The sequence below is a fragment of the Ptychodera flava genome, chromosome 6, assembly GCF_041260155.1.
Source record: "Ptychodera flava strain L36383 chromosome 6, AS_Pfla_20210202, whole genome shotgun sequence".
Classification (NCBI taxonomy): domain Eukaryota; kingdom Metazoa; phylum Hemichordata; class Enteropneusta; family Ptychoderidae; genus Ptychodera; species Ptychodera flava.
Genome location: NC_091933.1, coordinates 34,456,461 through 34,600,639, shown reverse-complemented (window position 1 = coordinate 34,600,639; position 144,179 = coordinate 34,456,461). Strand labels below are relative to the sequence as shown.

Below are 144,179 nucleotides of genomic sequence, written 5' to 3'. Positions count from 1 at the left end.
AGGTTTGCTGTACATTTTTGACAACACTCATGCTACAGTGATAACGTACGTGCTTTATGCAAATAATCTTGAGAAATTCTCGCAGATCGTTTCGTGCCACTGAAAACATTAGTAGATAGGTGACACTCAAACGCAAGTGTTGATATATATATATATATATATATATATATATATATATATATATATATATATATATATATATATATATATATATATATTGTACCTCTGGATTTATTTTATCGAGCTCACATTGCTTCACAACAAATGACTCTCAAATTTCTACAATTTGAGTGGGCTCATTTTAAAGCTCTTGGAGAAAGAACAACTCTTACCGTTTTAGTTTTCCGATAATCGAAAATTTTATTTTTCCCCATAGAGTTAATTAACGTAGGGATGGTGGCCATTTTGGATTTCAAATATCAGGAAATCATAGGTAATTTGTCTCTCTAGTACAAAAGTTTGCACGGTGACCCCTGAATTTTATTCTTGCTTTGGTAAGAGAATGGTCGAAAGTCTCATTGTGGAAAGTTTTGAGCAAAAGTTTAAGTCTTTCACTTTCGAGGCGCACACTACCTTGATGCCAAAGCAGTGCCATGTCAGTCAGTGTAGATTTCCAAAACATTCCTTTACAAATGGCTTTCAGATGAAGGAAAGAAAATCCGGTTGCTGGCTGAACAATGAAGATGTTTATTTATCAATGGCACTATAAAAAAACTGCAGTGTCAACAGTTTTTCATTGGTTCCTCTGGTGTACAGAAACAAACATTTTTACAAATTCATCTGGATATCTAGGATGAAGATACCACTTTTTGAATACGTCATTCAAAATGGCTTCTTGTATGAACAAAATGAAAATATTACAATGACATTTTTCTGCATTTCTACTTATATATTGTGGGATTATTGCACTACCATGGCTAGTCGCACATGTTAAACAGACGCAGTGACCTCTATGACCGTGACGTACACTCACTCTTGTTTGTCAGATTTTCTCAGATCAAGTTGGTAATATTTTCAAAGGAAAGGTAAATTAATATGTAAATGATCATACCAAAAGAACTGATGCGATGACTGAGGTTGTAAGAATGATCTAATTGTTTGTTTAATTAATAATTGCATTAAACAAACGACTTTGTTCTTTGGCGAGAGGGAAATAACTCGAACGATGCTCTATTGAATTGCTCGTTTAAAATATTTTATTTTAAAATTCAAATTGAATTTCTTAACATTATCGACTCTCTCTACTTCGAAAAAGACAGTAATATAATTTGTAAGTTAAAAAAAAGCACACAGAAATTGCAATGTCCTGAAAATCGATTAAAGCTCCATTGACAGTAACTCCTGATATTTTGCTCTATTTTTGATTTGGTTCTAGTCTGTGGAATTGAAGTCAATGCATTTGTGATTGTTTGTGTGATAATACAAGTGGGGTGAACGCAATACAATAGAGTAAACTCGAAATAACTTTCTGACTTCGAAACTGACAAGTTGCGTCGCGTTCCACCCTATTTCACCGACTTTTCACTGACGAGTGCTAAACAACTATGGTATGTTTACAAGTAATACAAAAATATGTACATGACAGGCTATTTCAGACGATGACACAAACGTGTTTAAAACACGAGCTTAGCACTATGTGTTTCAATCTGTTCTTTTTGTAAAACACCATAAAAATGATGTTATCATTTGTATTCTAAATATCAACATAGCTTGCATAGCTGATTTTTTTGTCAGGACTGGAATTCATTCGACAACAGCGGCATTGCACATTGCGCATGCCCAGGCTGATACTGTCGTATTTCAACATGCTCTTGGGGTAAATCGCGGAAACTATACTTTTCAGAAGAAAAGTAATGAATGTTACCAGAAATTACAAGTGTTTTCCCTGTCGTGGTTGAGCTTAGCACCCGTTTCAACCACAGTATCGTATGTTTAAAAGTACTGTATCTTCGGTCACGTTTCTATGAAATACAAAGGAAAATTTTACAACTCGCAAACACGCCAAGGCACAGCTATAGTTACGAGGCAGTGAGAGTTGGTTCGTGATCGTCTCATTAATATTTGAAGTACATGAAAGATGAAAGCTTTATAATACACATTGTTTATGAAGGCTAAAATATTACTGAGTACAATATATCGAGTATGTATGGTTGCACATGTTATACTTTACATGTGAATAGGATGCGTAGTCTATATGGTACGTGAAATAGGAAGAGTTTGCAAATTTTACAGACATTATTCCGGTTTCATCTTCTGTTCGATGGATCATCTTTCGTGCTGTGCAACTGACATTGTGCAATGCACAGTCCGAGGTAGGTGAGTGTTCTTCGTTGATAAGAAGTCATAATCTTATCAGGATTTGCATACTGAAACAATGCTCATTAATAGACTTTGTATGAATGGATACTAATGTGTTTCACTTCAAGTCCAAGTCCAATATTGCAATAATACGGAGTTCATTCACATAAACGTGAGTTTTGTACTCTGAATACGATGCATCATTGACTTGTTTCAAGTTCACGGTTCAGTTTCCAAGAAGGTTTCGACAGACGGGATGCTGCTTCTGTATTTGGACCACGTGGGTTCTACAGGTGTTACCGGTGAATTGGGTTCTGTTGGAATGCTCTTCCTGTAGGCCTTTGACCAAGTCGGTCCATCAGGTGTAACCTTGTGCTCCTCCTGTGAGATAAATTTCAAGACTTGTACAAACACTGGGAATTGAGGGTGGGGATAGTTGGATATGTGTAAGACATGAACAAGAGGCAGAAGGATCGAATGTAAGAATATCCGAAGAGTATTCAGAGTTTACTACACAGACACAGAAAAAATATTACACAAAATTATTATAGCAGAATGGAAAAGTCAGTGCCCATAACCAGTATATGTATACGTACTTATGTGTGAGTATGTATGTATGTATGTATGTATGTATGTATGTATGTATGTATGTATGTATGTATGTATGTATGTATGTATGTATGTATGTATGTATGTATGTATGTATGTATGTATGTATGTATGTACGGTATGTATGTATGTATGTATGTATGTATGTATGTATGTATGTATGTATGTATGTATGTATGTATGTATGTATGTATGTATGTATGTGTGTATGAGTGTGCATTTATGTACATTGCTAGAAAATTTAATGACTCAACTATTTTTTGTGATACAATTAATGATGCTTTAATTTAACACCGCCCACACCTGAACATCCGGGGAACTACGTCCATTAGGAGGAAATAAACAAATAACGATGCTTTGTCTGAATATTATTATGTAGCAGGTGTGTCGAAATTTGGGGACCAATGATACGTTGCCATATTTTCAGAGAAATTTGGAAAACACGAACTTTCAAAATTAGTTTAAACGCGTTTGTTAGGGGAACGTATCCATTGTTGTATGTATGACTATGCAGGTCACACTATGTCAGGCGTACATTGACATTCTGAGGTAGCAGAGGCCAGATCTTCATACGATCGTGTTCGGTCAAACAACACGTTCTAACAGTTTCATGTATATCATTTGCAAACGTCTTTGCATTTATCCAGGTACCATTCATGAGTTTTGGCTTACCTTGTACTCTTTGTGTGCTATTTCCATAGCTTTGAATAGAGCTGTGATATTGCCAGCGCCGAAGCCAGTTGCACCAGCTCTTGTGATAATTTCCATGAAAAATGTCTTCTTTTGGAAAATTGGCGCTGTGAAGGCCTGCATCAGATATCTGAGGAGAGATGACCACTTTCGATTAACAAACCACTCTCAAACACGGCGATGAAGCACATCAGTACGTATTCTTTAAGGTAAAGGGCGCCGAATTTGGACGCGCACACGCTTTAGAACGTTACTGCGCAGATTTAACTCAGGCCTGCCGCAAATTGGTTATTTTGTAGTGCATGTATTTAACATCACCTGTCATTGTTGAAATTGCGCTTTTACCAAATTTTTTGACCCAGTCTCTTAGAAATACATGTGACCTATAACTTTGTCATATTTTGACCCCCTAAGAAGCTGGTTTTTATTCAATATGAGCGAAAATTAACATTTCTCTCCCATTTACATGGCGCATATTACCCATTCAACTGGAGATATTGTAAAAAGTAGCGTGGTGACACCCTTTTATTATAAGTGTAACCTAAATGGAATTATGTCAGGATTTTATTCGCCAAGTTTGGTCAAAATGACACCATTCAAAGCGACAGGAAGAAAGTTCGAAAATTATGTAGTGATATGATTTCGATATCGTCATTTTGTAATCGATACTTATGTTAAAATATCTTTACAAACATCATGAAAACTATACATTCGATAGATATGGATCGTAAGTCTTTGTATTTATTAAAATTAACTCATTTGCTAAGCGTTTTATAATTGCTTTCTTTAGTTTAAGTGAATTATATCATTTTATCTATTTCTAACGACGCCATTTTAACGTGCCGTTTCCATGACCCCCATTTTTTATTTCATTTTTGCACTTGCACAACTTCCAAGAATATTTGTGCAAAATTTCAAGAAAATGACACCACAACCTAATTTTGACATAATTCGTAGTACTTCACCTCAACCCTTTGAGCGCTGTAATTTTCTCCCGCCAAAATTTTAGTGCCAAATTTTACCAATTTTTATGAATTTTTCTGTATTTGTTTTCATAATTTTGGACCAAATAGTTATCACATTTTATTGGCTACACTTTTTTCTCAAAATTTTGGCAAAAATCTGAGAAAAATTGACTGGGGTTTATTTTATAAAGGGGACAAAAATAGACCGACACTCTAAAACCTGAGTGTTTTACTAAGTTGCCGGAACAGCAAAGTTTAATGCCGGTTAGAAAAAAAATTGTAAATTTTGCTGTCGTGTACCTTAACGAGAAATCAAAGATGACAGCCCAAATAAAAACACGGAGATAATTGTTGTGTACCATAATCATTTGAAATAAATATAGTTCAAGCCTAGAAAATGAAAGACTTAAACTTTGGGCCAAACTTTCCTTAAACAAACTTTCAACCATTCTTTTGCAAAATTAAGAATCTAATATGGGCTCACCGTGCAGATTTTAGCACATGAGAAAAGAAATAACCAACCATTTACCGTTATTTTAAAGTAAACATAGTTGCCGTCAATATGTTATCTCTTTGGCGGAAAATAAAAATGCCTATTTTCACATAGACCCTCGTTCTCGAGGGTCTATGCTTAAAGGGGAAGTTCACCAAGGATGATTTTTACATATGTGCTAGCTTTGTGGTCACTTACCCCGGAAAAGCTATTTTCGCCATTTATAACTTGCACGATTTTTACAAAACCGATAGAAATAGTACAGGAAGTTGCCCATGTAATTTGAATCATGGGAAAAAAGCGCCAAGCTTGGAGCTTGCATCATGTGATATGGAAGGCACCTTTTCCTATGGGTATGGCATTGTCCACTCACCCATGCTTAAACCAGGCTGTGCGTATTTACATAACTTTTGTTTATACTGAGTATCCTTGCATAAACGGTGAATCACATATGATAAACTGTCCACTGTCAGATTTTGTGTTGCTGTTTACTACTGCATTACTGTGTGGGACAATGTGGGGGCCATACCCATCCGAAGATGTCCCTTCCATATCACATGATGCAAGCTCCAAGCTTGGGGCTTTTTTCCATGATTCAAATTACATGGGCATTTTCCTGTACTATTTTTATCATTTTCTTAGAAAATCGGGCGAGTTATAAATGGTGAAAATAGCTTTTCTGGGTAAATGACCACAGAGCTACCACATATGTAAAAATCATCCTTGGTGAACTTGTTAAACAAACTTGAATTCATGGACTATGGCATTGTAGAATTATTTGCCTATGCTCTACCCACCTTTCTTCAGTCTGCACAGAGTCATCGTAGGAAAATTCGCCCTCAGCGTCAAGGAGTATGCCTAGCTTCTTCAGATCTTCCAAGCACTTGCCAGCTCTCTTGATTTCTTCGTCTTTACCGACCTGGAATGTGACCAAAATATCGATCAATATGTCGCGGATTACTTCGGCAATGTTCTTGTGCACCGTCAAAAACCACTAGTATTAACGAGTACTATATTGTAAAAAGCTTGACTATTTACTCCAGTCATATTAAAGATATAGTTAAACAAGTAATACTGTTGGAATTCTCAGTGTGCATGATTTTACATTAGAGTATCTCCGAAAAGACAGATTCTTTACAGACCAATTATCTGAAGCCTTCTTCAACTCAAATTTTGCTTCCTAGCAAAGTAAAGCCAACACTGGTTTCTCTTTATAAGCTGTATCTTTTGGGTATTTTTCAGAACTTTTGTTTTGTGGTTTCCCTACACTTTCTGCATTGAACCCCTAAACTGTAATTTAATGCCAAGTACTTAGCATATTAACACAACCTATATCAGTATAATCCCAATTGTTATTGTTGAAAATTGTATCCAAGTCCGGACTAGAATTCTTTTGTAAACAATAAACAATAATCACTACGCACATATAAGTTGTGCTGACAAAAAGAATACTCGAAATTTCAGCATGACAAACGGATTAGGGTCAGACACGGTAGTTGATATACAGAAGCAGAATACTGAAAAAGTTGCCACAAGTTACAGCTTATGTGCGGCTTTAAGGTAGAATGCACCTCGGGGATAGATATTCGGACGCTCAAATTTTTACAATACTTTTCTGGTCTACCCCTCTTGTGGGCGCTCATTTTGAAGCTCTTGGGGTAAGAAAAGTTTTCACTGTCTGAGTTTCCGAAAATCGAAAATTTCACCCCCCCCCCCCTAGAGTTAACACAGAGAAGGTGACATTGAATTTAAAATATCGGTAAATGTTCGACTATTTGTTTCTCTAGTTCCAAACTCTGCGCGGTGACCCCTGATTTTCATTCTTAATCTGATTAGGAATTGTTTGAAAGTTTGCTTTAGGAAAGTTTGAGCAAAAAATTGAGTTCTTCACTTTCGAGGCGCATATTGGTTTGGTAATTATACACGACTTTCAGCACAGAGCCGTGCGTATCATGCATGGCGACCAAGTCGACATGTTGTAATGAGTTTCAGTCAAACCAGGATCCGCATAAGTCGTGGCAAGTTTGTTTAATGATTGTAAATAAATGGAATTTACACGTTTGAAAACTTCTAAGATCAAATTATGACAATGGTGTAAAGGCAATTACCGAAGTGTAATACTCGACAGGTATGACTGGAAACACACAGCCGGTCAGCTTCATAGCCCTGACTGTGTCAACGATATCTTCCGTATACAATGCGATGTGTTGGATACCTGGACCACCGTGGTGTTCAAGGAAAGTAGCAATCTGATTCCGTGCAGCGGTTCCTTTGAGGAAACAGAACATTGCAGCAATTAGGCTTGACCCGAAGACTAGACACTGAACTCTTCTATGACCCTTTTCTCCGGTCAAATGGTATAACGTAATTATGAACTTAGACGTAATTATTAAAGTCGATATAAAACTAGAATTACATCACGGGACAGCTGACAACAACAACATCAACAAATAATAATCGTGCTGCGACTGTATTGAAATTACACGTGAGTAGATAGATGAGCAGTCCCTCAACGTCTGACTGTAAACATCCTCTCGCGTGGTCCTCGTGGAAGCCGCAATCAGTTACGTCATCCATGGAGGGAAACAGAAAGATCTCCATGCGTCATTGAATTTGTTGATACACACGATGCACGTGCCCGTATCAGTTTAGATTTGGTGAGGTAACACAGCGTCACAACCGAAACGTTTATATTTTTTATTATATGACGTGCCATGAACGCGTGACTGACATTACACGAACTATTCGGATTGTACTTTTTCATTTGTAAGTCAAATAAAGTGGATGACTAAAAATGCCACCACTATTTCGTGGGCGGGAATATTCAAGTAAGTTAAGAAGATTTACCGTCTCCCCAGATTGCTTCTGCCAAGACGAAAGTTACGGCTTTTTTAGAACAACCGGACGGTTTTTCAAGCCTCACACCCGATTCTGCACATTTCCAGTATTGGGCTGCCATGAGTCGCATTTCAAGGGCGCCAAAATTAATCGGCATACCAGTCTCGTCATCTTCGTTCAAATTCAGCCTGAATCTGTCACAACCAAATGCTTCTTGGTAAAACTTTATGATCTAGAAGAGAGCGATAACAGTGTGAACTTCTGATCACAAGCAATAACAGTTCGATTCTCTTACAGTCTATCTGCTGATATTTACGTGTAAAACACTGTAAACTTCATTGAAACATTTTGTTCATCAACAGTTTAAAGGCCCATTGGTTGCAACTTGCGAAATTTGTCCAACATAAAGGTACCTCAGACATTCATTGCAATCTGCAAATTTAAGGTATCTGCTGAAGTGCGGGCTGCGGGTTGCGGGTTGCGGGCTGCGGGTTGCGGGTTGCGGGCTGCGGGCTGCGGGTTTTTAGAATTATGGCTAGATTTCTAATATATGTAATATGGCATTTAGTATATAAGAAATAAAACCTTTAGAAGGTGTCTATTATCAATAATCATGATCAGGTCTATCGTACAGTATCCTTTTCCTGCCAAGTCCATATTTTCAACATCAGGTCAAGATGGTTAAATTAATGAAACACAACATATTCCATATTGTGTATTTTAACATAATACTGTACATTTGAAGGCTGTTGAAAACAATATGCTGTAAAATTGATTTTTTGGACTAAAGATGCTATAACAGACCATACCAAGTGGGTGAAAATACGTCATGTTCTGAAAAAAAATCAAAATCTGCTAAACTAAAAGCGGCGATTCCGCGGACCAATTTATTTGTTCCGAGCTGCCTGGCCATCACAAATAATTTGGGATCTGAAATCACTTTTCTTTCTTGCCATGGATGTGAGTGAGAAATAATACCAGACTGACAAAAAAATTCGCGCCTCGGAAATGTCGCCACTTATTGCGGAATGAAAATTGTTACATTTCTAGTATCAGGCCATAGGAAGTAAATTCTTTGTAATGCATCTATTCACAATTCGGTTCTAGGGCAACACATACAGAAAATTAACAATGCCTACTTAAATGCAATGTGTAAGGAAAGATTTGACTTCAAAAGCGTAGAAGTGTTGTGTATTTAAATGCCGTGTATTTTCATGAAATCTTTAAAAAGAAAAAGACGTACGACAATGGACTTAGCTTACTTTGCCGCTTCGGTTCAACCGAGGTCACGACCACAGAGAACGACATTCCGCTAACATTTTACGCGAGAATTTCAGCGGGAAAAACACGTCGGTGCGTTGACTTATTTTCAGGAATCGATCTAATAGGAATATTTTTGGATGACTTTGTGTTCTGCAGCTCTAATAATTGTGTATCTCCTAATATCATGAACATATTCTATGACTTGCACCTGCAGCATGATAGTCGCTCCATATGCATTTGATCCAGCGTGACTATGACAAGTTTCCTAGGACTATTATATCGTGTTCACCACAATAAAATAATTTTAAACGGCATTGAAAACGATTCTGAAAATTGTGCTTTTATCGGCGGTTGAACTAATCTGAAGTGTGAGAAGGCATGGCATTCTATGAAAAAGTAACAAATTATTAGGCGTGTCGAGTTTCAACGAACCGAAGTTCATCTCCCAGTTCATCTGTGCTGTCAACGATCCGAAACTTACTTTTAAACTATCCGTCCTAATCATTACATAAAAAGTTAATATAGCGAGTTGTTGTGAAATCTGTCTTGTGTTCATATTATTACTCATCCGTGTTCAGTCATATCATTTCGAAAGCTTCGATCGGCAGTGCGCTGTGCAACGGCGAATGTTGGATGGGAAATGGACTATTCTGACGTTGGTGGTGCTTCACCAGATGTAAGCTAAAATAACGGCATTATTCAAGAAGTTCACGGCTTTTATTCCATAAACAAATACATCTAGATACTATTTTAGCATTTATTCTATCTACTAGCGAAAATGATACCAAAAATCACACATTTTTTCATGCCCGCAACCCGCAGCCCGCAGCCCGCAGCCCGCAACCCGCAAAATAGCGCATCTGCAAATTTAACAATATAGTCATTAACTTTGCCTCGACAACGTTTGCTTGTGGCAGAATAGGCAACAGATTGAACAGATTTTTGTTCATTTTAAATTTCCCGCCATTTTTAAAAATCTTGCCAGGTTATGTGAAAAACGGAAAATTTTTTGTCAAAGTGGAGAGAATCCCTTTCCCATCTTTTCAGTGGGTTGCACCATGTGGTATTTTTAAAAATTCAAGTGTGTACATGCATCGATTTACGCTGTTTATAATGTAGTTTTATGGAGGCGGCCATATTTGGGTGCGGCACTCGTTAATTATTTGTCTTACTGACACCTCCCCATGCAGTCCCTCTCAGTGGATAATTATACTTGAGTAAACATCTCTTAGTAAGAACATTTCTATGAAATAATTTTATCTAAATATAACATCATGAAAATAATGCCAAAAGTTGCGGCTCATGTGCCTTTAACCTAATCAATGTGGGAGGTACAGTGATCCTTTATCACTGTTAATATCATGGTCCGATAGATTGTCACGTGATAAGCTAGTCCTCGTCAACTTGAAGACGTGTCTGTATTTGTAATAGATCATGTCGTATTCCACCATTCGATAGTCTCATACTAAAGATGCGTCAACTAGTCCGTAACAAAGAGCGAATAGTTACAGGAGACGCTTTTAAACATTCTAACTTGGAAGCCTAACACTGTGTACATCTGATAATATTTTACAATAAATGGCGTTCATACCTTAGGCGATGTTCCGGACTCCACTACGTATGTGAGGTGATCGATGTGCGTGGTTCTGAAACGCGGTTGATTTGGAAAACCAATGAGATCTTGATCGTTTGGCTCAGTGAACCCAGGCATGAAGATTCCTTTGTAGTTTTCTCTGTTGATCAAAGTGTGAACAACGTCACCTGTAAAGATAATCAAGAAAGGATATGTAAGAAACATCACGTGAATGAATTGCAAGCCAAATTACAGAATTACCCAGGGTAATGTGGAATAGAAATTTTTTGGTTAGCATGGAGGTACAGTCCGTGTGGATAAGTGTCTGACACGATACGAAACAGTTGTCTTAAAAATACGATGAATAGGCAAATAAATAAATACTAAAAGGTGAAACTTCCATCGTGTTCCTTGGAACACTGACGATGTGTAGAATTACGTAGTGTTTCACTGTCTCCGGCAAAACGACATAGCAACGTATAAACATGTTTATGTTACCTGCTTGGTATGAACACGGAGGGAGAAGCTTCCATACATGCTATAAAAAAGCTTAAGCTTACCGATTGGCGTCCCGATCACTGCCATGGTAATGCTTCCGTTCTCATCCTTTAGCTGTGTCGGCTCCTCGATGACAGTGGCACCGGCAGCGATGGTTCGTTTGAACAAACCTTCGACATTTCTCACTTCCAAGGCGCAGTCAAAGATTGTATCGCCAGACACCATACAGTCCTCGGGTCTCTGAGAGAACACAAAGATACTGTCCTCTGATCTGGCTGCGTACTGAGGCACTTCGGGATCGTTGAAGTTGACAGCAAACAGTTGGAAACCAAACCGCTTACAGAACTCTTTCGCTCTGGAACCAGCGTCCACGCACGCTACTTCGAAGTGGTGTAAAGTGGCGGCCATAGTGAAATGGAAATTTTATTTCTTCTCCGATAGCAACTCTGAAAATATATGATGAAAGCGCAAACGTTATCTTTCTATTTTAGTGTACTATTGGCAGATTCATTGTTTAGTTTACCATGTTCTGGGAATTTTTTATCCCGCCAACAACGGAGACAAATTAACATCTGTGCATGCGCAACCTTTAGGGCGTCACCGTAGCTGGCAGACCAGAGCTGCCAACAACGTAGCCTGCCGACAACGGTGACATGACACGTAAACTCCATGCCCATGGAAATGTGCGTTTTACCACAAATCATTTACAGCTTATTGTTTGCTTCGAATATGTACAGTATGCTTCGAGCTAATATGTACAATGTTAATATTTTCACAAAATGGGACGACAGACACAAAAATAATAACGTTTACCCAAGCGAAGTTAAACACAATAAAGTTCCTGCGAAACTTTATTTGTGAATTAAAGTTTTATTTAATATTATTTAAGTTAACACGATTGGAAGTAATTTGGGATAATCGGATGGTAAAGTAATGTCGATTTCATCTGCAAATGTAATCTCATCTGCTTTTCTTTTTAAGTTATACACTTGTTTTTATGAGTACTTTGCAATATTGCAACATTCAGGTATCGGGCACCAAACACTTTTAAGAAATTTGAAAAATATGAAAATCCAATTATCCCAAATTAGTTCCAATCGTGTTAGTTTTAGTTTTTCAAGCTTTTCACCGAAAATATGAATTGATAATGAAAACAAATATAAGTTCTATTGAGTAGAGTAAATTTTGCATGTCACCGGACGCTCCCGTCAGACCACAGCTACCGACAATGTAGCCTGCCGATAACAGGACGCTACTGCACTAGTGTCTGCACAGAAAGTGACTTCTTGACGCTCCTTTTCCCACTCCTCCTGATTTATCGTTTACAGCTATTTACTGCAAGGATATGATGGCTGTTTGTAGCCATCGTTTTATAAAATGTATTTCTATTGGGTAGATATTATGTTTTCCATATATTTTGCACGTTGTTGCATTTAACATCAAAAGGACTATTTGGAAATATCCAATAAAATTACGTTTCGCTCGTTTCGCTACATGACTAATTATTCTAATCCGTTGACTTATCAGGGATTTTATGGGTTAGTCAACATCGCGAAAGATAGGAAAGGTTACTAAAACTCCTTTTTCATTTACATCTCTATCTTTGCAATGTTGACCAACCCTTGATAAGTCCACGAGAGAGAAAACTGAGAAAAACGCAATAATAAGCTTATTAATAGTGATTGGGCAGCCTGTGATCATATCCGGTAGAAACGCGATGGTTGGACCACAGGATACTGCTGACATTATTCAAGTCCGTCATTTACCTTATGAGCTGCTAATGAGCTATTTGGTCACTGATCCGCGTTTGTGATCGGCAGAACAAATTCACGAGGGGGATTAGGGAGGGTAATTAAGAAATGTAAACTGTTTTCTTTGGATTGCTATGCAGAGAAAGGGAGGGTAGTCACTCACCCGACATAGGTAAGGCACGGTTCCTCAGGGACCGTGGCATAGGCTTGTATAATGAAAAAAATATGTTTAATATATGACATTTATTTATCATATTCATAACTTCGAGACGAATAATGCCAGCAATACCCTATGGTTGGACCACGGTCCTGTGCAGGGACCGTGGGTGGACAAGCCGCAGCCCCTCCACACAATGGAGGGACTGTGGACAAGCTTATCATCGATTTGCATGATTCTACACTCGCGTCAACATACGTCCTCGCTCAGAGAACAGTCCCTCAATCACGAAACGATTGGATTTATTGACCTACAAGATACCATGGTTACGCCACAGTCCTTCGAGAGGGACTGTGGTTACGCACACCTTACGACTAAATCGAAAGAAATGTAAGGTGCAAAGGATTGGTTTTCGTGATTTTGCATAAATGCCTCGTGGGCATTTTTCGACGAGCCAAAATTATCTCACTCGCACAGATAGAAGGAAAACACAGGAAGCAGAACAGATACAACATGATAAGGGAAGAAAGAAAGCAGACAAACAATGGGAAATGAGGCATCGGGTAAGGCCATCAATACAATGGGTGACGTTACCTCTCGCAATGACAATGGGGTATTAAAACATAGACAGTAGAGGGGGAAGACTCTCTACTGTCTATGATTAAAATAATGCATGATTGACACAAATAAAATACAGCAATGGGCAGGTGTCCTTTGGTACAGAAGAAGAAAATGTAAATGCTAGTAACCATGATATCGTCCTTTAGACTCGAAAAAGTTTAGGGACAAACAGGTTGGCTCCATGGTTAGCTTGGAAACTGAAAACAAAGTGTTGTTCTTGTCTTCATGCCACAGTCCCGTGTATCTCCATACAGGAAGTCCACCTTCATGCGTTTCACCAAACATTCTACCTCGACTTAAATTTTCATCAGTACAAGCACCATGAGTCCAGCAACTTTTTTAAAAGCGAATGAAATTTCATAAAGATAAAATTTGCATTATGTGCCAAAATATCCTGCTGTGAGGGGATGACTACAATGTTAGGCCATGAATGACCACGGTCCCTTTATGGTAAGAAAACAAAGCATGCATTTCAATCTCGTACAGAGATTTTTGTTTTAATCTGATCAGTTCTTTTGATGATTCAGTCGTTACTGAGCCTAATTCTTTGTACCATTTACAAAGATTGAAAATTTGTTGTTGTTATTTTGCAGATTTTGTACTTTGTAGTGAACCGAGGGAATGAACACCATGGTGATACAATCGTCAATTGGCCGTTCCTCTGGGTTTGTATCTGAAATAACGTCCTCGAACACTAACAATGCGGACAAACCTTCAATAAATGGTAGTTAGATTGTTCAGCTAATGGTCCCTTTGCAGGTAGTGGAATATAAGGCCTGTGTTTCGAAACACTCGCGCAAAAAAAGGAGAAGCAGTCTATCTCAGTACATCCAAATCAGCTTTCTGATAAACACACTTCTTGTCCCATTTCAACCTAGGATTATCAACTTGGTGTCAGTTTAGTAATGAATTTACTTTTCGAACGAGCCGGAATATTCAGTGCCTACATACGTTCATTGTAGCGCCTGCATGCCTGTATGACATATGTATCGTAACGTCTTGCTGTATAAATGTAAGGTGAAAATTAACTAGACTTACGGAAATAAGAGTTCTCGTCGTTCTGCAACTTCTAGATGCTTCTCGTCACAGCCAAGTGATATAATCATCTGCCATGACGTGCACTTTAAGTAGATATGCAAATGCAACTTTTCGGTTGTTAAGGTATCACGTGCAACCAAGATGATCGGATTGGGACGATTGCAAATATTTTTGTGTAATCAAAGTCATTTTCACACATTAGAAAAAAACGAATGATTTAATCCTGAACAATCAACTGTTGGCTGCACTTGGCCCAGTTCATTTTCATTCGGAAAAAAAGTTGATTTTTAGGAATAGCCATGACCGCATTGCTCGTACCGTCTGTATGAATTCGACAGTATAGACAGTATATCGGCACATGTCAACCTTAGACCCCCGAGAAAATGAGTCATCTAGTATGCATGACAACCGGGTGGTTTTGTGCAACTTTGTCTGGAGGAGAGGATAGCGTATCATGCTGCAAGGCAACAAGTGGTTTCTCATACGCGCACACAGAGTTTCTCTCTGAAATCGTATGTCAGGTCGTCATTACTGTAAACTTGATAACATGAACACGAGTTGTCTCAGGGGAAGACGGGATTGCGGTACGACCGGCGGCCGTATAGTGAGGTCTCAACACAAAGTGGGGAGTCAGCAATACGCACCCCTGGACGGACAGCCAGGTCTACATCCACGGCACCAATGTACTCTGCCCCGTTAAAGGCATGGTTCAGACGTCAGATTGTCTTGCCAGGAAATTTACTTACTAGATTACAATTTCAATGGAAAAAAGGCTATGACACCTTCATAACCCTCAAACTCGATCCCTGGGATCGATTCCCCTACCTTTAACATCATGGATACGCCGCAGCGAGACTCGTCCGTAGAACACCTTTGTATACTGCAGTATACTCTGAATTTCGCCCTTCCCAGCATCACCCTGTTGAACGACCGCTGATCCAATGTATGGCTTTTTACCTACATTAGCGTTGATGGACCCCTGGAGCTAAAAAGGACTAAAATACATTTACGCTGGACACTGTATTCAATCATATTTCGTTTTGACATATCGCATGTTTTCCGCATTCAGGTTATTGGCATAGTAGCATTTTCGATTCAAGATCGATGTTCCAAACACAACTTGCTGAATTTGTAAAAAAAATTGGCATGATATCACGATCCTTCACACATGACATCAATCTAATTGAATAATTGTGAAAATCCTCGAATTATTTTTATTTCTTAGACCATGGAGGTAAAAAGAAGCTCCATGGTTAGACTTCTCTAGGACGAAGGGGGCGTTATTCATGATTACATCCTCAGTCAGTCCAGCAATAGAGAAAAAACATCTTTCTATGCACCTGTATGGTGTTCGTTTCAACCCTGGTCACGCACACTGTGACTGGATCATGATTCCATCACATACAGTACAGCACGGTTTCATGAGACACTTTTTTTTCAGACAAGCCACTTAGCAGTTTGTCATTCTGTCTCGGTAAACAATATCTGCACAAATGGGGCGATTTAACCTTGATCACCACGCGAAAGGCCACATTTGCATAATAAAAGCAGGCTTATCGCCTATCTTTCGACAACACCACTGGCCCTTACCGAAAGGGCGGATTTGCATGCAATGTTGTTTCCTTGACGAAAATGTCTCATTAGCATATGTTGTTAATAAAAAATAAAAAAAAACAGACAAGGGGAATTTATTGATGAACACAAATAGACTGACTTAAATGTGCGCGTTTGAACGTTTTTCTCGAGGGTCTATGGTTTGAACGAAGGCTTTAAGAACAGATATGATTTCTGCACGATGACAACGTGATTTCCACAACACGTGTTAATTCAACACCTGTATGTCCACATTGTGAGCATATTATCTGAACAGCGAGTGTATGTGATTACGGTTGCAATCATAGTTTGATCTTTCCAACAATTGGTGTTTGACGCTGCACCGAAATCTCAAGCCAAAACTCAAATTTGCAGCCGATATTTAATATTTCCGACAGGGAAAGATTCTACGGCTACTCAACACCCCATCCTCACCCCCACCCTCACCCCACCCCGCGCACTAACCTCATGCCTATACTGTCGAAACAGAGCGACCACTGAGGGTAATACAGTCACGTGCTACCTCAATGCATTGACGTCCATGCACCATACTACGTCTATGGCCGTCTTGCTCTCAGAGATTATCCATGAACTTAAAAAAAAGTAAAGAATTCGTAATTTCTCGATGACTGAGTCAATGATTTAATTCAATTTTGTTGGGTTCACCGATAGACCCTCGAAAAAAATCAAACATTTTTCTCGAGGGTCTATGGTTCACCGAATGTTCATACAGCATAGTTTATTTATGAAGTATAGTCCCCCCCCCCCCTCCCTCGCCAGTTTGTCTGATCCCCATGGAAAAAACAGTTACTTCTTTGTCATGGACATTCTCACCATCAACGCAAGCCCTCAGTTGGTTACTCATTGTATGCACGGCGTTTCAATGTCCCACAAAATAATCATTATAAACCTTCATAACTATAAATCTTTTTGTGTCTATTTGGTTAGCCAGTGATGGATATGTCCTCAGGCGTAAAATTATGGGAATCAGGTCAAAATCAAAGTTCATTGACATCCTCTATGACGTGTCCGAGGCTAACATGAGAGACCTGCAGTCGATTCACAGAATAGCTGCAGTGATAACGCCGACAAAATCGTAAAGATTATTATGCGAAGACACATTTTAAGAGAAAAAAAACGTTTATTTTACGTAGGGAAGTGAGGTAGATTATAGACTATTTGACTTGTTCTCATTGAGATAGGGTAGGTATATGATATTGTTCACAGTTTGACAGATAATAAAACAAGGCAGTGAGTTTTAAGTTCAAGGCACAGGTGACACTGTAATTTGAAACATATTGTTTTGTACTTCTCTTATTGTTCATTACTTGAAATGCAATTTTTAACAATATCGGAAAGTTGATTTAAAAAGAAAAAACACACCACAACGATGACATCATTACTCTATGCAGGGTCACTGTTCGAAGGTACTATATTGCATATCTCCATATAGCATACAGAGAATCCATTGTAAAACAACTCAAAATAAGTACTTTTCGTCCCTTCTCGTCAGATTCGCTTTTAAACATTATGAAGCTGATATGGAAAGAAAAGTTACATAGCATTTACAAAACTCAGACATCATTAACACACAATGGTGCAAAAGACCGCTTCACCTTCTATGGTCAAACTTGGGTACAGTTCAAACGAGATGTAGCTGCAAATTGAATGATTCTAAAAAAAAACCCGTTGAAATATGATAATGCTCGCCACTTAATATTTCGATATAACAGACTTTAAAGTGTTTCGTAAATTTTTAGAAGCAAAGAAGAAAAGTGATGGACTACTCAGAGTATGTGCCCTTTAAAAGCTGATGGTAGGTTAATAACCTGTGATAACATCGACGCATTGTTCAGAATGAGGTGAACTCTTCACCTCAAAATGTCTCAAACTGGTTGTTTCCTAGGGGGTCTCTTGACATTTAAGAAAAAACCCAGTCAACCAGAGACAAGTGAAAGCTTGCCCTCGTACCTCTCCAAGGTTAGTGGATCCTTCGCAGTGATTGGTTGGAGCACTCCGACACACCTTCTCCTCCTAGCCCCTCCTTCAGAGGAGCCTCGATTGAAACAGACCTTGGCCCCGCCCACCTTGACAGAGAGTCAGAAATAACTAATACGGCGACCCTGCGTTTTGCACACTTTTGAGGTTGCTGGCTCTCCGATCTCCTTGTAAGTGTCGGCCGTCTCTGGTTGTGCGTTAGTCTTACACATATCTCTATTCCAGGTGAGTGGCTGCAACTACTACTGAGTTTAAGTTTACTTAAATATATGACATCGGGGGATTTGGCAAATGCGTGCGGCTGACGCAAAACCTCTCTACAGACGGTTTTTTGATCGTTTGATGGAAAAAAAACACAGCGTGCTGAACCACTATCGTCAACTAAATTTCGTTGGTTAACTTTACTGGATTCGTCCAGGTAGAGCGTAACAAAGTGGGTAAGTTTGAGACTGTCCGATGAGGTGTAGCACAACTTAGATGAGGACTCAACGAAAGTGACTGCTGCCGGTGCTGTTATGCTAAAACGGTCAGGTAACAGAGGTAAGGTCAAGGTCTCATTTTTCTGATGGAAATGATCGCAACATCGGCCTAGAACATAATGGCTAACAGTCGTAACATGTAGAATAATGATTGGTTCGCTTTATTTCTCTTTCCTTCTCAGAATTAATAGAACGAGTTCATAATGGCGAATACCACACAGATGAAAACTGGTAAGTCCTTGTCTTTTAAATTGCATTTGTCGCCATCTCAGCCCATGTGTAAAGCAGCTCCGCAGATTGAGTTCAAAGGTCACTGCATACATGGCGCTACCGTGAAACCCCTCGATTGCCTGCTTGGAGTTGGACCGAAATTGACTTGGCATACTAGTTTTGATGGGTACGAATTAGCACAGGTCGCCACATATTACCAAGAACATCAAGCTTCATTGCAATTCGGATTTTGAAAATATTGTATTTGGAAAATAATGTGCTTTAGCGCTTAAGAATGATGCCGAGAATTGGGACTCTGAAGTGTCGTCCAGAACTTAGTTGTGCACAAGAAAAAATATAAAAGAGAAAAGATTTTATTTTCCTTTTTTGGTGTCGGATAAATTTGGACAAGCGTGCAGGCTTGTTCATGGACGTGCTTGATGGCTTCGATTTTCCTCCAATAATCTCGTTTCTTGGATTCACAGACTACGAGTATCTTATCGTCGGCGCTGGGCCTTCTGGCGTACAGATGGCCTACTTTATGGAAAAGAATAAGATGGACTATCTGGTGCTTGAGAGAGCCGACGGGCCGGGTTCCTTCTATCGGAAATATCCTCGCCATCGTACGTTGATCTCAATTAACAAGAAGTACAACTGTTTTCCGGAACCCGAGTTTAATTTCAGACATGACTGGAATTCTCTGATAAACGACGAAGAATTAAACCCACTACTGTTCACTAACTACACCGAAGAACTTTTTCCCAAGGCTGACCTCTTAGTGACGTAAGTTTTTATATAAAAACCTATTTCTATCTTGCAGATTCTCTGAGACAAACCTCATTTTGTCACTGCCATGTGTTTAGAAAGTTAAAGTGCAAGTGGCAGTCTTGGCTCTTGCACTAGTGGTTGCTGACATTGACGCTGTCCATGTCATTTTAGCACTTTGCACTCTTTGGAAAATGGTGCACAGCACGTCATTTCATGAAAGCACACTATGGATCATTACTCGCTATCACATCCCCATAGTCGAACTATCGATTCATTTGTTGTCTCTGCATCTCAATCATAGACTGTCTTTTCTTCATACAACTTGAAGTTCAAGCATAGCAAATATATGTATATATATATATATATAATATATATATATATATATATATTTGCTATGTTTAAAGTTTAAGCATAGCAAATATATCTGTATACTGTGATATATATATATATATATATATATATATATATATATATATATATCTTACATCGGTTGGATACCCTCTCTCTGCACATAGATATTTAGAAGATTTCTGCAAAAAGTACAAGACAAACATCCGTTACAATACCGAAGTCAAAATAATACATCGAGACGAGGTGATGGACGGGCAGAATTCTACGTCAAGATTTACCGTCAAGACTGAGAACGGCCCAACTTTTACTAGCCGAGTGTTGCTGATGGCTACTGGTCCCGCAATGCCCCACGATCCAAAGATAGAGGGATTGGAACTCGTAGACAGCTATCAGGATCACTCTTTGGATTTGGAGGAGTACAAGAACAAGAAAGTGTGTATCCTCGGCGGAGGAAACAGTGCATTTGAGGTGAATAAAAGAGCCACCAAGTGGTGGAGTAGTGCTTTTCTTTCTTATTGGCTTTAGATCTGGTTCGATGGGTGGTATTCTTGCTATAGAATTAAAGTTCAGTTATTTGAAATAGGAAGCTCATTTCCCCCCGTAACAATAAGTTATTCTTTCATTTATAATCAGGTTGCAGACCACATTGCAGGCGTGGCTGGTCTCATACATATGTTCAACAGGCACCCCGTGAAATTTGCATGGGACACTCATTTCGTCGGCCATCTCCGAGCTGTCAACAACAACGTACTCGACATGTATCACTTGAAGTCACTGCATGCTCTACGCAAGTGTGACGCAACACGCATTTGGAAGACAGACGACGGAAAATTCAGCATAGAGTATGACATGCACCTACCAAACTGGGATCCACCAGGCACCGGTCGTTTCGTAACAAATGGCTATGACAAGATCATCAACTGCACCGGCTGGAGATTTCTGAACCCCGCATTATTTGACGAGACCTGCCAACCCAGTGAGTCTTCAAAATTATCTGTCATATTTCAAGTTCATGCCATGTGTATATTGTTTTATGTAACTTACATCGGAAAAGATTAAACAAGGTTTTGAGATATGACGCATTGGTAGAAATTTCACACCGTCTGTGACGATTGCGAATCGAAAAAAATTGTCAATAATGGTCATCAAGTTTAACGTGTAGGTTAGGAAGGATCATGGAGGCAAAACAGTTTTGCCTCCATGGAATAATTAGGGATATCCTAGGTGTACCTTTACGCGCGATAATTAATTAATCAGCAGAAAAAAATTAGCATACAGTATTCTCTTGACCAAATGAATATCACTGACTACATTTGCCTCATCACAGGTACTCACACCGACGGCAAATACCCAGTGCTAGACGAACACTGGCAGACGACGATCAAAGATATGTACTTCATCGGAACACCCATGCAGTCACGTGATCGGAGAGCAGCTTCGGGATTCATCCACGGCTTCCGGTACAACGTGCGTTCCCTGTGTCACATGCTGCGAAACACCTACAACGGAATCGCTCTGCCGGCTAAAGTGTTCAGTCCCATTGATCAGGAGGAGGTTTGCAGGTGGATTGTCAGTACGTATAATTGACTTTTCACTTCTGATGTGTCCCTGATCGTCTAGCCTCTTCTGTCTCGATCAACAAGTGAAATATACGAATCACAAAACTAAGTGCTGTATCGAGATAATGTTCAGGTATATCGATAAGCTAGGTAACCTAACTAAAAGTAAATAAAAAACAAAGAAATTTTATAAAGTTCTTGTATTACTTTAATGTCTCCCGTTACGGTTGCAAAACAGGCGTCAGCTCCAATATGGTGATAGGGTCGACGCAGGTGTCAATTAAGTAATATTATTAGTCAATGTTATCTGTCGTCTTCAGCGATTTACACCTCCGATATATCAACTGGTTCTAACTCGCACTCCCAAAAACCCACCTGTAGGATGCAAGTTGAACCATTAACAAAAAGGCAGGACACTTCCTGACAGCATTGCAGAGTTGTCTCAGCCCCCTCGTTCACTCTTCTTATGTTTTCTTGCCCCAAATTTCCAGAGCACGTCAGCGTTGTTTCAGCTCTCTACCAGCTCGGTCAAGGGTTCCTCTGCGACGTTGTCTTGATTAAGGTGGACAAGGACACGAAAACCGGAGAAGAGAAATGTGCTGGAAAGGTGGAATACATCCGGGAACTTCCACAGGCCTGGGTCAGGCAACAGTCGTGGTTCCAGGACGCCCCGCTGGCCGTTCTGATCAGTATCGAGGATACAATCGCAAAGTAAGTCGCATATATGCTTCATATGGCTAAGTTGACACCATAACGATATATTATATTATTATACTGCTTTATTGGCCGCTTAGGGTGATGCTAGTATAATGTAACAGATAAACGCAATCATTCCATGGCACTTTTGCAAAGTCTCGACGCATCGACGGTGAGACAACTTCATCATACTCTTGGCGATGCTAATCATGTATGTATAATTTCACTCCTACTGTAACACAGATACCCTGAATTGAAAGCAACTGAATTTTTCACCCCTGGCGATGCTAACGTCACCAACTGCAAGTGTTCGCCGTTTCCGCAAGCCGTTTTCCGAGTTTTCAAGGAAGGCAAACTTGTAGACGACCTTTTCATCGGTGGATCGCTGGTGGTCCGCGCCGACACCCGAAACTTCGATGGCGACACCAACCCAGAGAGATACGTCAACAAAGTGAAAAATCTCTTCCACCGACATGTGAGTCTTATCTGCTACTGTACCTTAGCTACCTCCCAATGGTTATATAGTCTGAAAGGCTAATTCAGTTCAATGGGTCACAATATATTAAGTAAACAGCACCGAAAGTTGACCCTATAAACAAAAAAGGGCATCCTCATATAAATCTTACGTGAGTTGCATATGGAGGGAGCATATAATAAATCCGTCGACAAGTCGATCTATCGCTCCTGATAATCAAATTGTTTTCCTGTGAATATTTATCACTCAGGTAAATTGATCTTGCACTGGATAAGTTATTTACAATATGACGTGCAAGAAACATCGCCCCCATCGATTGGAAGTCGTTTTTACTCATCCAAGTTATGTATATCAAAGAAAAGCTTTGACCTTGGTAAGGCTTTTGATTCGTCATGATGCTTTAAGACCGTGCCATAGCAACGGGCAATAGCTTTTTTTTAACCGCCGTCATTCCTCAGCGTTTGAAAATTGTACAAACGATATTACCTAGCTCCTTAACACGAAATTCATTGACAAGTTTCGCATCTTCTTACGCGAACTCTCTATGACTCGTCTCCCGCGACAATGTTAGACCATGACATCTTACTCTCACGTCCGTTTTTTTTCATGACCCTCGATTTTTTCATTCGATATTGCAGACTGGTATCGGAAAGGGAGGATTTTACGAGCAGCTTTTTACCCCCGACATGTGGCCCAAGGTGTACAGACCGTGGAGCCAGGAAGAAATTGAAGAGCAGAGGAAGACAGAGATGGCCAAAGCGGACAAGAAATACGAATGCAGCATGAGTGTGGTTAGATATAATCAGGTGGACATTGCTGACATGTAACTTCTAAAAACATGATATGATCAACATGTTCTGGCCCCGAAATCTGCCGCAGTGGATTCCACTCTTTCTATACATGTCAATTACAAGAAATGTTGACAACGTTGATGATTCGTTCTTTCTGTTTGCAATGAATTTTGTAAAACAATATGAAATCCTTTAAAGTCTAAAATCACACAAGGGATTCGCCCTATGACATTTTCGAGTAAGGGTGACAATGAATAGTGATACTGCTTTACAAACCCAGCAAAAAGTTAGCTTTGTGAACCAAAACTAGCGAAGAAATGCCATCCTGTTACTCAAAGATGCTAATCGCTCATCAGCCAAAAAATCGGATTTAATCCAGTTTATAACAGTTGATCCTCACATCGTTTATGCCCAATTTATATCTTCATACACTTTTCGGCATGTTTTCAAACATTAAAAATTGAATAGATAATGTTACAACAAAGGTACTAGTAAGACGAATCTGATCAGCCGTTAGGTTTGTCAATAATTTGTTTATATCACTTTAGTACTTCAAAGTATATATGTTTTGTCGGTACTATACGCTCGTGCTTCCACACCGGTGTAAACGTTTCTGTCAACTTTTCGTGAAAAGAGAGAAATTTAAGATTATGAACCCACAAAGTAATGTCTGTGTATCGTTTGCTTGTTTGTTCATTCTCAAAAAAGTGTGTCTACATATAAAGAAGATACGCAGACCAAACATAACAGTAGATTTTACAAAGTAAGTTAAGGAATCCTTTTTCCACCCCGCTGTAGAAAGCTTAAGACAATTACTCAAGAAAAGCCATGGCCCCGTATTCAGCAGAATTTGCTTTTTCTCATTAAAAGATGGAGTAATGTAACTTTGAGTCCGGATAATGTTCTGTTATGAATAAAAGACATTCATTCAGTAACGTAACCAAGTGTTGACTAATAATTTTAAAATACCACCTACCCTTTCACACCTCCTAATTCTGCTATCGTGGTCTTCTATTACTCACATGCCGTGTGAAAACGACATACCCTTAGCTTTTGGTCGGCAACTGATGTTAAACTGGTCACCACGTGGTTTGCAGGGAGTTTGCTTGACTTCAGCCTTCCCCATTCTCTCTCTCTCTTTCTCTCTCTCTCTCTCTCTCTCTCTCTCTCTCTCTCTCTCTCTCTCTCTCTCTCTCTCTCTCTCAAACTCTCTCTCAAACTCCCTCAAACTCTCTCTCTCAAGCTCTTCCTCTCTCAGACTCTCTCTCCCAAATTCTCAAACTCCCTCATAAACTTGAACTCAAGATACTCCCAAAGGTGTTTATATTGTGGTGATTGTGGAACTGCAAAGGTATATTTCACAGTGTAGTCTGAAGCCTCTCTCTCTCTCTCTCTCTCTCTCTCTCTCTCTCTCTCTCTCTCTCTCTCTCTCTCTCTCTCTCTCTCTCTCTCTCTCTCTCTCTCTCTCTCTCTCTCTCGCACCCCCACTCAATGAACTTCATCAATTAACAACTCGATTGCACGATTACCATCAAATTGTAAATGCTGTACAAGATTCAGTAACACCCCTTGCTACATCAAACATGTTAATTAACAGAAACCACGTTTATTAAAACATAACGAAACAAGGTTACCAATATTCTTCATAGTATGAATGTAAAAGTTTGAAATCACAATTATTTGAAGATGAAAACCGTAAAAGACAACATTTATGTTTTAAGAAAACCGACCTATACCAACAAAACTATGCTGTGTCGATGCTGAGACGCCGTTTTCTTTTCGTACTGAAAAATTCGTCCCAATGAGATTTGATTCATGTTGAGCTATGAGAATATCTTCCGAAGTACGAGGTACTCAAGGTGTAATTTAAAGTGAAAATTGCAACATTCGCATTCAAGTTCATGATGTTAAGACTTTGTGCACGTCCTAGAAAATAGCGCTCAGTGCATATGTAATCGCGATGAAAGAATTAAGTTAAACATTGTAAATTCTTCAATTTGACGCAAATCTTCGCCCGTATGACGACATCGATGCAAGCGAGTGACGTTAGCACGACGATAGAAGCTTTAATAATTCTTCGTACACTTGAACTGCAAAACGAAACAACACAGAGATGACATTGTTATATCGAATATGGAACCTCTTTGCAGTAAATTTTTCATCAGGCCAGCGGCAAAGTGTAATTGAACGACACTCACGTGTTCAACTTTACATGTCAAACAAAATATCCCATACAGCATGCATTATAGCTAGCAAGCCAATACCTGCAATACTGCTCGGTGCTGAAAAGACATTGATGTTAACTGCAATATTACTTTGTACACTGGTATACAAGGCATGAATTTCAAGCCAGTATCGTTACCTTCGTTATGTGAATAAGCGTCAATTTGCATATTTTGACTCATAAATCCCAAATCTTCCTAGCTCTTTATAGGACATTCAAATAATTTTCCTCTAAATTATCACAAATTTATGAACAAGCAGCATGTGCGGATATTTAAGACTGGATGAAGTAAAAGAGCTTTACTTCAACACCTGGATTTTAGAGCTGTTGTCAAGGCAACGGATGGATACGGTCGTAAATAACGCCGATGTTTTCTGTCATCTACTAAATAACCTGATACACAGCTGCGAATGAACCGCTTCCGTCTAAATCTTAGCGAAATTACAGACCTTGTACCATGCCATGACCCGTGAAATTATATTTAGTTATATTGAACGATCAGTGGGTTATGACAACGGACCATTTTTGAAGCCAATTGTGTTTGTGTTCGATTTCTTGCAAAATTCACAAACCCAATGTCCTGAACCATTTTCATCACGGTCGATATGTATTATTTATTTGTTTATAATTATCTTTAAAACATATGCTCCATGGCATGGTGATGAAACATACATTATATGCAAAAAAGGTTCGATTTGTCCTAGTATCTGAGGCCAAATAAAAATATGTTTGTTTTCGGGGTAACGGAAAGATTCAGTATTTTGTATGCCTTTGTACGGTGTATGGAATACTTTACTAACAAATTTTCAAAATAATATTTCTGAAAAAGTGAACATCACAAACGTTTGGTTTTCAAGCCGGCAGGTGCTGAAGGATTAAGTGTTTTCAATTTCGCAAGGTTATCGGGAACTATTTTGTCTCTACAGTCGTACATAAAACCAAGGACGCAGTAAAGCAGGGGAACCTAAAAAAGAATCTTTATATTCTAAGAGCTTATTGGCTTCTGTGGCAAAATAATGGAGGTTCCCATACTTATGGTCGTCTTGACAACGTCAATATTTTAACCTTCCAAATTAGTCTCACCTGTCATTTACTCTCTCTTTACTCGCTGCATTCTGATGTCTGAGATCATGTTTGCTTTCCTCTTTGTTAACCTCGACAGTTCCATTTGCGGATTTTCAGCAGATCTTTTCACTCTTTTGAATCTGTCCAGGGTCTTCTCGACATCGTCTGCGTCTCTCTTGTGTCTCTTCACTCGGTTCAGCTTGTCAACATCGCCCCCGTTTCCGCCACTGCGCTTGTGCAAACCAGATCGCTCGAAGGCTACATTCTCGGCCTTTCTTTTCGTTCGTTTAACCCGTTGAAGGGGTTCCGGCTCCTCCACCGTGTCCTTCCGTACCCTCTTGCTACGTTTGAGAGCTGCAGGCTCGTCATCGGTCGATCGCCGTCGATAGCGCTTCACTCTTTCCAACGCCTTGGGATTCGTCTTTTCTGCTTCTTTTTCGCCGATTCTCTTCATGCGCGACAGCGCCCTCTCTAGTTTGTGCTCGATGACTTTGGTTTCCTTCCGCACTTTTTTGATTCTGGCATGGACGTCGTTTCCCTCGCCCGTCGTTTCATCATTTTTGTCTCCTTCTCTTCGCACTCGTTTGACTCTGGTTAACTGGGGCATGTCCTTTTCTTCGTCTTCCGATATAATTCGCTTCATACGATTGAAGTCCTGCGTCAGAAAGAATAGTAGTAAGAGTACAGATAAAAGGCCATACATTAAACTAGCGAATGAGTGTAATCACAAATCGATCAAACACAAAATTGCAGTGTCAAACTTTTCGAACGACGAAAACAGTTCCCTAGCAATCGATGAATTCTATATAATTCACTGAACGATGTCGTTTGTTGCTTTTGACATTTTAATTTACACGATTAAAAATCGATACAGAACAACCAAACAAAAAACTGGCATATAGGTCTCTCAGCGGAAATACTACTGAAAGCCTGGAAAGCCATACAATTTCAGATAACTTCAAGTTTAGAGGCTCTGCTGGCATAATTGCCAAGAGTCTAAATACTTCTGTAGCGCATTTATTATTTTGGTCCTCTAGTCACTTAAAACTGGTAGCTGTTGTTTCATAGAGATGACAGAAACCCTTCATGGAGAAGACATAATCTCGATAGTACACCTGTCACTCCAAAAAGACTTGCGTTCAATCAGGAACTCGCCACGCTATTCATCTATTCTAAAACAAAAAGGCTCTGTATTAACTATAAATTTCTAAATCGGAAATGTTTCTCCCTCGTGCTGACTTATTTATTTGGGTCAACTTCCATAAATTTAGTATTGGCTCAATGTCTAGGTAATGATCGATAACACTTTCAACATAATTTTCCTACACGAGTCTCCTACTGTTGTTCACTAAGTTAACAGTAAATTTATGACGGTACTCTTCAAGGGGATAAAACCTAAGACATGAGTATATATGACAGTGAAAATTACATGGGAAGAACACATTGCAAATTAAAGGGTCGAGAGATGTGCAGCCCGCTGATTGGCAAATGACCTTGTGTTTGCCTCGATACACGGCAATGGCATGCAGCTGTGACTTGATATATTAATTGTGGAGACAGGTCTCATGTGACAAATATTTTTCTATATATATATATTTCTCGCCGTGTTACGCGGGTATTTTTTTAAACATTTTCTCTCCTTCGCGTTTATATCTGCGTGCAACAAGCCACTGACTGGCCGTCAAGTTAGAAGTCTATATACTAGAACACTTAAACAAATTCGCATAAGCAAACACTTTGCATAGTGAATAGCAAATCACCCGGGTGATCTTTCAAATTCAAGATGATCAAAGCTTTGTCTCGAGTCCTTCTTTTGTTTATCTTTTCTATTACTCGTCGATTGAAACCTGAGCTTATTTCTGCTACCAATCGCCAGATACTCTCCCGAGACGAAGCGTCGTGCGGTACAACAAGTTGGCATTGTGCATCAATGCTTGATGACATTCGAAACTTTTACTATTTCCAATTATGCGAAGGTTGTGTGGACAAGCAATGAAATGGTATCACTCAGGCTACATACATACGCTGGCCCTGTTTTAGCACAGACCCTTGTGTGGGGGCTTTTGGTTTTATTTAGTTTTAAGCCGACATTAAGCTACTCGTTCACTCTTGTCGACGGCCAAAGATTTAGCTTCAAATTTTACTTTATGATGTTGAATGGCATAATGTTTTAAATGTGACCCGTTGTTTAACAGATTCGGTCGTACATTCATTTTCCGGCATTTTTATATTGTTCTTGGCTCTGCAGGGGAAGCAGAATCATTTCGTTAATCAAGACAAGATCTACGTAACCGCCACATGCAAATTCTTCGGCGGGGAGAGGGGGCAATTTCTCTGACACTAGAAGTCATGATGTGCCTGGTTGTGCTGACATTTTAATTTTTCAGGCAAGGCATTTTTAAATGTGTGTATCCGAAACAGCCCTCAGACACATCATCGGACGAGGATAAAAGCTCTATAGAAGTATAGAATGTTCTTAACCCAGCATAAAGAAAGTCAGTCCCTTTTGCGAACTAAACCCCCCCCCCCAAAAAAAAAATACATCGTTCCCTTGGGAAACACCTCATCAAGGTATATGTTGAGAAGTCATCGAGTCCACTCGGCACATGTCCAGAAATTCTAATATTTAATTATAGAAGTCACAATGAAGTTGTTTGTCTGCATGTTTGGGTTTTGACTTCCTTCAAGTCGGAATAGAACACTGCCAAGTATTTAGCATAAGAAGATCGAACGCAAATTCTTTGAGGTGAAGGTTAATCTATGCCATCAATGGTCACGTGATATGCAAAACTCCAAATGCCAAATACGGAACGTGAAATTCTTTACCAAAACGGATGTCAACAGTACTTGCCATACACCTGATTTGAAGAAGAAGGCCTCAGAGAATGTGAACATGTATCGATCTCTGCATGCACACTACTTCACAGTGACTACCGACACATTTTCTGTGGAGGTAATTAGATTTGTCAGCTTTGAAGTCGCTGATGAGATAATGCTCTCCAGTGAACTATGTGCCAGAATACGGCCTTGAATGTTCTGACCGAACAGCGTGAAATGATTCAGTGACTCTATGCACTGCTCTGAATTGATAACATTTCCATAATAACACGAAAATAACTTGGTCTTTTGTGCAACGTTCCACCACGTATTACTCAACAATATATTAATATCATGTCATTTGTACTCTGGTAGTGAAAATAGAATTTATTTCTTTAAATTTCGTGACGTTTGTTATATTTTATCGATGAAATGTCGTACTATCTGTACCTTTACTTGGATAGTTTATTTGTTTCACGGACAAAGATTTTGTCAGAGACGAATAGTCCAGGTTTTGAGAAATGGTATTGCACGCAGTATGATCTCTAATTCCTGAGGGCTAAATATACACGTATTTATTTCGTACTTTGCTCAAAGAGGCGAGATTTCATTTTGATAGACAAATTGTTCTTCAAATAGTACGACTATATTCAAAACACAAATGAAGTTGATAGTGAAAAAAGGTAAAATTACAAAAGTATGGCTGAAATACAAAAATTATCCGAATCACTTTCCATTTGAGTTGCGCAGTTCTATCAAGAATTACCTTACGGGCACCTTAACAACGGAAACTAATTAATATTAAATGAAATGCCACACTGTGATATGATCCATACAGAAGGACAATAATCAATTCATTACAATGTCCAGTGATAAATATCGACTGGTTTGAAATCAGCATGCTGCATTATCCGGACTGCAAAATGAACGTCTGATGTTTGTCTGCAGTTTGATCGGAGTCCAATTATTGATGATGCGCCCTCCGTCGATCGCACGGCGACTCATCAATCATTTAAATCTTAAGACTCGTTGCCATAGAAATGTGTCCATCTCTGTACTTGATTGCATAGATAAATCCTTTCAAATGAGGGAAGTCTCGGTGGATAATCTTCACAAACATTTCGTCCTTGTGGCCTCTCTTTGTGCAAAACTAATAACGCTGATTTCCCTTCTCTATTACATTTATGAAATTTACCATGCCAGAGGTATGGGTACTGTTAATATCCTTGACTTTTTATTAATTACCACACTTCATTTTACAAAATTTCACTCTTTCAAAATCGTAAAACACACCACAGTAATTAATTTTAAAATAGACACATTATGTTGCGTTGCGAGAGGTCTTACATGAGGTCGTTTCAAATGAGACTGTAAAATTGACTTATAACGAACAACATTCAGTTCCTGGGAAAAGATATATATATATATATATATATATATATATAATATATATATATATATATATATATATATATATATATATATATATATCTGTGTAGGTATACATATACATATTTCTGTGTAGGTATACATACATACATACATACATACATTACATACATACATACATACATACAGGGATCGTACTCCACAAAACAATGTCACACACATTAGATAACACGTCGTAATATATGTTAATTTGATATTCATATTAAAACAGGGCTTCTAAGGAAATTCTTTTATCGCAAATATATGAATAAATTGCTTCAAGTTTCCAATGTTCTGACATAGACCGATAGTTCAACGAATATTAAGTGTTTATCTTTGACAAGTACATGAAAAAGCCGTTAGACTGACAGTAAATGCTTCCACTGTGTGAAAACAGAATCGGCGGTAAACGATTAAACTGTGTTAAGCATGATAATCAACCTAACTGGGCTTTCCGTTGGCATGTAAAATGCTCCTTCAAAATGGACGTATGGATTTGTGTAGGAAAATTGATACATATGCAGGATTAAGGTTTTTTAAACAAAATTTAATGGCTTAGGGAGGTCATTCAAACCAGAGGAAAGGGTATACATATAGAGACAGACAGACAAACAGCCTGACAAACGGACATACATACATACTTACATACATACATACATACATACATACATACATACATACATACATACATACATACATACATACATACATACATACATACATACATACATACATACATACATACATACATACATACATACATACACACATACATACGTACGTACGTACATACGTACAGACAGACAGACAGACAGACGGACAGACAGACACTGACACAAACAAAGACAAACAGACAGACACTCATGTATGTATGTATGTATGTATGTATGTATGTATGATCATGGTATGACGGATTGGTTTGACTCTTTTCCTTAAGACTGTACTGTTAAAGAAAATTGTGGAGGCTGCATTAACATTTGTCGTTACACTTCTATAAATAGCGCAAATAGTTAGGCTGTGTTGACACCTTTATCTCATTAGGGATGGTTGCTTTCTGGGGAAAGGTTTATCCAATTTGTGTGAGGAGCCGACCTTTGGAAAAAAGCTATTCGTTCTGAGGAAAGATCAATCCATTGGAGAATTAACGGTATGAATTACTGCACGGTGTGTGTCATTCCTATACATATCACTGTTTGAGTGAAACTGGCAGAACAATTGCATACAAGGAACAAATGAATGCCACCATTTCAACATTAAATATTCTATAGATGACAATAAAGGCATGTGTGCAGGAAATGTTGACGTCTCGTTTAGTAGAACATATTTCAAATATGTTTTCACATGGGGAATAATGATTGGTATCCGAGGTAATTTCTGAGAGAGATTTGTGGTATTTGTCAAGGCCTGTTCCAACATATTCGAACAACTATCCCTCAGAAGGCTATGAATCTGGTTTAATCTGGTTTAGAAAGACGAGTCACTATGGCAACATGATCTGATACATACTGATATAATGTCTAGAAAATCACATGTTTATCGCTTAGGCAGAAAAGGAGGAAAGGTTCTGTTTCTCATCATGAAGCGAGTCGATCTAAACTATGGCCGCGTCAGCCCATTTTTTTCAGGTTCTCTTTGGAAAAATGTATCGATCGGAAATGACAGTGTGCTACCCACTACGGCAGAAAATATTGATATCTGAAGAATCACGTGTACACAATATACACTTCTAAACAGTGTTCCTATTGTCTCCAACCTGTTGTTTGTCATAATTACCACTGCATGTGCATGCAAATAGCTTAGTTTTGTTGTTTAAATGTAGGTTCTTGGGTCATGTGTGCTAAAATAAGGACGAAATAAAATTTTAAAAAGCGTAGGGGACATAGGATGAGAAACTAACCTATCATTTTAGGGCTAGTTCTACATGGATTCAGTTCAATGGCGTCGGAAGGGGGCAACTCGATCTTTCACGCTATAATGCAATATTCAAGCCCAGCATCAGCACATAACAAGTCGAATTCCCTGCAGGATGTCAATACTACGGCGAGGTTGAAGAACGCTCGTCCCACGCCGAAAGCATTTTTTTTCAAATCAAAATAATGCTGAGGGGCTAAGCTGTTTCGAAAGCCATAACAGCGCCCCTATAGGTGGTAAAATTGCGCTCGGGATTTTTTCGAATGCGCCATTCAAACTATTCCTCCTTCGTATAGAGTTTCAAAGCAATGTCAGTCTACCTGGCATAGATGTCTAAACAACAACAGCTACAAATGAAGAGAGACAGCCTGGGGGAGAAATACAGTTAGAATTGATGACATGCATAAGCCATTCAAAAGCAGCAAATGCTTTAGAACACCATACCATGCAGAGATAGTAGGCTTTCGCGCGCATATTACATTTAACAATGGAAAAAGTGATATTCAACAATAGCCACGAAGCCGGTCACTAAGCTTAAGGATAAGCATTTTTTAAAAGGCGTTTTTTTTTTAAATTTCTGTCACGACATGTACAGCTTTGTTACTGGGCGTGCATGAACTATTTCACATAACTTACTGTCGTAGTCATATCACATATCGATACAGCTTTCAAACATGCTTAATATTTTGCGTCTAACATGCTATGAAACTTACTGCACTAAGAATTTAAGCCGGGTTGGCATGGTACCACAAACAAAAACCATCTGGATGAAAGTATTTATTAAAAGCGAAGAGCAAAAAAAATCAAAGCACAGAATTTATATCCCAGGTAATGTTTAGTGCTATCTTGTTATTTCATTCATTTACAGCCATAATAACAATGTAACTTCCAGTACAGACAGTATGACTTTTAATCTCTGTTGTTATTTTGCTAAATAAATGCAAGGGAAAGATGGCTATAAAAATGTATCTATAGCTCTCTTGCTTTTTTAATTAAACAGTTTGGGATGCTGTAAGATATAGATTTATTAATACCGGGGATGTATGTGGATTTATTTTCGTACATGTTACAGCTGGTGAGACTTTTATAATATGCTGCACAGTTTACCAGTTTGAGTACTGTACTGAAGTTCAAAGGTCAGCTTTCCTGCTCGAAATCGAAGTACGTGACACTAATCAACATCAAAACATCTTTCAAAAGGGCCACGTTATACAGCAGCTACTGTAGTTATCGATGCAGATGTTTAAAGATATGCATCTAGCCACAATATGCTCACTCTGTTATAACGATTCGCAGGGAAGCTGCATTTAGGTTTCCATGGAGACTGCAAATAAGTTACTTGTTGCACTTTAAGTGAGACAATATAATATATATATATATATATATATATATATATATATATATATATATATATATATATATATTGTCGTGATGGGGTTTTATGATCAAGGTTCTTGTCTGACTTATACACAGAACTGCGAACGACACCAGTTCATGCTAAGAACACAAGCTTTATTACTGAACACGCCGTGAGATAAAAAAAGGCGCCAACCGGAACACAACTGTAGCAATTACATATAAAGGCGCCAAAGCGCATGCACCGAATGTAATAGAACACCAAAGGATAAACATTTTTTTGGCGGGAGATTATAGTCCACAGTCATTGGATGAAAGTTACCGAAGAGTCTGATTGGTAGACGGATAACACATAGGCTCTGCTTAGTCCTATTAATAATGTTCAAATGATGTGTCATTTGTTCTCCGACATTCTCCCGGCGACGAAAGATAATCTTGAACACTTTCAATATGAATTATCAATAAATGATTCGTTGAACAAAAACTTAGAAATTTCAAAGAGTTAATTGACTCAACAGTTACAACAAGTTATGAAAGTTCGGATATTCTCATCCTCGCTGCAATGGCTGCATCTCTGGACGGTCTCCCCGACTCGGGCGGGTCATTGGTTTTCTCAGCAGAAATTTCTTGCCGATGGATGTCTTCCCGCTCGTTCATATCTTTGTCTTCAGACGATGATAATTCTTGAGAGGCTACCTCAAGAGGGTATAACTTGTGTATAGGGCGGTTGGTGTGTCCCCTGGCGGTGGAGATTTCAGCTGATCGCACCAACTTGTCACGTCCATAAACAAGTCTCTTCACAGTCCCGAGCTGCCATTTCATCCTACGATCGATATCACTATGGATCAGTACCACATCACCCACTTTAATTACATTGTGCTTGTTTCCGGAACCGGAGTGACGTTCTCTCAAAGCTGTCAAATACTCGGTTGACCACCGCTTCCAGAACTGTTGTTGGAGATTTGACAATGTGCGTAACGTCTGTTAACATCACTGTGGTTTCCAAAAGTCGGGTCTTCGATTTCTTCATCGGAGACTGTGATGTATGGTAGTGAGGTTAAGCTTCTACCATGTAACAGGTGATTTGGGGTCAGGCTAACGTCATCATCCGCACTGGATGAAATGAAGGTGAGTGGGCGATCATTTAATACAGTCTCAATTTCGGTGACGACGGTAGCAAGCTCATCATACGTGATGAATGATCGACCGAGAACCTTTTTAATCGCATTCTTCGTGAGACTTATGAGCCGCTCCCAAAAGCCGCCAAACCACGGCGCACGTTTGGGTATGAAAGTCCATTTCACTCGCTGAGATGAGAGATAATCTCGAACATCAGACGTGTCGAGCAAAGAGCGTATCTCTTTGACTCCAGAGATGTACGTCGAGGCGTTGTCGGATAACATTCGGCTAGGCAGGGATCGTCTTGCAGCAAAACGGCAAAACGCGAGTAGAAAGGTTTTAGTCGTCAAATCCGGTACAAATTCCAAGTGTATGGCCCGTGTAACCGCACAGGTAAACAGGCACACGTATGCCTTGTTTTGTTTCCCATCAATAGCTTTGGTGAGGAGAGCCCCCGTGAAGTCGACCCCCGTCACACTGAATGGAGGGGTGATGTTCACGCGATATGCAGGCAGCGGAGCTTGGACTGGGTTAGTGTACGGCTTTCCTTCAACTTTCAGACAGGTAACACAGTTGTGAAGAATCTTGCTAACGATACGTCGTATTTTCGGTATCCAGTACTGTTGACGAATTTGTGTTACAGTCGACTGGACTCCTCCATGGAATACGCGTTCGTGTGCTTTCAGAACGACCAGTTTAGTGAATTCATGGTGAGGAGGCAGCAACGCTGGAAATTTCGTGACATAGTCCAATGCTGCATTGTGTACACGGCTGCCACATCGAAGTGTGCCCTCGTTATCGAGAAATAGGTTGAGTTGTTGAACCAACGGTCCGAACCTCTTCACATTCATCCTCATGGAATGAATAGTGTCTGTATATATCTCAGATTGTACGTCTTTAATCCAGATCTGTTCAGCATGTCGTATCTCGTCCGGTGAGACTGCTCCTGACGGCGTGTCTCTCTTTCGCTGCAGTCGAGATTTGAAACGAAATACATACGAAGTAACGCGGAATAGTTTGTCTAACGAGCTGAAACGAGTAATGTCCACCGCGTATTGTATGCCAACGTCAATTGCGGGGTCGATTTCCGTATTTGATGAGCCGATGTTCTCAGTGGATCGGCGAGAAAGATCCTCAACGTGTTGCATTTTATCGGCAACCTCAGCATCGATTTGTGTGTGAGGCTCGATCATGAAGTCGTCCGTTGTAGCGATATGGTGTACTGCGCTATCAAACAGTTCACAGATTGGCCAGTCTCCATTTTCTTTCAACCAAGTAGGGCCGTTCCACCATAGAGTAGAATTGGCTAGTTGATCAGAAGTAATGCCTCGAGTTAACAAATCAGCTGGGTTGTCAGCGGAGGGGCAATATTTGTAGATGTGACGAAAACCATTGATCTCTCTGACGCGATTGCTTACGAAGATCGGCAGCTTCTTGACACTGTTGATCCAATACAACGCAATTTGACTGTCTGACCAGAGATACCGCTGCGTAATGTTTACCTTGCCGGAGAGAGCATTTATTACGAATTTGCTGAGTCGAGTGCCAATTAGGGCGGCCATCAGTTCCAACCGAGGCAGAGACAAATCGGACGTTGGGGCGACGCGTGCCTTGGCCATAACGATAGAAGTTTCACTTGAACTGCGGAGATAAACTACAGCTCCGTAGGCGGTAGTGCTGGCGTCAGCGAAAACATGAACTTCGCAGTCGTCGTTATCTTTATTCCCTGAGAAGTATTGGCGGTTTATTGTCGTCTTGCGTGTAGCATTCAAGTCCGCTGCGATCTGTATCCATTGAGAGTTCAATTCAGCGTCGAGCGGTTCGTCCCAAGGGAGCCCGCGTTTCCATAGTGACTGTACAAAGAGTTTAGCTCTGATGTGAACTGGAGCTACGAAGCCCAGTGGGTCGTACAGTGTAGCCGAGGAACTGAGAACATCTCGTTTCGTTATCAATTCATTTGGAATAGGCTCGCTATTATTTTCTGAGTAGGTCATCGTGTCGCTTTCTGGCTCCCAACGCAGGCCGAGTACTGGTACATCATGGGAGGGTTCGTAGATATCATCCTGTTTTGCGAGTTCACATAGTCGTTCACTGTTGGACGTCCATGAGCGTAGCTTGAACCCACAGGACTGCATGAGGTGGTTTGCGTCGTTGTAATATGACACGGCCTTCTCATCAGACTCTGCACCGTCTATCACGTTGTCAACATAAATATTATGTTTGAGGTCATCAGCAGTCGGTATGGAGGCATTACTTTCCAAGTGGGTCTTGATTACAGCGTTGAGCATGAATGGGGAACAAGCCGCCCCAAACAGAACAGACTTGAATTGATAAACATCAAATGGACTTTGAGGATCACGAATGTCCGATAACCAAAGAAATTTGGTGTATTGACGCTCGTCTTCCTCTAGACGTATGTTTAAGAATGCCTTTTCAATGTCACTGACGAAAGCGACTCGGTTAGCGCGAAATCGTAGCAAAATGGCAGGTAATCATTGATTAATGATGGCCCAGTTTGAAGACAGTCGTTTAGACTTGCCGAGTCAGCATTTTGTTTGCTACTGCAGTCGTATACAATACGTATCGGAGTGGTAACTGAGTCCTTCTTGACAGCTCGATGCGGCAAATAATGTCCTTCAGTTTTGTTGTCATCTTGAATCTTCTCGACGAAGTCTCGGCGCAGTTGATCGGTGATGATATCGTCATATCTCTTCGTTAAGTCAGGGGCCAAACGGCGAACCATAGCGCGCGTGCGATTTTCAGTTGCCGCATAGTTTGAAGGCAGTGGCGGATGATCAGTTTTCCATGGTAAACGGGCAATGTATTTACCATTTTCAACACGTAGATGAGTGTCCCGATATGTTTCGAAGTCGGTATTTTCATCATTTTGCGAGTCTGCCTTCACTCCGATGAGCTCTAAATTCCACCAGTTTCGTATGTCATCGTCGGTGTGTGTTTCTACGTTCACGTGATGAATATTAATGTCAGAGTCCAATTTCCCACGCTTTCCAGTAGGACCGGACAACAAGTAGCCGAACTTAGATGATATTGCAGTTGGACCTGCCCCGCGCACGATATGGTTTCCAACAAAGTTCCAATATTGATCAGCTCCGATGAGCACATCAATTTCCATAGTTTTAACATTGGAAACAGGGTGGGCAAGCTTTAATCCCCGTAGATGGTCTGAGTTGAGTATTTCTGCTGACACGTGGTTGAATAGGTTGGACGAAATCTCGGGAATTATCAGGGCGTTGACAGTACTGGTATGCCCATTCTGTTCGTGCAAAGTTACCATTGCACTTTTCATGGAATGAATTTGTTTCGAATTGTCCCCGAATGTTGACAGGCTCACGTTCTCATGAGTGTCCGATTTCAAGTTGAGTTTGTCAGCAAATCGCTGCGTGATAAAAGTTCTGTTGGACCCATCGTCAAACAGCACGGTAGCGTTGATAGGTTTCCTATCGCCGACCGACATAGGAATGACTGCCGTCTTGAGGAGAACCGATCCGTTGGGTGTAGATTTCCCCTTTGTGTCGTCTGTCTTCGCCAATGCCACATGAACTTCAGAAGTTCCCTTTTTCTCAGACGTTTGTAGCTGATTTGGTGTCATGAAGGGTAGAGTGATGTTTACGCTTGCAGATCTTGCAAGTGTAACGAGACTTGCAATCGCTCACGCGATGCTTTCCAAGGCAATTGTAACAGAGACGATCGCGTTTGACAATGTCTAAGCGACGTTTCGGGTCGGTGACAACTTGGCAATCACTTGTGTAGTGATTTCCCTTACAAAACACGCATGTTTTGATTCTCAAAGGCTTTGTTGTGCGCGTAGATGCGGCCCTAGTATGAAATGAAGCGGTCATATTAGGCTGTGTTGCTGTGTCCGCAACCGATAACTCATCGAGTGGAACTCCGGCTTGAATGGCGTCGATTTCCCGTAGGATGGCTTTGCGCAACTCTGGTAAAGTCCAAGCCTTGTTTCCGTGATCTCTTGCAATCTGTTTCCGAATATTGTTAGGTAGTTTATCTCGAATCATGGGAATGAGAAGTTCTCCATAAGCGTTCTCTTCTTTGCCAAGTGATTGTAAACCGCGAATATGACTTTCTAATGTGTCATAAAACAATCGCAGACTGTTAATGTCACTCGTAGGTTGAGGAATCTGCCACAGTGCAGTCATGTGCGCATCGATGATCAAATGATTCTGTCCGTAGCGTTCGATGAGTAGCTCTAAAGCATGGTCGTAGTTGGAGTTTGTCAAGGCGAGACCGCTAATCGTACGGGCAGCTTCATCAGTTAAAACGCTGCGTAAGTATGTGAACTTTTGAATGTTCTCGAGGTTCTTATCATTATGGATGGACGATTTGAAAGTGTCGTAGAAACTCACCCACTCGAGTACGTTTCCTGAGAAAGTTTTCAGCTGTAGTTTCGGTAATGCGACCGTTTTCTTCGATGTGTCTTGAGTAGCGGTGTCGGAGTTCGCCGATGGCCAGTCACATTGTTCGGTTTGTTGTTTTTGATGAAATCAGTGATCTTGTCGTTTCTCTCGAATATCTCGGACATGTAGTCGCCGGATTCTTGGCTCGCAGCATCGTAGCTTGCTTCATCCGTATTATCTAAGATATCTTCTTCGATCTTAGTTAAAGATTCGTATTTCTGAGTCAGTTGAGTGTTCAATGCTGTGAGTATCCTGTAAGCTTCAGTCTTGTTCTCAGCTGCAGCGAACGTTGATGTGAGTTGTTCTGCACGGTTGAACAGCCTCGTCATTTGGGCACGTTGTCCCCTGCGCTTGAGTTTCAACTTGGCCAATTTCGTTGCCATTTGCTCGGCTTGAGTTGGTTGCTGCTCCTCGTCAGACATCCTTATCCTGGTCTCGGCACCAAAAAATGTCGTGATGGGGTTTTATGATCAAGGTTCTTGTCTGACTTATAATACAGAACTGCGAACGACACCAGTTCATGCTAAGAACACAAGCTTTATTACTGAACACGCCGTGAGATAGAAAAGGCGCCAACCGGAACACAACTGTAGCAATTACATATAAAGGCGCCAAAGCGCATGCACCGAATGTAATAGAACACCAAAGGATAAACATTTTTTGGCGGGAGATTATAGTCCACAGTCATTGGATGAAAGTTACCGAAAGAGTCTGATTGGTAGACGGATAACACATAGGCTCTGCTTAGTCCTATTAATAATGTTCAATGATGTGTCATTTGTTCTCCGACATATATATATATATATATATATATATATATATGTGTGTGTGCCTAATTGACTTAAACTTTTAAATTGTCGTTAATGTTCCAGTTACTGACGGTTGGTTCCACGAGTCAAATCATTATATTATGCCACTGATACCAGCGCAGCTCACTCCAAGCGATTACGTAAAAGTCGTTGGCCAGTATCTGTATCTGTTGATATTTTTTTTTAAATTCCTGTTTTCGGAAACTACAGTTCCTTGTTCTGTACCCCGTGAAGCATGAACATGTTGAGCCGCACAATATTCAGCATGTCAACTCATGATCAGCCGGTACACGAGTAAACTGCATTGTTATTTTGACAAATAAATTCTGGTCCGGACTAGAATCCAAATGCGAACAGTAACAGTGCATTTTGACGCTGTGTTGAAGCTAAATGGTTGATGTTTCAAAAGACTTTAGGCTAGGGAGTAGAAGATGGACTTACAACTGACATTAAAAATAGTGAAAAAAATAATCAACAGTCACAGCTACAGACTCTTTAATATTGCAAGGCCACATCTAAGTTACGGAATTGTGTCTTAATTTTAATTTTGCTAATTGATGGCGAATGATCCATTAAGTTTCATTGTAGGTGTAATAAATCATCGTTGATTATTGTGCCATCCAAGGAATTAGTTCTTCCTTTCAGTGTGTAATCAGAATTAATTATTCATGGCTCATTCTGAAGTGATCGATCGCCAATCAAACGAGGAGAGACTTCGTAAATGTCACGATGCACGCATAGATGGCTTTGATGTGGATTGCAGGTTCATTCCTTGGTCGCGTGATGAAATGTTTGCTTGCCATGGTGGATGTATTAAAGCCCTGAACACGCACTTTTTTCATGGTAGGTGCACGCCCTGGCGCTAACAGCCGACACGGCAACTCTTTCCTCCCAGTGCATGGATGAGGCCCTTGGAGACACTTCTCCTACTTGAGTTCTCCATCGCATTATCAAATCGATGTATCCGGGAAAGCAGCTTTGCACAAACCTGATGCGATATTGTCTCTGGGCACGAGTATTAAAATTATCCCGAACATCAATACAGCCAGTATGTGAAACAAGTGAATAAAAATACCTGATTAAAGTATGACTCCGACTTTGCTGAGACGTGCTTGTTAAGATAAGCAAATTTCAGAGTTGCGGTTAGTGAAACTAGTTTAAACGGTAAATCATAATTTTTTCTCAAGTAAATTATAGTTTTTCATCAGAAAATTCTGAAAAACATAGAAACTGGATACCACTTTTTCTGTTGCGATGGATTGTTAATCGATGGTGATATGTAAAATTGAGGCCAAACAGTGCCGCCCTACGTCGCAGTGGAGGAAAGCGATAACACCTAAGCCTCGGAGCGGTTTATGATAAATTGCTCGTGAGGTCATCGCTGCGCAATCTACATTGCTTCTCGATATTTTAATTGGTTTTTCCTTTTAAATGTCAACAACTCTAACCACGAATGAAGATGAACAGGTCACGGGCGGTGAGGGAAATCGCGCAAGCTGGAGTTTAAATAATACTCACGGAGTGCCTGATTTTAGTTAATGTGTCGTGTTGATGTCAACCTTCGTACGATAATACTTTATTTATAGATGCCTGAATACGCCACCAGTCCACGACTCTGAAATAGCGACTACTGATATGAACATTAAACATTGCAGGATATGATCTTATTATGGCTGGTAACAGTGGGTTGATGGTCAGACCAGGAAGAATAATCAACTTATACGATTTGGTATTATTTGTTTGTTTTTAAATTGCAGCAAATGCACACGTCCGTGTTGCAACTTTTACGGCACTTTTGTTGTACATATTTTTTACATTTTTTGTATTCTTCTTGGGCATGTGCAAATGCTCAGAATTTGTTCTGTCAACTCTGCCTGCATATGTCATGCCTCTAAAATTGTGTACACTTTGTAAAATCTAGAGTCAAAACCATCAGTAATGTAAGTAGTGAGATACTTTTGCTGGTTCGTATTAAAAAAAAAAATAAAATAAAATTAAGAAAAGAATATTGCTCGCTGCCTCTGTAACTTTGCCAAAAACGAATTCGGAGTAACAATATTTTTTCTCTGGCCTTACTATGGCTGTTTTACAGGCCATTGCGCACGAAGGCAAATTACGTCCATCAGACAATGTGTCATCCGATAAATGCTATGACACCTGTTACTTTGTTGGAGAAAAGTATTTCAGAATTGTCTCATTTTAATGTGATGATCAAGTATAGCACTCGGAAGACGGCAGTTTTGGATTTTGAAAGCGTCAACAGCCGTGTATTTATTAATTATTGTGTGCGACAAGATCTTTCTGAGTTGAGACGCTTTTGGTTGTAGGGGCAAATTTCCGCCAGCCTTAGTCCGTTTTTTATGCAAGAAAGAAGCTAATAGTTTCTAAGAGTGTGAAGAATTTCCCCATTTGATGTTACTGATCATGGGCTACGATTTGTCAAAATGTGATCATATCAAATCAGGAACTTGACAACATGCGACGTTCTCCAAAATGGGGACTCAACTGTCTACTGTTATTTGAACATTTTTATAATTAACCGCGAGACATGGGGACGACTTCAGGTTCGACATAACATCTCTTACCATTCTGTGCCACGCTTAAATTTGTCATCCTAGGTACCTTATTATAAAATACCAGCAGAATGTAGATTGGAGTCACGCGTTCATATTTTTCAGAGAATTATTGTAATTTCAGTAACATGAGTTCATGTTATATTACACATCTTAAACACACGAGTTTTCTCATACTGCCGTAAGTTTCGACAAAAAATAACGACTAGCAGCGACAGGGATCCTCAGTACCTGCTGTTTCTGATTGACGGGCTGTGAACGGTATATAGATGACGCACAAAACCAAACATTTTTGTACATATTATTTTCACAGTATACATCAAAGATAGAGGCAATGTGGCCGAACGTGTTATGCTGAAGTGGTACACAAGTTGAACTCAAGTTCGTATTTGAAAATATGTTTCGATAATAGTATTTCAGGGTCTGATATACGGGTCATTGAATAATAAGCTCAATCTGTGTAAAATGAGGAAGCCATCACAACATTATCATTAATTTAATTGGTCATCGCTCACGGCCCTAACAACCTTCATCCTGATAATATCTATTCATCTTAGTTAATCTTATTTAATTTAAATGAGAAAGTTTGAAAACAGGGAAGCTATCCAAACATCATCATCTACTAGATCATTGACTGTTCTACTCTAACAGCCTTCATCCTGTTAATTATCTGGTTTAGTCTGTGGGTAGTTTGAGTATGTAACACACACACAGACACACACACACACATACACAAATGATTCAGTATCTCAGAAGAAATATTTCGCCGGGCCATCCAGAGAATCTGAAGTGTTCAAAGATTATTTTCTTTTCTAGGCTGAGCGTTTTCAAATTCGAATATCTCCTAGGAGGTTTGGGCCCCTTAATTAAGTTACGGAATGCGTCGAATATATTTCCACAGCAAGTCATTCAAAGCGATGACGTAAAAACCCCGTCATTGTCCCGAGTGATCGGAGAGTCTGGGGCGGGTTCAAGAGGCTTTGGTAAAACCACAGCAACATCACAAGCATAGGCCTAACTGTGCAGGGCAACACAAATTGAACGCAAAATACAGTTGGAAAATGGAAAGGTGAGTAACGGTTGTCTATTTTTTTTATTTAAAAATTAACAGTAGCCTAGGGAAGCATGAGTCTTGTTATGAGTTAAATATTATTCTTAATGACTACCTTCATGTTTTCCTCCATGTCGCATGCACATCAATGTTTGCTCGGTAAAATCGTGACAAAAGCCTGGATCGATCCTTGATCACGCTATGTTTGCAAATCTATCTTTTTGAATATCAAACTCTGTATTTTTGTAGCATTTCAAAATGCATGTCATCAAAGTTTCACGATACTGTGACAATCAAATTCTGATTTTCTGTAAAAGAAAGGGTGTGGTAATTTGCGATATGAAGACACCCACTGTCAAGCATCTTGATCTCTTAAATAATAATTTCCACATACATTATCTTGTCAATTCATGTGAATTATATGTAATTTGTCACGAGCATCACCTGAACCGACCAGCAAAGCTGTAATGTAATGAGAAACAGGTGATAAAGCAGTAGAGGGTGCGTGTGAAGGAAGTGTGCCCGTGAGAGGAATGTAATTTTTGATTGTCGTTCTCACAAGCACGGGAAGGGCTCTGGTGGTCGCTGAGAGGCTGATCGCGTGCTTTGGGGATTGCAGAACTAGCCATGATTCAATATTTGTGATCCGATTACTCGCTCTTGTCATGACCTCCCACCTGCTGAATAACGATTTCTAGAGCTATGTGGGTAAGTATAAACGGCACTCTTACGTGCATGCAAAACCCATCGCCTTCAGAGTAGTTTTACAAGGATCGAGATTGTCTTGCACTATGGACACACCTTGAAACGAGCGACGTCATAGTGAAGAAGCGAATCAAGTTGAACAACGGGATGACTGAACGTCGCTGTACGCTCAACAGAAAAAATTACGGTCACCAAATATAAGACAATCCATCGTCGTAAAGTGTAGAACTGTGTTCTTCGGTCTTTTAAAATATAGAAATAAAATACAGAATACCGTGTAGTGATATACTCTGATTTCATGGTTGTCAATACAGGGTTAAAGCCGGACAACAAACGGTTTAAAACGTCGTTTGGCAAGATCATAATATACGCACGCGCGTTGCGAAACAAGATAGTCCATTTCTTGATGTCTGAATAAAAAAAAACAACGTATATTTGAAAGGTCTTTTCACCTACCTCATACGTAGCAGATAGCACAGTTACTACCGCCACACACAATAAAATGACAATCAGCGTTATAGCCGACTTGCTCATGGCGAAAATTGACGACGTGAGTGCAATTATTTTTCAGACGTTTCAGTAAGATTCTCCCGATAGATGTTGGCTGTTACATGTTCCTGCAGGTTCTGTCGACAGTGTTGCGTTCACATCGATAGGCAGCGCTGCAACATCACATCATGACAGGGGGTCCAACATCTTTAAATATTTAATGAATATATTTTAACATAATATATGCTGTTAGCTCAATACAAATACTCTCGCGTATAACACTCGAACCTCCACATGGCAACTAGGAAAAAGGGCACTCAGTCCTGTGAAAAAGGTGTCCATAATACTGTCAACATTCGGCCCAATATTCAATGTAACAAAGAGAAGCAATCACCATAGTAAGGGAAATTCGTTAGGGGAGAACAATAGATTCATCAATTCGTCCAAAATAGCGCCCTCTATAGACTCATACCTAACTATTAGCTTGAAATTCGCAATTGCGAACGCAGATGGTATACGCATCATATAAATACGCTGTATGTCAGTTAGCAGTACCATTTTTTCGCTGATTCCATTGTAATATATAGCAAGCTGTTGCCACACATGATTATAAGAACAGATGCTGTAAACAATTCTATATTTGGATAAGTTTTCACCGGCTCAACACGTCCATCTCTTCAGGAACAGCATTTGGGCCTGTATCTTTTTGTATCAAAGGACAATTGACTGTGTATAGTACGCTCCATTGGTGATTCATGGGAACGTTTCGAGTTTTCGTGTCGATATCTGTGAAAGGTCATACCCATAGCAACATCTTGTTGTGACCAAATATGAATGATTCTTGTAATGTTCGAACATCATTTAATTACTTGGGTGATACTGATCTGCGTTACAAAAATTTGAAGCCATTCACGGTTGACGCACTATGACGGCAAAGACCACGAAACCCTTACAGTAAACTTGAAGTAAAAATATCGGGCATAAAATCAGTGATTGCACGCGTATTTGTCCGATATCGGTGATTGGCGTCGTTTGACTCCAAAAGGAACGGACCAGCAACCAGCCGAAAATATAACCAAAGAATGGAATGGGTATTATCTGAATACCTAGTATTGTTTTATCCTACGAACTCTTTTGTCAGTTGTGAAAGCACTACAGTAGTGGAAAATTCACCACGTCAACCCACGATTGCTGTTTCCGTTCTAATTTTGGTAACTAACAATGATACCGATGGAGATTCACAGTTGAAAATTGTGGCGCGACGCACCAATGTACGGTGTTTCAAAAACTACGTTTTATTCATAACATAGTATTCAGACGTGCAAGCAATAGCCCCTCAAGCAGTTTTGTGACTCCATGTCAGTTGGGTTCTTTTTACAAAAAACTTACACCTTGAGGTTTTTGTGACGCAGGTAATGTGTTTTTCAAAAATACGACTCAGCTAATATTATAGAGTGCTTACCATTTTTCGAGGTCAAGTAAATGTCTTGTTTCTCCTTATGAGCAGTTATTATTCGAGAATCAAATGAAATATATTTTACGACAGCCCTCAAGTTTCATATACATAACGAGAGATGTGCTTGTTTTTACTGAATGAAACCTTGGGCGGCGGGCCTTCATAAACATTTCTGGATAAGAAAGCTATTCCCGAGGACGAAAAACGTAAACACAAACAGTTTATTATTGAATGTACATTTTATTGCACTTGCACCGTGACCACATTGATAAGCACTGTAATTTTTAGCAAATATCTGACCTGACGGAGGAAAAAATTGTTAGAAAAAATTCTGGATGATGAATGACGAACACCTAGAATTTGAGTTGAGATCTAGCTGGGTACATTCATGCGATATATGCAATTAGGCGCTTTAAATAAAATTCTTTGTTTGCTGTCCTCGTGCTGGTAGGTTTTCAGAGAAAATTACGAAAACAAACACGATGTTAAAACTGTTACAAATAAAAATATTATTTTTCCGAAGGAAACCAAATTCAAATTGAGCTTATGTTAAAAACCTGTGTTTTTGTCTGCGTTTGTTTTTCCCTGGCTGGCTGGTAGGTTTTACAAAAATCCAAGGATGGTAAACAAAGAATTTTCTTCACATGGCCATTGGTGGTCCAGCAGTGCGATTTCAATCTATACCGCTGTTCAAGTGGACTAGTTTGATCTGTTATTCGAATGTAATGGCTACTAAAATTATCACACAGAGCCATTTGGTCGAGGGTTTTCTGGAATATTTTAAACGTGAAAAAAGTGGAAAATGTTAGTTTGAACGACTCTCGAAATGTACTATAGAGGGCGCGACTCTGAACATGTCCTGTCGCTCGCATTTTATATTAGTGATACTGGCATATACAGGTGTTAATCTTGTCTAAACCTACGATTCAGATCAAATCAACGAAAGAAAAGATAATTATTCAAATAAATATACGGCGCCATAAAAAACATTTTAGTGCTTTTTTCTCTTATATGAGAATATTTGCAAATTTGAAACCATTTTAATACATGAACTTATTCCAATGAAGATCAACTGCAGCCACAGATATCACAATAGTAGCTTTATGTAACAAATAAAGTCAAACGAATTCTCAAAAACAATCCATAAACTTAAAAGTAGCCACCACAAGGAAGGCTGTACTAGCAGTTGGCAAATAATGTTTGCTAAATTTAAATGTTTGTGCATTATGGCTTTTCAGTAAGACATTCCTGAAACCGCTTACGATAATATAAGAAAAGTTTCAGAGCTTCACTGTCATTATTTTGATATGTGATTGTTTTTTTTTTCATAATTCTTGACACTTCAGGGAATAGATTTCGTCATTATCGACGATGAAACACTTTAGGGAAATATCTTTCAACATCAAGGCACTGGTAAGGTTCCCACTTTGCATCTGCCAAGTCCACTTTAAACATGGTGAATTTCTCTTCTAGCCACCTCTAGATGATGCAACTCTGCATGGTGCTGGTGTATGGACATCATTGGAAGCTACAGGACCGTCTCAGATTGCCGCATAAGTGCGACAAACGACATTCCTTCATTTACGTCAAAACCCCCTCCCCCTCCCCCTAAACGAAAGTTCAAAAGTGCAAAAATGTTGATGTCTGCCTTAGAGTATAATGTAAAATTTTGATATCACTTCTGAAGAATATGTATCCCCTGACCACGCTACACGGTCAAGTAATCAATCAAATTTGAGTACTAACATAGCATGACACATACGAGTTGGAAACAGTTACAGCAAAATTTGTTGGTAAGAGTGTGCAGTTTTTGTTTATATTTACACATATTGTGACACTTTTGAACTTATACGACAAACTGAAACAGTTCCTAAGTAACTATCAGCAACTCATGATCATTCTTTGTCAAATAAGGAATTTCAATGACTGTGTTTAAAGGGAAACAGTCGTCAGAACTTCACCTGTGTGAGTTTCTTGTTTACAAGCAATGTATTTCCTGCACGATATCTAGATGCACCTCATCATCATAGCTGCAACATTTGTTTTATACGATGTAGATTATGACAGACATGTTTTAACTTTCATCAATCACCACTGTACCTTGGATACAGTGTTACCATTGGTCGTATGGGTCCCATGTGACCTTGAGCGGAGTTCTGATGACTGTATCCCTTTAAGTTAAAGGTATGGCATAAATTTAGTCCAATTGTTTCTTGAGAATTTCCCTCAAACACATGGTTGCATAAGAGGAGGGTTGAAGGTCAAAAGAAATTTTAATTGCATTCGTATTCAATTTCTCTTCTCCAGAAAGTTCTGACTGGCATGCTCCTTTTGGTTCACTTGATTTACTTCTTTCACAAGAGGAATTTGCAAATGAAACGGCATTTTTTTGGACATCAGGTTCTCTGCTATCTTCACAGCGCTCCACTCTCTGTAAACTGCCGTCTGTCCCTCCATTCTTACTGATATCACTTACAAAGCTCCATGTCAAATGTTTTGGCCTGGCCAAGAGTTTTCTGTAGTCCCCTGGAATATTCAGTTTCAGAGACGATATTCTGAAACACTCCGCAGTGACACCATCTGACTCCAAATACTGACTGTATCTTTCTCGCATAAAGTTTGTTGGCATAGTAACACTGTTGCCAGGTAATGGCAACACAACATCTTCTATAGAATACCTCCGGGCAGTGATGTCTTCTTCAGTAACTTCATGTACCTGTCGATTAATTAAAATAAAATCCTTAGTAGACCATGACTAAAATACATTTGTAGGCATGAAAGATACAAGGTCATCTGCACACTGGTATTAATGATGTGGTACTACTGTCTGATTTTTGAGCATTATCAGACTTCCATCTCACAAATTTCACTACAAGGTACAGAAAGACTTATAAACTGTGGCTGAAAATGAAACCAGGAAATCTCAAAAAAAGGTAATATTTTTACCATGTCAACAATTACAGTCAATTAGTAAAGTACTTGTTTTCAATGTATTTGGCAATCAGTTTCTAAGCACTCTGACAGCATCCTAACCCTTATCCTTCCAAGTTCAAATGTCATCATCAGGTCAAATTCATTAGAACAAGAGAGAGGCACAAAACTTCCAATTTACTGCAGACTTGAACATTTGAAGACCCCTGAAAACATAGATGCTATCATAGTATGACTTAACTCACTCAATCTGCTGTAACATACAATGCCAAGAAGGTGAAAATATGTATACGTCTTGGCTCAATGCTGCTTTTTACTGACTTGGTAGATGGGGAAGTGATACTGCCTGGCAGGATAAAGTAAACAAGAGTTGCTACATGTCAATGTCAAAAACATCCATTTGTGATGTATTACCTTGGTTTGGCTTTCCTCAGCAACCTCTACAAGGTCACCTTGAATCGGCTGACATCCATTTTGGATTCTGTAACTTGCCATGTGGTTCCATACAAGACTGCAATAACTGTGAATATAGAGCAGTCTCATAGCGTGGGGAATAGCCATCAGTGCCTTGGTGAAACCATCGTCATCTTGGCCATGTCTATGCAGTGCCTTCAGGATCATACACTCCCTGCTTTTGTATCTGGGCATCAACTGCAGTGTCTCTTTAGCATTGTGAGTCATCTGCCAGTGTCGCTTTGCAGTGTTCACGGGGTCATTGCCTTTCCCTGGCTTTAAGATCAGATCCACAGCATCTCTCTGCAAGACAGGGAAAGCAGGAAAAGATAAGATCCATGCATATTTATCCTTGGATATATAGCTGGATTGAAATCCACCATGATGACAAACAAGCACTCACTATTATTCATGAAGTGTCTCTGCAAGCCCTCTATTGAAAACTTGAAAATTAACTTTCATAGCCTATCAGATAGGTCAATTTGATTTTCCTTTGTAACATGAGATTAGTGAATAATCACAAAGTAAAAGTGGAGGAGTGAGCATATTGCCCAAGTTGAAACAATTGACTTTTTGGAACTCTGTTTTCTGACGTCCTGCAAAGTCATCTACAAACATAAAATCACTCACACCTTTTCAAATCTCCGGTCTACTAAAATTACAAGAAAATACATTATACATGTGAACTGTCGTGTGTACATGATTCACATCCCTTGTAAGGTCAGAATGAATGAATGGACTTTAATTTTATAAAATATGGTCAGAGCAAACAAAATCCTCATTTATTGAGTAAGTGGTTTAGCTCATTCTTGGTCATTGCATTCTGACTATATGCCACAGCTACACCTTGGTAACTCTGCCCACGCTTGATGCTCAGCTAACGTTTAGATTTTGTTTTCAAATGTTTGTTGTTCAAAACTCTATCAGCATTTTAAAATTCAAGAGCCGATATTATGAACCATCATAAGTAATACCATCTTTTTTATTCACTTATTCATGGAATTTTTGTTAACTGATCTGAAAATCACCAAATGAAATCATGACTGTTGATGACAAAGCATCAATAAAGCAAATCATTTTGCAATGAGATCTTTGCAGAAGAATATTAATTGCTGAATAACATTCCACTATGATAGATGATGCAATTACCATATTTCCTTTCATGATAGCCAATCCTACGCGGTCCGCTGTCACAGGAGTTTCTGCTGTTCCAAATCGTTGTTGTCCAAAGTAATTAATGAATCCCCTTTCCTTGAATGAGAAAAAATTCAGAACAAACAACAACTTTGTCATGTAAGGATATTTTTACCTTCCGACATACTGCTTTAACTTGTCAGAGACTTTTGGAACCCAGTCTTTGTGTCCATCATGCATTGCTGTAATGTTTTATGTTGTTGTTGCAAATGTACTAGAGTATCACTTGGTGATCACTGATTAACTGACTAAAATGTAGATGATTTCACTAAAAAAAAATCGCATTAACTAAGAAAACAAAGTGGAAAGCAGTATTATCAAATATTTTTGGATGTGACCACTTGATACCTGAAATAAATGCACTGTATGATGCGAAATATCATATATGAGTTAAAGAAGATATGTACATTGCATTGAAATTTGAATTCAAGTCAGTATATTGACAACAATGCTTTCAACACTACAACAAAATACTGCAAGAACAATTAAAAAAGGTTAAATTTACCTGTACGTTTTTAACAGCTGATGAGATCAAATCTCTGAGTTGATCATCATTTGAAGATGACTTGCCATGCTGTTTGATGTCTCTCAGAATGATATCAAAGTGATTGCCGCCAAGTTTTCCTAGCTGTAGAGGCTGACTGCATGGATGTATGTTGCCAATTGAAATGTTGGTCAGCTTCTCATTGATTTGTTGCAGTCTGCAAATGGGTAACAAGTTATGTTTCAAGAGCAATCTCGATTAAAAATGCTATCCAACTTAAATTTCCAAGTGAGATCACATTGACTCAGATATACCAATCCTCACACACGGGCTGTAAAGTATCTTCAAAAGTGTTTGTTGTTTAAGTCAAAGCTTAGGTCTCCCTGTTCATTTCAAGTCAGGCATCCATACTTGAATGTATAGAGGCACTTCAAAAAGTAACTTATGCATTTCATCCATTACGTATCTAGTGTTGGAAGTATCATGTAGTATTTCATGCACAGAATTTTGGAGTATCAAGTAAGCATGCACGTACATGAAAATGACTCATTATTGAGTGTTTTTGCTGTGATTTGGTAAGGTAGAGATATGGTGTGGAAACCCTGGTACTATTTCTGTTGTCTGCTGATAGAAGTGCATTGATGTAACAGAGGGAACTATGGTATTGCATGACTTGGGAACCCTAGTAAAATTTACCAGGTACCTACCCGGTACCCTATCAAAAACGCGGTTAAGATCCTACACTTACATACATTTATAAACACAACATACAGTATGTGCATGCTATCTTACCTGGATGGAATTACATCTTTTATGACCATGGCCTGCATTGTCACAGCTTTCTTGTCCTTTGTTCCAGCATAACTGATGTTGGATGCCTGACTGCCTGTTGCCTTGGCGATCTGTTGGATAGCATCTAACGTTTCTATGTCTTTCTTTTTCATTGTGAATCCTGTGGGTAGATTGTTAGATTATTGTTAAGTAGGAGTTACAAAGATAAAAGACAAAACAACACATACTTGTATTTGCTGCCATATACAAGCTCCAAGAGAACACACATAATGATAACAATACTGGCCTGTCAATGCTTTCTACCGTATATATTGTTGAAACAGTTAAATGGTATCATGTTGGTTCATCTCTGTGTTAGTATTACCTGTACTATATTTGAAAATTTTTGCATCATACATCTAATGTATCGAAGTTAATTGCATCATTCTGTGATTATCTGCAAGGTACTAAGTTTAAATATTATCATATTTCCATCGGCAAGCTCAGTAAATCTTTTTGAGATGTTATTCTCTGCTGACTGAGTGGCAGTTCTGGCATCTATTCACTATGAAAAACATATTTTACTGCTGTGTGTGTTATTGAAAACTGAATACATATAAGCTGGTTGTTTCAATTATTGTTGATTCTAATCTTTTGTACTTGCCATTACTGACTGATGTTTATAGACAAGAACCTTTTCTGTGCACTAGTGTAGCTGCATATAGGGTGCCTGTTGAAAGCAATTCATGTACTTCAGGGAAGTACCCCGTATGTTCACTGAAATATCATTTATTCCCATGTTGCAAAAACTTTCAGCCAAGAGGAAGGTGTTTCTGATGTAACTTAGTCATGCTAATTACTGATTCAGTTCTTGAAAGTTTAAAATAACGTAAGAATGAATTTATTATAATTATGACAGATCTAGTTTGCACAATCCATGGGTAATGTAATATTTGTCATGAGCCACATTCATGATCCATTCACATAAGATGAATATGTCTCGTTTTACAATTCTTACCTGTGTATACAGGTACATCTTCCTGTTTGACATCAGCAACTTTCCTCTTTTTGCCCCGGTTGTGAAATTTCTGCCGGAATCTGACAGAAATTGTAGTTTCTTCATTTGTTTGATTACCTTTGAAGTTGGCAATAAATGTTTTACTCTCCACAATAGAACCAAACTGTTTGGCAATCAACCTGTGTATTGCTGTTCTCTGCGGTTTTGATTCTCCGACTTTCAGCTGCACAAAGGTATTGTGTTCTTTAGCATCGACAAATGTCATGAGGTTGTCGACGTCCTCTCCCTCAAGGAATGACGCAAACTCTCGATGAATAGGGTCAGGGGTCACAAAAATTTCACTTCCAATCTGGTTGAGCTGTTGTCTAGTAGATGTTTTCAAATGTGGATGAAGCTGTTTAACACATCGATGGATCGTGCATCTGACCTCTTTTGTCTCAAAAATACCCAATGATAAGTGATCTCCATCCCAACCAGGGTTGCTGTGGTGACGGTCACATGTATTGCCATGGTTACTTCTGTAATGTCCGGAAAACTTTTCCAACACTAAGTATGTCTCTTGATCAATACATTTCATCAAAGAAGCTAGAACATGGTCTCGCTTCGGTCTCTGCCACTCATGTTCCACTTGTTGTTGATTAGTTCCTGCATCGTTTGCAGATTTTGGCGCATTTTTATCTTTTCCATCCGTGCTTTTCATGAGATTCTTCTCTGAACAGTCTTCGGCTGGATGACGTTGAAAGTTTGTTTCCATAGAGACCGGATTCCCATACTTGTCCACTTCGGTCACATGGAAATCTTCGCATGTTTCTTTGTATCTTCCGATGAACCCTTCGTGATCGGATAGATACCATTCGATACCACGGTTTTGTAACGATGGGGAGTCCACATTTGACATTGTCACTGTTTTATGTTCTTGTTGCAGCCAGGTGTATGAGTGGCAATATTCCTCCAACTCCCGTGGGAGTGTCAGACCATCAGATGTCGCAGCAAAGGCGGTTGCCGACTATTGAAAACCGAACCAAAATAGACTAAATATTCCGTTTAATCTACTTGCATGTCACATATGTTGGACGCGTACGCACGTGAGTCCACCCTTTCGTAGTCACACGCAAGGCAACTGCAACCGAGAGCTGAGCCGGAGCTAGAACTGTGTTAGAAGCATTTGCGACGAAAGTTTGTCCCTTTTACGTTGGTGAAAGGACTGAAGCTTATAGAATACCCTTTTACGTCGATAAAGACCCTCTAGCAGAGTTGAAATGATTTGTCTGTGTACGATCTCGGACAAATGCAGTTAACCCTACGAAAGATCTTGTTCGCAGGATTCGCCATTTATAGCGTTATAACTTGTTACACAACGTATGTACTGTTTACCAGGATCTATGAACCTTCATCGGATGACCAGAAACCCAAGCCACCTTCCGGTAAGTCGTTTCTTCTCATGTCATGCCTTCAGCCCGACTGCCCGCGACATCGCATCGCTCTGACAGCTATAAATGGGATTGTAAATTTTCGCTGTGGACTGGAGAGGGCGTGTGTTCAAAGAGACAGAATTGATGAGCCCATCATGCCCATGAGATAGACAATAATAACAAAAGTTTGATTTTAAAATGCAGTAATTTCACTTGACACTAGTGAAAAAGAAAGCATTTCTTTGGTGAAAAATCAAATTTGGTGAAAAATCAAATTTGTTAAAGAGAAGTTTTAGCATAGACGGTAGGAGCTTCTACCATAGACCCTAAATGTCGACTGATTATGGTTTTAGTGAACGACCTCTGTTGTGAGTAATTCACATCTTTTGTATAAAGGAATGACAAAGTCCCCTAGCATCTGAGCAATTTCTCTATGACAGTGCTAGTAATTGAATTCAACACATCAATCAAAACTTGGATGATCAACCTTGTTAATGGCCCAAAGAAACAATTGAATTTAAGTGGTAAAAAAAAGAACTGTGAAAATGAAGATGTATTTTCAAAATCTGTTAATTTACCGCGCTTATGTTAAAAATAAGATTTTACCCATGTCTTGCTCTTCAAGAATGGATGATACTTTGAATGTGAAGTTATGGAGGGAAAAGTGGAAAAAAATCTAAATCATACTGAATTAGGAAACGCTAATCTTAGCAATGATATCAATACCATGAAAGAAATTTGCCATTGCAGAATACAGGGATTGAAATAGCCTTTTGTGCCAATATGTGCGTTGCACGTTGTCATGTCAGGTTTTGCATGAGGATACACCAACTTCCAAGTTTGTGCACAGTGACTTGGTTATGGTTTAATATCAGGAATATATACTCAAGTCATCCTCCCCATCATCCAATAGACATGGTGAACGTTTGTCCGTTTTGCACTCTTGGACCACATAGATATGTTTTGCCTCTTTTGCCAGTTTTATCATTCTCATTTTAAAGTTCACTTGCAGGGCTACTCAGGTACCTACATGCATATCGAACTGCTACAGATAGAATCTCTCTTGGGTTTCAAAAAATATAATTCAGCCATGACAAGAAACTTTAAAAAAATGTTTTCTTCCCTTCTCCTTAAAGAGAAAAAAATTCATTCAAGACACGAAGAATGGAACCCCTGGGGAGAAGATCTATACATGAGAGACAAAAGACAACAAGACACCGGAAAATCAAAATTGAAATGGAGCAGTAACAAAGAACTGGATTTTGGTAAACGTTACCATGGAAATGACAGTGATGGTTTCCACCATGTTGAGGTGTGGGGCAAAGCAGCCATTGGTATGATAATACAGTATTAATTGTAATCTGTCATGGATAGGCCATGGTTATCCTAAATACATGTGAAGAAAATAGAAGAAAGTACAAAGTACAACACGATTTTTTCATAATACACACCTTTTCCAAAATTTGATGCAATTCATCAATTTTGTGACAACATAAAGTATGTAATGTTTTAGGCTCTCTTAAAGCCCCTTGTTGGCTATTCCATGTGAGTGTCCTGCTCTGATTTTGAATTTATGGAGCCAGGTTTTGCTTAGGGCTGGCTCGGTCAGAGGGAAGAAGGTTTATAAACCTTGAAGGTTTATCAGTGTTCCATTAGACGCTGTGTGGTAAACCATAGTCAGCAGAGGGGGAAGACCCCCTCTACTGTCTATTGGTAAACCTGGGACTGTGAGAGAGTCTAATCATATTTGTGCAGTATGCTATCTGTATCATGGTAGCTTAACTGTTTACCATCCATTATCGCCCCCTATTATTTTGAATTCAATTGTCAAATGGTAAGTTTTTTCTTTTGAGGAAATAGACTGTTGGGGGATGATTCAGCTCAAAGGCAAACTGACGTTTGATTTGACCATTATGGTATGTCGTCATGTGTGTTCATCATGTGAAATGAGGATTAATATGTAAGAGTTGAAAAGTTGATAGAGGGAGAAAAATAAAGCAAAGATCGCAACTATGATAGCGAGTTTTAAATCAACAAGATATAACGGTTTGTGTGCATGTAGAGTCACTTAACTGTTTTGCCTGTTGGACTCGATAAACCAATTGACATATACTTTCAAGTGTAACATGATCAGAACAGAACTTCCAATAGACAGATTCTGAATACATACCGGTACTCTACCGGATGTTTTACTTAAATCAGCGTATCTTTTTTCATTAAGGTTTGTCGCAGAAAAAACATTTGGGACAGTCACAGGGAAATAAAATTAAAATAGCTTTTGTGATGACATAATTAGATAAGACACTATTTTAAGTGTTCAAGGAAGTTATTTCATTCTACCCAGCATGAGAAGCTGGATTCTATGAAGTCACTGGTTAATATTTAATTTAGCACAGTAATATAACAAACTTGTAATATCATTCATAATGTGCAAACTTTGATTATCAATTATATTTTGTATCCAGGATTAACTATTTATGATTTAAGGCTAGGTTGGATCAAAGCATTGAGTTGTGGAAATGTTGATGATTCATTCTCATTGCAGCGTTGTACTTCTGGCAGCATGTGTTTGATGGTACACTGGAATCCAAAATGGATGGTATATGGCACTATGGTTTCAAGAAAGAGAGGAATATAAAATTCAAGTAAGTCCTCTCTGCCGAGTTGTCACATGACTAAATAAGAATATGGCTGGCTATCTGAACAAGTAATTGTTCAAGATACAAAATGATATATGCAAATTAAAGTTCATGTACATTTTTGATGTTTGATTTAGGAAGCTGGACAGCCAGTTTGGTTCAAATTTCAAAGAAAGAAGGTTGCAGTAAAGGTGTATATTTAAAGCTTCATTGGCTGCAACTTTTTGACATATTTTCCATAATTTTGCTTTGCTTGTCAAATGTAATTACTCTCATTGTACTGCCCGATGCATGTTGTTAAAATACCTAGTTCAACTTATTGCAGCCAATATGAGTGCAATGTCTAACTCATTGTTGATAACTGAATTCTAGTCCACATTACAGTTTATTTGTTGACAATAATAAAGGTTTTTTAAAAAGTACCAGGATTTATGTCCAAGTATATTGTGCAGCTAAGGTACTGTCCGAGGACATAAATCCCAGTATTTTTTGAACAACCCCATTATTATACACCTTTAGTCCAATTTTACCACAAAAAAGTCAAAATTAGGGAGTTTTTAGGATGTCCATTGAGCACTGAGCAAGCACAAGCAGACTGGGAAAGCGTTCAACGCACCACTAAGCACATACAGTCCGCTAGAATGAAATTTCAACAGCGCAGCGCAGTGCACATGATAGAGTTTGTAGGTCAGTGGCATGATTTCACTCAAATTCACATGTCTTGGAATGACCGTCAGTCACTGCATGAAGTACTGAATGTTTCAAAGTATATTTTTTTGTAAAAAATGTAAAATCTTCTCTTGTTTTTCTCGTGTTGACATAAAGGTGTGATGAGGTAAAATAACATCCAATAGCACCTAAAGTTATTGTACTCTGCATCAAAGTTATTGGACTCTGCATAGGTTACAGAGGCAGTTGTACAATTACATTGTATATTATACAGGACGTATTCTAATGGCTCAGCTAATATTCTGTATTTCAAAATTTTTTAGTGAGAAAATAAATTAATTTACTCGCTTGATTGAAAACAAGTAATGGAAATATCAACAGTCACACCTACAGTCCCTTGATAGGAAGTGTAGGACAAAAGTGATAGCTTTACTTAGTTATCTTTTTCACTTTCTAAGTTCTAGCAATGTTTTGCAAAGCCAAAGATCATCAACATTTATATGATCCTCACATTGAAATTCAAACTCATTCATTTACCGTAAGATTGTTTGTTGCAAGCAGAGAAATCTGTGGTAAATGTTGTAGTTGCGTTTGGTCATTCATCAATCTATAGGAAAAGTAGCAGTCATATGCAAGACTCAAAGTCACTTCAAGGCATGACACTTCAATTGGCAGGTTCCGTACAGGTCCAGGAGTGATTCCCAGCAAAGCACCGAGTGATACACAGTTCTTGGTCCTCATACTGAATGGACGGGTTCAAGAGAAAATTGACTTTGCATTGCTGTGGCTGGAACGTCTTGCTGAACTGCCGTATCTTCAGAAGGTAGCTGTGATCATGCTTGGAAATGAACAATGTGACAATGATTGGTTTATTCCGTACATGAGAAAGGAGGGCGGTGTAGTGGACCATCTCTTCATAGTCTACGACAGTCCATTAACAAACAATGTCAACTTTCATCAGTGGCCACTTGGAGTTGCTGCGTAAGTAAAAATGTCATACTTAAATACATATATGTCCTGCCTTGGTGCTTGCATTATTACTGTTTTAATTGAGAGTGGCAATTTTCATATTGATTCAAAATTAAAGTGATTTACCAGTAATGTCCAATGTAAAATAATGCTAGAATAATGCACGTCCACGTTCATGTAAATTATATTTGATTTTTTCATACGTGACTTAAAAATTGTTTTTGATTTATGAACCAATATATATAATCACAGTGTTCTTGCTATATGTTGGGTTGACATAGGGACAACATAATAATATTGTGAAGTACTTTCGGGTTGTTTTCGTGTGGATGTTATAAAAGTGATATGAGTTCAAACATGTCAATATCTTACAAACTGCAGTCTTTTGCAAATTGATGAAGACACTGATACTGTCTTACACAATACTTCTGGTAATTGCTAGGAATATTTTAGTGACAAACCAATTCTAGTAACAGCAAGTATTGAATGTGCAAACGAATGTATAACTGGATGGCATTATAATGTGCTACTGTATGTTCAAAAGATTGTAAGACTTACACTTCTTAATTTCAATGACAATGCAAATCATGAATAGTATGCTTGGTTTTTATCAGTGAAACATCTCCATTAAAACAAAACTTGGAGACAAAAGATATCAATTAGTACATCCTGTTGACTTGACACCAAGTGTGCTTAAGTCATCACAGTCAATAGATGTCCAGTGATAAGACAACAACTACTGATATGTGCTGAACCTTTAAACTTTGTCTGTTGTTTCGTAAAAATTACCTTTCAGTTGACAGCTTTCTGAGATTGAAAATATACACATGTAAATAAAATGTACCATCAAAGTATGTACAGAAAATGCTGAAATGGATACAGAAATATAAAAAGCATCTTTTAAATGTGATTTGCCAGGTATCGAGGCTTCAACAAAGTTGCCATGCCATCAAAACAGCTGTATCAAAGGAGGCATTACATGTGTAATTTCCTGGGAACCGTCTACGCCAATTCATCTAGGGAGACCCTAGTCTCAGTCATTGAAAAGTATGAACTCCAGGATAGATGCTTTGTGAAAGCCAGAGCTGAGTAAGTATCATTCTCTATGAATTGAAATCAATACAAGTGAAGTATTCTTCTTTTTGAAATCTTATGGCAGTACTCACCTCAAAATTGAATGACTTTTTTCACCAAACTTTCCGTGAGGATGCATACCGTTCCCTTTCAAAATCTAGAATAAAAATCTGTGATCACCGATGCAAAATTTGGTACTAGAGAAACAAAGTATCTAATATTTATGGACACATGAAATTAAAAAGTGGTCACTATCTCTGTGTTAACTCTATTGTGTAATAATTAAATTTTCAATTTTTACAAAACAAGCTGGTAAAAATTGTACTTATTTATTATGTATTTTAAACAGGGCTCGAAATTAATTTTTGTCCCTGGTAGTCCACTTGGTCTACCATCTTCTGAAGTTGATAGCCCAGTGACAATGGCTGGTAGCCCATGCTTTTGTAGTTAAGGGATATTTTATTTCCTTAACCAGGAAAGAAAAGACCTATTTTTCAAGATTCTGCCAATGAAGAGAATTTTGTAGTCATTTGATGTGAATACTTGCACACCTTTTATACCCAAAGGAATAATGGACAGCACTGACACTCAAAAGTTTGGCGACCTATTCACAAGTTTCAATATACTCAGAGCAGAGTTGTATGAAAATTTTGATAGACACCATGACAAAGACTTTCTGTCAGGCTGCCCCATAAGACATACTGTAGTACAGCAGGGCTGAAAATAGAGCATGGGCTTTCTGTCCAGGGGAGGAGACAATAATTTCAGTGTAACTGTGATTGATACATTATGATCTAAATTTAGTGACAATGCATTTTCATTGGCCATCATTTCCTACATGCCTGTCATCCAAGTACATCAGTTCAGATATTGCAACTTTGTTGAAAAATTCCACGCACTGTCGTCTTTGTAATGTGCCTAACGAAATCATAGTCTGGCCTTTCTGTGTCCAGCAGGGTTTGACTGCATTCAGCTCGTCCCAAAGTTACAGATATTGCACGCCAAATACTGACTGAATATAACTATCATGCCCCTGGCTTTGGTAGTCTGTGTGGTTTACCTTTACATGGATTTTGGTTGCCCCAGGGAAAAGTTGATAGTCTGTGGACGGACGCGGGACTACCGCTAATTTCGAGCCCTGATTTATATGAGCTTCAAAAGGATCCCCTCACTACAAGTGATAGGTCAAAAGTTTGAGAGCCTTAATATCTTCACTAATTTATAAGAATGTTGCTGTGCCCTGTCAACAAATGTCTTCATTATTTTGATTAACAGCTTCAAAACATTTTCCGTTTTACTGGCAGTTCATATGCCCTTTTTCTGAATCGTGATTTTAAAATAAAATAAGTTTATTTAACAAAACAATACATCGGTAGGAGTATATACACTTTTCAGTTTTAACAATTTGAAAGAAATCTTATCGATGACTTCTCACTAGGATATGTGCATTAACCCTTTGAGTGCCGTAATTTTTGCCCACCCAAATTTTAGTACAATATTTAACCAGCTTTTGTGAATTTTTCTGTAATTGCCTTGCTAATTTTGGACCAAATAGACATTATATTTTATTTGCTACAGTTTCTAATCAAAATTTTTGCAAAAATCTGGAAAATATTTACTACAGTATATACTATAAAGGTAACAAAAATTGACTTTGGCGCTCAAAGAGTTAAATGTCTTAACTTTGAAATATTGTCATATTTTATTTTCTATGAAAGGTGGGAACCCAACGAAAGTGACCAGACAAGAGTTCAGTATGAGCTTGCCTTATCAGAAAGTGATCTGACATTGTGTCCAGTTGGAATAAACACTGAGTGTTATCGCATTTATGAAGCCTGTGTGTATGGATCTGTACCTGTGATTGAAGATGTTATGACGCCTGGCAGATGTGGCAACTCAAGCTCTTGTCACAACTCACCGCTGTGCTTGCTGAAATCAAAAGGAGCACCTTTTATTTTCATCAAGAACTGGAATGAACTGACTGAAATACTGAAAAGGGAAGCCCAGCTAACACAGAGAGAAAAGATCGACCGACGGATAGCGTTAGTTGAGTGGTACAAAAACTTCAGAAATACAATGAAAAATGATTTCCTTGATACATTGCAGAAAAGCTTCTTTTCTGAAGATGTTACATAAAGTGAAATACAACTCGTACCTCTCTGTAACATTTATTTACATCTATCTTTTTTTTAAATTAGTAATTCAAACTTTTTACAGGCTATTAACTTAATAAATCCACGGTTTTTATCTCAAACATTTGCTCCAGTGTTTTATTATAAAACTGAGTCAGTCTATTGGAACAAGGTCATTTTCAAATGATTTTTCAGTGCAAGAATGAATTCAAATAGTGATTGTCATGGATTATTTCAGTATTGTGTGTAACCTGTCTGTCAGCAACAGTTCTTCAGAACAGCTCTAGTTCATGGGCATTGTGTCACTGGTAGATACTGTGAATGATATTATTATTTTATACAGGTTGCTTTATTGTGCCTGTAAGGAAGGACGTTTGAATCGATGAACAGTACATTTGCCACCCACTCTTTTAATTAAGCAAGGGTCAAAGGTTCTGGCCTGTGATTAAAATCTGACAATTCATATAATAGAAAATTGGCCACAGTGAGGCTTATAGAAATCGTGACTTTATCCTAATACTATTGGAGGCATATCAGTGTAATGAAATATGGTTCATTCTCAACTCTAGTTCTGTCAACAAATCATTGTTGCCATGGTGACAACTCCCACGCTGGCTAATGAGGTCAAGTCAGGTGAACTCTGAAGGAAGTATAGAAATCGAGGAGGAAGGGTTTTCACTCTTGTGAATGGATGTGACAGTGTTTGCATATAGGAGAATTAGGTTTATAGCTGTATTGGTGTCTGGTATGTGAATTTCTATTATAATAGTACAGTCCAAAACCCCAACTATGACTTGGAATTCTTGTACGGACAAAGCTTCCTGAACAACTGATCGGATTGCTGATCCTCCATGTACTAGTTATCAAAGAACAAGGTCGAAAATTTGTCAAAAGACTGATGCAAGAGTTGCAGGAGTTTAAGCTCCCAAATAATTTTTCATAGAAAGCCCCTTAGAATCATCAATTAATCAATTACAGGTGATTGGAGTGGGACCTTCATTTTACATTGAATTTTTGACAGAGTCCCTAATGGAGTAAGTCGTATAGCTCAAAAGAGGTCACTTTGATACCTCTCAAGTTTGAGCTAAGCTCTTTTAAAGGAGACTCTGTTTGAAATGACTCTACTCACTGCTTATAGTCATTGCTGTAACATTTTGCATGCTGCACTGCTGGAGTGCATACACTAGTAGTAACAAATTTCAACTTCTTTCACTGAAGTGAATTCTCCTGGTTACATTCTCCCTACACAATTTTCTTCTAATTAGAGGCTGTTCATGTACTGTTCAGACTTCTCAAATTTGATGAATGGTGTGTAAAAATACACATATGACTCAATGTTAGTGACAGCATGTCTGTTACAGTTCCACATGTTGTCTGCAACCTATTCAGCTGATATATTCCCAAGTTGGCGTTGCTTATTTGTTCTACTTTTTGTACATATCATGAAGTACTGAAGCTTCACTAAAATAGATGAATTTCTGGCAAATGGCAAGGTAAAAGTTACTAGATCACAGCTTTTCAAAGTCAAGCTTTGCTTTTTGCGTTTTGTACCGCCATCACCCAATATTTTGTTCCCAATGGGAAACAAGTTTTAATATTCTAACAATAAAACACATTGTTGTATAAATGCCACCAGTACTTTGGTTATAATCTGCTAAGACACTATATTGTTTGTGTTGTTGATGTTTACTCTTTGTCTCATATCTCACAGCATTTTGAAAACAAAACGATCCACACAAATCATGGTTTTATGAATACTTTTAATGGCAATTTTACATATTTACAATGATATTTACATTTAAACATTACACATACCCAAAACTAAGGCCAACTACACTATCCTTTGAATTTAAGAAATAATTTCCATAAATTATTATAAAAGAAAATTTGAGATTGCATAGGATGAGTTGACAATGTTCTGAAGCATGAAAACTAGGATCTCATCAAGAACCTCACTTACATTCCTTAAAAATATGAACAATATACTCTACATTCAGTAGAGCTTTTCATAAAATTGACCTGAGCATGTCTTTTTACTACTTGTATGTTAGAAAGTATGTGTTTTGTACAACACACTTGTGGATGTAAAAACAGATAAAGAGAAATGTGTGCTGTTGCTGCTAAATTATGACCTAGCACTTAAAATATAAAAAGAGGCAGATTACCGTATTATTATTACTCTGATTCAAACAAAACTTGAATTTGTGTTTGATTAGAATTTATAAGATTGCTATCATCAAAGACTTGGTAAAATGTTACTACAATGTATCCCCACACCTCCTGTACCATTCAGTAAACTAGCTACCTTGCCAGTTTTGCAGCAAATTACTGGCTTTTAAATTTTTCAATTGTCAACAGCAAATTTGATTACAATTGTCAGAGTACGTTTCTGCCATTGAAAATTAAAGTCCCTGTCATTGGACGACCTTAGTTTTCTGTTATCTTCTGTGAACCGTACCACAAAAATTAAGAAAATAATCCAAATGGTCTACAATTTTGCAAAGTTGTAACAGACATTTCTGTGGCTCAATAAATATGAGATAAATGATGAATAAGTCATCGTACAATTCTTTGTCCGGTAATGGCAGTGTTGAACATAACCGAGGGTGGAGGCCATGAAAGTTAAGAAAGACAAACAAGAAGTATGTCTTGGACATGTAAAAAGCAGCAGATCTGTATTGCAGCTCTGAATAAAGCAGAAGAAAAGAGTCCTTGTTAAGCTTCCTTCCTTCCTTCCTTACAAGTTACATGTAATTGGTATTTTGTAATACATGCATAACACATCTGTGTTGTGCAATAAATAATGTTAATTTGAGTGTCGACCCCAAGATTCAGTGGGCTTCATTCTGCCAATAGAATCAGTACTCTACAGTTTATACAGTAGCTTATCTGTAACACTCTTCTTCAGATAGATAACTTTCCCTCTCATCTTCCTCCTCTTGTGATTCTGCAATATCACCCCATAGCAAGATACAACTTCCTGCATGAATGAATGAAAACAACTTTAATTATCAATGCATGGTGCAAGTAAGAGACTAATAAGATGTTAGGTATGAAACCACCATACTTTACTAAGCATAAGACAAAGCTAATAACCATGTCATTAATAATTTTACTCTTATACTTGATTTATGATATGGTTACAGAAAGTTTTGACTACTGTACTAAGTTTATGCTATTCAAACATTGCACTTTTTCAAAGGAGGAACACAGGCGTTTCACTGTATAGTGAAGATATTTCATATCTGACTCAGAGTTATAAATTGATCATTACATCAGTATTATTCTATCATGCATGTACAAATATGGATCCACATGAATTGTACCTGTTGGATCTGTTCTGTCCAATGCTGTTGTAGAGTCACTATGAAACATCCAGAAATGCCCATTGTTACATGACTGCATACAAGGACTGCATGGCAATATTACATGATAGCCAACAATGTTACCACTGAAAAAAAGACAAGACACAATAAGATTTGTCAATTAGCATAATAATTTGTGTACTTTAAATAAGTATACTTGGACAACGAATGTGATACACAATTTTTTGTTCACAGTGTACATGTACTGTGCGAGCCATTTATATGAACTTACCTTGATGCACTAGTCCTTTTGATTCAAGAAAAATTTGATGTCATTAGCTGTAAGTTTTGAGAAAGCACTAAAAATTTCAGAGAAATTCAAAATTGACTTATGGAATTCAGGAATCTTATGAGCTAGAAGGCAATCAGTGTAGGATTAGGAAGATTGATAGTTATCGTAGCATAACAGTCTTAGTCTCACATCAAACCACAATTTATCAAATTATTACTTACATTTCTCTGTACATTTTGAAACCAAATAATTACCCACTCTTTCAAACAAAACATGTAAAACCCATGCTTATCCACATGTTTTGACCATATTATAATATCAAGATAAAATTTGAATCTTGCTACCCTGGTTACATGAAAATATTAACTCTTTTCCTGCCAGATAGTATCACTTCCCCATCAGCCAACTTAGTGAAAAGTGGTATTCAGCAAAAACTATAAGCATTTCCATCCATTTGGCTTGGTCTGTTCCAACAGCTTTAGTCCCTGAAATTTATGTTTAAAGTACCTGTGATTTCAGGGGCCTTCAAATGTTCAAATTCAATGTTTTGTTAAAATGCATCAAATGGGACATATTATGCTTCACTAATTTTATCAAACTTGACCTGATAGTGAAATATGAACTTGGCAGGAAAAGGGTTAACTTTAGATATCAAATATGCTGAAATATACCATCTTCACGTGTGATATGCTTTCTAGCATAAACACATTAATTAACAAATTATGGGACATTCTATTTAGTCCTGGTCGCTTTACCCAAGTTTTCTTCAAAAGATTTCGAACACAATTATTGGCCATTTACATGTAATTATTTTAAATGCCATCATATTGGAACTATAGTTAATTACTGAACCAATAATATCTTTGTTTGAGCACTGATTCACAGAGTACATCAATCAGTTATAATAATTTCAGTATACAAACTTTATTCTTGGCAGATTGAAAGTGGTGAATTTTATTTTGCTAGTATTGAGCACTGAGTTACTAAATATTGGGTTGATGTATTTGGTCGATACATGTATACTCTCGTCTGAGACAAAATTTGTCGTGGTGAGACACAGATATTTGCCTCCCTAGGGGGCAATTCACTGACAAAAATACATGGTGCCACCTCCATGTTTAAAATGTATTTCCGACTTACCATTGTGTACAGGCAACGTCCCTTATTCTACAATTACAGCTGGGAGTCGTGTATGTAGGTCCGACGACATCTACACGGCTGCAAAACAATTAAAACGGAACAAAAGAGCCGTGAATAATGGCCTGCATCACGGTCCTCTGTGGACCGTGCCTGCATTCATGGCATGCGTGTAGGTTTCCAACTTTCGTTTTGTAATATTTCTAAGGTTCTAATATACTGAACCGTGGTATGTGTGGCATCCTTTGAACGCGACTGTCTGTAGCAAATAAAAAACCGTGAAACTTGACTGTGTTATGTTAGTGAACGAAAGCGTTTCAGTATTATAACTTGCAAGTTAAAATCCTAACATGCTGCAGTTGTGTATAGCCCAAGTTTCAAAATCGCCGGGGAAAGTTGTAGACTGAGGCAGTTTTACATGTAATAGCAAAAACCCGAAGATTTTGGTTCGCAGAAGTTGAAACGCAAGACTAGGAGGAGCAATAGAATGTCGGCGTTGATATTATCGAGAGACTTCAAGAAACAAATTGTAGTAAAAGAGTATTCAAACCATATATCATTTACTAGATTTATGTTGTAGTTACGTTCGAGAGCACAAAATTTTGACTTACCCCCGCCGTGGGTGGTGGAGGGACGTTGGCCTACCAGACATCAGACAAGACAGACGAAAGTCAATCAGAGAAAACGGCCTACATGTAAATCATGCTTAAATATGGTTTTCGTTACTTACTTTTTCGGTGGAAAGTCCGTAGAAAATAACTCAATCGACACGTCTCCAAGCAAAATGGCTTTCATGCCTCGCTGACAAACTGAGTTTTCGCAGTATCTACACTGCAACTCCATCACAGTCTTCGCCTTAAACACTGGATGTTTGTACCGCTTACTCATACTGATAGCTTCTTCGAAAAATCTCTGGAAAAACACCCAAAATTGTGGATTTTTTCGCTGAATTTCGACTTGGCCAACTGTTTACCTTTCTGCTGTTGAAAATGTGAGATCTTACAACCAACGTACGTCGAAAGCGTCTGTGTTCGCACCATGAGCTCCTATTGGTTAATTTAAATTTCTTGTTGTTCTGCCATCTGCTATGATTGGTCATGAACGGACCTTTAAATCTACCCAGAAGTCCACGCTTCCAATAGTTCGACCATTTCCGGGTCAAACGGGAGTCATACACACTTCAGGTCAGAGAGAAGCCACACGCTGTCGGATCTTTGGTAAGTGAAATACATACAGTGCAGTGTATCCGAGCGTCACCAATTTGCCGATCAGTTTGTTTTTATTTTTCTTGAACTACTTGAGGTGTCATTCTAACACCATGATAAATGAATCGAATGAAATGCGAGTGAGGTTTCATTTGTACCTCATGTTACTTCAGCGCATGTGGGGTAGCTCCCGATTATTGCGCGCACACTCGCGGGCAACCGCTTGACGGGGGCCGGCTGGGGGGACGTACGAACGCTTGTGATTTTTTTTTTCTGCTTACAATATTTGTTAGATATATTTGAACTGGTATAGACACAGTCACCTGTGGTCTATTCCGCTCTGCGTCTGTGTCCCCATAGACGTGTGTACATTATGCCTGAGAAGAAGCATATGCACACACGTCTACGGGGCACATCATAGACGCAGAGCAGAACACAGGGAATTCAGTTCTCCGATGATGATGATCAGATGGTGACGATGATGATGATTAAACATAAAAATGGAGGAAAATAGAAATATAATCAGACTCAGTAAAGTTGTTGTTGTTGTTATTGTTGCTGTTGATAGTATTTGATGAGAACAAAGTATGGGTTGCAAATTCAATACAGCCAAACAATACACATGCACTGCAAAATTCAATACAGCCTAACTATACATGTGCGTTGTAGCCTAACTATACATGTGCGTTGCAAATTCAATACAGCCTAACTATACATGTGCGTTGCAAATTCAATAGCCTAACTATACATGTGCGTTGCAAATTCAATACAGCCTAACTATACATGTGCGTTGCAAATTCAATACAGCCTAACTATACATGTGCGTTGTACCCTGACTATACATGTGCGTTGCAAATTCAATACAGCCTAACATTACCCAAGGGTTGTCACTTCATTGCCACACACTTTTTTTCAATCGCCAAAAATGCACCTAGCAAGCATCGAAATCGGTAAAATTCGACGTAGGGTCAAAGCACATTAGTCCTTCTCAATCATACTCAGACATTTTTACCTCTTACCGATGAAAAGTCGACAAATCGGCAGGTTTTTCAATGCATCTAGTGGTCTCTTGATTCCAGATTTAAAAGGCCCGCGAAAGATCTAGTCACGTGGGCGCATTTCAAATCGAACCAATAGCAGAGCTGGATGGGCCAGCGTGAAAACCCGGCAGTAACGTAAGTTTCTTATGTCTTTTGAAGACTATGGGTGACACTGTCTGCGTGTATGATAATTCTGGTAACTTTAACAGTTCCAGTTCACCCATAGCAAGAGAACGTTCTTTCCAAAGACGTGAGAAACTTACGTTACTGCCGGGTTTTCACGTCGGGCCCATTCGTTCAGTACGTGCTCTGCTATTGGTTCGATTTGAAATGCGCCCACTTGACTTAATGTAACCGCGCGGTCTTTTAAATCTGGAATATAAGAGACGACAAGATGCGCTGAAAAACCTGCCGATTTGTCGACTTTTCATCGGTAAGAGGTAAAAATGTCTGAGTATGATTGAGAAGGACTAATGTGCTTTGACCCTACGTCGAATTTTACCGATTCGATGCTTGCTAGGTGCATTTTTGGCGATTGAAAAAAGTGTGTGGCAATGAAGTGACAACCCTTGGGTAATGTTAGGCTGTATTGAATTTGCAACGCACATGTATAGTTAGGCTACAACGCACATGTATAGTTAGGCTACAATGCACATGTATAGTTAGGCTACAACGCACATGTATAGTTAGGCTACAACGCACATGTATAGTTAGGCTACAACGCACATGTATAGTTAGGCTGTATTGAATTTTGCAGCGCATGTGTATAGTATATTAAAAAGGCTGTATTGAATTTTGCAGTGCATGTGTATTGTTTGGCTGTATTGAATTTGCAACCCATACTTTGTTCTTTTCATCAAATACTATCAACAACAACAATAACAACAACAACAACTTTACTGAGTCCGATTATATTTTCATTTTCCTTCATTTTTAATGTTTAATCATCATCATCGTCACCATCTGATCATCATCATCGGAGACTGAATTCCCTATGAGCAGAATAGACCACAGGTGACTGTGGTATAGACACCTTTGAAGTTGCTTGGATATTAGTTCAGCCTGACGACTATTGTGGTGGCAAATATGCAATTTGAATGTTCTGTTAAATTAGCCATCATATACAAAAGATTTATGCTAAGGAAAGGAATGGATTGATTTTAATTGAAATTTGTTTACTGTTTTCTCATCATCCTACTGAAAAGAATATAAAATCATTCAGTCATTATTTTGGTAAGTAACTGTAAGTTTATTAATTATGAATACACAATATCAGAGGACAGGAGACATTTGTTACCATAGTATCCAAATTCTGTGTGCAGGAGTGAATTTAGACACTTGCTATTCAGTTTTACTGACATCCGTATTAGAAGTGAGAGTGCTGATGACCAACAACACAGGGTATTTAATTCATTACCACCACAACAATGAAAATAACAATCACTATAAGATTAGTAATAACAGAGTGCCAATAGACAAGTGATGAAGATAGCAATTTTGTGAAATTGAACACATGTAGACTTTACATTACAGTTACTTGCATATATTCTTTCCCAGGTGGACCTTGATCAAAAAAATTAAAAAGTCACTTCTGATCTCAGAAAGCATTAAAATTATGCATTGCAACATGGATTTTTATTGAATGGTATGTTCCTCATGAATTAATATTTCAGGTCCATGACACAACTACAAAGTGGCAAACATTTTCCCGGAGATGAATTCACAAATAATGGATAAGAAAAGGAAAAGGTCCTTGCAAGGAGGAGGTGACTTCAAATCTAAGAAAAGGAAGCATGAAAAGATTGAGAATTCAAAGTCACAGGAATCAAACACCAACAGTGATGTTAATCATCGTAGTGACAAAAAGGCAGTAAAACTAACGAAGAAACAAAAAAGAAAAAAGTTTTCAGCTAAGAGACCATCAAACAACAAAATATCACTACCAAAGCAAACTATGAGACAAGCTCAGGCTGAACTGGGTGAAAAGTCATGCTATGCTGAAAAAACAAAGAATAAGAAGAAAAAATTACTCCAGAAAAAAACTGTACTGAAGAAGAAAAAACTTGCTGTCAGAAGCCATGAACCAGCAGAGTCAAAGGCTGAAATTAGAACCTCCAGTGACACTTTTAAACAAAATCATGAAAAAGTTCTATTAAAGAAAAAATTGAGAAAGAAGAAGAAAAGGAAAGGTGGGAAAACGAAAGAAGATGGAAAGAAGACGAAGGTCACTGTACCAAGCTCTGTTACGGAAATGTCATCCAATTGGAAAGCACTGGCACAAGTGAGTAACAGGAAACATGCAATGTCAGCTGAAGGCATAGTGTCTTGAAAAACTTCTACAGCAAGTGCCCTAGCTACATCTCCGTGAACTATCAAGATTTAATTTATCTGCAAAGTAGTAAACTTTCATGCAATTTGATAATTGTCTGACATGCTAGAAAATTAGGCAGATAATAAATCAGTTGACTCATGTGAAACTACTGGTTAGTTGTCAAACGCCTTCAACTTCACAGATTCTAGCAGGATTAGTTAGGGACTGGTCAGTTTCTTCGGCCTGGGGGGGGTGGATTCATGGGTGGGGGTCAGCCCTGTTTTTGACTTTGGTGATAGGGGGGGGGGGGTCACCATGTTTTTGAAATGCCCAATGGGGGGGGGGGGGGGGTTAGTGTGTTTTTGAATTTCGACATGGCTCATACTTGCGAAAAATACATTGTGCCAGCCACAAATTTCAACATTCAGTTGTAACTTTAATAATAATAAGACATATTTTCAGAGCCCGTCCTAGTGCAAAATTTTAATATATCCGAACATATATGTATCTGAGATACCTGTTTGTTTAAAATTTTTCGGCGCGCCCTTCAGGCGCATTTTTTAAAATATCAAACAATATTTTTCAGCATGCCCTTCAGCTGCATGACTTTCATATATCAGAGATATATATATCAGATATATATATATATATATATATATATATAAATATATTATATATTTATATCAGATATATATATATATATATATATATATATATATATATATATCATATATTCATATATATTAATTTACGGCGCCCTTCAGGCGCAGTAAATTAACCCTTTTCCTGCCAAGTCCATATTTCACCACCAGGTCAAAATGGTTAAAATTAATGAAACACAACGTATTCCATATGATGTATTTTAACATTATACTGTACATTTGAAGGCTGTTGAAAACATAATACTGTAAAGTTGATTTTTTGTGGACAAAAGATGCTATAACATACCAAGCCAAGTGGGTGAAAATACGTCATGTTTTGGCTCAATACCGCTTTTTACTGACTTGGCTGATCGGGAAGTGATACAGTTATTACTGTCTGGCAGGAAAAGGGTTAATGAATATCAGAGATATATGTCAGATATATCTTGATGTCTGTAAATTGAAAGTCTGTTTTGCAAAGTGTACTAATCATTATGAAATCTGCAGTTCATATGAAAAGCATGACAAGTTCCTGATACTTTTCTGTTTCCTCTGTGAGAATTGAGTATTAGAAAGCAACATGCACTAATATTTCACAATCACATTTTTCTTACAACAGTTCTGGACATCTGGTTTTGCATATTGAGTGGAGTACATTCACAGTTCATTCAAAATACTGTATTCAAACTTTAGAATCAACACTTTTAAGTTCCTATCTGACATGACAACAATTCCATTAAAACACAGAATGACTGAATGTTTAAATTATACCCCCAAAATTATATATATATATATATATATATATATACACATATACATGAATGTTTAAACTATACCCCAAAATTTATATATATATATATATATATATATATATATACACATATAATGAATTATTTAATTTATATTCCACCTTTTGTTTTACCTTTGTCGCGCGCAGGGGGGGTCACCCTGTTTTCAAAAGTTGGAATTGGGGGGTCAGCCACTTTTTGACGTCGGCAAAAATCAATCCACTGGGCCCCCCCAGGCCGAAGAAACTGACCAGTCCCTCTGGGCAATATAGTTACTCTTCTCCAACAATTGTTAGGATTAGGATCTCTGTTCTATTGATAATCCTTCAATAGGGAAATCCAAGTGAGAAATTTTGAGAAGTACTGATACTTCCCAGTAAGTACTCTGTTGTAAATATGGACTGTCTTGTTAACAAGATTTGTGAAAGAAATTATGCACTCCTATGTCCCTAGTAGTTTCAATAAAGAGCACACTTTAATGTCATGCACAAAATAACATGGAATCCTTAGACTTGCTCCAAGTCTGTGGGCATATAAATATCAAACTAGAATAAATTGGAGGAATACACCACTGTAGCAGACTGTAACATTAGCGGTACAGTGTTGTGTAGATAGATTGTGTGGTGAACGCTTTTCGCTGAGCCAGCAAGTAATTGCTGCAAAGAAAGGGCAAGCGAAGGGGTGCTAGTCTAGAAATTCCTGTAATCAGAATACATATATCAGCTGGGTTAGTATGAAGTAGCCACTTGGTAATCTGTGTTACTTTCTCAGAGTTGGCTGCACCATTGACCTTTGTAAAACTTTTTTCCAGAAGTAATTCTTTCTCCAAGTGCTATTTATTTGTTTGGTTTGTCTATGGAACCTGGTAGAAAAAGGATTATAGTGGGACTGCCGAGTAATAATGCAACATTTCAAGAAATGTCAGTGTGATAAATTATAGTGAAATTTTTTGTGTTCTCTTCAACAGACCTTGAATATTAAAACAGAGAAGAAAGTAAACAGCAAAACAAAAGCCAGCAGCAAAATAACTTCCCTTCCAAAGACGACAGAAAAAGGAGAGGAAAAAGAAGTCCAGTAAGTGAAAGGGAAAACTTGTAATTTTTAATTTTCACCATGTTTATCTTGTCAAGTAAATACATTGTTACAATATTTTCCTTCCTAAGTAAGGCATCTTGAAATACAAAGCAATAGCCATAACAACACAACACAATATGTACAATGTGCAAATTGTTATTGTTGACAAATGAATTCCTATCCTGACCAGAATTCATTGGACAACAATAGTATTGGACATCACACACAGACACATTGCACTGATTTTGGAAGTGGAACAAGGAACTGTTACTTTCAGACACAAGAAAAACTGGAAAATACATATAAAGTTATAGCTAATAGATCTTTTTAGCGTAAGTTCCTCAGTAATATGTTATGCTTTTGTCTGTGTTGTTGTCATATAATAAGTACTTAAAACAGTTTTAGCATGTACTGAAAGTGTTTACTCAGCCTAGGTGTTGGCAAGCTGAAGAGTGTCAATATTCAAATTGCCTGTAGTTGCATATTAACAAATACTGCTGGTATGCCTTTAATTACGAATGTTAATGCACACTGAATTCAACACCAAGGCAATCATATACCGTATTCCTCCAATTCTAAGACCCCCTTTTCAGAACCAAAGATGACGAAAAGATATAGGGGGTCTAATAAACGGATGTCACCGCGAAATCGAACCTCATACTTAATTTATGTTAATTTATGCACGGTATGCAAATTTTTTGCCAATGATTTTTGATTCACGCTACAGACAACTCATACTTTGTGATATCGACTCATGGCCATGCTGTGTAGATACTGGCAGTCGAATCTGTACAAGTATAAATTAATGGAGATCCACAAGTCTTGAAATATAACGTATTTGCCATACCTTCTTTTACTAAACAATACGATAGCAATAAATCTTTGTATTTCGTGAATAGATAATCACCACGAAACTTTGTACAACAAGTACGTTCCTCAGCAGCAGCTAGCTCCCCATAGCATGGCCACAAAGGTCAGACAATGAGTGAAGGGAAAGTCCCTGAAGTTCCGCTGGCTGTGATTGGTCAATTTACGCAATAGGTCAAAGGTGTCAGTGCATGGGTCAAGGTAAAATTCTATTCAGTGGGATGGTGTCCGTCCGATGTTTTCTATGTACGATTTTCATTTAATGTACTCCTTAAAATAAACAATCAATTACACGTCGTGAGTTTTATTATTTTGCTCCTAGTTTCAAAAAGTCTAACCGTATCTCGAAACGAAATGTGATCTTACAAACAGGCAGGCTCGAACAGGTAAAGTGTTGAGGCATCGGCTCCCGGCCGAGACGAAAGATTGCTGCGCCAATCTGCTTTATATTTGATGTGTTGATTTTTTGGCAATACACCCTGAAGTTTTTTTATTACTTGTATCGATGACCGAAATGTCTCCTGATGTGGAATTCAGTCATCTATGATCAGCTGTTGGGAATATGGTACGATCATGCACGTTTTTGTTCTAACTGTAAGTGTATAGGCCATTTAAGCTTATGAAGTTGGGTATTTTTCCCTCGCAAGACTTCGAAAGGGTGCATAATCTTGAAAATCTGTTACACTATCGTTCTACTCATTGCTGGGACTAGTTCAGGAAAGGACACACACAAATGCCGTTCAAACAATAAATACCTTCATTACATGAGAAAAACTACAAAATTGATGAAACATAAACGGAAGAAATTCAAAGAATTTTCAGTTCATGCGCGGAAGAAACTTTGGATATCGCGTTTCGTTTGTCAACACAATAATTGCCCTCTTCATCTAAGTCAAACCAGTCGAAGTCGATATCGTCGTCATTAAGTCTTTTTGAAAGATTTTACGATGCCAATGATATTTCTATTTTCACTGGTTGCTTATACGGTAAAGTTGAACGTAAGAGAAAACTTGCAGCTCTTCACAATGATCACAAAAGATACCTTACCTGATAGAAAACTGTTGAAAAAATCTTTATAAGCACACCATTTAAAGAGCAACTTTTTCATGTGCCGTAGTCTTTTGCCTCAGTAGTGTGAAAACAAAAGTGTAAAAGTTGAGCGAAGCAAGTTCAAAGCTCGTGTCATTCACACGTCCCAAATTTTCTATTGATAACGGCAACAAAAGGATTCCCGACATCGTCACAAGATCCTATAAAAATGCGTCGATTTATCGTAGACTTTATTTTCTGACAAGTCATAAGACAGTGCACGATCGTCATGGGCAAGAAAAAAAGTAATTATTAAAAACATTCTCGCTGTCAGCATGCCTAACTACCGTCGCAATCAGCTAGAACTTGGTTTGCCGTATGAACTTCGCCGAGATGCAGACAACATACACGATTGAAATGCTGTGGCCGTTGGTTGTTCAAGATGGTTGCAAAGTTGAAAGTTTGAAGCGAGATGCAGCACTCATACCGGGCACGGTTACTTTCGAATATCATCGATCGTGACGTGTCAGTCAACAAAAATACTACTTGAAGGCAAAGAAGAAAGCATTCATCCATTCTCCAAGAGTTGGCATGGCAGAGAAATGTCACGTCGGTGTTTTGGCAAATAATGCGGCTGTACCTCTGCTAAAGCAATCAGTCCGAGGTACTGTTTTCACCGTACATATTCACTAAAACAGACCAAATCATGCCGCTGACCAAAAAAAAATGAAACGGCCCTTTTAAGGCCCACAACAGTTTCCAAAAAGAGAACTACTGATACCCAAACTTTTTTGTGTTTGTATGAGTGTAAATTGTGTTTGTTTGATCGTGATGAAATGAGCGAATTGTACTTGATCGACAAGTCCAAAAACCCAACTATCCTAAATGTTCATTTCATGGTAGCCAAATTGCATCGAAATGTTCGATTTGTACTTAATCAGATGTTGAAAAATCTGCTTATTTTGATGGTAGCAAAATGACAGTAACGAAAAGACGACATTGTACTTGATCGAGACGTTAAAAAATCCGACTCTTTAATGTTCATTTAGGTGGTGAAATCCAAGTGTAGTTTTGTCGCCAGGAAATTATAAAACTGTTCCCGATTGACATGATCCTAACCCCAACAATAGTTTGCGTGTGTGTGAGGTTTGATAATTCACTTTACACTTGTTTGTGACTTTGATAAGCAGCGTAGGTGTTGTGGATATCCTTGTCTCATTACATGACAATGGCTCTATTGTTCCAGTCAAAATTCGGGTGTACCCCCCTGGGGGTCTTATAAACGAACTAACAGCTAATTACGAATTGATAAAATAATCCTGGGGGGTCTTATAAACGAACTAACAGCTAATTACGAATTGATAAAATAATCCTGGGGGGTCTTATAAACGATGGTATTAATAAAGACTGAAAATCATAACTTTAGAACAGTTGTGTTTGTAGCTAGAGCAAGCAATAGATACCTGCGCAGTGAGAGTGGTAAAGTTTTGGCCAAGCAAGTGAAATTTTACTGTTATCTGCCTGATTGACAGGTGGAAATAACAATGTTTGGTATGCTGGGATTAGCGGCAAAACCTAATTATCAGGCAAATGCTAGTTTTAATCGGCCAGGCAACCTTTCAATATTATCTAACCAGATGTCTGACTAAATTTTCCATGATGTTCCCTTTACTGCTGTAGCACAAATCTGTTCATCTGTTTACCAAATAATATTCCTTCATACAAAGTCATTTATTTGTCCGATTTAATTGCCCAGCCCTGAGGTGTGGTTTGATGATGTTGATCCAATGGTACTCCAAGCTTCTACCAATGATCAACTCGACCTGAAGTCAAGGAATGTGTTCCAAGGGTAAGGTGTCTTACCTATTTACTTCAACACATACCGGAATATGACTATCTGTCAGTTGACTTTCAGAAAGCATGCAGAAATTGAGAAATTTGAAAATACAGGAAGTCAAGGTTTTAACCTTCATACCATATTCCTGGTCCTCATATTGAATGCTCGCCTACATATGACTAGAATTTTTCATCCAGTTGAAAGCACTTCAGACAGAAAGAGGTTTTAGAATGATGGAAATGTTACTAGTTCATTGGACAAGTTGTCATCATTTTACAGAGTATTGGTGAATCATACAAGAGAGGATTGATCACAAGCAAGCCTGGAGCAAAGAGTACTGATGAAATTGCCTAATTCAATCATCAGTCGATCGATCATGCATTTATTGAATCAAGTGGCAAAATTAATGTCAATGTAACTTTAAGAGCGTTTCAGTGGAAGCAAAATGCAAACAGATGAGATATACAGAAACACACATTTAAGCCTTTTGATCATCATAGGTTTGAGAATGTAAGCGTTTTGGGACAAAATGTGATCAACTTTGTTAGTTAATAGGAGAATCTTGTCCCCTTATAAGATACATATATTCTGAATAGTGATGGGCAATGATTTAGACAGTTGTCTTCTTATTTGTTGACATTTACATTGCAAAACATGAAACATACCATTGTCAAGATAAATAAACTTTACTGTAGATTTTCTTAGACAGCAATGATACAAATATATAGATGATACAAAATAACTAGGATTGATAGTTTTTTGTAATTACGTGTACTAGTATATGTAATCAAAGTGTCACTTCTTACAGCCTTACAAGATGCCTGGCATTGGATTGTGAGATGGTTGGCGCTGGCTTGGAAGGCAAGGACAATGAACTCGCAAGGGTGTCCATCGTCAACCAGTATGGTGCATGTGTCTATGACAAATATGTGAAACCCAGGGAGAAGGTGGTTGACTACAGAACAGCTGTGAGTGGCATCAGACCGGAACACTTAAAGCTAGGTGATACACTAAGTTTTCGGTTCAGTCTTTACACGATACGTGACACTTTCTCAAAGGAGGATGGCATGTACAGAAATCAGAAAGGGGCAATTTGTAAAAGTACATGTTGGAATTTATGACTGGTAGCCACGTGAATATTAAATAGTCGAAAGTCTCTTTGCTGTTTTGGGGAACCAGGTACGGCAAAACGGAAATCCCCATTCCTGTATCAGTTTAATCAAATATTCACCAGGAAACCACGTTTCCTTCAATGTCATGTACAGGGCTATTGTATTGTGTATGAGAGTGTGAGAGACACACTTCCCTTTCAGTCTTGTGATTTAGAAAACACCTTGGAGAGAGAGTTATCAGCATGACAATGTGATAGAGGAAAGTTTTCAAATTTGAAAAAACTTTCAATAAAACAATGTCTGATTTTAACTACAAAATCTAAAAATGCCTCTAAAATGCCGTAACAGGGAAATTCACTTCAAATGGACAGATGGATGTATGTTACATTCATTTCCTAATGTTTAATGCATACAAGTTGCGTAGGGAAGATAACTATTAGTGTAAAGAATGAATTCATTCACTGCTTGGATGACATACACAACAGAGGAGCTGTATTACCCAGCAAGTTCATGCATGTAAGAGATCAAAGCAAATTATGGCAACCCTTTTTTGCGGTGCATGTGTAAGGCACTTCAACAAGAACAAGCAGTACATGTTTCCAACATCATGTAGTAAATTTGTCTATTTTTTTATCACCGCTGTCCATGACTTGGAGCTGATCAGATAGGTTTATTGTTGGTTGCCATCCATCCGTCATCCGTCTACATTTATTGCTTGGTCAGTTATAAACATAATCTTTTAGCTAGATAGCCAACTGCCATTACAATTCCATACTAGGGCTAAATTGAAAGTTTTCCAATCTCAGTTATCTGAAGGGTTGTTTGGTTTCATTTGATGCATTTCAGCTGAAGATTTCGGTACAGTACAAAAGGAAGTAGCAGATCTCTTGAAGGGACGGATCTTGGTTGGACATGCACTTCATAATGATATGAAGGTAATGTATCATGCTGCTCACTCAGCTTTCAACAGTGTAAATCTTCTTTGTGAAAATTTAAATTTTTCCATGCCATGTTCTCTACTGTTGCTTGTCAATACATTTTGAACAAGGGGTGTCACAATGGGAAAAATGCAATACAAGCATCCGGCCCTGACTATCTTTCAGGAGGGGACGTTCACTTTATCTCATAATAATAATTAAAGAATGAAAAAATATGGACAAGGTCTGGTCTTTTCAGTTTTAGTTTAGAACTGATCAAAATCCTATGAATTGCATTGTCACTGCGATTTGCGGTTGAATTTCTTTGTGACTTGGCAACGACATTTTTGCATACCCCTGCTTTTTACCACTTCGTGAAAATGGTATCACCCATCCAACGCTATATGTACGTGTATCGATCATTATACAAAGAGAACGCATAGAAAAAAAAACGACGCTCGCGGTCATGGGTTCAAGGACATTCACAAGGAGACATCCTCTTCGAGTCTGTCACGGATATTTTACTAGTTTTGAAAACTTATAAAAGCCAGTGTTCGAAATTCGTGGGCATTGCAACCACCCACCAGGACAGGTAACTTGAAAAAGTTGTCTTCCCGGGTAAAACTAACTCGTTCTGAGATGATTATACCTCGCAGATCAAATGTAGTAAAATTTAAAATACAAAACAAATAAAACTACCAGCAACAGACACTGTGCTCTCCATTGGTTTTTGTTCTGTTAGAAATATTACAAATTTGGGTAAAAAAATAAACAGTGAGCACCAAATAAATCCAAGAGAATGGTGCCCCGTCAATTTATTACATTTTAAACCACGTGTCCTTTCTACTCAGGTCTTGAACGGGAGCGCTAGCGACAAGGAAATGAGAATCAACTTACATCTCAATAAAATTTGTTTGAAAACCTAGAACTTGCATGTTTTCCTTTACTTTTTTCACGTACGACTTTGCTCCTATGTCAACGTGATGGTACGCTAGTTTATATCTTATATCACGGGTGGAGGGACTGTGGTTATATGAGTCCGTACCAGCTAAGTCAACAGTAACAATGTTGTAGAAAATTGCAAGTGATTTCATCGGCGAACTGATTTTGCTTATAATTCCGTTTTATTTGTCTGTGAAAAGATCTGACTTGATGTTTCCGAGGTAGCCGAATTGGCGTACTATCTTACCGAGGCGCGAAGGCCAAGCTTGTCTGTCCAGTGTCCGTTTTTAAAATTATCTGAGCGCTCACGCATGCACTGTGTTCAGAGAAGTATTACACAGTGGGACTAAACTGGTCACTAAACGCTGGAAATTCATTCTCTGTGTGGAACAAAAAACTAAATAATTAAATTTAACAACCGACATGTCATTATGTTGAAAAATCCAGTTCCGAAAATGAGCAATATCGCGGAAGTATTGATACCGTCATCAACTACGCAACCTGTCAGATCGGGCATTTATAGAAGCAAACATGGCTGCTACGCTCAGAAGTAAGCTTATTAGCTTGTGTCTACCGGTATTTCGTTGCCGCTACGCAAGACGCAGCAGTGTAAAATACAATTATGGGCTTAGGCAAACGGAGGCAGGTGTATGATTGTGCTGCCGTAAGGTGACTCTATCCGACCGGGGAAAGATCACGAGATACGACAGTTTTAATATTACAATCGAGGTACACCTCTATTATATTACGAAGCACCGTTGCGTCTCTCTCCATGTGTTCGTGAAGGGACGGTGTGTCAATATTAGTTTAAAGTAAAGAAATTCTGGTGTGAGAAAGTCATATCAATGCGATGTGCAGTGATGTTTTTAAAGACCTATACTGAGCAAGCTCCAGAAATAAATCTAAGATTAATTGTGCCCCGAAGTATGTACGATTGCGTCGTTGTGTGCATTGTTACGTTGTACATGATTTTTGTGTATTCGTTTCGGGAATTATCAAAGTCGGGAATGGAATATGCATGGTCATGAATGTCCGAGGCAGCTCATGAATGTGCACTTATAAAAGTACATGAACATTTGTTCTCCCAATCACATGAAGGCGCGACTTTGCACAATTTTTAAATATCGGATATTTACAATCTAATACAAAGTTTGACATATCGACGTTTTCAGGACTGCGGTGAGATTTCACCACCTCACAGTTCTGGCCAAACCCGACTTCCAAAGACTGACTCTAGCTTCGATACTAGACGATACTAGATTCTGTCAAATCGCAAGTAAATATCCGATATATATCGGAGATTTAAGCCCTTTATAGATCTAGCTAAGCCAATCTAACTTCGATATTGTATAGTCTAGTACCGTAAATATAGGATATCATATAAAAGTGCAATGTCGCGGTGTCCTCCCCAATCAATCTAATTGTTTAACAGCATGTACAATACTGCATTACCAGTAGAATTACGACATTGTTGCTGTAACGTTTGCCGACAGTGACAAGGATAAGTTATCTCCGTCCGAGTGTAAGAGCACTATGTCATTGTCACGTACTGTAAAGTGACAATGACATGATACATGTCAAGCAACTGACAAGGCAACCTTTTCAGAATACATTCCTCTACAAAATTCAGAGTATGTTGCGTCACCACTGAAAGCGTTGTTGACAGCCAACACGAGATTACATATCCATCGAAATTGCCTTGGTTAAAATCGAACAGCAAAGTGGCGTAAAACCTACCTATGGTTGATTCCGCCAAAGGTAAATTTCGTTAACGTTCACATTACAATGAAATGCTTCTGTCATGATCTCAAACAAGGGAAAAGGAAGAAGATTTAAACCTCTTTTGGTGAGTCATTTTTAGCGGATTCATTTTAGAAGAAATATTTATCACTGCAGTTATTTTCGAAATTACTTTAATCACGGTCCTCCACAAGTTGTGGAGGGACCGTGCTTTAATCGACAATATTGCCACTTTTATGACAACGTTATGTGATCAAGGTCATGCAGAGTCCAAAGGTCATGGGGGCCATGCTTTTGCAATGACGATGCGATCTACACTTTCTCGATAATTTCGCGGGTTATTTATCTTACTTCTCGCCAATGTTTTCGACCTAACACGGTCCTTCCACGTGGAGAGACCGTGGACCTAACCATATGACATGCATTGCATTTACAACTGTCGCGTTATTTTACTCGAATGAGAATGAAATCGTTGGGTTTTTAACAATACCGTAGCCGCTACGTGCTACCTCTCTCCATATGGTGCGGAATAAATGTGACTGTGAGACCGTATTTAGTATCGATTCGGCCCCTTGACAATCATCTGCTCGACAATTAAGCCGCGAACGAGTAACAACTTACAACTGCGTAGATATGGGTTTTTTTTCGTAAAACGAACTCATCAACTAATCACTCCGTTTTATTGTGTGGTGTTTACCTGAGGCATAACGCAACTTCGGAATGATTATAAAGAAAGGAAAGACGAAAAATACAAGATCTGGGTTTTCGTAATTGATTTTATTCCCATGATAGCTGTTATTTCTTGGTCTTTTCATTATATGCCTGTGTAAAAAGGACGAAAGTGGTTAAAACAATAATACAGTGATCGAATAATAATGTATTTAATAAAAGTTTGTTGCCAGACTTCGAACTCGCATTTGTGATTTCATTCAGAATTAATTGCCGAGCCATTCCCTCTATGTTTGGAAGTTCCCTTTTAAACATTTCGTTGGTATTGCAATCAATGATAAAGAAGACGTAAAATGTCGTTTGCGGACATGACATGCTCATCGAAATTGCAGGAAAGCTGGGTAAAGCCTGCCTATGGTTGATTTCCGCCAGAGCAGAGGTAAATTTCGATTGGATTCAAACATGAATTCCATTTATACCTGTCCGGTTATTGTACTCAAATGGGAATTAAATCGTTACGTTTTTAACAATAGCTGATACAGTAACCTCTCCGAACGGTGCGGGATAAACGTGAGACCGTATTTAGTATCGATTCGGCCCCTTGACCATCATCTGCTTGACATCTATGCCACGAACGAGAAACACTTACAACTGCGTAGACATGAGTTTTTCGTAACAACGTACTCATCAACTAATCACTCTGTTTTATTGTGTAGCGTTCATCTAACGCATGACGCAACCTCAGAACATCATGAAAAAAGGAAAAGACGAAAATAAAAGATCTGGGTTTTCGTAGTAAATTTTATTTCCTATGCGAGCTGTCGTTTCTTGGTGTTTTTTAATCCTATGCCTATGTAAAAAGGACGCAAGGGTTAAACAGTAATACAGTAATCGGGCAATAATACATATGCATACAGTGTAATAAAACAGATTGTTGCCAAACTGAAAGCTGTTCATTTTGTCAACAATACCACAACTGTACATGCTACTTCCGGTATTAGCAATTACTTCGTGGCATCGGGCCAGACCATTCGATAATGATTTTCTCGTGGGCATGCACAGTGAACAACGCATGGTCAACTCGATATCGATAATGCAATGAGTTTACCTGGGCAGTTTTGGAGCAACAACATATAATCAATCGTTCTTTTCTCAAATGTTTGCACTATTAAACATTGACTGGGCAAAAAGTTGCTACATTTATGATAGTAGACAAAGGAATTGGAGCGTCAAGAACGAGGCAAAAACGCGAGGTAATAGGAGTATTGTATGTACATTACGAAGGGCACTTTTGACAATCTTTCCATTGTGAGATGAGCTGCAAGAGTCGTGTTTTCGACGCGTCTCGGACGCGTCTCAGATGCGTCTTGAACACGTCTAAATGCTATCAAAAACCAGCCGAGTCTGAATGCAAGTTTTGCTGTATACTGTACATTACCGTACACTTACAAAGAGTACAAAGGAAAAAAATGCAAGAAATGCTTTCAGGTACCCAACTTTGCCGAGATCGCTATGGTGAAAACTTGTGATCGTGATCGTAAACTCAGAGGGCGGGGCAAAAGCAAACCTTCACAAAAGGTCTGTGCGGCAACAACTTGGGGTCATTAACACCTCGTCAATTGCCGCAATACCGCACGTTCTTTTGTTGTACTTGTCGCAACTGCTGCGGGAACTATTGTTCACTTACCGCATTTACCGCAATCGAGGACAAAGAAAATCAACAGCTAACAAAGAGGTGTTACCGCGAAGTTCCGCACCAGCAGGTAGGCCAACAGCGCGGAAAAGCTACAAGTTATGTGATTCTGGTACTGTATATCAGTTTATACCTTATGGGGTAAAGAAGAGGGCAGTGACAACATGTTATTTTGTTATGCTTCAATACATGACCATGTTTATGCATTGTGGACATGTGATGTCAGGAAAAATGTGCAATACTTGTCTAGGGTACAAAACAAGAGAAGAGAAAATACTTTTCAAAGGAGTTTTCCTTCATACAATACTGTCACAGTTTTAATTCACTGAAGTTTCGCTGTCTGTAATTTTTGCCATTCCAGAAGCACAGAAGAAACATTAACGCAGATTGACTCTATTGAGTTATTATTCCAACAGAACCTAATACGCCTTGAAGCAAAAATATTTTTAAAAAACCCTTTCACCCCCAGTTCCTGTATACAGGTCCAACTTTACCATAGAAAACAATGGATTTGGGTCAAACCATGGTGGTGAAAGGGTTAAAAAATCATCAAAGTTACAGCTACCTGCCCTTCAAACCAACTGTGATTCCTGTAGCAATATACTGCAGCATTGTTCAACTTTTGATAATTCAAGGCAAAAACCAGTATATAGTAGTTAAAAAATCTTTTGAAGGACTAATGTCACACTCCACAAAGATTTGAATAATTTTTGCAATGGTTTGCAATTATGAGTAACTTTTAATGTAAACAGAAGTCAATACCAGCTGGTAGAAATCATGAGTACTGGTATTTCTCAACGTAAACTATGGTCAAGAATACCAGCTGATCTGCAAGAATATTGTTTTCCTTTTCAGAATGTTGTTTCTATCAAATTGTTCTTAATTGTCAAAGTAAGTGGATGTTTACCTCACAGTGTCAGAGCCATCAATCATGATCTTTTTTCAATCTATTTCGTTCAACAGGTGTTGTATCTCAGCCACCCAAAGAGGTATCTCCGTGACACTGCCAGATACAAGCCATTTAGAAGAATGCTTAGGGTATGTTTCATCATCACTGTCAATGAGACAGTTAATGAATATTTGAAGCTTAAAAATTGTCTTAAATGCAGTACTTGTGATAGAGTAACTCTTGTCTTCTATTCCACATTTTCTAAAATGCATATCCCTACCGTATACATCATCTGTCATACACTGACAGATTGTCCTCTGATTTTCATCATTGTTAAATCCTGGTATTGAAATGTCTCATTTTACCTTGGGCAGACCAACAGACCAGGCTTGAAGAAACTAGCCAAAGAGATATTACATGTGTCAGTACAGCAAGGAGAACACAACTCTGTAAGTGCTTACATTTTCCTATCACGCTGCACTCAGTAATAATCATTTTTTGATTTCATACATTGGATATCAAGAAAATCTTGTTAATTTAATATCGCATGTTATTACCTGCTTATGGAATTATAAAAGTAAGAGCAGGTGACTGACCAGCTACCAGAAAGATTTAATGACACATTAAAGGCGCCCTAATCCCAGGTTCTCACATTAGCGAATGTGTCAATAGCGCATTAACAGTTTGTCATTCTTTTGTTTTGCATTGAATAATTCACCAAGTACATAATATTTATATTAGATAAATCTGATAATTGAGAGGGGGCTTTAACTTGGTGGTAATGGTGCTTTGCCTTCTGATAGTATAAAATTGCCCTGATGGTATAAATATAGTATCATCTTGACAATGTATGCCTGACATCATCAAAATGGTTGCTTTCCAAAGTTTCTCAGAGAGTAGCCAGCCAATGTAGTTACTGAGGGGAATGCAAATTATGGGAACCACCATTTGGACCCAGTCAGACCCTGCAGCTTACCGGTATATCACTGGAGATGATTCAGCCAATGCTTTGTGTTGGATTTTTTTTGACAGATTGAAGACGCACAGGCAGCAATGAAGCTGTACACACTTCACAAGAAGGCATGGGACACGGCAGTCAATCAGTCTGAGAACCCCTTGAAGTGGACAAAACAGAAAAAGAAATCACAGCTGACATCATCATGAAAAGTGGATGCAAAAAAACCTCCATAACAAATCTAGGCTATTCTTTGAGAAGCAAATGATTTTAAAATTGTTGCTTTTGGATGTTTCTGTACCAGTGGAGTTGTAGTACTTGAACTGCTTACCACAGCAATAAACGACAATATTATTTTATCTACATGAGATTTTATTAGTGTCATCATGTTTACAAATTAATGTGTACTAGTGACATTTATTGTTCAACCTACTCAGAAGCATTTGGCTTTTTAAGTGTACCGATTAACTTGCCTAGGTCACATCAGTCCCATGACGGTATGTACCGTAGGCCATGATTGGATGGATATATATGTACTCTGAAAATGTGCACTGTCTGTGTCTGCATGTGTCTGTGTCTGTGCGTGCTTGGTTTACAGTAGGATGACAATGTTTCCCTGGATGGCGTGACATTTTCCGATAAACAAAGCTCTGGAAGAGAGTTTGCCTTCGTGACAAATACTAGTATAATCTTTACTTGGATCAGTACATTGACCAGATAGACAGAATCCTGTTCCTCAATATGCTGTTGTGAACCACCGTCCCTCTATAGAGGGACTGTGTGTGAACTGTACTATTTTTGCCTAGAGTACATCGCAAGTTAAGTGTCTTTTCAATTTGATATACCAGTATAAATGACGGTTGAATCATCTGACAGCCGTGCAACCCATGTGCAGCATGTGCCTGACATTGTCTGTTAGTTATAACGTCGCAGGTACATGTGTATTTGAGAAGCATTGAAAATGTTAAAATGTTTGTGCATACAGCTGTGTAGCCAGCCTGTAGACTGAAAGATCCCAGGGGTGCGTAGAGAGCGCCCTCAGGCGACTGATCTTTCAGTCTATGTAGCCCGCTACTTCCCCTGAAATGATTGATATCCATTGTTTTCTCCCGGTGTTTTCTATCGTCGAGAGCCCCTCTGTACTTTTGTTATGGTAACCCAAAACTTATATCTTGCGTCATGCTCTCGATTTCTTTGTAAAAACCATAAAACTACTGATTTGATCTGGAAAAGGCCAGTCTAGGAAAATTAAAGAACTCCGGTCTTGTCCGTCTCACTCGGATTGAGCGGAAAATACAGTGTATTACTACCAGTATCCCTAATAGACTGAGCAATATGCCGTGGTTGCATTCTTTGAGCACGATGCCAGACATAAATTATTCTATGGGAGTGAAAGTTCCTCTTTAATAAATGTCTTTGGTAATATCTTTGGGAGGAAGGCCCAACTTTGGTTAAATCTTTTTATTCAGTCAAGGACGTATCGTGAGCCTGGACCTCTCATTTTTCCAGGGGTTACGATAAAAAGAATTGCACATAAAAGAAAAATGAATTTACCCATCCCAAATGACCAATGATATAAGGAAAATCAAAGTTTCAAATTTCCAGTCCTGTGCTGGCACTCATAGAAATGGCTTGCCACTAGCTTGTTCCGCAAAATTCGAAAACGTCCCTTAATTGGGATTTTCAACTAAAAAGAGACCCATATTGTTGGAAATATTGGATAAAAATGAACCTGAAAATAATCCCTAATCCAGAAGTGATGAGAGAATTACAAATACAGTTGCAACCATTTTGCGTATGAGTAATGTAGTCTATCTTTGATGTCTTTTCCAGCTTACCTCAATTACAGTCTGGAGCAAGTCGTGATAACGTTTGGGAAAAGAGTACATGATGACGTCCTTTATAAAAAAAATCTCATTTTCAATATAGCGCTGACAAAACTGAACATGCGTGAAAATTATTTACCAAATTTCAAATGAGTATTCATATCCTTTCACGGATCAGTTTTGCAGAAAAGTACTTTTCGTGTTTCACACACCCAGTTGATGAACAAGAAACTCCCCCTGTTCTGTGATTTTGGGAACATGCCCAGGGCTTTAGATGCCCATTAATTTCCTGGAGAGTCGTGCCACTGGGATTAAAGTAATTTGGATTTCTAAATCACAGTGACGGTGCATGATTGCATAGAAATACTATCCGCTGTCCCCTATGATAGAGGGACCGTGTGTTATCCAATGAATTACACACGACTACGTTGCTCTGAACCTGACAATCTCCACAGTGTTATCTGTAGCTTTGACAGCTACAGATAAGCCTAGCAACAAAAGATAGCGGTAGCATCAAGAAAATCCATCGTTTGAGGGCGCTGCGCTCCAAGGAGGAGACGCGCTCAGGTACACGGGGTCATGGGATTCCTAATAATCATACCGGTATAAATCAAAAAATCATAGGCCAAAAGTCGTATATTAGGATAAACACACATCGAGACTATGAACAGAGTACCGGTACACATAACACAGTCGAACCCGAAGTCGTGAAAGAAAGATACTTATATGTGAACTGGTAAAAGACCAAAGAAGTGAGTGTCAGGTGTTTCGAAAGGGTAAGGGACGGACCATTAGATCTTGGGAAGGGGTGGTAAAAAAAAAAAAAAATTCAGAGCAGAAAGTTAGGGGAAAAAAATCTTCAAACTAGTTTGCAAAATAAAAAAAAATAAATAAGAAGACAAATGCGTAAAAAAAAATCTGCAAAAATCTTTAAAATCTTGAATTTTTTTTAGATTTTACCGACAGGAAGCAACTTTCTGTATTTTTTAGTACATCCTCCAGGCACATTTTTAATTTTAATTTATACATTTAGAGTGACTGTATCCCTTATACTGGAAGTTGTGATTATCTTATCTTTTCAGGACTTTTGTATTCTGATCACTTTAAAATTATAAAATTATAGAGCCTGTTTTCTACTTGTTTCCTGCGTACAAACCAAGCAGGTACACTAGGTAAAACATTGAAACTATGGTATGGTTGTCAAGACAGAAAGTTGTATTTGCCTTTTAAGATCAAGGTAAACAGATGCAGGCCACATCAGGTTCATTTTTTTCACAGCATTTTATTGCAATGATGAATGCAAGAATGGGTGAACAAGTAGAAACACGTCAATAATGATAAAACAACAAGTATGTATTATTTTGCTCTTAAAAAGGCATTTTCAATTCTTTTTTCTCAAAAAAAAACAGCCTCAAAAACAACAGCAACACATTTTTAACATTCAACAATACACTACGTAGAATGCCATCTATCCAACAAATCCCAACACAAAAACACACAAAAGGGTTAAACTTTGAAGGTTTCTCTATAGCAAATACTGAATAAATCTGCATGAATAATCGTTTGTGTGTAGCAAATGCTGAATGACAATTATCTGAAGAATTTTTCCACCACAAAAAGAGCATGATTTAAACAAATCTTAAAGGACTTATGTAGCAAATTTCAAAGAAATTGGACAAGCCCTTTCAGAGAATACAGATTTTTTTACCATGAATGGCATAAATTGCCCTAAAAAGACAAATATTGAAATTTCACCACATCTATACACATCCAATCAATTTGGACATGCTGCTACAGAGAAATAGATGTTTTGATCAAAAAAGGGCAACAATTGCTCTAAAAACACAAATATGCAAATTTCACTATATTTTGCAAACAGCTTCTCACCTTGTCAAAATCAATTGTAAATCATGAGATATGCATGATGTTTGGTGGGGTGAATGTAGGCATTTCACCACGCAGTAGAAAGGGAAGCCAGAAAACAAAATAGTCAATTTTCAAAACTATAGGAAGCTACTGAGGAGCAAGAAGACCATGTTTCAGAGGAAGATGTGTAATCTGAAAAAAATGCTCTCCAAGTGCCACCAAATAACACCATTTTAATCTCTATTTTTCAAAAGCTCCAATGGGGGACACCCCCTCCTGACCTCCCCCCGCAAAAATACTCCCCAAGTGCCATCAAATAACACCATTTTAATCTCTATTTTTCAAAAGCGCCAACTGGGGGACACCCCCGGGCTCCTCCTGACCTCCCCCCCCCCCCGCAAAAATACTCCCCAAGTGCCATCAAATAACACCATTTTAATCTCTATTTTTCAAAAGCTCCAACTGGGGGACACCCCCTCCTGACCTCCCCCGCAAAAATACTCCCCAAGTGCCTTCAAATAACACCATTTTAATCTCTATTTTTCAAAAGCGCCAACTGGGGGACACCCCCGGGCCCCTCCTGACCTTCCCCCCCCGCAAAAATACTCCCCAAGTGCCATCAAATAACACCATTTTAATCTCTATTTTTCAAAAGCTCCAACTGGGGGACACCCCCTCCTGACCTCCCCCCGCAAAAATACTCCCCAAGTGCCATCAAATAACACCATTTTAATCTCTATTTTTCAAAAGCGCCAACTGGGGGACATCCCCGGGCCCCTCCTGACCTTCCCCCCCCCCCGCAAAAATACTCCCCAAGTGCCACCAAATAACACCATTTTAATCTCTATTTTTCAAAAACTCCAACAGCAGTAGGAGTGACCACTTGCGCGGCCGCTTGTGGTGCTTCGCACCACATCTTTGCCCCTCTATCTTCAGACAGCAACGAACTAAAAAAAAATTATAAATCTGAAAATTTACTCTGAAAAAAAAAATTTGCACAGCTAATCTCAATTGGAAAAAAAAAATTTAAAAATTTACAATAGTGAAAAAAAAATTTTCACAATTTCATTGTGACCACCCCCTCCCAAGGTCTAATGGTCCATCCCTAAGCGCATCCTGCCCCATATATGAGGCACCCGCCATACATGTACACCGATCTTTGTCAAAGCAGGCCGCGGTGTCAATGCATCTGTCTGACAGACACGTCGTCTGCTGACCGTAGCCCATGACACCCCCCACCCCCAACAATCGTGCCAATGTAGAGTCCAGATTTGCCATATGTAACCTTGACATTAAAGTTTGCAACTTACACCATCTAAAAATAAAGTGGTTTCTCCCCATGGCATCCTGGGACAGTGGGAGACACGATGACAAGAGATCATGTGACAGCGACAGAAAGGGGAGTTCCGTGTATTTAGTGTTTCCACGTATTAAAGATATTGGTGACTCAGTGACCTTACCACCATACTCGTACTCAGCCCACGTTTTTTCAGTTTGTCTCGTCAGCAAAATCTACAATCTCTTAAATTTGACAATGAGAATTTAGTCAAGCCACGGCTTTAGCAGTGCACTTTTTTCAAACGACGAAACTTGTTGGAAGTTGTGTAGCGGTAGTACTCTTGTGAACATGTCCGAAAAACAACCTCTCATGCAAGGCGGGTAAGAACCTTGTTTACGTATATCATATCAAGTGACAGCATTCGGTATGCATAAAATTTTGATGTTGAACGGTCAACCGCCTGTTTTCTCCACTGATGCTGTAGTTCTCAGTGCAGTGTTGCAGTACAACACAGTACCATGGCGGTACCCTATGCAAAATTGACGGATACTCCACCTAGTTCTACGTAAGTTCACGTCTAGCTAGCCAAACGTAGAGTTAATCTGCAAGTTCGTGATCGACATTCGACTGAATCGTCGATGTACAATTCGTAGATGTAGTACATGTACGTGTAGTTCTGAGGGGTCGAAATCAACCGACTGTCGTCACGATCTCGCTTTGTCGCCATTTTAACTCTCCGCAAATGTAAAGCCATGGAGGTAGTAGGAGGAAGCTGTCACTTAGTGTTATTTTCACTCAGGATAAAGGCATAATACAATCAAAACTGGCGTATTTTATCGGGACAGTAGTTAAACGTCGACTAGGGTCAGAGTCCAATGCATAATTTCATTCGTCTGGAGAAAGAGTCACTGACCGTGAAGGACAAAAGAGTTTTAAACTTGAACTTGAAGGGCCGCAAGCTTATCGATATTCGCATTTGCTTGGTTTTGCCACGGTCCTCCCACAAAGGAGGAAGGACCGTGGTTCCCCACGCTCATGGAGGGAAGTCTTTGCCTTTTACTTTCATTTTCAGTATATTATGCAATCGAAACTAACACGTGACTTTATGGAGGTAGCATCTCCATTCAAGCGTTCACTTGGTTTACTTGATTTGACCTTAAATCTGATTAAAATCAGATGTAGAGTACGGCGTATATACTTGCGCGGTATTCTCTTGCTGTCGCCTACCGTGTAAGTGTATATACGTCGCCATACTCTGCATCTGATTTTAATCGATTGGGTTTGACCATGTACACGTACAAAAAAAAATTTGTACATCCGTCATGGTTTGACTTTGAATATTTGAAAGCTTCAGCTAGTTTTGCTTGGATATACTTGAATAGTAGCAATGCATGCAGACAAAAGGGCAAGTGTTTCTTGGCAGGATGGCCTGTCTCATTTCAATCTGTAAACTTAGCAGTGTGTCAGAGATTAGCATCTTTTCAATCCTACCAAAATAGACCATGATACTTAATATTCTAAAATCAGTGTGTCAAGTATGCCATTCTGATTGGACGATTAGTGTTAGATAACAGGAAAAATCAGCGATAGTGGCAATTAAATGATTGATACAAGAGCAGTGTAAACTTTGCTTTCAGAATTGCCACATTAGAACATTTTGTTTGCACTTTTCCATGCCAGCATGATCATTTTTTGTCGTCTGTCTCACCCCCACCGCCAATGGTAGAGCATGCATCACACTGTGCTATGAATCCCCCCTTGTTTGTTTTTCTCCTCTTTAGATATTAAAACTTGAGAGAAAACCACCCATAAATGCCAGATACAACTATATAATATGTAGCGTAACATAAATATCCCCAGCACATACATATGTACACTCTTTTTGAGTACAATTTTCATTCCATGAGATACAGCACTCTCGGAGTGGTTCATTCCATGTGCAATAAGCATTTAACAGTACCCAAATCTCATGTAAAACCTGCCTATGGTGGGGTTTAAGCCAATCATGAGCATGAATATTTCACTGAGAAATATGGTTACAGTAAAATCGTGAGTAAAACCAAATAATTACTGTAACATATCTATACTGTCAAGAGATTGATGGATTCTTTTATTTCAATCTCTGATAGGAGCAAACTCTATACCTCTAGTATGTGTTCATTTGGAAAAGGTTTAAGAAGGTTACTGATGCTGTTTGAACTTTTTCATTCACATATTTATTTTATCTTGCACAGTGGATATGGACAGGCTCCACCATATCCTACGTATGCAACAGGTCAGCCCAACTATCCACATCCACAAGGACAACCACAATATCCTGGTTATCCCCCACAGGGAGGTGCACCCCAGGGCTACCCTCCACAGGGAGGTGTGCCCCAGGGCTATCCTCCACAGGGAGGTGCACCCCTGGGCTACCCTCCACAGGGTGGGGCAGCCGGGCAAGGGTACCCTCCAACAGATGGAGGCAATGTTCAAGCAGTTGACAATCCTACATGGGAAGGAGAAGTTCCAGACGATGATGTGGAAGATAATCCCAATGTACAGGTAAGCCATCAATGTGTCTGAATGACGCATCTTCTGACTTGGGAATACAGACACTGTGAGTAGTCCAGTCAATCGTTTGTGAAAGAGTAATCCACGTCACCTTTGTTTGAAGATGTATTTTTAAAGGCCTGTGACGGCACCAGATCGTCTCATCACAAAATTACTCACCAGATTACAATTTCAATGGAAAACAAAAGGCTATCACACCCTTCATAATCTTCTTACAGACTAGAATAAAGGCGATCCCAGGGATCGCGAACAGTGCCTTTAAGTCTATCCAATATCCTTACCAGTGATTTTTAATTTCGCATCAAGAGGAATAGAAAGTGAACGTCATAAAGATGTCAAATAAAACTAATGGATCCATTTCAATCTGATCATATCAGCTACCTGAATTTGTTCCTGTTTGAATCATATCCAGAAATTTGTAGTTTTGAATTTTGTGTACCATGATTTCTCCATCATTCACAGGCTCCACAGCCAACGGCGCCTCCGGCGGAAAAAATGGACCAGGTATCAGGGTATGATAACATGCAAGGAGCTCCGTTGCCTCCTCCAAGCTACAATGAAGCTATGATGCAGTCTAGCTATCCTGAACAGTCAGAGGTGACACCAAAGTGAGTCCTTTCATATTTATGACATATATAAAATTAACTCACAGTTGGACAATAAGCATTTTAAGGGCGAGTAGCTGTAACCTTTGATGATTTCAGCCTTTTGTTAAAGTTAACTAAAGTTTCTTGTTCTACGCCCCAGAGTACGTAATTTTAACAACAACATTTGCATGTATTTAGCTTGTCAATACAGCTTCTGTTCTATACTTGTAAAATGCACTGTTAATTGTTTACATGTGAATTAATTCTAGTCCGAACCAGAATTCATTTGTCAACAATAACAATGATGTCTACACCTGTACAGGCTGAGTTGGCAAGTTCAACAGTGTATCTCTCAATATGCTAGGAGGATTACAACAACAAACTGTGGTTGACATCGAAAACAAAATAGACAAAGAAATCTGAAGTTACAGCCACTGGCCCTTTAAAGCTGCATGGTCTCATATGTTCATACATGGTATATGGCATTCCGTCCTCCATTACATATAGAATGTCATTAGTCAGAATTGATGGCACATTTCTTTTTGTATTGAAACCCAAGTGAGGTCACTGATTGGCCAGCATGGACACTGGTGACCCAATTCCTGTCAATCTGGTATTGTATCTCGGGCACCTTACTGATTCAAATATCTTACAAGTCGCCATGAGACACCATGACATTCCTTTGTAGTTCTTTGGCACAATAGGAACCTGTGTCTGGGCCAAGCACTACCGTATAATACTGGAGATATCTCATTAATACTTGTACTGTCTGAGATTCCGGGTACAAGGTGGGCGTGTCTCCCAGATTCAAGGTGGGCGTGTCTCCCATGGGTAGGAAAACTCCCAAGACTAGTCAGTGAATTCTGAAGACACACTTTTGAAGTACCGGTACAGTGTTTCTCTCACTTCCCTTTTAAAATGATACAGAAAATCATGCATAATTGAGAAAGGAGAGAGCAATTTTGTAGCACTATTGTACAACTTACAAAAATCTCAAAAATCAACTTCAGCACTCAAAGGGTTAAACAGTGTCAGTTATCGACATTTTTGGCAAATCAGAGAGATTTGTTGGTAATTTCTAGTGCTGTGTGCTATTAATGTTTAACAAAGCAGTCATTTTTGTTCTTCTTTCCTGTTTTCCTTTGATACCATCTTTGCATACCTTAAACTTTGCATACACTGAAAACATAGTGCTGCTGTCAAGTTTTACATCATTTATGTAGGATCCCATCAATCAATACCCCATTAATTGGAGGAGAATAAAGTGGATTCCTTACCCTCCTTCACAGTTAAAATTTTTATAGCTGCACAAATTTGTGCAAAATTCATATGTGAAATGGCCCTTAATTACAATGTGAACAAATTTCCATGCATACAAGTTCACTACATGTTCATTGGTGGAGGAAAACCATTGCGGCAGCGAATCTGTAACATTCACCAAATAAAACAGTTCATTGAATTACTATGTCTTGAGACACTGTAAAACTAATGTCTGTTTTGGTGTTTTATTCCAAACAGTATGCCAACTATCACTGAGGACCAAGCCAGGGACGCCTTGCTGCAGCATGTGTCCGAAAACTGTTGCTATGGCGCCAAAGCAGCAAGGGAGTTATCATTCAGTAATATCATGCCGTCAAATGCTTTCCATGTAAGTTTATCACAGCTCTTGTCTTTAAAGCAAAAAGTTCCCAGTTTTTTGTACAACCTTCAAATTTGTGTTTAATTCTTTGTCTGGACAGTGTATTTATAGGTGATTGTACCAGTATCTATTGGCAAACATATTTCATCAAATGAATATTACAATCCAGGATAACAGTAGAACATATGTTATGTGTAGAATGTGTTTGACTACAAATTCACTGCATTTTTATGTTACCCGTATTGAAAATTGTTTGCCATTCTGAATTAAAACATTCAAAGGAATAGTACTGTAATTGAAATGTGTCAGTAATTCCTAAATTAACCAAATGCTCCTCTTCCGCTGAACAATTGTTGAAGCTATTTTAAATTGCAGTAGGTTCTTCTATCAGTGACTGCATTCTGTGATATCTTTGATAAATCCTACAAGTACTTCTGTGATATCTAAAGGCAGTGGCACGTGGCTTCATATGACTGGCTAAAATATTCACAAAAACAAAAACTTGAAGAGAATTTCAACAGACAATGATGTGTCTCGGTGGATATTCCAGTTGCCATGTTGCAGTCAATAGGTCTTAGCTCTAGGAAAGAAAATTAAACATCTTTCACACAAAAGATTATTTTGTTCCCATGCAGATATCTGATAAAAAATGTAAAAATTAAGGTTTGTGAAATTTCCTTTTGTATGTTTCTTTAATTTATAGGCATGTTTGTGAACTTGTTATAAAGATTTTAGAGGCCATGCCTCTTTCAAATTAATTTGGGGATTGATAAAAAATTACTAGATCCAGAAATATTGGTGAACAATGTCTTTACATAAGACAAAACCACCTCAAACACAGAGTCTCATGTGATTCACAGACTATGTGTAGATATCAAATCTGAAACACCAGTTGTAACAAATATTCTTTTATTTCAGTATATTCTTGACACCTTTACAGAGAAGAGATCGACCAAGTGGGCACAGGAACCATATCATGGTTAGTGAAGTCCATAAGTCCATAATAGATACAACTAGAAACTTGTATTTATTGTAGAATGAGCCTTGGGGACAGATATTCAAGACTCTCAAATGTTTACAATATTTTGCTGGTCAGTTGTTTTCATGAACTCAATTTGAAACCTGTCGAATAAATGAAATTTTCCCTATGTAACATGTCACATAAGAGATATGTTGTTTCTGTGAAAATTGAAAATTTTAATTTAAATTTTACCCCATAGAGTAACCTTGGGGATAGCAGCCATTTTGAATTTCAAATAGTGTTGAATTTTGGATGATTTGCTTCCCCAATTCCAAAATGTTCGTGGTGACCCTTTTTGTTCTTGATTTTGAAAGAGAATGCTTTACAGTTTCCTAGAAGAGAGTTTTGTCACTTTTGAGGTTTGCATTACCTATGTGCATAGATATCTATACAATCAAGAAACAGTTTTGTTGTGGTTTTAGAATATGATCAACCAGTCGTTACCTCCAAGCAGTGGTAAAACCTTTCCTCCACAATACAAACAATCAAGACCTGGCCATGGTAGAAATCAATATTCTCGCATTGTGTGTGAATGACATGCACCTGCATTTTTGCCAAAAGATTTTCCATCAGTGAATGTTTGAATTGTGTCAGACCTCTTGAAATATTATCACATCACATGCATGTAACATAACAGATAAACTTAGTTCTCTAGGTATTCAAGAAATGTTGCCTTGTGCACTGTTTATTGAATTAACCCTTTGAGTGCCAAAATCGATTTTTCTTGCATTTACACGATACAACGCCCACAATTTCTTTCAGATCTAGTCAATTTTTTCAAATTTTTCCCAAAATTTTGGTCAAAAAGTGCAGCCCATGGAATAACTTGCAGTAAATTCATAAAAATTGATAAAATGTTGCCCTGATATTTTGGGGGGAAAATTGCAGGGCTCAAAGGGTTAATATTAACTTCATTATTTGTATTGCATTCAGGTCAGCCGATTGATGGTCCTTATAATGGCCCAGCACCAGGACCGTGGCAAATAGAAGCCCGACAGCCACCGCCTTTCACAGCACAAGTTACCCATGTTGAAGTTCCGCATACTGCATCCGTTAAGGTATGTTATCGTAACAGTGACAAGATGATAATTCATCAAACGAACTAATCCTGATACAGAACATAATTTCAAATTATGCCAACGATGTGGAGAACAAAATACAAACTTTGATTTGTCATACTGATATCAAATGTTACATCACAGTTTCAGAACATTCTGATGTAACAATCGAAATAAAAACTAGCAGTTTGGGATCAGGGTCTGTGTGTCAGTGAACTCTGATACTCACTGTTGTGTCAACAGTATGCATATCTTGTGTGGGTCACGTCAATCGGCAATTTGCGACCTAAGATGTCTACCATTGAGAGATCAAGACAACAGTTTCAGTTCCACGTTGAAGTCATCTTAGGATGTTGGATTTCCCAACATTCTGTATTTTTATGTGAACTTTTGGTGACCCGCCTTTTGCTTGTTTGTTTCTCATCAGCCTTGTCATGACTGCCTTGGTCTTGGAAGAAAAAGATGTTATCATTGCTATGGAAGAGGAAGGGTATGCATATTACAACAACATCGTTGTTTTGTTTTGGTTTTTTTTTTGGTGTTTTTTATGAATTATCATAAATGTTGATATTTTAGCAATTTTACTTTATAAGGGTCACTGTGTCATTGACTGATTGATTGTATGTTGCAGACACGCTGTACTCATTGTCATGGCCGCGGTCATCACACACATTATCATGAAGGTCGACATGAACGCAGACAGTGTCATTTCTGTCACGGATGGGGAAGGAAAAGGTCAGTTTACCAAAACAAACTTATCTCCAAGCTTAACAAAGTAGAGTTGAAAGTCTAAAGAAACTGACTTTAATCAAATTATTGTGTAGAAAATACGGTACTGTTTCCTATTTCTCACCCTGGAACAATACAAAGTTGAAATGTCAGGTGTTTAGAAACTGATGACATTTTGGACTTTCGTTTCAGGTGCTTTCTGTGTCATGGACATGGTCATGTGGTCTGTAGAACATGCAATGGGAGATGCCAACTCAAGTGTTTCATCAGATTGACCATAGAATGGTAAGTATGGCAAACAACTCCATTCTACTAGTTTTGTTTTGTAGAAAAATTATTGTGCAGCTATTCAAAGCTGAGATATGTATAGGAGAAATGTGTAGACAGACAGGGTTTAGTTGGATTAGGGATGTAAGTTTGTAAAGCAGAGTAAATAATTCTCTTGGAAGTTTCAATTTATTCAAGATTTCTCACCCGGTTCAGTCAACAATTTACTGTTTACTGACTCAAATCACATAAATGGAAGATCTAGTCGATAAGGTGGGTGAAGTTCAACAGCAAAAAAATAACCTTAATTATGACAAGTGCACATCAATCCTGTAAAAGAAGAACAGGGATTGAAAATCTCACCATCCTTTATCAGAGAACTGCTTGAGAACCCTGTGTTCATGAAAGCAAAGATTTTTACAATCTCGTTAATACGCAGAATGACATCATTGTTGATTTTAAAACATTTTCAATATTGTAGAGTTTACTTTTGTAATGCAAAGTATTGCATAGTGATCCATATATTCCTATTGATTTAGGTGAGAATAAATTGGTGCTTCCTTGAACGCTAAGTTTAAGCAAAAATTTTTGACTTTGATTTGTTTTGTGTGATACATATGTATGATGTAAAGATAGCATGGCAGGTAGGTAGCAACAACTCAAGACATGAGGTAAACTAGTAAAATTTGAAAATTTTCTTTCACAAATTCACTGATAGTATCATGAGTGTGGCTGTGGTTGTGGTTGGCATCTAGGAAAAGTGTTCCTTGACAATCCCTTAATAAATGAATAGATCAAACTGTGTTGAGACTGTTAGCTTTTGTTTTTGTTTTGGTAATGATGATATGGACGGCAAAGTCTTAATAATAATTTATTTGAAATTACTCTGCACTGTTATGCCGCAGTCATTTGATTTCACCAGCCCTCTGATTGTTCACACCGTTGGTTTATGCTCGCAGGATAGTGCACCATGATGATCATATCGTAGAGAGAACAGCTCTACCAGACACATTGATCAGAGGTGTCTCAGGAGAAACCGTGTTTAATCAACAACACCCAAGGGTAAGGATTACTTATAATGTTTCTTGCTGTTTTCAGAGAAAAAGATAGTCTATGATAATTTGTTTTTTGAACAATTTTGGTCTGGACATAAGATGTACAGTACCACACACGGTATTTGTATACCTAGTTTGACCAGTGTTTTTATCTGATAAGCTAATAGTTGTGAGAACGTCAGAAATGTCCCTCTAAGTCAGTATTATCACTTTTCCTGCCCTGCATTTGACCCTTTGAGTGGTGTATTTTTCCCAACAAAATTTTAGTGCAACATTTTACCAATTTCTATAAATTTTGTGTAATTGATAATTTTGAACCAAATGGACATCAAATTTCATCAGTTACAGTTTTTCATCAAAATTTTGGGCAAAAATCTGAAATAAATTAACTGGGTATATTTAGCTATTATAGACTATAGTCTATAGAAGCTATTGGGATGGGTATCCGTCCGGCGTCCATCGTCAGTCTGTATGTATGTATGTATGTATGTATGTATGTATGTATGTATGTATGTCCGTTTGTGAGGCGTCCGTCCACTCAAATATCTTGAGAACCGCAGTACTTACTGATTTGATATTTGTTGTGTAGATGAAAAATATGATTTTGAGAAACTGTTTTTTTTATTTTTTGATATTGTTCAAAATAGGAAAATTAATGCCAAAAAAGGCGTTTTTGGTAAAAAATCTTCTTCATAACCGCATGGTCAGACAGCTTTGTATTTGTTATACAGGTCCCAAGGGACAACCCAAGTTAGATTTGTTCAAATTGTGATGAAATATGCCAATCTGTATTTTAAAGGAATTTTTTTGTCATTTTTGATCAAAATTTGACTTACACTGTATGTAATTCTTGTACTGTATAAACCCTATCAATTCACCCAGAAAAAAATAATTAATATGATTTTAAATAATTGAATTAATTAGAAAATCATCAAAGCCAAAATAATTTTTTGCTCACGTGTTCACACACGTGAGCATATGGTTTAGCCATGTCTGTCTGTGTGTGTGTGTGTGTGTGTGTCTGTGTGTGTGTCCGTGTGTCTGTATCCCCATTATCTCAAAAACGGCTGAACGAATTTCAGTCAAATTTGGTAGACATCTTCAGAATTCAAATGGCTAGAACTGAAAAGGTTTTGGTGGGCGTGGCTTGCATACTTACTGTTAATTTGCATAATTAATGATTTTAGAGAAAACAGATATACATTAAAACAACTGCACACAATTTGATGAGATTTGCTACAAATGTTGATCACACCAAGATATATCAGCAGTGGGAACCATTAAGGGGTGACGTGAAAGATAGTTGCTAATTTGCATATTTAATGAACTTTCCTAATTAGGGATATATATCTGATTTGACACGATCAAAATTGACCAAACTTGCTACATGTATTGAAGATACTATGATACAATATTATTGAAAGTCAGTTAGCATTTTCTCTTCAGGTAATTCCTAATTTGCATATTTAATGAACTTTCCTAATTAGGGGTATATATCTGATTTGACACGATCAAAATTGACCAAACTTGCTACATGTATTGAAGATACTATGATACAATATTATTGAAAGTCATTTAGCATTTTCTCTTCAGACAATTCCTAATTTGCATATTTAATGAACTTTGCTAATTAGGGATATATATCTGAATTGACTTGACCAAAGTTGACAAAACTTGCTACATGTATTGGAGATATTATAATACAACATTATTGAAAATCATAAAGCATTTTTACTTCAGTTAATTCCTAATTTACATATTTGATGAACTTTGCTAATTAGGGATGTATATCTGAATTGACTGGACCAAAATTTATGAAACTTGCTATATACATTAAAGACACTATGATACAACATTATTGAAAGTCATTTAACAGTTTTACTTCAGCCAATTCAGAATTTGCATATTTAATGAATTTTCCTAATTAGGGATATATATCTGAATTAACTTGATTGTAGTTGTTGAAACTTGCTATATACATCAAAGATACTGTGATATAACATTATTGAAAGTCAAAAGACATTTTTACTTCAGCCAATTCCTAATTTGCATATTAAATGAATTTTCATAATTTGGGATATTTATATGTATTGACTTGATGAAACTTGCTATGTACATTAAAGACAGTCATTAAGCATTTTCTCTTCAGCCAATTCCTAATTTGCATATTTAATGAACCTTCCTAATTAGGGATATATATCTGAATCGACTTGACCAAAGTTGACAAAACTTGCTACTTTTATTGCATATACCGTGATACAACATCATTGAAAATCATTAAGCATTTTTACTTAAGCCAATTCCTAATTTACATATTTAATGAACTTTGCTTATTAGGGATATATACTGGGATTTACTTGATCAAAGTTGGCAAAACATGCTATGTACATTGATGATTATACCAGGTTAAAAGAATATCAAAAGTCATTTCACATTTTCATGTCAGCTCATTTATAATTTGCATGTCTAATGAGCTTTCACAGCTCGGCATATATGGCTTGAAGGACTTGGCCAATGGTAATTACACTTGCTATATAAAGTGGAGATACAATGACAGCAGTCAAAGAACTTTAATATTTTTATTTCAGCTTATTACATATTTGTATACTTCATGACCTAATCGGCAGTGATTATTGTTCATTATGTTGATCATAATACTTTCAATGAAGTTGTAAACATGTGGCAAAGGTTCAATTTTACACAACTGCAATATATAATGAAACACGTGAGCATTTTCAGTTCATATCCGGGTAGTGTAGAATTATCAGAAAGTTCAAACTTTTTGGGACAGTTCATTGTGAAAATGCTTAACATCAGTAAAGGCAAACTTTCCGAATCCCAACTTTGACATATTCTGAACCGTCATTTATTGTGCCCTGTATGTTATCTAAAACAAATTGCTCAAAATAGTCTGTCATGATAGGGTGGTCAAATAAATAGAGATAGAGAAAGTTCTAATTTCCATTTATGGTTGACTTGGTAAGGATAAAATAAAATTACTTTTTGAGGAAAAAATAGAGTGGTCAATTAAAAGAGTGGTCAAAGTGATAAGGTTTTTATGGTAAAGCTGGGCTGTAAGATTCCTCATGTGCTATTATAGCAATTATGCAATCTGTGTAAACAGTGCAATGAAAGTGTTACATGATGCTTTTGATGACCTTGAACTTCTTAAGTTTCAAACATTTGTCTCTTCAGTGTGCTTTCTCTGAGTACGTACAGTCTCAACTTATTCAACGGAACTTACTTACAATGTTAATTTGAAAGTTAAAATGTGCTAGGATGAAAATACTGATAAAAAGATAACCTGCTTAAGATTCTTTATAACCTGACAGATATGCTGTTTTTTTTATCATGAAAATCTTGATTTAAGCAAGTCTTGTTTACTTTAATTAGAATGTAATTAACTCTCATTTATTAGCTACTATAGACTAATATAGTCTATAGAAGCTATTGGGATGGGTATCTATCCGGCGTGCACTGTCAGTATGTATATATGTATGTATGTACCGGTATGTATGTATTATGTATGTATGTCCGTTTGTGAGGCGTCCGTTAACTTAAATATCTAGAGAACTGCAGTACTTACTGATTTGATATTTGTTGTGTGGATAAAATATATGATTTTGAGAAACTCTTTTATTAGTTTTTTGATATTGTTGAAAATATGCAAATTAGCACCAAAAAAGGCGTTTTTGGTAAAAAATCTTCTTCTTCATAACCACTGGTCAGACAGCTTTGTTATTTGGTATACAGGTCCCTAGGGATAACCCAACTAAGATTGTTAAAATTGTGATGAAATATGCAAATTTGTATTTTTACGGAATTTTTTTTCCATCCTGAAATGAGCTATCAAAGATATCCACCTTCTTCATCAATACATGTGTCACAAAAGGTTATTCTCTACATAACACAGCAGAGCTCTGTCAACTGTTGAGTCGCTTGTTTTTTCAAAACCGCTGGTCAGACAGCTTTAATATTTGGTTTACAGGTCCCTGGGATGACCTTAGTGAGATAATTTCATACAGTCAGGAAATACTTAATTTTGTATCCATGTCTATAGTAGCTTCAGGGACTTTGGCCCTATGTTTTTAAGGTGATAAAAACTGACTTTGGCACTCAAAGGGTTAATACTCTTTTCTCAGAAATAATTAGAATTGTGCTAATGAGCCAATGTTTGTAACTATAACATTTTAAATGATATAGCATATCAGTATACTTTTTTGACAAATCAAGTAAATTCCATAATTTTGATATTATTTATTCTGCTCCTCTTTTAGGTGATGCCCATCACACATTTCCCAGATAACAACATCAATCAAGCTTCGCACACTCTGATTCAACGTCATAACACTGCTTATGCCATGGAGCGGATATTGATGCAGGTCAGTCTTACGTCAAAGTTTTACAATATAGCAACAGAGAAATCAGCATGCAACTATAGGGTTCAAACCTTCATACCTGGATGAATTATACAAATCTGTCATACCAAAATTTGTAACAGCCAAGTTGTTTTTGGTAGTAGACTTGGTCCTGTACACAGATTAGGCCCTAAGCAGAAATTTAATCCTTGACACACCAAATATTTTGTGAGAGATTATGTCCTATACTAGACTTCTTCCCCCCAGTCTGTGAGCATATAATATCAACACAGTACAATGATGCTATATACATCTTGGGGTGAACGCGATCCAGTAACTGCTTTGTATGCTTGATAAAAGCCAAGTGGCCAGGGCCAGTCTAGTCCTGTACACAAATTTGGTTCCATACATTATTTGGTCCTGTACACAGATTAGGCCCTGTACAGAAATATGGTCCTGTACACACAGAATATTGCCACAGCCCTACAGCTTTGAAAGAGCACATATGTGGTCTTGTACACAGATTTTACCCTGTAAGCAGATTAGGCCCTGCACAGAGATTTTGTCCTGTACACAGGTTTGTTGTCCTGTAAACGGATTTGTCATCATGTACACTGGTTTGACCCTGTAGACAGATTAGGTCCAGAGACTAAAAATCATGATGCAGTTTCAAAACTGTTCAAACACATAAGATTGGAAACTGGCAGTCAGCATATCTAGATATTTACTATTCAAAGCGAGACTCTGCATTATCTGTATGAAAGTTATGTAAAGATCCCCCAATCATTGGTTCACCATTCAAAGTTTTTTTAACTCAATAGCAATCATAATTTGAAATAAAGTTATACCCGAACATTTATTTGCAGATAATCCATCACTTAAACTTGATTAAGTTTAAAATTTTTAAATGTGATATCCTAATTTTGTTAAAATTATTCTTTAATGAAAGTCTACACGTCTTCATTCTACTAACATTTTTGTCGTTCTCAAATTTGCAGCGTCACAGCGTGAGAGTGATACCGGTCACAAATTTGCACTGTAACTGGAAATCCGAAAGTTTCTCTTACTTCGTGTATGGATTTGAACACCGTGTGCACGCACCGGATTATCCTCAACAGTGCTGCTGTGGATGTAGTATTTTGTAATCAGTTACAGCAGACAACCAGACCAAAACTCTACGAACACAAGTAGAATCTTGTGTTCAGCTCACGACTTCAACAAGATATAGAGACTGGACAAAATCCGGTATAATCAGTACTTCTTGACAAGAGACAATTTCAAGGAACTTCATACTCAAGAAGAATGGGGAAGCATTTAGGTTTTCCCTGAGAATTTCAAATATTTACTTCAAGCAACAAGAATCGTGTCGTGTCAGTAGCAGGCTGAGCCAACTATTCAGACGTCCAGAACTTTGTCACCAGAAAGGATGTGCGAAACCATCAGCAATGGCCGATGCTACATGAAGGCTCTGACGACAAACTTCTTAATTATCTGTTTAATTTGTATTGACATCCAGGTTTTAGCTTCACAAGTACTGTTAACCAGGACGCTCAGTGTTAAAGTCATAAAACTGTGCTGCATGCCATAGATATCTAATGTATTTAAAATATAGTCACCTATGCTTCCGTGAAGTGGCTTTTTTAAACCTTCGGGATATTTCAGTAGAATTTTGAGATGTTATACCAATAAATTTGTCAAGCTAATTAGTATATTACCAAATTTCTAGAATGAAATCTATATATCTATGTACGTTCAGAGTTACTGAACCACGTTAAATTGAAGAGACCTACTTAACTGTCATGATGTCTATGAACTTGGTTTCAGATTATAGAGATATGACCAATCTGATGAAATGTCTGTTTTTATGATAACTGTAATCACGATAATATTGTATATATTAGTAAACAACTCTGCAGAGTCGACGATATAATTTCACCATTTTAAGTCTTGTACTGTGGTGCTTGAATTATAGTGGAGAATGTAAAAAAATATTTCACTCAAGAGTTTTCAGGTCACATGACACACTTTAATAAGGATGCTCTCGCCATTTAAAATAATATGGAGGCTGTAAGACAGGTAAGATCATTTCATGTTTCTTTAAAAGATGGAAAGGCAAGCATGGAGTAAAAGTTACAAGGGAAGGTTTGCTATTGTTAGTAGTGGTGATTACTTTCTCTACATAAAATAAATTTACATCCCTGAAATCAAATGCTATTAAAGGTATTTAAAGTAGCAAGGTAAAGCAACCAATCAGAAACTGTTGAGTGCCCTGATAAGCCAATCAGAAGGTGTGGAGTGCTTTAACAAGTTAATCTGAAATTGCGTTGTGCTCTTACAGACCAGAATGATGCAAATTCATTAACAAGCATGAATAGTAAGTTCTGGAGAGCTGTATGTAATAGAATGTTTTGTGTTATATCATTTACACCTATCCTGGCATGTTGTCACAGTGAAATATATGGTCACATGATAAACATTAACACAAGGGTGGCTTGAGTTGTCATGCTTAGATTTAATGTTATTTCACTTTCTCTGATATGTACAGTGTCAGTTGATATAAAAGTACAGACTCATTAACCAGGATTCAATAAATTACTAACATAACCATCTCACAGTGCTTTGTTTATGTTTTTTTCATTTGTTACCTTTCAATATTTGCTTCCTTATTTCAAAAAGACATCCCTTTTATTACGACAGAACACACATGTCCTGTCATAAACTATGTACAGGGTGTGTAATTCAATACAGAGTGACGCATACTTGATTATTGCTAGACTTGAGTTTCGATGTGTTACACATATTTAAAGATCATTAACTGCTTTAATCCGTCGAGGTAAAATTTCCGCTCCTACCTCCATATTAAATCAAAACACTCCAAGGTAACATACCGAGGCAACAATATATTGACAATCTGGAGAGTTTGAGGCCAATGGGCATACTCCTGCAAAAACACCATTGAGGGCGCTATTTCACCGATAGGTCAAAATTTTCAGTGATTTGTTGGTTCTCGCCCACGGGAAAACTTGCTGGTAACCCAGCCCTGGCTGACACTGATGTATAACACCTGTCGATGGAACTTGTGCGGCTCCATGTTCTGAAGTGAGAATATCTACCATGATTGCCAATCGGACTTTTATTGCGGGTATCACGTCCCGTACATATCAGTTTCAGGGACTAGTCAGTTTCTTCGGTTGGGGGATGGGGGTGGTGGATTATTTTTAGTCGACATCAAAAAGTGGCTGACCCCCCCTATTTCAATTTTCGAAAACAGGGTGACACCCTCCCCCCTTGCGACAAAGGTAAAACAAAAGGTGAAAAGGTTGAATGTAACTTCAATTATATATATATATATATATATATATATATATATATATATATATATATATATATATATATATATATATATATATATATATAATAATATAGATAGATAGATAGATAGATATAGTATATATATATATAATATATATATATATATATATATATATATATATATTATATATATATATATTCATTCTGTGTTTGAATGAAATTGTTGACATGTCAGTTGTAAGATAGGAATTTCAAAGTGTCAATTTTAGAGTTTGAATACAGTATTTTGAATGAGCTGTGAATGTATTTCACACTTTCTATGCCTAACTAGATATCATGAACTGTTACACAGAAATGAATGTCAGGCATTTATATCAAAGAGAGAAAAGCAGTGAATCAAGAACTTAACTTCGATGGGTGTTAGACTTGCCAGCCATCCAATTACATCTCCTGAGAAGCCACAGAGAGCTATTTTTTGTAAGTTGTAGCCAAATCCTAAATCTGATGTGCGTAGTGTCTGAGAGGACCTTTTCTTTTAACACTGAAACAATGAAAGCACAGCTAATAATGACAAAAACTGCCTTTTGTTAACTATTATTTTAATCATGAAAAAAGCGCCTTTTCATAGTACACCTGTGACTCAAAGGTAAATAATTGCATCAATGAGAACAAAAAATATATCTTGTCATTTTCCTCTTTCTAAAATATGTCACTGTATCAAATATAGTGTGAACATCTGATTCAGTGCATGTTGCTTTCTTATACTGAATTCTCATAGAGAAAACAGAAAAGTCTCGGGAATTAGGCATGCCTTTGATATAAACTGCAGATTTCATAATGGTACACTTTCACTTCAAAAATTAAGATATCTCTGACATATATCTCTGATTTATTAAAATGGCGTGCCTGAAGTGCACACCGAAAAATATTTAACATCCAGATATCTCTTATATATATGCCTGATAAAGTCATGCACCCGAAGGGCGCTCTGAATAATATGTATATTATTAAAGTTACGCGCCCAAATGGCGCGCCAAAAATGCAACTGAATGATGAAATTCACTCCGGATCAGTGACCTTACAAGTACACTGGAGTAAAGAGTTTTAGGCATGCAAGGCTCTTCCTTCCTTCAGTCCCGATTACTTTTTGGAAGATGCCCGATTGTTTCGTAGCTAAACGTCTTCTAGAAAGAATGTAACACTCCTAGTTTTTTGACTGGATTAAAGCTTACCTGCTTGTGGAGGCTTTCATCGAAAAATTGTCCTGCTAGGTGGCTATATGTCGAAAAAAGGTCAATTATATGCTTGAATATAAGCTAAATCCGCAAAGCAAGTTTATTTATATTTGAATTTCGAGAGATAAAACGGCAAAATTCGGCCATTTCAGGAACTTTTCTCCGCTCCGGCGGAACTTTTTTTATTTGTTGGGCTGCCGAAAAACGCCCTCACACGACCGAATACTCGCCTCTTCTTCCTATTAAGAGGGACTACATTTTCTGACACTAACTTCTAACCTCACTTACACAACCGTAGGAGTATAAAACAGTTTTGATCACGCAAAACTTTCAAATGTTCATCTCAAATTAAACAAATATTTCTACATGTCGGAAAACTCACGCTCAGGTATTATCCTTGTGGACTGTGGATAACCAAAGTACACCGCATGACAGTCACGGGTATTTATTGCAAGCCCATCAAGATCTAACCCCGATCTTATAATGTAATGCGTGCAGACTTTTAATGTTATATATGTCATACATTTAATAAATGCATTAAATTAAAAGGAACGTAATTCATGCAAGCCCATGTAGACCCATGCCCGATCTTATAATGGCATTCGTGCATATCTTTAATGTAATAGATGTCACACATATGATAAACATATAAAGAAGCCCATCTTATAAAGTAATTCTTGTAAATCTTCAATGTAATAAATGTAATAAATGTATCAAATGAAAAGAATGGTATTTGTGCAAGCCAATCTAGATTCAGCCCCGATCTAATAAATGTAATTCATGTAATAAATGTATAAATTGTAAAGAATGTAATTCACGCAAGATCATCTAGATCTGACCCCGATCTTATAATGTAATTGGTGCAGACCTTCAATGCAATAAATGTAATACATGTAATAAATGTATTAAATGTAAAGAATGAAATTTGGTAATATACCAATTTGCTTGACAAATTATTATAATATCACAAAATTCTACTGAAATATCCTGAAGATTTACAAAGCCACTTCAAGGGGTACTTGTGTTTTTATTTAAATTCACAGATATCTGCCGCATACTACACAGTATATGGCTTAAACACTGAGAGTCCTGGGTAACAGTAATTATAAAGCTAAAATCTGGATGTCTTTAATCGATAGGTGAGAATTTTTGTCAGTCAAAGCCTTTACGTAACATCAGCCATTGCTGATGGTTTTACGCATCCTTTCTGGTTACAAAGTTCTAAACGTCTGGATAATTGGGTCAACCTGTAGCTAATGCTGACACGACAAGATTCCTGTTGCTCCCAGTAAAACTTTGAAATTCTAAAGGAATTTGCTAATGCTTCCCAATGCTTCTGAAGTATAAAGTTTCCTCAGGCTGGAAATGTCTCTCGTCAAGAAAGCAACATTAATGTCGAATTTTGTCGCCTTCGTATATATCTCGTTGAAAGTTAAGCTGTTTGTAGATTCTACTTTATATGTTCATATATTTCTGGTCTGGTTGTCTGCTGTAACTGATTACAAAATACTACACCCACAGCAGCACTGTTGAGGATAATCCGGTGCATGCACACGGTGCTCAAATCCATACACGAAGTAAGAGAAACTTTCGGATTTCCAGTTACAGTGCAAATTTGTGACCGGTACCACTCTCACTCTGTGACGCTGCAGAGTGAGAAAGACAAAATTGTGAGTAGAATGAAGATATGTGAAGACTTTTATTAAAGAATTATTAACAAAATTAGGATATCACATTTCATATGTTTAAATTTAATTAAGGTATGGTGACGGATTATCGGCGAAAAATGCTAGCGTATAACTTTATTTCAACAGTATGATTGCTATTGAGTTAAACAAAACTTTAAATGGTGAACGGTTGTTTTGGGGATCTTTACATAACTTTCATACAGATAATGCAGAGTCTCGCTTTGAATAGTAAATATCTAGATATGCTGACTGCCAGTTTCCAAATTTTATATGCTTGAACAGTTTTGAACTGCATCATTTTTTTTTAGTCTCTGGTTCTTTAAAAATATCTGTGGATGTGTACACAGTTAAATACAGACTGAGTTATGTGTTCATGAAAAGTGTTACCAAAGTCTTGTCTGGGAAGGAAGCATGCTGTTCAGCATGTTCAAATAAAGTTGACAATTATCTGAGAATGGAGGCTTCATTCCAGAGTCGCAAATGAACCATACAGGGCCAAATCTATGTACATGACCTACTCTGTTGACAGGGTCATACCTGTGTACAGAACAACAAATCTGTGTACGGACCTAATCTGTTTAAAGGGTCAAATTTATGTACATGGCGACAAATCCGTCTACAGGACAACAAACCTAAGTACACGATCAAACCTCTGTGCAGGGCCTTATCTGCCTACAGGGAAAATCTGTGTACAGGACCACATGTGTGTACAGGTCTGAATCGTTTACAGAGCCAAATTCATGTATAGGACGAAATCGGTCACAAAAGCTATAGGACTGTGCCATTATTCTGTACAGGACCAAATTTCTGTCCATGGCCTAATCTGTTTGCCTAGACCCTATACGTCGCTTACGGCCTCCGGGCCGGATGCACGGAGGCCGTAAGCGACGTATAGGATCTAGGCAACTAATCTGTGTACAGGACCAAATCATGTATGAAGCCAAATTTGTGTTCAGGACTACACTGGTCCTATAGATGCTTTGATATTCTTGTGTGTACACAGCACTTATACTGGATTGCATTTCCCCAAGATCATCTGCGCAAGTCTGCAGAATTATATTGCTTCAATGTACTGTAATGGATATTGCCCACAGACTCGGGGCAACTCTAGTATACGTCAAAATCCGTCACAAAAGCCATAGAGTCGTGCCAATATTTGGTATTTACAGGATTAAATTTCTGTGCAGGGCCTGTGTACAGGACCAAATCTGTGTACAGGACCAGATCTATTACCAAAAACAACTTGGCTGTTACAAATTTTGGTATGAGAGAGTTGTATAATTCATCCAGCTATGAAGGTTTGAACTCTAGTTGCTGCTGATTTCTCTATTGCAATATTGTAAAACTTTGACGTAAGACTGACCTGCATCAATATCCGCTCCATGGCGTAAGCAGTGTTATGACGTTGAATCAGAGTGTTGGATGCTTGATTGATGTTGTTATCCGGGAAATGTGTGATGGGCATCACCTAAAAAGTGAGCAGAATAAAAATAATATCAAAATCATGGAAATGACTTGACTCGTCAAAAAAGTATACTGGACTATGCATATATCTTAAATGTTATTGCCATCAATTTAGTGTCATTTTTAGTATCCATTGTAGTAACACTAGCGCAGGTTTTATTTTCGTCGCTCTTGCAGAAATTGCGGACACAATATTTATTTTTGCATAATATTGAAAAAAATGACGTCATTTGCTGACAGCGCTATTACGTGGATACAAAAGTGACAATACTGACTTGGAGGCTCCTTTCCAACGCTCTCCCAACTATGCTAATCAGATAAAAATTCACCGGTCAAACTTGGTAAGCAAATACTATGCTACGTTCTGTACATCTTTTGTATAGACCAAAACTGTTCCAGAACAAATCATACGTGGAGCTTATACCTTTGTTTTCTTTAAGCAATCCTTACCCTCGGGTGTTTTTGATTAAACACAGTGTCTCCTGTGGCATCTCTAATCAGTTCATCTGGTAGAGCTGTTCTCTCTACAATATAATCATCACGGTGCACTGACCTGTGAGCATAAACCAACGGTAAGACGAATCAGAGGGTTGGTAAAATCAAATGACTGCAACAGAACATTTCGCTTGTTCAGAGTAATTTCAATTAATATCTATTTGGTCAAGTAATTTAGATATTGTCAGTATTGTCAGTGAACACTTTTCATTAACATTAACCAAAGCCGCACTCATGATAGTATATGTGAATTTCAGAAACAAAATCTTGGAAATTACAAATTAAAGTCATAACATTTTTGCTTGAACTTAGTGTTCAAGGAAGCACATTTTATTCTCACCTTAACCAATAGGAATATATGGATCATTATGCAATACTTTGCATAAGCAAAGTAAATTCTGCAATATTGAAAATGTTTGAAGATCTAGAGAGATGTCATTCTGTGTATAAAAACCATTGCTTTGGTGAAATGAAGTCACAGGCAGTTCGTCTAATAAAGAATGGTGAGATTTTTAGACAGTTAATAATCTCAGAAACTGTCCCCATAGCATATTCTAGTTTACTCTATATATGGTCAATTATGAATGCTTGGTTCTCCATTTACAGGATACAAACTTGTCACAAGGTCAATTAATTTTTTTTTAGTTGAACTTCAAACACATTATTATGTATAATTTTAGGCCATAAGCTGTTAGTTGTTGACTGACTTTGATATGAAATCTTCAAACTTTATAGACAATTAATTATCCCCTGTACAAACCTCTATTAAAACTTTCGATTTTTTCACGGATTTGACTTTGTTGTGTGTACCGGTACTTTGCTGTCTGTTCTTTTTTTGCCTATGTTTGTAACAATTGACCATTTATTACGAATTTTGACCTTGTATTATTGGATTATGGGTGGGTATGATTGTGATTATTTTACATCCCTGATCAAATTAAATCGTGTCTTTACTCTTCCCCTATCCTTATCTCAGCTTTGCACCGCTAAACAATAGTTCTTCTGAAAAAAAACCAACTGTTTTCTTTTAGGTACCGTTACGTAGAATGAAGCTGTTCGCCATACTTACCATTTTATGGTTAATCTGATGAAACACTTGAGTTGGCATCTTCCATCGCATGTTTTGCAGATCACATGACCAAGTCCATTACATCGAAAGCACCTGAAATTTAAGTTCAAAATGTCATGCATTTTCAAATACCTGGCATTTCAATTTGGTCTTGATCTAGGGCAAGAAACGGAAGACAGTACATGAACTTTCTACTCAATCATTTGATTTTAAAAATCTGTCTCTTTGAACTTTGAACTCCATTTTGTTAAGATTGAAGATAATGTTTCTTTGTAAACTGACATTTCATATCCGGATCCAAGACAGGAATGGCACTGTCTGCGTTGTTCTTCACCGTCTTCAAAATCCGTACGATGACCACGGCCATGACAATGAGTACAGCTTTCCTGCAACATAAAAACAATCAGTTAATGACTCAATGACGCTCATAACGGTGATGTATTAAAATTGCTAAAATATCAAAATTTATGAGAATTCATAAAAAAAAAACCATAAAACAATGATGTTGTTATAATATGCATACCCTTCCTCTTCCATCGCAACGATTACATTGTGTCCTTCCGAGACCAATGCAGTCCCGACAAGGCTGATGAGAAACAAGCAAGCAAAAGGTTTGTCACCGTAAGTTCATCTAAAATTACAGAATGTTGGGAAATCGAACATTCTAAGATGACTTCAATGAGGAACTGGAACTGTTGTCTTGATCTCACAACCGTAAAAATATTTGGCCGCAAATTGCCGATTGACGTGACCTACACAAGCCATGCATACCGTTGACACAACCACAGTGAGTATCAGACTTCATTGACACAAAGACCCTGATCGTAAACCGCTAGTTTTTATTTCGATTGTTGCATTAAAGTGTTCTGAAACTGTGATGTAACATTTGATATCAGTATGACAAATCAAAGTTTGTATTTTGTTCTCCACATCTTTGACATTATTTGAAAATATGTTCTGTATCAGGATTATTTCCTTTGATGAATTATCACCTTGTCACCATTACGATAACATACCTTAACCGATGCAGTATGTGGAACTTCAACATAGGCAACTTTTTCCGTGAAAAGCGGTGGCTGTTTGGCTTCTATTTGCCACGGTCCTGGTGCTGGGCCGTTATAAGGACCGTCAATTGGCTGACCTGAATGCAATTCAAATAATAAAGCAAATATTCATTCAATAAACAAAGCACAAGGCAACCATCCTAATAATAACGCTTCATGAATACCATGAGACCCTAGTTTCTGTTATGTTACATGAATATGATGTGATATTTCAAGAGGTCTGACACAATTCAAATATGTTGTTAATTTTTTTTCTCAAAAATGTAGCTGCATATCATTCACATACAATATTAATTTCTGCTATGACTAGATCTTGATTGCTTATGTATAATGTGAAGGAAAGGTATAACCACTGCTTTGGGGCAACAACTGTTGACCATACTCGAAAACCACAATGGAATTGCTTTTTGAATGTATAGATACTATCAACGCATAAAGGTAAATGCAAACCTCAAAAGTGACAAAGCTTTCTTCAAGGAAACTGTAAAGCGTTCTCTTTCAAAATCAAGGAAAAAAGGTCACCACGCAAAGTCTGGGATTATGGAAGCAAATGATCTAAAATTCAACAATTCATAACAGCTGATATCCCCAGTGTTACTCTACGGGGTAAAATTTAAATTTTCGATTTTCACAAAAACAACATGGTGAAAATTACATTTATTCGACAGATTATCCAATAAAGTATTGCTAAGATTTGACAGTCTGAATACCTGTCCCTGAGGCACTTTCTAAGTTAAGTTTTTAGTTGTATTTATTATGAACATGTCTTCACTAACCATGATACGGTTCATGCGCCCACTTGGTCGATCTCTTCTCTGTAAAGGTTTCAAGAATATACTGCAAGGAAAATTTATTTCCATTAGATGTGATAACGATGGTCTGTGAATCACACGAAACTCAGTTTTTACTAACAGAAGATAATATTGGACAATCAACCCTGCTAATTATACAAAGAAATTAGATAATGTTCCTTTCAGTTTATTTGAGAATTTGAGGTGGTTTTGTCTTATGTAAAGACACTTTTCACCGATATATCTGCATCTAAATTATCGATAAATCACTGATTGTTAGTTTGAAAGAGGCTTGGCCTTTTAATCTCTACAACCAATTCAAAAACATGCCTATAAAATAAGAAAAACACAAAAGGAAATTTTAACAACCTTGAATTTGTACTTTTTTGTCAGATATCTGTGAGTATATACAAATAATCTTTGGAGTCCTTTCCTCTAAAGCTATGACGTTCTAATGATTGCATCATAGCAACTGGAATATCTGCTGAGGCACATCGTAGTCTCTTTAATTTTCTTTCTGTTTTGTGAATATTTTAGCCAGTCATACGAAGCCAAATGCCATTGTCTTTAGATACCACAGAAGTACTTCAAGGGTTTTCAACGATTTCAAAGTACACAGTCACTGACAGAAGAACCCACTGCAATTCAAAGTAACTTCAACAAGTGCTGAATAGACGATGGGCATCTGGTTAATTTTGGAATTACTGACACAGTTCAATTTCTATTTATTTGAAATTATTTTTGAATTCAGAATGGCAAAAAAGTTTCAATACATGAAACGTGAAAAAAGAGCACTGAGTTTGTAGTCAACCACATTCTACACATACCATATGCCCTAGTTTTATCCTTGACTGTAATATTCATTTGACTAAATATGGTTGTCAATAAATACTTTTATGATCACCTATAAATAAATACACTGTCTGGACACAGAATTAAAAACACTTTTTAAGGTTGTACAAACAGTTTGGAACTCCTTGCTTAGGGACAAGAGCTGTGATGAACTTACATGGAAAGCATTTGACGGTATGATTTTACTGAATGATAAATCCCTTGCTGCTTTGGCGCCATAGCAACAGTGTTCTGACACATGCTGTAGCAAGGCATCCCTGGCTTGGTCCTCAGTGATTGATGGCAACCTGTTACAAATACAACACCAAATATACTTAGTAATTCAATGAACTGTTTTACGAATGTTACAGATTTGCTGCCGTCATGGTTTTTTCCTTAGTCGTGAACTTCTATGCATAAATATTTGTTCACATTGTAAGGTCCATTTCACATGAGAATTTTGCACAAAATTTATGCAGTTATAAATATTTCAGCTGTTATTGAACGGTATGGATTCCACTTTATGCTCCTCAATTTAAGGTAGTATGCGCCTCGAAAGTGAAAGACTTAAGCGTTTGCTCAAACCACTGTGCTGAAACTTTCCTCAATGAAACTTTCAACCATTCTCTTTCAAAATCAAGAATAAAAGTCAGGGGTCACAGTGCAAACTTTGGTACTAGAGAGACAAATTACCTAAGATTTCCCGATATTTGAAATTCAAAATGGCCGCCATTTCTGTGTTAACTCTATGGGGAAAAAATAACATTTTGGATTTTCGTAAAACTAAGATGGCAAAAACTTTTCTTTCATCAAGAGCTTTAAATAAGCCCCCGCCAGTGGTAGATAAGAAGAGAATTGATAAAATTTGAAAGCCCGAATTTCTGTCCCCGAGGCGCGTTCTACCTTAAGGAATGTCATGGTATTTGACAACGCAAATTGAATCAGTAGCGCCCGAGATGTAATACCAGAATGACAGGAATTCGGTCACCAGTGTCCATGCTGGCCACTCAGTGACTTCACTGTGGATTCCATACAAAAAGAAACGCGCCATTAATATAGTGCTGCTGACATTCTGTAAGCCATCAAGGATACAATGCCATATGCCATGTATGAACATATGCAAATCTAATGGGACCATGTGACTTTAAAGGGCCTTTACCTGTAACTTCTGATACTTTTTTTGCCTATTTGTTTTTTCATGACAACCAAAGTTTGTTGTTCAAATCCTCGAAATACATTGACAGAGAGACACTGCTGAGTGAGAGAGACAGTGGTGAGCTTGTCAACTCAGCCTGTACAGGTGCAGACTGCATTGTTATTCTTGACAAGTGAGTTCTGGTCCGGACTAGAATTCACATGTAAACAATTAACAGTGCATTTTACAAGAACAGAAGCTGTGTTGACAAGCTAAATAGTAGTTGTTTAAATTTACTTTGGGGGCAGACAAGAAACTACAGATAATATTAAAACAAAAATGGTGAAATAATCAAAGTTTCAGCTACTGGCTCATTAAATGCTCATTGTCAATGACGGGTGATTTTCTAGTTTCATGAATTTAAAAGGACTCACTTTGGAGTCAAGTCTGACTGTTCTGGATAGCTGGAATGCATCACAGCTTCATCGTAGCTTGGAGGAGGCAACGGTGTTCCTTCCAAGTTATCATAACCTAATACGTGGTCTACTTTGTGCGCTGGAGGTGCTGTTGGCTGTAGAGCCTGTGAAGATGAAGAAATTGTGGTACAAAAATTCAAAACTACAAATTTCCAGACATGGTACGAACAGGAATAGAAACTCTTGGTCATTAAAATTTCGACGCGATGGAAATGGATCCATGTTTTATTCGAAATTTTTACGACCTACATTTTCTATTCCTCTTGATACGAAACTTAAAATGACCAGTAAGGATATTGGTCAGACTAAACAAAAATCTTGAAACAAAGCTGATGAGAATTAATCTTAAGGTTGACTGGACTACTCAGTGTCTGTATTCCAAGTCAGAAGATGCGTCATTCAGACACATTGCAGGCTTACCTGTACATTGGGATTATCTTCTTCATCGCTACCTGAAGCTTCTCCTTCCCATGTAGGAAGTTCAACTGCGTGAACTTTACTTCCATCTCTTGAAAGATTTAATAGATTTAATTTTGACAAAACACAACAAAAAACGAACAAAGAAACAAACCAGTAACATAAGCGTCCCTCTCCATCTCAATAATTTTCTCAAACTTTCGTTGCTCATTTATCATTATTTGCACCTAGATTTGTAATGGTGAATGATGTCATATATGTTGGCAACAGTGTTTTGCCTTTCCATATATATATTTCAATCAGTACAGATAAAAGTTCGATATACTTGATAAGCTGAATCTATAGAAGATGTAATCCACTCGTCTTGCCATTGAAAACAGTGAATGATTTAAATGAACTTTCCTTAGATACCCAATCGTGCACCTTTCACAACTTATCTCCCTTCAAGACAGGACTATGAGTATAGATGGCAATGAAGTATAGATGGTAAGTGTGCTTGTCATCTATATTCCAGTCAGCTATCCATTGCCAGCTGTACTCCCTGCAACCATTTGTACCGGTCATATACTTATAGTCAGCCCTCAACAATTCGTCCAGTCATTGTCCAACTTATTTACCAACAGTCTGTCGGTCAAGTAATGGATTTACTTGGACCGCCGATAGCAAAGACTGAACAACGACATATCTACACACTTTTAAACAATACGTGATCAGTGTCTGCGACCGTTTCGTGATCATCCAAGTTACTATACTACATGAAAACACCTCTCTTTCCCCGGATTGGCAAAATATATTGAGATCGCTGCCTTCTGCGTTGCAAGCACGTCACTGTTCCGGAAAGAAATGCCAATAAAACCATTCGCTAGAATGCAACTCTGACCCTTGCTGACGAGTAACTACTGTTTAAATTCATTACGTTAGTTTTTATTGTGTTAGGCCTTATCTTGAGTAAAACCTACACTAAAACACAGCTTGCATATAGCTGCATGTTGCTGAGACTTAACATGGCGATAAGCGAGGTGATTGTGAAGAGAACCAGTTCAAGTTCAACATCAAATTTTATCCACACGGAATTATGCTGTCATTTGATACGATATAGGGCTACATAAAGAAAGTTTTCCTTACCCGCCTTGCAAGAGAGGTTGTTTTTCAGACATGTTCAGATCCAGAACAAGAATATTTACACGCTACACAAGTTTCGTCGTTCGAAAATGGTGCACTGATAAACCGTGGCTTGCATATAGTCTCATTGTCAAATTTAAGAGATTGTCAAATTTAAGAGATTGTAGATTTTGCTGACGTAACAAATTGATAAACGTGAGTTTTGAATGTGTCACCGAGTCACTGATGTCTTCTATGGAAACGTTGAGGGACCAGACAGAAATTAGGTGGGGCTGTTTTTGTTTTGTTTTTTGGGTTTTTTTTTTGGGGGGGGGGGTTGCAAATTTCGCGCAAGCATTTTTGAAGGTTCATGAAATTTCACGCATGCCATTGAGGGAGGGTCATTATTTTTTGCTCAACTATTAGGAGGCCAAGATAAGGCCTGTATAGTGTTTTGATTAAAGGTATGAAATCACTATATAACACATGGGAGTATGAAATCATTATATAACACATGGGAGTCTATTTTGCAAAACATTTGCAATTTTCCCGTACTAAACAAGTAATATCTACAAGCTATATCTCCACTTTTATTTATGTTTGATGTGTACAAGAAATTTGAGTTTTGGATTTCATCGAAAATGTTGATTCACTGTACATCGTTGTCGATGAGATAACCGTGAACAATGTCTTTCCAATATAAAACTAGTAATAGCTGTGCATTTATAGACATTTGATAATAATCCTTGCGGCCCTGATACAGGTTTTGCGGATTGTAGGGCGGAAAGGCACGAGCGTTTACGACCCGTACGCCATACGATCGAGCTCAGCAAAAACCTGTATCAGGGTCATACCTTATTGAATGATATATGTAGTTAAATAATATTCCGCATAGTTTTTGAGATAAACATGTTTGCAACATCAAAAATTCAGAAAAGCGATGGTCGCATCCCGATGGATTGGCATACATAGTGACGTATGCGGAATTCTAAACCACGCAAAGCAACATACGTGACAAACAGAGAATGTGGCTGAAATCGAGGTGTTAGAAAGACGACTGCATGATATTGGAAATTATTTTTATTTAACACTGAACAGCAGTGAGATCCATAATCATAAAAAATTTTACGCCTATAGGCAGACATAAAGTTTGTAACCATTTTGCGATGAAATATTCGTGTACTTGAAGATGAGCGACGGCTGGCTGATTGCTTTAGCTAATTAGCATCGCGTGAACTCTCTCGATTTGATTGTATTCTTTCAGTTTACTTTTTCATGTTTCAAAATAACAAAACAAGAAAGAGGTAATAACTAACGCACCAAGTTACACTGGATTTCACTAGAATTTAGAAATATCCACAAATGTCACCGACGCGGCTCCACTGTCGCCACTATACAATCTGTACGAATGGAACGATGGGGAGGCGCATAGTAAACAGAATGAGGGTAGTTCAGAACTGCACAAGATTGCCCATCATTGGACGCAAAGTGGCTGACTTCAACTCAGTCAACTTTTGCATCTCGCGCATCTCGCGCAATGTTTTTCACAGTAAAACTATCTAAACACAAAAGTAAGTCTGGAATTTGACGCATTCATCCAAATATGGGCACCGAGGGGAAAAACTAAAACGAAGGGGGAAGGGGAAGGGGAAGGGTAAATACGAAGGGTTACGATATTATCTCTGTAAGTAGATTAAAATTTGATAACACCATGCAAAAATGAAATGTTTTCCTGACTTCGATAAAAATACGCAAAAATGAAATATTAGCCTCACGCTACGGGGACTTATGTCAGTAGAAGAAGGACGGGGGCTGGGGCTTTATGCACAATGCAATATAAACCAGCACTAGCACGAACCTGATGGGGACCTATAACTGTCACTGATACCATTTAGGGGCTATGATATGATATGCACTGTGTTAGTAGAGAACACATATAAAAATATGCAAAAATGAAAAATTGTCCTTACGTTTAAGGTACTTATCTTATTGGACAAAAGCGGAGGGCTTTGTGCATAGTGCACTATACACAAGCACTAGCATCATACTAATCCGGCCCATTACAGTCCCTGATGCAAAAACGGGGACATGATATTCACAGTGTCAGTACAGACCAGTTTGATAGAAACATGCAAAGTTAAATTATTGCCCTCACGCTTAAGGGATTTATGTTATAGGACGAAGGGGAGGGCTTAGTGTATAATGTATAATATGGAGGCACTACCACAATGCTGAAGACAGGGCCTATAAGTTTCACCGATGCAACGAAGGGGACATGATATTCTCAGTGTCAGAAGAAAACATATTGATAACAAGATTCAAAAATGAAATATTGTGCTCACGCTTAAGGGACTTATCTTATAGGACGAAGGGGGAGGGCGTTGTGTATAATGTGCAATATACTGGCACTACCACAATGCTGAAGATGGGACCTATAACTTTAAATTATGCCATGAAGGGGGACATGATATTCTCAGTGTCAGAAGAGAACATATTGATAACAAGATTCAAAAACGAAATATTGTGCTCACGCATAAGGGACTTATCTTATAGGACGAAGGGGGAGGGCTTTGTGTATAATGTATAAAAATAATCGCAATCATACCAATCCATAATCCAATGACAGTAGGTCGGAATTCGGAAGACAATAGTTGTAAACATAGACACAAAACAGCACAGAACAGACAGCAAATAGACGGCACACAACAAAGTCACATTCATGAAAGAAAGATATATGGACCTCTGGCCAAAGACCAAGAAGTGATGTCAGATGTTTCGAAAATAGTAAGCGCATCCTGCCCCACATGTGGCACCCGCCATATATCAATCTATAAGTCAGATAGGTAGTGGTCACTAACTAAGGCCCAATGTCACCAATGCCATCAGTGATCATTTGTCGAAGAGAGATATTGTATTTATCTACCAGCTTACGATACCTGCCAAAAAGCGTTTGAATGTAGAGACAAGTCTTGCTCTGGTGTAACCTTGATTTAATAGTTTGTAAGCGAGATGGCCATGTCTCTCTACAAAATCACCATATGAACTGCATGCTCTAGCATATCGAATAAGCTGGGAAATGTATACCCCATAAGCTGGTGAGAGTGGAATATTACTTATGAGGTGTGGAAAATTGATGATACTAAAGTTGAAATCATCTCTCTTGTCATATAGCCTAGTAGAAAGGTGACCATTAGAGTCAAATTCAAGTAAAATGTCCAGATATGAAGCAGAAAAGGCCGTTTCTGTAGTTTCTTTAATCTCCAATTCTGGAGGATAAATCATAGCGAGATATTTACTGAATTCAGAGTTATTCATAGAAATAACATCGTCTATGTATCTATATGTTAGATTGAAAGTTCGAGCTACAGAGACCTTTTTCTGTTTAATTAAGTTCTGGATAATTAAGATCTGTATAAATTAGAGGCAGCACATCCATACTGAAGGCAGGACCTATTACTTTCACCTATGCCAAGAAGGGGGACATGATATTCTCAGTGTCAGAAGAGAACATATTGATAGCAAGATTCAAAAATGAAATATTTTGCTCACGCTTAAGGGACTTATCTTATAGGACGAAGGGGGAGGGCGTTGTATATTGTACAGTTAAAGTTATAAGCCATGTCTTCAGTATGGTGGAGGTACCTGTATATTTTACATTGCACACAGAGCCCCCCTCGTCTTATAACATCAGTCCCTTAAGCCTGAGGACAATATTTCTTTTTTGTATATTATTATCAAAGTGTGCTCTACTGACACTAAGAATATCATGTCCCCCTTCCTGGCATTAGTGAAAGTTATAGGCCTCGTTTTTTAGTATTTTCGTGGTGCCTGTATATTAAACATTATACACAAAGCCCCTCCCCCTTCCAATAACGTAAGTCCCTTAAGCCTTGGGACAATATTTCATTGTGCATCTTGCAATCAATATGTTCTCTACTGACACTGAGAATATCATGTCCCCCTTCGTGGTATGATTTCAAGTTATAGGCCCTATTTATAGTATGGTTCTGGTGCCTACGTATTATACATTATACGCAAAGCCCCCCTCCCCAGTCCTATAGCATACGTCCCTTATTCCCGATGACAATAATTTAACTCTGCGCGTTTCTATCAAACTTTTCGCTACTCACGCTGAAAATATCATGTCCAATCAATGTGTTCTCTACTGACACTGAGAATATCATGTCCCCCTTCGTGACATTATTTAAAGTTATAGATCCCGTCTTCAGTGTGGGGTTAGTGTCTGTACATTGTACATCATATACAAGACCTCCGACCCTTTGTTATATAACATAAATGCCCTATGCCTGAGGACAATATTTCATTTCTGAATCTTGTTGCCAATGTGTTCAATATTAAATCTTAGAATATCATGCTCCCTTTGTGGCATCAGTGATAGTTATAGGGCCCCAAACTGTATGATGGTAGTATTTTTACTGGTTGCATTGTATGTAAACCCCCTCGGGCAAAAAGATACGTCTCTTAAGAGTGAGAATAATATTTCATTCTTCAATTTTTTCTACTTACACTGTGAATATCATGTCCATCTTCCTGACTTCAGTAATAGTTATTGGCTCTGCCTTACGCATGGCGTGAGTGCCTGTATATATTGTATTGTACATAAACCCCTGGGTCACCCAATAACATAAGTTCCTTAATTGTTAGGACAATATTTCATTTTTGCATATCGCTATCAAAGTGTTTTCTTCTATTACTGTCAATATCATATCCCACTTCACTGCATCAGTGATAGTTATTGATCATGCATATGGTTCTTTTATATTGTATTGTACATAAAGCCAACCCCACCTTGTCACTCACATAAGTCCCTTAAATGCGAGGATAATATTTGTTTATTTTCATATTTATCATAGTCAGGACAATATTTTATTTTTGCATAGTTTTACCCAAGTTTTATCAACTTAGACCTTCGTTTTAGGGTCATAAGCCCTTGGTATCCCCCTCCCCCCTTCGTTTTAGGGTCATAAGCCCTTCGTAGCCCCCTTCCCCCTTCCCCCTTCGTTTTAGGGCCACCCGCACCGAGCTGGGCCGTGATAAGTAAAAAAATGTATGGATGTGATGGATGGTTTTTGGAGTTTGCTTGCCGACACTGACCCTGGCTGACAATTGACTGTTGTCCATACATTACATGTAGTTTGTTATGCCTTATTCTGAGTAAAAACTACACTGAAACACAGCTTGCATATAGTTGCACGTTGCTAAGAGTTAGGGAGCCTTCAGTAATTACAGGGGGGTGGGCCGGGGGAATTTCGCGAAAACCTGTACCGTAAAATGTGACCCTCCCCCCAATCCTCCTGTCTAAAATGTGACCCTCCCCCTTGTCCGACATTCTAAAACTTGACCCTCCCCCCCAACCACTGCGGTATTCTCCCCGGGAATAACTAAAACAGTATCAGCTAATTTACATAACAATTGGTTCAATTGTTATGTTAGGGACAAATTACAGAGGGGAGGGCTGGTGTTTTTGGAGGGACAGTCGCAATTTATCACGCAAGAATTTTTGAAGAGATATGGTATTTCATACAGTTTAGGGAGGGTCACCATATTTTGTGCAACTATAAGAAGGCAAGATGTAGCTGATTTAGTGCTTCATCCAAAAATATCAAATCATAATACATGAATCTATCAGGCAAATTATTGACAATTTACCCCCACAAAACATGCTATATCTGTATTTTATATATGTTTGATAATGTATTTAAATGTACTTTGCTTGAATAGGGAAGTAAAATGAACATTTGTGTACAAGAAATTGCTATCCATGGTGTTTATGATGAAATTATGAATAGTTTTTTCCAATACAAAAATAGGTAAATCTTTGCATTTGTGTACTCTTGATTATTGATATTAATTTTCTTGATTAGACTAGAGTGGTTACAAGTCTATGGTTGTGTAAGAAATTTGATTTTGGAATTTCACCAAATGTCATTCAATACACTATGCATTGGGGTCTATGATGAAACTATGAATAATTTTTTTAGTACAAAATTAGATAAATCTGTGCATTTATGTATGCTTGATTATTCACATTATTGTTCTTGATTAGACTAGAGTGGTTACAAGTCTATGGTTGTGTAAGAAATTTGATTTTGGAATCTCACCAAATGTCAATTCACTATGCATGGCGGTCTATAAGTGTGTGCGTATTTTGTTGGTGATTTCCTATTCAGGAAATATCACACGGACAATCAAAGTTTTGGCCATAATATCAGCTTCTGTCAAAAGTGACCCTCCCCCCAAGATAGGTTTATAAAAAGTGACCCTCCCCCTTGAACTGTTTTCTAAAAAGTGACCCTCCCCCCAATTCCCCGGCCACCCCCACCTGTAATTACTGAAGGCTCCCTTAACATGGCGACAAGCGAAGAAATTATCAAGTGAATCAGTTCAAGTTCAACATCAAAATTTTATGCACCAAATGCTGTTATATGATATTCTATGAAACATTTTCCCTGACAAAACTTGCTACATCTGTGCATTTATAGGCAAATGTTATTCAGTAGTGACTTTTGGGTCGTAATGAGTTTTTTGACAAAAAATAATAGTGCTACATGGCAGCTATTGTCCCTATTGATTTGTAGAGCCTACCGCACTGCAAGTAGTTGATAAATTTATTTATTGTGTAATGTGATTTCTGAAACCTTACATAATATTTGTAAACTAGGTCACAAAGCAGTCGCTGAAAGTTCAAAGGTCTTTTATATCAATTAAGGTATTATCATTATGAACTGCGGCATTCTTGGAGAAAGTCACGATTTTTTTTCGCATGTAACTTGAGGAAAGATCAAGTGTTTTCTTGCAAACAATTTTGAAGATTCACTATTTTTCGTGTAGCATCATTTGTAAAATACAGCCCCCTACCCCCGTAATTTCTGTCAGTCCCTATAGCAAGTGCAAGCAAGCTTGGAACTCCCTTTTCCGTGATTTCTGTCGTCTTCACATGATCTATTGTCATCTTGTCTTCCAGGATCCACTTTAGGTTGTGCAGATTGCAAACTTATATCAAGGTTACACAAGACAAGTCTAGGCAGGTGTCATAGGCATGTTGGTGTCTCACAGATGGATGATCACTGATGACATCTGCATTGACACCAGTTTATAAAATATGGCCATGTAACTTCCTACTTTGACTCACAGATTAGTATATGGTGTTTGCCACATGTAGGACATGATGCGCTTACCCTTTCGAAACACCTGACATCACCTACTTCTTTGTTCTCTTATCAGAGGTCCACATATCTTTCTTTCAGTTTCACGACTTATTGCTGTTATTGTCTGATATATGCGGGTATTTTGTCTATTTCTCCCTGTGCTGTACTGTTTTTGTCCTGTACAAACACTGTGTAACACGATGCTTGATCTATGATTTGGGGATAATGGATGGGTATGATTGCTGTTAATTTATGGGGATCCCGGGACCTCGGGTACTGACCGAGCCGCCGGTCCTGTGCAAAATTAGAAGATCCTTCTCCGCCTATGGAGCTAGCGCAGCGCCCTCAATCAAGATTTTCTAGATGTTAGCTCGACAAGTACAGTTAGTGTGGAGATTGTCCGTTCAGAGCACTGTAGTCTAGTTAGTTTAATTCATTGGATAACATTTCTATGCAATAATGCACACGTCGCTTGTGATTTAGAAATTCAAATTTGACAATCCCGGCGGTGGCTAGACTCTCAAAGAAATGGTCACCCGTACGTGTTCCCAAAATCACGGAAGGGTTTTTGTTCATGATCACCTTGGTTCGTGAAAACACGAAAACGGTATTTTTTTCCTTTTTTTTAAAGATATTCATTTGAGATCTGGTAAATAATTTTCTTACACGAACAGCCATGTCAGCGCTAAATTGAAAATGAGATTTTTTAAGGACGTCATCGGCATGTACATTCTTTTCGCAAAAATTATAAAGTTGCTCCAGATTGTAATGAAGGTAAGCTGCTAAAGAAATCAACAATAGACTACACTCATGTGTCAAGACAATATCATCGACATGGTTGCAACTTTATTTGCAGTTATCTCACCACAGTTGGACTTTTTTTTCCTTTTTAACATTTTCTTTAGTAACAGTAACTTAAAGAGGCAATCCCACTGGTAACATTTTTAAAACACATTTTTTTAATGGTAATGGTCGATATTAGACGTTTCTACTCCGCGCGGATCGCGAGATATCGATAAAGACATGTCATTTCCCGAGCGTATTTTTCACATCCCGAAGTTTTACGATCGTTTCTGGTTATGACCCGAAATCCCCCGAAAGTGTGTTGTTGTGCTGATTGACGATATTCTAAGGAGTCCAAAAACGTTCGAATGACGCAATTAATTTACCTCCTACTGCGATGACTTTACCTCTGGTAATTCTTTTTTAAAACTTCTCCTTAGTTTTTGTCGTTTTCATTATTCTCAATCAGTTGTATTAATTTTTTAAACAATACCACATAGATATCAGTTTTTACGTGTAAAATATTAGTTGATCCGATGACTACATTTTGTCGTCTGCCACACGGTTACGCGTGGTTCGATACATAGCGGCCGACGCGTGTGGTATGCGCGCATACCACGCGGCGGCCACTATGCATACTATGTATCAACTGCACCTATCTGTGCTAGTCACCTATGCGAATTCTGGTGGAATCAGCAAACTTTGTTTTTCGTTTTTTTGCCGAGTCAGTAGGACTCGGCTTTCTCCCATGGGACATGACCGCTCACCGACGCGAGTATAGTACTGCCATGGCGTACAGCAGCGTCAGCGTAGACTCGTACTCCATAGCTTAGTTGACAATGGCCCCAGTGCCGAACGTTCTATGTTCGGAAGCTGAATTCAGGTGGGCCACCGAAATTCAAACTTTAACTTTTTTGAGGACATGTTTTTATCGATATCTCGCGATCCGCGCGCAGTCGCCACGTCAAATCTCGACCGTGGCATTAAAACATTGTGTTTTAAATATGTTACCAAGTGGGAGTGCCTCTTTAAATTAAAATGAAGTACAGTGCTTTGTTATCTACAATTTTGTGTAAAATTGAAATCCATTTGCTGCAATGTCTCTCTAATTTGTCTTTTTCCAGAGCTATTTCATACTCTAGATGGTAGTTGAATTTCACTTGAAACTTAAATGCTGCAAAGTGTGGTTTACTCTGATTCATTTTCATGGCATAGATGTGTCTTTTGGCTAACAGTAGCAAGTGATTATGAATTACAGGGGTTGTTTTCTGGTTTATTTTTCTCATAGTTACACTTCGTTCTTAATTAGCTCCGTACATATTTGATGGCTGAAATGTGTCTTATAAAACAAGTACGAACTGCATAAAGTCAACGATTATGGCAATGCTGACAAATTTACGCCAGCCTGTTAAAAAAATGCTCTAAGCTGGTTTCAAAATGTCGCATGAAAGTTAAGTGACAGATTTTATTACTTTGTACTTCAAGTAATTTGTGTTAATTGGTTTTAGCATCGAGCAATGTAATTCCCCACGACGACATCTGTATGTATGTATGTATATATGTATGTATGTATGTATGTATATATGTATATATGTATGTATGTATGTATGTATGTATGTATGTATGTATGTATGTATGTATGTATGTATGTATGTATGTATGTATGTATGTATGTATGTATGTATGTATGTATGTATGTATGTATGTATCTAAGACCTTTCTTGGTATAGACAAGTTACCGAGCTGTTTTTTCATATCGTAGACTAGCACAATGGATTCCTTGTACATACAGTCTGATTATTTTCCGAATAATTATGAACACTGTCCTTTGAAAAAAGTCAGTCATTCTGCGTTACATAGGTATAAAAAGGGAAGCTAATTTTTGTCGAGTGATAAGGCGAAATCGAGTCAACGCCTGGTGAGCCCAGAAAATAATCCACTTACTGTCAGTTTATTTTTCCCAAAACATAATATACGATGATTACGATGTGTCAAGGTCACAGCATAAACGACGGCATAAATTGAGAAAATGGTTCACCTCTAACATACAACAATCCTTGGCCTACATAGCACGCTTACAGATCTCACAACGATGCTTTTATTCGACAATCATAGAATAAGTGTCTGGTTTGCGCCCATTGTGAAGTCATCGGTCAAGGTTTTTGCGTAATGTGAAATATACTACATTGTGTGCTGAAAATGCAAGTGTTCTTACTCCTTGTAAGAAACTGAGCGAAAAGCATTTTTTCTGAGATGAATTTTGATAATTATGAGGGTGTATGCACATTCGAGTGTTCAGGTACAGGTCTTGCTGTCACCCATCTTCTAAACCGTCTATTAACTTGTAATGTTTGTTCTATCCCCACGACTGTATATCCAGCTGTATCCGACCAGGACAACAATGATTCTTGTTATCACCTGAGTGGGATTAACACGGTAAAGAAAACTAGGACTTGTGTCAAAGGTTTCGTATTCAAAAGCATTTTGAAAACACTTGGTAACGATCGTTCGCTCACGGTGTCTAGAAACACAAGAATTTTAAAGAGCCAAAAATCATTTCAAGGCTTGGTAAATTGTCTTTCTTTGAGGCCATACTTCAGGGTGAAATCCGCGACCCCTGAATTTAAACAACGTTTCCAATCTTCAGTCACATTGTGTTCGGTGGTTTGACTACCATTTTCGAACATTATAATCTCCTGCTGTTTTCTTAACACAGACATGCCATTTATAAAGACACCAAAAGAACCTTGACCTGATCTGACCTTATAACGGGTATTTGGTATTCTAATAATGAAATTTCATTGTGCCTTTTGCACAATACGAGGAGAATCTGTTGAAAGACGCCATTCTTGTCTAAATACCATAGTGTACATCTGTGCCGCCTGTCGCCACACAGCTTTTAGCCGCTATGCATGGTTCTTGCATGTTATGCAGTGGTTAGCCAAACAATGTTACAATACTCTGTGGGCGACGCCTTTTGCTCACAGACTATCTAATTTAATTGTATATGAGATATTTGGATGCTCTCCGTGTAAATACGACGAACGCGCTATAAGCTCGTCATTCTGTGCTTTTCCAAATGAAGTTGCTACGTAACCCGACCTTGTTTCTTCATTGACTATATAGAGCCAGAGTGCATCATCAAACATGCCGTCAACTTTTGGGTGTGAAGTGCTGAAACCAATTGCAATGTTTTGGCCCGCTTGAAGTGTTTTTGTTCTTGTACACACCCCTAATAAAAAGGATGTAGACATACGTGCGGTGTCTCAGAAAACAAATTTTGTTGACATCGTATTTTGATCTTTACTCAAACATCTTGAGGACTAACATCTTTTGAAATGGACAACAATTGCACGCCTCGTTGATTATTGTGGTTATCAGTATCAGGGGATCCGTTCGGCGTTCCCATTGGTCAATGTTTGCTCTGATGTAGTGGGTCATGCCGATTCACACTAGGTTGAGGGTTCCCCCCTTAGCAACGACTCGTCTAGTCTGTAACGAGAACCTCGCGTCGCAGACTGGACTCTCCTTGAATTTCTCAGTCTGAGGTATATTCGATAATAGTTTTTCGCCTCAAGTATCTGTGCATCACTCTCCCGTCCAAAGATGTCGCGCGGTGCCATGGACACGCAGAGGCAGAATTTCTTCGTAGAGTCTGTACAGAAGGAGATGCAATACCGGATGAGATGGAAAACAAAATACAGCAAGGAATACGCCAGGCTTTTCTATCAGCGTGACCCGGAGCAAGAAGAGACAACATCCACACCTAAACAAGTCCTCGCTAGAACGACAATGCCAGTCAGCGACCCTCCTCGGAAAAGTCTTGGGCAGCGGATGAAGGAAGGCAGACTACACGACGAGCAGAGAGGACTCCGTGACACCAGTGAGGGAAAACAGAATCAAGCACCACTTACTGAGATGAGACCAGTTTCAAAAACAACGAAGTCTTTGCTCTATTCAGGTCAGTATAATCTACACAGCAGATATATTTTTCAGGTTAATGATATGTATATTTTAACGAGACAGATATGAGCGTACAGTACAGTATATTCAGTCTATACTGTGTTTCTATAGAAAATTCGTGTACGAGACGGATTTTATTTACAATGGTTAGAAATGTCATATCATTTATTCGCTATGCGTATAGTATGTCTTTTCGACATGTCAAGTGATCAAAGTTAAAATTATGATCCCATGAACCCGAACAGAGTGTCATGACAAGTGAATACATATCTACGGAAGACGCGTCAGATTATATGTCAATGTGTACATTACTTTGAATACGGTGTCACATTCCTAGACATATGTTTGCTTTCATTCCTTGAAAATCGATATCTCCCACCAAGACAGAATTCGTCGACGTCGCCACCGGTTCGCAAATGTCTTATAGCAAATTTTCTGCGCTTCTTGAACTGGAATTAATGAGGAATTCGATTATTTCCCCGATAACAAATGTTTAGAAGACCATTTCTGTTAAATTAAATGCGTATGTGCATTTTGCGGCTCTCTTATACGATACTCCCGGCATGCCGCAATTGTGATCGGTAATTCGCAGAGTGAGAGTTTGAACGGATGTTTCGGTTTTTCCACTGGAACACTCTTGAAAGACCCCGCAGCGATATAAATGAAGATAATTGGATCTTTACAGAATTACTGAAAGGAACGTTCTGAATATTTCATTAATAGACCGATATTAGGGCACGAATGATTGAACGCGCTTAATGTTGCTGTGATAAAAAAAGACTTGCATCCAACATTCAGAACAATCGTTGTTTTCCTGAATCCATCAGGGACCTCTCTTTTAGTGGTTCTGTTCAGTTGTGTACCGGTGACTTTTAAGACACGAAAATGGCGACTTTTTAACTTCACGAAATCCCTTTTTCATGTTTAAAAAAGACAATTGACCGACATTTATTTTAAACATAACTAATTTATTCGATCGCTTGTTCTGTTGACGATCGCTAGGTATTTATCGTACACGAGTGAAAGGGTGGTTTTGGAATAATTGTAATGGCTGTCAACTGTGGAAATGAATTGCAGGCAGTTCTCTTTGTTTGATTTATACCAGCGAACACTTTGAGCTACACAGGTCAAATTTCATGACTATCGCTGGCAATGAATCGTATCTGTGTCTTTCATTTTCTTAAGTTCGCTATTCCGAGAAGAAACTCTTCAAATCGCCGGTTGATTTTTTAGACCGTCGCAAAAATGATATCAAAGCATGACGGGAGGTCGAGGGATATGTAAGATGTTTGTTAAAATGAAGAACTAATATTTATTTATACACATGAATCATGTATAGTCTGGGTGACTAAAACGCAATGTGTCAAGTTTTTGAATAACAAGCTTTTCTTTCATGTTTGGAGTGGAGACTAACACCTAACCTCAGGTCATTATTTATTATGCTGTTAAAATTACGGCTTTAATAAACATGACAAAAACACACTTCCATAATAAATGCTGCCATTTTTATCTTAACATGAAATGAACAAGCGAAATTGACCCTTGAGAAATGAATTATGTTTAATTTGTTCCTTTCATTCATGTCCCCTGTTTGTTCGATTCATTAGCGACCCGTTATGGACGCGTAATCTTGTCGGTAAATAAAGGAATTTTACAGTTCAAACTCGAGCTGTTGGTAATCGATATGTGTTTCAAGTCATGATTAACGGAACGTTATAAAAATTCCTGCATGTAACAATGTACTTATCGGTAGCCATGGAGATTGTAGAAGCATATCAACTGCATCCTCATCCAAGACCCTTATAGCTCTTTTCATAAACCTCTTTCCTCATTCCATCTGGTTATTCACCACGGTATGCATAATTTACTTGACGATACTCAAGCGTGCGTGCGATATGACAAATGGATGAGAAATGGCATACAGTTTTTTTTTGCGGGAAGAGTTGATGTAAATGGGTCTTCTGGTTCATTTGCTGGTGATACGTCTCGACCTTTCTATGAGTTTGGTTTGTGTCAATTCTTGCGAACAGACGTACGAAAGATAACACTGACCTAGATCAATGTGCGCATGTCCAATTGTGTATCTAAGTCTGTCAATTGTGATCTCACTGCTAGAAAGACATATAGAAAGTAACTCACCATCTCATGACCTATAACCTCAAGGTGGATACGGTAACATACTGGGACGATAAACTGTCATAATTCATATGCCAGAACTTACAGTCATTAAAGTGTGTTTGCCGCAAAGAAATAAAAAAAATTACACGCTGTAACTAAGTCAACGTACTCGACAATACTTGTACTATGAAAATTTGTGCGAGGTCACCGTGTTCACAACAGTGCGTAATACTGCCCTCAGTGAATTCTGAAATCCTGCGTGTCATTTTACACACAAGCACGAGTAGGACAATACTAGGAATGGGCAGATAAGTGAAAATTGTTAGAAATCTCTTTTATGATTTATGAGCGACTGTTTTTATATTTAAATCATATGAGATGGGTTGCATATAGTCGAATCAAGCATCCCCGCATATATATATATATATATATATATATATATATATATATATATATATATATATATCTGTGTGTGTATGTGTGTGTGTGTGTGTGTGTGTGTGTGTGTGTGTGTACATATATATATATATATAATATATATATATATATATATATATATATATATATACAAGTTAAATTTAAAAACACGATTGGAACTAATTTCGGATAATTGGATGGTGACGTAATGTCGCTTTAATCCGCAAATGTAAGCTTATCTGCTTTTCTTTTTAAGTTATACACTTGTTTTATGAGGTATTTGTAATATTTCAACATTCAGCTATAGGGCGGCAACAAACACTTTTGAGGAATTTGAAAAATATAAAGATCCAATTATCCCAAATTAGTTCCAACCGTGTTTATGGGAGAGAAGTCAACATTTTGATACGATTGGTTCTGCTTGAACTGTTTACTATGCGCCATCACTTGACAGGCACGTCTACTCACGTTCATACTACCACAGTCACCTGTGGACTATTCCGCTCTGCGTCTATATATATATATGCGCCCCATGGACATGTGTTCATATGCATTCTTCTAAGGCATATGTACACACGTCTGTGGGGCGCATATATAGACGCAGAGTGGAATAGACCACAGATGACTGTGATACTACATAAGTTTACAAGCTAATTGGCACGCTTTCGCTGTCGTTGTTGGTTCATTAAAATATTAACTAGTTATTCAGACATGTAACTAATGAATGAATCAACGAGTTGTTTTTGTTGGGGTCCGACCTTTTAGTGACAAATCGCCATTTCCCCTCCCACAGGTTTCAGTAAAATCGAAGAGGGAAGGCATGCGTACTTGCAAGCCAGGAAAAAGAAGAAACCGTACGAAAAATTCACCTACCCGATGACCAATAGCTGGGAGTACGGCTGGAAAATCGACGACTACATGAAACACTACAGACCGCCAAAACACGGAATGACGCACGTGGTTCAGGACACCTTCTATCGCCCCAACGGCGTGTCACTTGATGAATCGGAGTTCAACCAATGAAACGCGAGTGGCGTCACTTCGTCTCGTAGCCAAGAAAGTTGTGTTCTGGATGGCAGTGCTCGGATGTATGGTCTACGCGGTGTGTGCATTGTATAGTTTTATCTAATTAATTATAACTGGTGTGGAATCTTCTGGGCATTGTCTTCTTGGATCTACTTTTCAGACGTTTTGTAACCATGAGTATCGGACCAATGAAAAAATCGTCTCTATGATTGGTTATTTTCACCACTTTCAGGTCGCCACTCTCGTCAAAATATGAGACGTTTTATTGATTACATTTGATCTTAATTGATGTATAAAGTCAGGAGATGTAAACCCTGGAATGCCGATGGACCTGACTTCCAATTTGTATCGCAACCAAGTCCCTGTTTGGAACACGATAGATATTTCGGTCTGGTACTATCGACGAACTTTGAAAGTATAACTTGAAGTAGTAAAGAACTTGACTTTTGCTGAAAGCTATCGAATTAAAGTCAACAGGTGTCGCCGATATTATTCTTAGAATTAACTATGATGATGTCTCCGATTAGCAGCAATCTTCGCATGCAAATTAGCTGATCTTTTTCTTCAAAATGACCCTCTCGTGACATTTTATAGATGTGATAGAAAACTGGCGTCATTGCCACGACTTAGCAAACTCTAAGCGTGAAGCGAAAGGACACAGTTCTGCACAGTGAGGAAACGTTCCGATTTACTGGAATGCATATATAGCAGGTTAACCTCTTCGACAATGGAATTGGGTGTATACATTTGTGCAGCTTTACATGTAACTGCTTGTTTATTCCAACAAGAAATAACATCATTTTTTATAGGGAAGTTAACTGAAGAACCAGTTCGAGGCGTAACAAATATGAAAAGCTATTTTAGCGAAAAACTGTGAAGTCAGTCACGATATTCGCCCACATTAAGCTTTCTCATTCGTTCATAGTTATAAAAGACTTCTGTTGAAATCTGTGATGAAAACTCAGTTTTGTAAATAGATGACACAACTCCGAGGATTATTATTTTCAAGTTGTAAACTGACGTGGAGAGATCAGATTACAGTGAGAACTCGAAATGAAATTTCGGCCTTTGTATCGTTCGTGAAATCTCCCTCCTTGCAAGAGCGCCCTCTGTGAAGTCTTTGAGCACACGGCACGGAAATGCCACACAGAAATTATTATTCTTAATCTTTTGAGTATTTCAGCAGGACGCTTATGATTTTTACAATCTGTAATATTTATTCCTTGTATCCGATCAAGTTTTGCACCAAAGGTAATTTTTAATTTCGACATACCATTTAGTATATCGAGACGATAGGCTGTGGTGTGTCTAAACGTATAGTACATGGCTAACATTGTATTTTGGTGATAGATTAACGTTATACGTGCGACTTTGGCGAGATTAACCAGTTACACTCATCCGTCCACTTCAAGAATAAAGATTTATAGGCGCTGTTAAGTTTCGTTTACGTCATCAGTTGCCTTTTTTGGGTTAAACATACCCATATCCTCTTTGTCTTTTCTTACATATCATTTCTTGTCAGCAGTTTTCATCATACTTATCATCATCATCATTACCATCGTCGTTGTCGTCTTTATCATCATCATATCATCATCATTATCATCAACAACAACCGCAAAGTAATATAATGAGCATACGATGGATCAAAGTTCAGACGGTTTTCAATTTTCCTTAATGTTTTTAATTCCATCCTTACTTTTGTCCTGTCTGAAAATGCGTCATATCAAAGTGCTCATCGTTCAACTTGTTAACACACTGGTATGATTTTATTGTCCAATGTCAGCGTTATTGTCGTTGGGGTTAAAATTTGTGAACAATAATATTGCACATTGTAGATAATGCTGGCCTTGAGTTTGCAAGGCTAATATTGTGATTTCAAAATACTCTTGGAAGAAGAGTAAGAAAAATATGCTTGTTTTGTCGAAGAAACGAATGAAACTATTATAATACTATTGCCCCAGTAATGTTGTAGTTTACACGGACAGTTCTAGCGGTATTTGAATATCATCTATAGCAGTGAACTGTGGGTTGAGTACCGCATATGCTGGTGATGATGGTTGTGGTGGTGTTGGTGTTGATGAAGATGATGATAAAAATGATGATGATGATAACGATAATGGAGACAGAATACCCTTAAAAATTTGGCGATACAAAACTGCCAATGTATACTTGTTAGCATGGCGACAGTGTAATAATTTCATTCCATGTGAAAATTTTAACTATCAAAAAGTAGAGGCAAGCAAAAGAACAGAGGATGTCTTTGTGTGTGTGTGTGTGTGTATATATATATATATATATATATATATATATATATATATATATATATATATATATATATATATATATATTCGTGCACGTTTATTGTACCCCTGTAATGCAGTGTAGCAGACAAAAGGTATGTCGATATTTTCTATTCAGCCATAGTGCGTAAAACATCTGGAACTCTTCAATTTTTTTCTTCTTAAACTCAACATTAGAAAACCTCTTATAGATCCTTTTACGGGAGAGCTTGCATTATTGAGAGGTTGGCCTTTCACGTAATATACGTCTAAAAACCTAGTGAGTAAACAGTTACACTTTAGCGCTTCTAGTCAATCGACATACCACACGTCATAGTAACTGCTCTGTCAACTGTTGTCATGTTTCCGCGATTGCCCGTGTGTATTGATAACTGACGCGTAGCGCCTCTCGATTTTATTGTGCTGTCATACCAAGGGCGAGAAGGAAAGGTTTTTGTGTTATCGCCAGACAATCGATGCTGCGTGCACCGGGCATTGTCCGGCAAGAGGCTTTTCCAAACACTCGTCGGTCTTTATTCAAATACTTGATTCACCGTAGGTGTACCCATCGTCCGTAGCAACCCGGTGCTAAGGATACACCAGGACGCTCACAGGCCGGACCCAACAGGGGAGCTTCTTTGATAGTTTAATATTTCATTTTTTTGGATCTTTCTCTCGAGCCCTTTGATCAAGATGGCGCGTGCTCCCCTGGACAACGCCAGCATGAAGGCCTGGTCTGAAAGGCTGGACAAGGAGTTAAGGGACCGGATGAAATGGCAGCTGAAGTACGGCAAGGAATCAAGCACCGACGGGGAACCCAGACCATCCGACCCCCAGGCCGAGACACTTAGGCGTTACGTCAAGCGACAAATGAACGCCCCGGCACCCGAACCGACTCCGCCGAAGACGCGACTCAGCAATAAGGTCAAGGCGGAGATAAAAATGCAAGAAGAAATGGAGAAGGCGAGAAAGGAAAAGAAACTTGACATAGACGAGCTTTTAAGAGACATGAGACCTCCTAGCGCTAGTACAAAAGCCCTGCTGTACAAAGGTAGGTATCGAGTTACAGAAAGTAAGTAAGTCTTAACCTGTTTTCAAAACATGTCCAACGGTTTACAGTTATTTAGCCGTGCCGCGGCATTCTTTTTCATTCTCTACGCCGTAGTAGTGTGGTTCTTAAGCACAGTTCTGATTTCCTAAACTTCCCTAAATGATTGAAATTCAAGTCTTTATTTAGGATTTCGCACTATACAGTATATGAGTGATCAGTTGTAAAACAAATCAATAACCTTTTTTGTACGAGTACAATACTACAACAAATCGATCTGTTATACTCTTACAAAAGAGAACCGCCGACGTACTGTAGAAATCATTCGCTCCCAAGCGTTGCACTGTAACATACCAAGGACCTGTATATTAATATCTTATACGTTTAAATCTTCCAAATTAAAGCATCAACGCCTAATCTCCCGAGGTCATAACCTTAGTTGTTGTGCCGGTACGACAGCTCTAAAACTCTTTTCAAGTTAAGTTTACATACAGACAAGCATTTTTCTCCGACTCGTTTTTACCATACTATGCAGTTTTTTCCTCCCTGAATTCTGTTATTTCAATGCATGAGACATCTTTAAAACAGTGTCTAGGCCTCTTTGTGCCAGTGTGGCAGGCTTATTTTAGTGTATGTTCAAACAACATTTGCCCCTGAAATCTACAGCAGTACGCTTCGGTCGTTGCTTAGGAGACGGGGACACCCACTCAACAACAACCTGTTTGATCGCATGCGCGCATTCATTCAGACGTCACGGAGTTTCCGGGTCAACAATGTATGCATTTAGCAATTTAATTAAAACTATCTCAGAGTGGTGTTCTTCCTTTGTTTCTTATGTTATTTTAACTTTTTCAGCTCCGGTTCTCTTATGTGAGCGTACTTATTGAACTGAAACGAAAAGTCGCTCGTGAAAAGGTTCGTGTCAGACTCGTGGAAGACAGGTTGACCGTATATCAATTTGTGACTCTGTCATAAACCTTGGCGATTTAACAGCCATAGCGCTCCGGTAGAATCCGCGTTCGGGACAGCTTTTCAAACTCTTAAAGGTTTAAAATACTTTTGGAGGATCATTTTTAAGCGGGCGAATAAAATGGACGTTTTCACCGTCTTCAAAAATCAAAAACTCTACTCCTCCTGTCGTGGAGTCAACACCGGGTACAGTGGCCATTGTAAATTTTAAAACATATGATAGGTAAATTTTACGTAATTTGTTTCTCTAATGTCGAGCTTGCGTGATTACGTCGTCTGATTTTATCGTTGATTGTGAAAAAGAATGGTTTAACGTTTTCTGGAGGGAAGCTTCAGTGAAACTTTCTGTTCGTTGAGCGTATTACGTCCCTGTTATCCAATGAAAGTACCAATCCTGTTGAATTTATGCCACTTTTCATCTCCTGAGAGCGAGAGAGGAGAGCATAATGAATTCTGATCTTTTAGAACCGTGGCAGTCTTCTTTGGATTGAATGGTGACGATCACGCCACCACGAATCTGACGGCCAAAATTAGCTCATATCAGTTCTGGTATTGTAATGGCCAGATAATGGTTGCTAAGAGAAAAATAAAAATATTTGACCCTGAAGGACCTTGCGCTATTCAACTCACAAATCACTGATTTACAAGCGGGTTATTTATCCAAGCACTGAGATTATTACGACAACCTGTTGGAACAAAGGCCGTTGTTTTAGAGCCGAGAAAAATGCTCCGAATTCTTGCAACGAAGGCACGCCAACATTCAACTTTTTTTACTATATTCTGGCAGGTTTCAGCGCAATTGGTGAAGGAAGACAACAATACTTGGACGCCAGGAGAGACAAGGGCCCCGAGGAAAAGTACAAATTTCCATTGACGGGGAACTATGAATATGGTTGGAGAATTAACGATCAAGTGGACGGATACCGGGCACCGACCCACGGCAGATCTCATATCATACAGGAATCATTTTATCGCAGCAACGGCCTGTCGTTGTTCTAAGGCAACTGCACGACTCGAACATTTCAGGGCTGTGAATTCGTTTTTGTGTTTGGTGCCCGGTGGTGGCACTCTGAGGAATGGTACCCATGCGTGTTCTCAAAATCATGGCAGAGGAAAAAGGGGAGTTTTTTGTTCATCATCTCGGTATGTGAAAACCGAAGACGGGGTATACATTTTTTAAAAGCTGATACTTGGATTAGAATGCCCCTTTGATTGATGTGCAAAGATAATCTCATTGCTCTACACAACATCGAAATGGTTGTAACTATTCACAATTATCTCACCCACTTCCTACATATTATCTGGGTTTTTTTTTATATTTTGAAAAACCCAGATACGAAGTATTTTGAATTTTTTTAGGAACAAGCGTGGGCATCCAGTCTTTCCTGCGGGCCGCCACCACCGGGGTTTGGTGTTCAAATTTGCTATGCAACGGTCGGTTTATTGTATATGTGGTTTCTTGCCAGGAAAAGGTCGTGCGTGAATTAAGATGGATTAAAGTCTATATTTTAGCATTAGGGGGAGGGGGTATGTATCATGCTAAGTCGTTGTCAAGAATTCCTTTATCTCATGGAGAACTCTCTATCAAACCACACACTCTCGGAACCACGGGCGGCCGTGGACTGGGCAGTCTGCTTGATCGATCGATTTTCTGATCGATCTATTGATCTCGTGCTCGATCTTCTCTCCGCTGCAACCTAAATACGGGGGTATTTAGGTTGCAGTAGCGGGCAGATCGTTCAAGGAGACTGGAAGGCTCTCCACTGACGACTTTATATTTTTTTTGATGTGTGGAAATGCCTGCCACGCATGCGCACACAACTTTGCGATACTGGGTTTTCTGTTGTTGCCCATCAACATCATGTGCATGCATATGTGTCCTGTGCTACTGGCAAAGCTGTCCGAACATCGAGTATTTATTTAACTCGATCTGTTGTCCTTTAGGAAATAAAAAACCCTGACTTTCTGTACATTTCAGTGCTTACATTTGATTTGAAGTTCGTTTCGTACTCAGAAAAAAAGGAGTACAAAATTTACTCAAGACATTTATCGCAAGTTTGCAAGTCAACCGATGTAATTTACATATTCTAATTCAGGATATATTTTTCAGTTTTCTCGAATTCTTGAATTGAATTCTGAGACATATTTGAAGTCTGAAGTATTACAAGTGTATAAATTCTATTTGTTAATGTGTATCAAGTACTATTCTTGTAATTTATGAGGTAAAAATTAAATTAGCACATAATAGACATTCGTAGAAACATAAAGTTTTGTCGGAAATCTGCAATCTGACTCGAGTGATTAAAAATGAAACAAAAACGTACAAGTCTGTAGAGTGTCTTTACAAGAAATTGATAGAGCTTGAAGTGTTAGTCATTCACCAAAAAAGACATGTCTGTGAGTAAACTAATGATTGCGGAACATTTGTTTGACACGAAACAATATCCCGGTCTGTGAAAGTTTTGTTTTGTCTTCTTGTGAATGTGAAAGACTACACCTTCGAGTGACTGTAGCAAACACGTGAGCGATGGATTTCGTATTAAAACATCCCTTGAACATTCCATGTGGTATTTTGCTTGTCAGTTTCGCTGCTGCTATGGCAGACTGAATATGCAAATGACAGGCAATGTACAGCATTCCTGTTATACAGTTTCTTTGCAGTGGTACGGAAGTCGGTTAACTACTAAGGGAACTCTCACCATTCCTCTATGCACCTTACCAACACAAACCAAGGAACCCTAGTATAACAATCCGGGGAACATCGGTATCATTTAACAGCTTACACAAAATCGGCTAAACTTTGCAAATTTGAAGCGGACACCTTTCTTCACATGAATAAAATGACCAAGTATGCCAAGATTAATTTTCTGAGAAGCAAACATATCAAATTATCGCTTTAAAAACTTGCTTTTCTGGTCTTCTGACTCAAGCACAAATACCAAAAGTATCAAATTTAGTTGATGTAACAATTAGCATATTTTCCACCGAGACATACTAGTAGTTAATAGTACTAGCTATTATTCTGCAAAGACATATGAAGACAACTCTTTCAACATACCATTACAGCAATCACTTCACATGATGAACTCTGGTTTCAGTATGTCACGTTAAAAAAGTTTTATTTTGAAACTGATTCTGTTACAAGCAGTTAGAAAGACATACAATCTATACATTTTACAAATACAATCACAAAAAGAGGAACAGTTCTGAAAACCTGTTGCCATGGAAACAGACGTCTTTAATTGATACCATAATTCAAAACATTGACTGAAGTGTTGATTTTCATTTTCCGCATATGAGCCGCGGTTTGTGTACGGTATCCTTGGAAACAACAGGAAGCTGACTTTACCTGAAATTATACACGCTGTATTCAGATCAGCTACAGTGGCTTCAACTCTCGTCTAACTCACACGACTGTTACTAGGATACTGGAATGGGTTTTATCTCTAATGACAAAGAACAGACGCTGAACTTTGTATAGTAGATACACAGAGTTGAAAAAGTCCTGGTGTTATGTTTAATTGCTGGGCAATGTTTAGCCATGATTGTAGGTTGTGTTACTAATCCTTACCCTGTTAAAAATGACCATGGTGATGGTGAGAACTTCATTACCAATGACTGACAGTGTGTCCATACCTCACCTTTGACCCTCAACATCCCCTTCGTGCACCTTGCCACAGTACTGAATTGAACAAATTAGCCTCTTTGTGTACTCTGTTACTGTGATCCCTGTTGCCACGACAACCAGTCTG

General features: G+C 38.2%; 11 protein-coding genes across 13 annotated transcripts; 6 read left to right on the top strand and 5 right to left on the bottom strand.

Annotated features, from left to right (window-relative positions):
• Window positions 1-1,178: 1,178 nt before the first annotated feature.
• LOC139135585 (4-hydroxyphenylpyruvate dioxygenase-like protein) lies at window positions 1,179-15,493 on the bottom strand. 2 transcript variants are annotated; one of them, XM_070703052.1, is made up of 8 exons: window positions 14,795-15,493; window positions 11,290-11,673; window positions 10,748-10,917; window positions 7,903-8,125; window positions 7,164-7,324; window positions 5,853-5,974; window positions 3,580-3,727; window positions 1,179-2,679 (listed from the first exon to the last, which is right to left on the bottom strand). In XM_070703052.1, exons 2-8 carry the CDS (start codon window positions 11,633-11,635, stop codon window positions 2,518-2,520), a joined length of 1,332 nt encoding a protein of 443 aa, XP_070559153.1. In that variant the 5' UTR covers window positions 11,636-11,673; window positions 14,795-15,493; the 3' UTR covers window positions 1,179-2,517. The 2 variants fall into 2 exon arrangements, with proteins under 2 accessions (XP_070559153.1, XP_070559154.1); XM_070703053.1 differs by having other exon boundaries at window positions 2,656-2,808; window positions 14,795-14,932.
• Window positions 15,494-18,370: 2,877 nt separating this feature from the next.
• Window positions 18,371-24,654, top strand: LOC139135584 (FAD-dependent oxidoreductase domain-containing protein 2-like). Its single transcript, XM_070703051.1, has 9 exons — window positions 18,371-18,610; window positions 19,047-19,095; window positions 19,560-19,857; window positions 20,358-20,661; window positions 20,827-21,169; window positions 21,521-21,766; window positions 22,244-22,463; window positions 22,692-22,923; window positions 23,562-24,654. Exons 2-9 carry the CDS (start codon window positions 19,068-19,070, stop codon window positions 23,748-23,750), a joined length of 1,860 nt encoding a protein of 619 aa, XP_070559152.1. The 5' UTR covers window positions 18,371-18,610; window positions 19,047-19,067; the 3' UTR covers window positions 23,751-24,654.
• A 643-nt stretch (window positions 24,655-25,297) lies between these two features.
• Window positions 25,298-45,905, bottom strand: LOC139135583 (transcriptional regulator ATRX homolog). Its single transcript, XM_070703050.1, has 3 exons — window positions 45,662-45,905; window positions 27,022-27,658; window positions 25,298-25,804 (listed from the first exon to the last, which is right to left on the bottom strand). Exons 1-2 carry the CDS (start codon window positions 45,737-45,739, stop codon window positions 27,029-27,031), a joined length of 708 nt encoding a protein of 235 aa, XP_070559151.1. The 5' UTR covers window positions 45,740-45,905; the 3' UTR covers window positions 25,298-25,804; window positions 27,022-27,028.
• Window positions 45,906-48,235: 2,330 nt separating this feature from the next.
• On the bottom strand, window positions 48,236-55,091 carry LOC139135579 (pseudouridylate synthase PUS7L-like). The gene is made up of 6 exons (XM_070703045.1): window positions 54,002-55,091; window positions 53,005-53,164; window positions 52,234-52,429; window positions 51,684-51,785; window positions 50,496-50,837; window positions 48,236-49,866 (listed from the first exon to the last, which is right to left on the bottom strand). Exons 1-6 carry the CDS (start codon window positions 54,897-54,899, stop codon window positions 49,348-49,350), a joined length of 2,217 nt encoding a protein of 738 aa, XP_070559146.1. The 5' UTR covers window positions 54,900-55,091; the 3' UTR covers window positions 48,236-49,347.
• A 145-nt stretch (window positions 55,092-55,236) lies between these two features.
• On the top strand, window positions 55,237-63,018 carry LOC139135581 (ribitol-5-phosphate xylosyltransferase 1-like). Its single transcript, XM_070703047.1, has 6 exons — window positions 55,237-55,425; window positions 56,550-56,747; window positions 57,959-58,058; window positions 59,397-59,702; window positions 60,609-60,779; window positions 62,483-63,018. Exons 1-6 carry the CDS (start codon window positions 55,290-55,292, stop codon window positions 62,898-62,900), a joined length of 1,329 nt encoding a protein of 442 aa, XP_070559148.1. The 5' UTR covers window positions 55,237-55,289; the 3' UTR covers window positions 62,901-63,018.
• Window positions 63,019-64,639: 1,621 nt separating this feature from the next.
• Window positions 64,640-68,723, bottom strand: LOC139135582 (protein FAM72B-like). The gene is made up of 4 exons (XM_070703048.1): window positions 68,361-68,723; window positions 67,634-67,711; window positions 66,223-66,347; window positions 64,640-65,876 (listed from the first exon to the last, which is right to left on the bottom strand). The coding sequence occupies exons 1-4, from the start codon at window positions 68,516-68,518 to the stop codon at window positions 65,782-65,784; spliced, it is 456 nt and encodes a 151-aa protein (XP_070559149.1). The 5' UTR covers window positions 68,519-68,723; the 3' UTR covers window positions 64,640-65,781.
• Window positions 68,724-68,755: 32 nt separating this feature from the next.
• LOC139135580 (uncharacterized) lies at window positions 68,756-87,702 on the top strand. Its single transcript, XM_070703046.1, has 9 exons — window positions 68,756-68,847; window positions 71,549-72,156; window positions 74,583-74,689; window positions 78,342-78,434; window positions 79,231-79,424; window positions 80,381-80,469; window positions 86,459-86,533; window positions 86,759-86,833; window positions 87,417-87,702. Exons 2-9 carry the CDS (start codon window positions 71,590-71,592, stop codon window positions 87,546-87,548), a joined length of 1,332 nt encoding a protein of 443 aa, XP_070559147.1. The 5' UTR covers window positions 68,756-68,847; window positions 71,549-71,589; the 3' UTR covers window positions 87,549-87,702.
• A 4,701-nt stretch (window positions 87,703-92,403) lies between these two features.
• On the top strand, window positions 92,404-108,189 carry LOC139135578 (protein SSUH2 homolog). 2 transcript variants are annotated; one of them, XM_070703044.1, is made up of 12 exons: window positions 92,404-92,690; window positions 94,545-94,854; window positions 95,326-95,471; window positions 96,969-97,098; window positions 98,008-98,068; window positions 99,044-99,168; window positions 99,596-99,658; window positions 99,800-99,903; window positions 100,090-100,182; window positions 101,124-101,226; window positions 105,497-105,601; window positions 106,576-108,189. In XM_070703044.1, the coding sequence occupies exons 1-12, from the start codon at window positions 92,659-92,661 to the stop codon at window positions 106,720-106,722; spliced, it is 1,419 nt and encodes a 472-aa protein (XP_070559145.1). In that variant the 5' UTR covers window positions 92,404-92,658; the 3' UTR covers window positions 106,723-108,189. The 2 variants fall into 2 exon arrangements, with proteins under 2 accessions (XP_070559145.1, XP_070559144.1); XM_070703043.1 differs by having other exon boundaries at window positions 92,443-92,875.
• A 3,384-nt stretch (window positions 108,190-111,573) lies between these two features.
• LOC139134334 (protein SSUH2 homolog) lies at window positions 111,574-120,798 on the bottom strand. The gene is made up of 12 exons (XM_070701214.1): window positions 120,680-120,798; window positions 119,558-119,645; window positions 119,096-119,241; window positions 117,705-117,834; window positions 116,681-116,741; window positions 115,857-115,981; window positions 115,364-115,426; window positions 115,123-115,226; window positions 114,841-114,933; window positions 113,727-113,829; window positions 113,176-113,280; window positions 111,574-111,770 (listed from the first exon to the last, which is right to left on the bottom strand). Exons 1-12 carry the CDS (start codon window positions 120,709-120,711, stop codon window positions 111,624-111,626), a joined length of 1,197 nt encoding a protein of 398 aa, XP_070557315.1. The 5' UTR covers window positions 120,712-120,798; the 3' UTR covers window positions 111,574-111,623.
• Window positions 120,799-132,061: 11,263 nt separating this feature from the next.
• Window positions 132,062-137,573, top strand: LOC139135577 (protein SPMIP1-like). The gene is made up of 2 exons (XM_070703042.1): window positions 132,062-132,568; window positions 135,899-137,573. The coding sequence occupies exons 1-2, from the start codon at window positions 132,214-132,216 to the stop codon at window positions 136,126-136,128; spliced, it is 585 nt and encodes a 194-aa protein (XP_070559143.1). The 5' UTR covers window positions 132,062-132,213; the 3' UTR covers window positions 136,129-137,573.
• A 1,143-nt stretch (window positions 137,574-138,716) lies between these two features.
• LOC139135575 (protein SPMIP1-like) lies at window positions 138,717-142,988 on the top strand. Its single transcript, XM_070703039.1, has 2 exons — window positions 138,717-139,461; window positions 141,215-142,988. The coding sequence occupies exons 1-2, from the start codon at window positions 139,104-139,106 to the stop codon at window positions 141,424-141,426; spliced, it is 570 nt and encodes a 189-aa protein (XP_070559140.1). The 5' UTR covers window positions 138,717-139,103; the 3' UTR covers window positions 141,427-142,988.
• The last annotated feature ends 1,191 nt before the right edge of the window (window positions 142,989-144,179 follow it).

Coding starts and splice junctions, on each gene's coding strand:
- LOC139135585 (XM_070703052.1), bottom strand. CDS start 11,635: ATGGCCGCCACTTTACACCACTTCGAAGTAGCGTGCGTGGACGCTGGT. Junction 8,126..10,747: donor AGTCCGGAACATCGCCTAAG/GTATGAACGCCA, acceptor GCTCTCTTCTAG/ATCATAAAGTTTTACCAAGA. Junction 3,728..5,852: donor TCTGTGCAGACTGAAGAAAG/GTGGGTAGAGCA, acceptor ATCTCTCCTCAG/ATATCTGATGCAGGCCTTCA.
- LOC139135584 (XM_070703051.1), top strand. CDS start 19,068: ATGGCGAATACCACACAGATGAAAACTG. Junction 19,858..20,357: donor AAGGCTGACCTCTTAGTGAC/GTAAGTTTTTAT, acceptor CTCTGCACATAG/ATATTTAGAAGATTTCTGCA. Junction 21,767..22,243: donor GGTTTGCAGGTGGATTGTCA/GTACGTATAATT, acceptor CCAAATTTCCAG/AGCACGTCAGCGTTGTTTCA.
- LOC139135583 (XM_070703050.1), bottom strand. CDS start 45,739: ATGAGCAAGTCGGCTATAACGCTGATTGTCATTTTATTGTGTGTGGCG. Junction 27,659..45,661: donor TGCTATCTGCTACGTATGAG/GTAGGTGAAAAG, acceptor TTTCTGACGCAG/GACTTCAATCGTATGAAGCG.
- LOC139135579 (XM_070703045.1), bottom strand. CDS start 54,899: ATGTCAAATGTGGACTCCCCATCGTTACAAAACCGTGGTATCGAATGG. Junction 52,430..53,004: donor AAAGATGTAATTCCATCCAG/GTAAGATAGCAT, acceptor ACCCATTTGCAG/ACTGCAACAAATCAATGAGA. Junction 49,867..50,495: donor CTGAGGAAAGCCAAACCAAG/GTAATACATCAC, acceptor ATTAATCGACAG/GTACATGAAGTTACTGAAGA.
- LOC139135581 (XM_070703047.1), top strand. CDS start 55,290: ATGCAGTTAACCCTACGAAAGATCTTGTTCGCAGGATTCGCCATTTAT. Junction 59,703..60,608: donor TGGCCACTTGGAGTTGCTGC/GTAAGTAAAAAT, acceptor GTGATTTGCCAG/GTATCGAGGCTTCAACAAAG. Junction 60,780..62,482: donor TTTGTGAAAGCCAGAGCTGA/GTAAGTATCATT, acceptor TTTCTATGAAAG/GTGGGAACCCAACGAAAGTG.
- LOC139135582 (XM_070703048.1), bottom strand. CDS start 68,518: ATGAGTAAGCGGTACAAACATCCAGTGTTTAAGGCGAAGACTGTGATG. Junction 66,348..67,633: donor GACGTTGCCTGTACACAATG/GTAAGTCGGAAA, acceptor TCTTTTTTTCAG/TGGTAACATTGTTGGCTATC. Junction 65,877..66,222: donor GGACAGAACAGATCCAACAG/GTACAATTCATG, acceptor TCATTCATGCAG/GAAGTTGTATCTTGCTATGG.
- LOC139135580 (XM_070703046.1), top strand. CDS start 71,590: ATGAATTCACAAATAATGGATAAGAAAAGGAAAAGGTCCTTGCAAGGA. Junction 79,425..80,380: donor ACCGGAACACTTAAAGCTAG/GTGATACACTAA, acceptor GATGCATTTCAG/CTGAAGATTTCGGTACAGTA. Junction 80,470..86,458: donor CACTTCATAATGATATGAAG/GTAATGTATCAT, acceptor TTCGTTCAACAG/GTGTTGTATCTCAGCCACCC.
- LOC139135578 (XM_070703043.1), top strand. CDS start 92,829: ATGGCGGTACCCTATGCAAAATTGACGGATACTCCACCTAGTTCTAC. Junction 98,069..99,043: donor GGCACAGGAACCATATCATG/GTTAGTGAAGTC, acceptor TATTGCATTCAG/GTCAGCCGATTGATGGTCCT. Junction 99,659..99,799: donor ATTGCTATGGAAGAGGAAGG/GTATGCATATTA, acceptor TGTATGTTGCAG/ACACGCTGTACTCATTGTCA.
- LOC139134334 (XM_070701214.1), bottom strand. CDS start 120,711: ATGTCTGAAAAACAACCTCTCTTGCAAGGCGG. Junction 117,835..119,095: donor CAGTCAGACTTGACTCCAAA/GTGAGTCCTTTT, acceptor TATTTGTAACAG/GTTGCCATCAATCACTGAGG. Junction 114,934..115,122: donor CTTGGATCCGGATATGAAAT/GTCAGTTTACAA, acceptor CTTAAATTTCAG/GTGCTTTCGATGTAATGGAC.
- LOC139135577 (XM_070703042.1), top strand. CDS start 132,214: ATGTCGCGCGGTGCCATGGACACGCAGAGGCAGAATTTCTTCGTAGAG. Junction 132,569..135,898: donor GAAGTCTTTGCTCTATTCAG/GTCAGTATAATC, acceptor CCCCTCCCACAG/GTTTCAGTAAAATCGAAGAG.
- LOC139135575 (XM_070703039.1), top strand. CDS start 139,104: ATGGCGCGTGCTCCCCTGGACAACGCCAGCATGAAGGCCTGGTCTGAA. Junction 139,462..141,214: donor AAAAGCCCTGCTGTACAAAG/GTAGGTATCGAG, acceptor ATATTCTGGCAG/GTTTCAGCGCAATTGGTGAA.